Source organism: Talpa occidentalis, unplaced genomic scaffold, assembly GCF_014898055.3.
Source record: "Talpa occidentalis isolate TD23 unplaced genomic scaffold, MPIMG_talOcc4v2.1 talOcc4.8, whole genome shotgun sequence".
In the NCBI taxonomy this organism is placed as follows: domain Eukaryota; kingdom Metazoa; phylum Chordata; class Mammalia; order Eulipotyphla; family Talpidae; genus Talpa; species Talpa occidentalis.
In genome coordinates this window covers 111,132,522-111,276,700 of record NW_023605194.1, presented here as the reverse complement: position 1 = coordinate 111,276,700, position 144,179 = coordinate 111,132,522, and the positions used below count along the sequence as shown (strand labels likewise).

General features: G+C 44.5%; 1 protein-coding gene across 3 annotated transcripts; it reads left to right on the top strand.

Annotated features, from left to right (window-relative positions):
* Nucleotides 1–42,234: 42,234 nt before the first annotated feature.
* On the top strand, nt 42,235–142,300 carry GAB1 (GRB2 associated binding protein 1). Of its 3 annotated transcripts, none has more exons than XM_037496672.1 (11): nt 42,235–42,447; nt 111,323–111,617; nt 119,732–119,957; nt 124,221–124,822; nt 126,038–126,123; nt 126,313–126,616; nt 132,360–132,449; nt 134,127–134,220; nt 135,043–135,166; nt 138,731–138,853; nt 141,202–142,300. In XM_037496672.1, the coding sequence occupies exons 1-11, from the start codon at nt 42,376–42,378 to the stop codon at nt 141,358–141,360; spliced, it is 2,175 nt and encodes a 724-aa protein (XP_037352569.1). In that variant the 5' UTR covers nt 42,235–42,375; the 3' UTR covers nt 141,361–142,300. The 3 variants fall into 3 exon arrangements, with proteins under 3 accessions (XP_037352569.1, XP_037352570.1, XP_054546487.1); XM_054690512.1 differs by lacking the exon at nt 42,235–42,447 and adding an exon at nt 46,113–49,551; XM_037496673.2 differs by lacking the exon at nt 132,360–132,449 and having other exon boundaries at nt 42,237–42,447.
* The last annotated feature ends 1,879 nt before the right edge of the window (nt 142,301–144,179 follow it).

Below are 144,179 nucleotides of genomic sequence, written 5' to 3'. Positions count from 1 at the left end.
AGGGAATGCTTTCCAGATTGGAGACTTCCACACCCAAGGGAACCGTGAGAATCGTTCAAGAGGTCACCACGGAGGCCTCCGGCCAACTGGACATAAACCACCATCAACGAAAGGCATTTTAGACTCAGAGTTCAGTACTGACTTGAAGGAAGCCACTCCATTTTTTAAATAAAAGAGCTCTTTGATCATCTGCCCTACAAATCTGGAGAAGATTTGCCCTACAAAATCTGGGGAAGATTCCTCAGTGGGTCAAAGCTGATGCATAAATAAGTTGCAAAAAGAAATGTGAGCGGTAACAGAATTAAGGGGACAGAGAGGCACAAAGAAGAGAAGGTGGAAAGAATGAACAAGCAGGGAAGAGGGAGAAACAATCTAAGACCAAGGCTGAGACCAGGTTTTAAGATTATTTTTTCTTTATTTTTACAATAGCTGGGGTACAGGCCAGAGGCACAGGACGGTGAGAGGATTCACCAGAGATAGAGCAGGGAGCAGAACAGACAGATGGACCAAAAGCACTGCTGAGGGGAGCAGCTGGCGAGACAGAGAGGTCTGCCACACATGTGGGTAGCTCCCTGGCTGGCCCAGGATCGAACCCGCACTGCACAGGCTGCACACAGCTTCACAGCGCTACACTCAACCCGCTGCGCCACCAGGGAGGCCAAGAACAGGTTTTAAATTAAAGTCATAATATCAGGCACAGCCCCCAAGGGAGAAACAGTTATGAGTCCAGATAAACTCTACTGGATCATTATCAGTGATGTTCCTTTTGTCTCCAGCTCCAAACGTGTCTTGTCTGGCAATGTTACTGAGCCTGTGTATTTAAAAACTCAAAATGTTGTTCACATTTTGGCTTTTTTAATATTGCTTTAAAGTATAATTTACCTTGATCACTGAGTTCTTGGCACTCTTAAATTTTATACCCAAGGCAAGTATCTTATTTGCAGTATCTTAGTCCCAACCCCATGGGTCACATTTTTCCTCAAAATTTGATTTGGCACTGTCAGAAAAAGGATGGAGGAACAGAACTATTTCTTTCAAATGGAAAAGCTAAGTGTCTAGGTTCAACTGAATATGGATTTGAGGCTGGCATCTCTTAAGGAGCTATTTTCACAAATTCTGGGGTTAGAGAATTGGGTGTACCTTGAAGGATTAGCTTCAGACTTACTGTAAAGAAAATTTTTCCCCCATTTCTCACCCCCTGATGCTCACTGACACCAACTTTGCCAACGTCAGACAAAAAATATTCTGCTGGTAAGTTCTTGCTCGTCCTAGACACAAAGCCCTAAAGCGAAACCAAAGCCTCTTGGCCTGCCAAGTCCGATGAGGACAATCCAGAAGCACAGTAATTCCTCCAGTTCTTCATTGCAATTTGAACCTGACGAGCTTCTCCCTGGAGCAATGTACAAGGGTTCAGGGAAAAAACATGTTTCCAATGTCAATTCATCTGTTCTTGTGGGAAAGGATAGGCAGATGGGAGTTGGACATATTAAGTCTGGACTTGCAGACTGGAGCAGGAGACCACAGAAAAAGAAGCTCCGTACGGAATGAAAATAAAGTGACCCACTTGAGAAAACCTGATCTTAAGTTACCTGTCAAAGAAATATGTCATGGTGTGTTCACAGTGCAAACTGGGATGACTCAGAGCTGGTACACAACTAACCACAGTTTTTATTATTTCGTTACAATTTGTTAAGGAAGAGCAGACAATATCAGGCATTTTATTCAAGCTGCCTTTTTTAATACTCAGAACAACCATGAATGGTAGACTTTACGATCCCCATTTTCATATGAGGAAACTGAAGCTTAGAAAAGTGATTTGCTCTCAGCTAAATCAAACAACTTGTTAGTCATGGGTGGGGCCATATTTTCCACCTAATTCCAGAATCCTATTTTCCTCTAAACCAGGAATCTGCGTGTGGGAAGCCTGCCTCCTCTGCCACCTCAAGGTCGAAACTAAGAATAGTTTTTACATCTTAAAATGGTTGAAAGAAATCAAATGAAGAATATGCTTTTGTGACATGTGAAAGTCACGTGAAATTCAAATTTCAGGATTCACAAAGTTTTATTGGAACTGTCCTGTCCATTCGTTTTCTTATTCATTAGTTTGCTTACTTGCCTAAGTTGCCATCATACTACAAGACAATGTGTATCTGCACAACAAAAGCAGAGCTAAGTAGTTACTATAGAGACCAGGACAGCCTGCAACCTGAAATATTTACCAGCTGGCCCTTTCAGAAAATGTTTACCGACCCCTGTTGCATATCACATTGCATCCTAGTTTGGTAGTAGAATTTCCTTATGATGTCATTTAAAAAATATAATAATAATCCCAACATTAACAGGCTCTCATTCCCCACTATAGATTTAACCAGTACTCCTGGAACACATTTCTCTCCTCTTGTTCTACAACAATTAAATCTCTCTGTGTGCACCTCCAGCCTACAGGGTAAATCTCATTCCTACCTAACCTTCTACCAAAGACATCAATTCACTTTCTTCTTTAATTTCATTCCAGTCTATAGGGATGAGAAAAATCTAAACAAGCACTACTTGTGACTGCTGGCTTCTTGATAAATCACAATTTTCTGCCAACCCCATGACTGGTTTCTGGAATCATGTGAAGCAAGAGAGTGCTCACACTTGAGTAGCAGCAAAAGATTATTTTCTAAACTATATAATTTTATGAAGAAAGGCTACCACCATACCACAATGCAAACAAAAGGAAGAAACTGATGCAAAATTCTCTGTTTAAATATATTGCTTTTACCCTTGACTTCCAATGGATTTCTACTGTCTGCATTTTTCTCTGACAGTCACTTTGCTGACTTGGCATTGTACAAAATATTCTGGGAATCCAGCAGGCAGTTCTCAGCATCCTAGCTAGGACTAGCCCCCAAGCATTATTCGTAATGCTAATGTCATCACCCTGAGCTGGTTGTATTCCCATAATCCTCTTCCAACAACGACAGGAAGAAAACTAGAGAAATGTCCATCCCAGGACCTCAAAGGCAAGCCTGAGAGCAATGCTGCCAATCATAATGTGGACCTCAAGCAAAAACCATCAGTTTTCCAACAACTGGCAGGGATTATTCAGAAACAGAACCACAGAAGAGAGGGCAGTTTGGAAAGTGTATTATGGAGATAACCACACACACCTCCCTGAACCCAAGGCTAACCCCTAAATAACATATGGAGGGCAACACCCCTCCGTTCAACTAGAGGGGGTACAGCATCTTTTCTTGACGGAGTTGCAAAAACTTTTGGGGTCCTGTAGTTGGATGATTTTGTGCCGGCACACTTTCTAGCCTCCCAACCTCATTTAAATAGGGTTCTAAAGATTCGTGTTTGCAACATTATTCCTTGGGGAGCTTATTTCTCAGCTCTTGTCTCTCCAGCTCATGATCCTCCTTGGCTCCTTGGCTCTTCCTTAGTGCCTTCCCATGAGCCTTCATGATCAGGAGACTTTTTATGGCTCTTACCATCCACTGAAGGACTTCATTGAACTAATAAGCAGGGTGGGCAGGATACTCTTCTGAGTGATGGGGTAGTAGTTTCTGTGCCAAAATAAATTTTCCTCGGTACAAACTCTATTCATCTGCCTGATCTTCAGTGCTTTAATTTCCCCCCTAATCTTTGCCATAGTTAAGTCATCTTTTCACAGGGAAAATATTTCAGCCACCTAAGTACACAACTGACTTTCCATGAAAATAAATGCATGTCTCCATTTCCCTGACCTCTCAGAATTTCTGACACATTTGATATTTTCTAGAGTCTGCCAAAGTGAAAGGAATCCCAAAAATATCTCATGCACCAATCTGGTTTTGAGAAGAACTTGATATGACGCAGTAGAATTTTGACAGGCTAGCACAACGGAAGTGACAGAAATCAGAAGCAGCCTGGGTTTAAAATTGTCTCCTCTGTGTGGTTGCTTTCTTTTTAACTAGATGGTTCCAAAAAAAAAAAAAAAAAAAAACAAATATGATTCTTGTGTGTCTACTGTGGAAATTGTTTCTTTCCTTTGTCATTCTCTGTGTGAATCCCAAGGGGCTGCTGAAGAGACTATTCTAGAAGCAAAAAGAAAAGAGTCCGTGAAAGACTCTGTGTACTCTGAATAGCTTAACTCTTTCTCATGTTGGGTGAGCTGCTGAATCAGCCAGCAGTGGGATCTGGGTAGAAGGATCCCTGGCCCCTGACCTCAGCAAATAAGCTACTCTTTAGTCTAGAACTAAGAACAGTTTGGAAAGTTCTCCTTAAGAATCCTGATAACCAGCAGGAAATGGCCTAGATAACTAGGTGGTTCAGGACCAACCCTTTAAAATTTAAAATGCCTTAGGAAAGCAGGGGGAGGCAAACCCCAATGAGAACAGAGATAACCCTTTAAAACATGGGAAGGAGCTGAGTCAGACCCTGTCAGCACACTTCACTGAGGTCTGGGGACTTGTAGCAACATGACTTTTTTTTTTTAACGAACACAGCAACTTTTATCCAAGGATATCAAAGTATTCTACAAAAGTAAAATCATGTGACATTGCCCTGGAGGGCAGAGTTCAGGTAATTTCGTCTCATTAAATCACTGTTTCTCAGCATTAGCACCATGGACATTCTGAGCTGGAGGAGTGTTTGCCGAGGGGCAGCCCTACACACAGTAGAGTGTTGAGCAGCATCCCTGCACTGTGCCTGCTCGATGCCAACAGCCATATCTTCCCTCCTCACAGTGTGACGACCAAAATTGTCCCCAGACACTGCGATGTGTTCTTTGGACAAAAAGATTCCCCCTTGAGAAGCGCTGTTCTAAATGACCAGAGGCCAGAGTGGGCAACACCTTCATGCCATATACACACACTGATGCTCAGGATGAATGCTGGATACTAATATAATGTTATGAAGCGAGTTTACTTCCCACATTTAACAAGTGAAGTCAATAATAAACTTAGCATAGTGCCCACCAAAAAGCACGTTGCTAAACTAGAAGAAAACAAATTGCTGAGTCCCAAGCCTGAGGCCTCCGTCCCTATGGCTGCCTACAGCAGGAGAAAGTCAGGCTGGTTAATTCTAAAAACACTTTGTGGGCCTCAGACATAAGCAGCCAGTTATTTCAAGAACAAAATGGGTTTCTTCACCAGCAAACCACAGAAAGGGTCAGATTGGAAAGCGCGTGTTTTCTGGGCAGGACACTCACCTCACCCTGTCAGAGGCCTGCCATCCCCTCCGTAAGTCCACAGGGGACCTCCTTCTTCCTTCCACGGGGGCAGAGAAGCCACAGCACAGCCCCAGGGAGCTGCAAGTCATGTTGGGTCCTGCAGTTTGCCACTCACGCGTACGTGGGCTCTCTCTTCCAGCCTCCTGACCTCATTCAAGTGGGGTTGTCATCTATTATTTTTCACAGCATTCACTAGGACGTGGTTGTCAGGATAAATCTGCCCTCACTCTGCCCTGAATGCTGAGTTGAGTTATGTCGGCTTGGTGTGACTCTTTTGGGGCTTCCCGAAGTGAATTCTGAGAATAACTCCTCTCTCCAAGGCGGCAGGTCCACAGGGCACCCGAAGCAGCCTTGTGAGGGGACGTGAGGGATCATTTGTAGTTTAAAGCCTTTGCTGACAGCAGAGCTGCTCCCGGGCAGGGCAGGCGTGACCAGGAGCCCAGGGGATACTGACAAGGCGAGCAGATGAATGCTTTTAGATTCTGTTATCTGTAAATCCCTCAACTCCAAAACTTTTCTCAGAACACTGCTTGGAAATGATTGCAACATGTGCTTGGATTAATTAATTTATTTAAACAGAACATTTCATTTGCATATACACGTTTGATATGCCTGTGCTTGTCTCCATGCATCTGTAAATGCCGGCCCTCCCTCTTCTCAATCCACTTCGGCGTGTGAACTTGTTGATCTCCCCACATGAGTCAGCGGACTCAGGCACAGATTAATCTGAGTAATGAACCACCTCCAGCAGTTTGGGAATCGAGACAGGTGTAAAACACTATTTTTAAATCTTGAACTCTGAGACACAGAGAAGGAGAGGGGTGGCATGCTGGTGTAACCATGACACAAAGCTGGTCATAAACCCGCAGCGCCCAGCTCTCTATTCAGGGACCATAGCCGGTGTCCACTGGCTTCAAGGCCCAGTGCTGATTCTGTGGAGAGCCCGAAGAAGCCAAGGGTCAGGCTCTGCTCTGATGTCTTTCTTTCCTTTTCTTTTCTTTCTTTCTTTTTTTTTTTTTTTTTTTTTGTATAGCCTACCTGAAGAACTATTACATATGCATAAGTAATTATACTCAGAGGCAGAAGGTAATCAGTGCTTTAAAGAGGGACAGGGAAAATGTGTCCTTTTGGCATACACAATCTTTGGTCCCGTGATACCACAAAGAATTACGTCTTCATCACAAGAGTGTGGCTTACACGGAGTAAAAGATGCCCTAAATTTAGGGTCAAAAAATCTGGGCACATTCTTAGTTCTTTCATTTTCTAAATGCATACCTGTGAGAATGTTACTTAACCTCTCCTGGCACTGCATTCTCTTATCTACAGAAAGAGCGAGAAAACACCTCAAAGTGCAACTGTGAAGAGCATAACTTTTGCTAAACTTTCCAACAAATGTTACAATTACTAGTGCAGCATTAGGATTTAGCCGTAACTATGCTTCTTTTATTGCTGACCAGGTGCAAAGCCCTTTAATATGTTATCTTTAACCTACATGATCAATCTATGAAATTACAGGGGATAATCCCCTTTAGTAGATAAAGAAATTGGAGGCCAGAGAGGTTAAGTGATTTGTCTGAAGTCACACAGCGTCATTCAACAACTCTGTTCGGTCAACTGCACTCAGGCCTGCTGAACTGAGAAGCAGGCCTCGATCTACATCCCCATACTGTCATTTCACCACCATCTCTATTTTACATAGAAGACAAAAAAATTAAGAATAAATAAATATTGCACCTGTTGAAATACAGGCATTGATAAAATAACACCCAGGAAAATATTGATTTACTGTATTTCAAGAGGGGAAAAAAAAAAAAAAAAATACAAGCTATCCTCCCAAAGATTCTTAAGAAAATGAGATTCTTAAGAATTTGAGACAGGTCTGGGGATTTTCCAGCAGTCCTGGCCCTGCCCTTTCTTTGGATGGCTCTTGTTTCAACATTTGAGCAGATTGAGGGCCTGGAAGCCTCAGAAGCTTCTCTGAGCTCTTGTTTAAACTCAGAGCCTAGCAGCCCCTCTTGTACCTAGAAAGAAAGAAAGGCTCAGCCAATGATTGTACTGGGGAGGGGAGGGACCGTGAAGAAGGAGATAAAGATATTGTCTTTTGGTCATATTTGGCATATCCGGTGGCCATCATCTATTTTTGTGCTTTGCAGATTGAAAGTGTTGCTTTTTCTAGGAAAGAACTGGACATTAAATCAGGAAACCACTCAAGACCAGCGAGGATTCAGCAGGACTCTTAGAAGGTCGTCGATTACTGGCTGCTGGTGCACAGCTATCTCATTTAATCCTACGGGACAATAATGTAGACCACTATATTGCTGATGAGATAACTGAGGTGCAATGACCTTTGTATTTTTCCCAAGGTGTCTCTAGAATAGTGATCTGTGTTGCTCTAGGAGACCGGCTACCATCAACTGGGAGTCTCTACTGGTTCCACCCAGGTCGCCTTTTCCCAGAACACAGACTCACTCAAGTTGCCTGCTCACCCTCCCACTGACACACACAGGGAACAGCAGCTCTCTACATGAAGGTCTTTCCAGTAGCCTGCGACCTTTGAGCTGACAGACCTCTGACATGCAACTCTCAATTATCTGCAAAAGGCTTGTATGCCTTCTTGGCAAACGCCTGCCACATGGGTGGAGTCCCAAATACAAGGGAGTAAATCCACAATGTCAGGGAATTTTCACCTTGACCTAAGCAAAGAATTGGGAAGCTAAGTCTGCAGGGGAAAAAAGAATCATAGGTGCCTCCCAAGTGGAAAAGAACTTCATTCTCTTTGGATTATCTGTTGCTCTTCTCCATCAAGACAGATAATTGGGGTTACCGAGAATCTCTAACCTTACAACACTGCTAAAAATTAGTCTATTTTCATAGATGATGAAAATAAGTCTCAGAGGTTGAGCAACTTGCCCCAGGCCTTACAGCGGGTCGGTGCCAGGAGTGAGGCTTTTCACCCCCACTTACCTCTGGGAAGGCACTCCCCTCCCAATAAAACAAATAGCAGCGTGAAATGAAGAGGAAACACTCCTTCTTATTAAAGGCGTGACTACAAGTAAAACTTTTGGCTGCACTATCCAGCCTTACCCTTTGTCACTTACCTACCGTGCATGTTACATCTTATTCTGGTCCTTTCCTTCTAGCCAGAGTAGATCTCAAACCAACAGCCAGTTATTGCACCAGCGCATGGATTTATGCAGAAGCAATCATAGCCGTTAGGAACTGCAATCTCGTGGCGAAACTTCCCCAGAACAACAGAAAATACCCGAAAGTCCTTTCATATCTTTGGAAGGGGAATCTCTCATCGACTGATCTGTTGTTGGCACTTCCTCCCAGCCTCCTCCTCTTGGGGCAACAAAGCAGCACCCCTTCTTGTCCCAAGATGCTCGGTCCTCACTTCCCGCGGGGCCTGCAGTGGGAGCTGACTGCACATGCATGAGAACGCCTCTCTGCCCACCTCGTTTAAATGAACTTTCTGTATAGAAGTTTCACACAGGTAATTTTCAGACTTCAACGTATGTGCCACTTGACTCAAAAACAATCGTGTTAGCCCAAAAATATGCACCGCAAAAAATAAGAAGTGCGACACTGAGATAAGTGATAGTCTGAGTCAAATGGATGTCCAACTTGCAAACAAATACAAAACAGGGGTCTCCCTGGTGGCACCAGGGGTTAAGTCTCAGCGCTATCAAGCTATTAGCAGCCACTGCAGCACGAGTTCAATCCCCCAGCTAAGCTTCTTAGCTGACCCACCTGCCGAGCAGACCTCTCCTGTCTCGCCCACTGTTTCCCTCAGCAGTGTATTTCAGTCAGTCTGCCTGTTCTGCTCCCCACTCTGTCTCTGGTGAATCCTCTGGCCTATACCCCAGCTCTTGTATGCATAAATAAATAAAATAAATCTTAAAAAAATCTTGGGACTATCTGTTTATGAATACCAATAAAAAATGTTACGACTATGTTGTTTTTTTTAAATAAATTTTATTTTTATATTCCCCATACAATTGCAATCCCCTTATTTTGACCCCAATCCCTCCCCTCCATGCCCCCACCCCCCATAGAGTGACTGGTTCATAGTTGTTTGTTGATTTTGATTTTCACTTTCTTATAGTTATTCTTTTTCCTGGTCCCTTATTTAAGTTTTCTAGATTCCTGCTATGAGTGAGACCATCCGGTGTTTTTCTTTTTCTTTCTGGCTTATTTCGCTGAGCATGATCCCTTCCAGCTCCATCCATGTTGCTGCGAATTGCATGTGTTTATCTTTTTTGATTGCTGAGTAATATTCCATGGTATATATGTACCACATCTTCTTGATCCAGTCATCTATTTTTGGGCATTTGGGTTGTTTCCAAACTTAGCTATTGTAAACAGTGCTGCTATAAACACAGAGGTGCAGGTGCTCTTTGGAATGGATGTTTCTGTGTCATTTGGGTAAATACCTAGGAGTGGAATTGCTGGATCCTATGGAAGCTCTATGTTTAGTAGGTCCAGAAATCTCCACACAGCTCTCCATAGTGGTTAGACCAGTTTGCACTCCCACCAACAGTGCAGGAGAGTTCCTTTTTCTCCACACCCTCGCCAACATTTGTTGTTGCTAGTTTTTTTAATATGTGCCATTCTCACTGGTGTGAGATGGTATCTCATGGTAGTTTTGATTTGCATTTCCCTGATGACAAGTGATGTTGAACAAAAAATGTTACTACTATGCGCTGGTCATATTAGATCTAACTTGGAAAACTGAAATTATTATTCCCATGAGGCCCTCAGTCTGTTATAAACATTAGCTGGTGGGAAGTCACACTCTGCATGTGCACCTCTCAGCTTAGAAATGGCCCCACTGCAGCCAGCCCACCAGTAGAGTTAATTACTTGCAAGTGCAAGCCGGAATAGGTAGCACAATAACCTGTGACTTTGCGGGGGGCGGACTGAAAGACACTCAGTCAAAAGAGTTTTCAGTAACAGGACTGAGAAGCTACACACAGGAGAGACACCAAAAATGGCCTCAGCCTCTCACATCAACCAAACCAGGGGAGCAAGCCTCACCCTGCTGGAAGTGCCCCTCATGCGATGCGAGCAAGTGGCTCAGAGTGGACTTCTCAACAAGCAGTGCTTACACCAGAAATAGGGCTCAGAGGGCCCAACTGCTAGCACAGACAATAAGATGGGAAGTCAGCGCTAGTGTCTAAATTGTGTCTTCCAGAGGCAAATTGAGCCAAAATCCTGATTCCTCTTCAGCCAGATTCTTAACTGCTGATGCAAGGCCCCAAAGGGCACAGAATCACCCCGTGCCTGCACGATCTGTCACCAGCTGAGACTCTGACCCCAAAGCTCTCCTTCTCCATTGAACTGGGAGGCACAGGCCCTGTAGCTTAATGAAGGCCCAGCGCAGAAGTAAATTGAAGCTTCCTATTCCTCAGACTTTAGCCTGCGTCAGCCATCACCACCAGGGCTTGTCAGAACATGGAACGCTGGGCTCTACCCACAGAGTTTTTGATTCAATAGGTCTGGGGAGGGGGTGATGATATGGTTGGTCTGGGAACCAACTGGTCACAACTATCGTCCCACACTCAGGCCGGGACCTCCATGTCCAGAAGCAGGAGGAGTCAAGGCAAGTTCAAGAAACCTCTATGATAGGGAAAAGCTGGCAGTGCCTCTTTGCCCCAAAGCCTTACTTGGGGCCTTCTAGAACTTTCAAAGGTCCAACAGGCCTTTTTGGGGTGTTCTAAAGCCCTCCCCAATGTCTGGAAGAATCGCCCTACATACCTACCAAGCAAAGCTTGGGCACCAGCTAGCTGTTCTCAATTCAACAACATTCTAACACCATCTACCCAGAGATAGTGTCAGCTGCCCCACACATAGGATTCAGGCCCAGAAGACTGCCGGCCCCTTGCCGCTGCACTGTTCAGAGTCCAGCCCCAAGCCCAGGCTGTTACCTGAGCTTCTGCATGATTACAAATCAGAAGTTCCACGACCTGCTCCTTGGGATTGATTAATTTGCACAGCATCTCAGAGTAACACTCTGTTTAAGGGATTACCAGTTTAGTATAAAAGGATTATAGTAAAGGATACAGACGAACAGCCAGATGGAAGGGGTGCACAGTCGTGGGGCAGGGGGGTGGGTGCACTGGGCTCCATGCCTTCGTGCCCCCTCTAAGTGCACCATTCTCCCCAAATCTTCACGTGTGCTCCAGCTGGGCATCTCTCTGAGCTCTGTCTTTTTAGAGTTTTCTGGAGGTTTTGTTACAGGGCCGATGAAATCATTGGCCACTGGCAATTGATTCAACTCTCACACCCTCTCCCCTCCCCAGAGGTGGAAGGGAGAGTTCCTTCCCTCTGACCACGTGGTTGGTACTTCTAGTGACTGCCTCATCCTTAGGTGGGTCCAAAAACCACCTCATTAACATAACAAACACCACCTCGCACTTAGGAAATGCCAAGAGTTTTAGGAGTTATGAGCCAGGACCCTTGGATTAAGACCAAATACAAATAAGAAATATTTTTGGGTCATCTTAATGGCCAAATATGTATTGTCCCTATAAATCACAATATCACAGGGGCTACCAATTGACAGGCTGCCTCAGGCCCATCCCCTCAGCCACCTGGAGCAACAAAGAACAAAATGGAGGGTCTTGCCTGGTGGCGCAGCGGTTGAGTGCTGGGCTGCGAGGCTGCCCACAGCCTCTGCAGTGCCAGTTCATTCCCCGGCCACCGGGCGAGGGTCCCACAAAAAAAAAAAAAAAATGGAAAGCACAATCTGAAAAGAAAATAAAGGGCCCTCAGCTTCCACTGGGAAGTAGGGAAAAGATGCTCTCTTTTTTGCTGCACCCCCCCCCAAGAAACTCTACTCCTTACCCTCTCAACCCAATTTCTGATCCACTTCTGTGGGGGTAACCACATTAGGTTTAAGCCATCAACAAGGTTTGCAGCCTCCTATTGCATCAGATGAACTGTATTTTGCAAAGGCCTTTACCATCAAATAAAGGACTTGACACAGCTACTAAAAATATCCATCCAAAAATTTTCTTTGACCATTCTAGAGAAACAGGCACACAAATGAATCGACTCATCAACACAGGGGAACACCCCCGTCACTTTTTTCTCTTTAGATCTATGGTTTCTGAGAGTGCTTTTAACCATGTAAATGAGCAAGGCTGGCATTCGCTCTGTAAGGCCCCAGATGACTGCTGCAATAAGTATTGATTTTTTTTTCACCTCAAGCAACATTCAATTAGGGAACATGTACAAGTCATCATTGCTTCCAGTTGAAATGGTAATTTATAAAGCTTTAGGGGCTAGGAAATATATTTTTAGCTTGGGAGATATGTTCCAGGCTGGAATGTTTGTGGGAAATATCCTCTACATGCTCCAAAATGCCTTGATTAATTAACATAAACAGCTTTGAGAGGAAAGGGAACAGCATCTCCCGTGTGGCAGGACCCTGGCAGGGTTCTTTGGAAACTCCAAAGCCAGCCAAACACCCGGAGAAGCCAGGCCTCTTCCATTCATGGCTGGTCCACTTCCAAGGAAACGCCTTGGACTCGGACACTCTGGAAAGGCTCTGCTCTACTTGGCGGTGAGCCAAGGGCCGTTTCTTTTTCTGCTCCCAAGTCTCCTGAGAGAATGAGTCAGCTGATGGGCTGGAGGTGCAGACTGTGGCTGAAAAGACCTGGAGCACCCTGTCAAGATAACCCCAGTGCCCTGTCAGCTAATCATCCGGCGCCTGCCCATCCAGAATTCCCAAATGGAAGGGAGCTTTGTGGGTAAGAAATCCCATCTTTACCGAAAGTTAAAAGCCCAGCCAGCTTTTTAAACATACATTATTTTATTAAGTTCTCACAACAACCCTGCAAGGCAGAGATTGTTGCCTCTTATATGACACATGGGGAAGCAGGTGACCAGGGAGGTTGAGTCATATGCCCAGCATCACACAGCACATTAGTAACAGGACCAGCACAAGAACCAGAGATGTTGCATTCCAAAGTAACCATCTTCTCACTCGGTGCCTCTAATTAATTACAGGGAGGTGATGGAATTCTAAACAGCTCCACAATATTTATTTTAGGCCATACAGACATTGAATGGGGACCTTGTAGTCTGTAGGATTTTCTCAGTGTGAACGATTGATTCCCTCCACCAGGTCCTTGGACAAGAAATTGAAATAGGTGATGTGGGGTTCACAGTCTTCCCGACTCCCAATCTCCCTGTCCTACCAGTCAGGGCCTGCATGGTCCCCTTTATCAGAGCTTTCCTCCAGCTCCTGGAATTTTCCAGAACCGTGATGTGGTGTCCTAGTTGATGTCATAAACCCATGTAATTGTAATGGTGTCCTCTCCTCTGTACAAGAAGAAACACATCTAGTTACAGCAGGGAGGTGAACACCCCTTAAACATTAACCCTCCTACTCCCACGCCAAACTCTTGTCAAAACTTCCGGTGCTTCCATATACCTGGGCTCAGCTTGTGAAAACAGAGTAAATTGAATCTGGGTTAAAGCCACTTTCACCACTGGAATGACAAATGAATTCAACTCTTCAAAGAGATGTTTGTATTCTGGAGTGCTTAATGAATTTGTAATGCTATGTGGGGAATTTTACGAGCTAGGAGCATGTTCTAGATGTGTTTCTTCCCAACCCTATCACTTCCATTCATATTCCCCAAGCAGTTGGGGGAAGACAGAGACTTGGCATCTCGACCCCCTGAAAAGTTGTCAAAGTCTGATCTAATATTTCCAGGTTTTGACTCAGCTAGCTCTTTCTGCTGCTGTGGTTTCTTCCCGATGAAGAGATTTAATCTTTCCATAAACAGTCTTCTACCAACGGGTGGGATAATGCAAGAAACCCACCAGAATGTAGGCAGCCACGAGACTGACCCAAACGGTGTTGTTTCTGCCAAAATATTGTATTAATAGTGTATATCACAAGACATTTACATTATTTTATGTAAAGTAGTCAAAATATTGTTTCTTCAGACATGCTACTTGCTGATAACTCCTGGGCACATAAGCTATAGCCACAGCAATTTTGAACTGGAATGTTAGGCTTGATTCTTACCTTCAAAGCAAAAGTTACATAAAGTTGTCTTTCACTTATTATTAAGGAAAAAATGCCTATGTATTTAAATAAATGCATTGCTATATTTTCCAAAGCAGAGACATCCTCCCTGCCCCCATTTGTGTGGAAGGTTATACTGTCTTCCTACAATAGTTAGAAGGAGAGGTGTCCGAGAGGACATGGACAACCTTGACATTTGTTCTTTTTTTTTTTAAAGATTTATTTTTATTTATACAAGAACTGGGGTACAGGCCAGAGGCATGGGAGGGTGAGAGGATTCACCAGAGACAGAGTGGGGAGCAGAACAGGCAGACGACCGAAGACACTGCTGAGGGGAGCAGCAGGCGAGACAGGGAGGTCTGCAGCACCATGTGGGTATCTCCCTGGCTGGCTGGGAATCAAACCCGCGCTGCAGAGGCCGCGGACAGCTTCACAGCATGGTGCTCAACCTGCTGCACCACCAGGGATGCCCCATGACATTTGTTCTTCACCACCTATTCTATATTCTGCACAATCATTTGCTCTTAAGGCACCATGATGGGAGACAGGCTATGTCTGGAATGTCAGGTTATTGCAGACTTCACACACTATAGACTTCAGCCCCTCACACTCCCAGCTGGTCTCTTCTTAGTCCTCCTCCGGGTCTTTCTGTTCTTGGGCCTTTGCTTAATCTGTTTTCTCTTCAGTCTTCCTCTTGTAAATGCATGATGGAGGAGTGCCCAGGGACCCCAAACTGTTAAGGGGTGCATCCTATAAACAACAGTCTGTGAAGACAAAGGCAAAGAAAGACAAGGGCAGACTCTCAGTGCGAAATATTTTATTAGAATTTGTGTGCATAGAGGGAGAGACAAGGAAGAAAGGATTTAAAATAATAGATTTCTAATAAAACTCCAAAAAGTAACCATCCCCTTGTGGGCAAATGCCCAGGCAAACAGGCTCCACCTGCAGCAGGGTGGCTGAAGTCCAAAAACTTGCCACAAGTCTACAGCACTTTCTGGCAATGGGCCACAAGGAAGGGGTTAGGCAGGTCCGAGTGAGTTGGGACAGAAGGAAAGATCTCAAATTCTAAACACACCACGTAATCCGCCATGAGAGCAAGATAATGGCTGCCATTTTCTTGGCCAAAAATGCTAAAGTCTCAGAAGCAGCTTTTCCACGTGTCTCTCCTTCACAAGACCCTCCTAGGCAAATGAGGCCCCTCCCAAATGAATGATAATGTCAGTGGTAGAAGCCAGGCTCATTTTTTTTAAACCTCAGCACAATGTCAGTTTGGGTAACAATCAAGAAAGAGTCTCCATGTTAAGCTTTTTTAATGTGGCCGGATTACCCTTGGGGCATCCTATTTGACTAAATCACTTAGTTGTTCTGTTCACATTACAAGAGTGGACTTCCCAGCCACATGGCCTCACCCAGGTTCTGCGGCTGAGGCTGTTCTTTCCATGCCACCACTGCCCACCGGGGGCAGGCACCAGCTTTCTGTACACAGAGGGACAGTGTTCTCAAACGGCCTGACTGCTAACAACGTGGAGAAGCCCCTTCCGGGCAGTGTGTCGTATTCAGGAGACTGGCCACCCTCCTGGGGTGATGGGAGGTGAAGTTGGCCTTTGGCTCCAGGCATCTGTCCTGGCCATGCGGGGCAGTGTGTTCCAACTCAGCCTCTTCCTCTTCTTTCCCTTCCGTCCAGAGTGCCCCACCAACCACGCATCCAGCCAGGCCACTCTCTCTAGTCCGCCTGTATTAAGGCATAAACTCTGGACTAATCAATTTCCATTATCTAAGGTCTAGCTTGGAAATATAAAATGGAGTAGCACCTGCTGCTTCTGCAGGCTTTTCACTAACTCATCCAGATTTTCTTATTGCCCACACCTCGTGATTTGCCAGGGAAACAGGCTGTCTGGAGGCTCAGGGAGCAGAGTTAAGGGAACTCAATGATATGGTGGGCCCCTGCTGGAGGATCCAGCTTATAAGTGCAATCCCCACAGAAAGGGGAGGTTCCAGGTTCCCTGCCCCACCTGAGGGAGGGTAGAGCTGAGCGGTAAAGGGGGAGCTCAAAAGGACTTGGGAGAGAAGGCTGGGGAAAGAAGGCAGAGGGCAACCCGGAGGAGGCCCATGGAGCAGAGGCATACAAAGAAGAAGCTGCACTGGCTTCTCATGAACGTGGAAGGAGACACTTGAAAGAGACAGAGATGTGGATGCGGCTGACAATGGCAGCCTTTATCTTGACTTGTATTTTGACTTTGCTTTTACCCTTCCAGACTCACCTGGCCCCTTCTGCCTCTTCCCAGTGGTTCCCGGCCAGAAGGTACCTTAGATTGTATAAGCGTTTGGACCTCAGTGGTCCTGCTTTGGGCCAACCTTGCTTGGCAGGACACTTACCCACGAGGGGATGGGTAACTTTGGGCATTGCGGGGGGAAATTGTTTTAACTCTATTCTTTCTTCTCTTTTCTCTCTTCTGCCCACTAGTTGTATTAAAGTTCTTTCCTATTGAAGGTCTACACACTGAGAGTATTTTTGTCTTTATGTGGTGGATGGCAGGACCCATTAAGAGTGTACAGGTTTGGGGGTCCCTAGGTGCCCCTCTTTCTGCCTGCTAGCAGATTCGCCCTGAATGTCCTCAGCCATGTGTCTTCTGCTCTTCCCCCGTAATAAGAGCTGGTCACAGAGGTGCTGTCCCGGGCGCATCGCGCCCAGCACACACCAGTGGGAGCACGGAAGAGCCCAGAAGGAAAAATGCCAGCTCCCTAACACCCCCAGCCTCAGCTGGGCACGGCTCTGGGCTGGGAGGAAGGCTAAGAGAGCTCTTCCCCAACCATTTCCCTAATAGGACTGACTTTGACAAACTGGCAGGACAGAGAAGCTAAGTGAGAGGGTGAAGTACAGGATCCTGTAAGTCAGAAAATCCTGGTTCAGATGGTGATTTTGCACTTGGCAGGTTCCACCCCCTGGAGCTGGTGGCTTTAGCGTTCTAGTGGTGCTTTCTTCCAGCGCAAATATGGAAATAGCCTCTAGCCAGCTGGTGCTGTGGAGATGACACACCTCTTCAGCACAGGGAGGACTCAACAATAGCAGTTACTAGGATCCTGAAGGAGGTCTGAGCCTGCCAGTGAGGCGCAGGAATTGTGTCCACCCCCAGTAACCCCAGTCGCCCAGAGCAGTGCCTGCAGGGATGTGACACCCTGTGCTCTGCGGGGAGGAGTAAAAGGTGGGGGCAGGCAGGGGGTGGCATTCAACATTCCCCATAAAGCTGAAGTTGGACAGCCGGTGGCAATTCTCAGCAGCATTAATTATGCTTTCCATTTTGCACTTTCCATTTTGCCGAAGTGTAAATTTGTTTCAGGGAGATTCTAGAGTTAGGGAGAAGAAATTCTTTTTTAATTCTTTTTATTTTTTGTGTATCAAGGGAATATACTGCTACATTGCAGTACTTAAAGGAGAGACTTGCATTTCTTTTTTTTTTAAAGCTTTATTTTTTTTAAAGCTTTATTTATTTTGCATAAAGAGCTGGGGTACAGGCCAGAGATGCGGGGGGTGAGAGAATCCACCAGAGGCAAAGTGGGGAACAGAACAGGCAGACTGACGAAATACACTGAGGGGAGCAGCGGGCGAGTCAGGAGAGGTCTGCCTCGCCATGTGGGTTTCTCCCTGGCCAGCTGAGGATGGAACTCGTGCTGCAGAGGCTGCGGATTGCTTCATAGTGCGGTGCTTAACCCTTTGCGCCATCAGGGAGGCCCGAGACTTCCCTTTCTAATCAAGCCTTGGACTTCTTAAAACAACACTAAAAATAGAAAAGAGCTTTATTACTGTAAGTTCACATCAGGAAGCACTAACTAGAATTTCTGAGTATGTGATGGGTATTAGACCCAACAGGAGGCATGCTGTGCAATTGGACATAATTAAACACAGTGAATCAACAGCATCTAAACCGTCAAGGAGCATCTAGTATGAAGTGCAGGGATTTTTCACCTGAGGGTAATGGATGAACTTATGAACCTCCTGAGATTGAATACAAATCCTAGATGCATTGTGGGCAATTTCTCCTCAGGAGGTTTCCAGAGCTTTCTTCAGATTCTCAAAGGGATGTCATCTTCCTCCTAACACCCCACTAAAGCCCCACACAAAGAAGTTAAGAGCCTCAGATCAAGACTAAGGAATCAAAACACTGCTCAGCTATTCTTTTAAAAAAGATTAAATCTTGTCATTTGCAACAACATGCGCAGAGCTAGAAGGTATTATGCTTAGTGAAATAAGTCAGAGAAAGACAAACACAGTCTGATTTCACTCACATGTGATACACAGAGAAACCAGCCAGGCAAATGAGAGAACTAATCAAACAAAAGCAAACCTCTAGACTATAAAGTGAACGTCCTATTAAAAAAGACTAGGGAGTCATCTCAGTATAAGATTTCTAGGCAATTCCACAAAGAGAGACTCAGTCCCGGGCATCGAATTCTGCATTTAGATCAAGGACAAGCTCAATTCTTAGCCTGCTGAATTTACAGATAGTCTCAGTTTTTCATTCCTCTGCCAACCTGTGATTTTTCAGTACATTTGGATTTCTCAGAAATCATTCACAAAACCTGTGCCAAGATCTATGGTCCCCTTGGTATTTTGCTGGGGCTGCCCAAGCCTCCCAGTAATTTACGACCAGTCCAAGTGATGTGCCCTCCTCCCGCCGTGTGACTAACAGGAAGAGAAGTTTGGCAGCAACTCAGCCTTAATGAATGAAAAACGCAAACCTTGCAAGTCCCTGTGCTTTTCCAATCCCCAGAGCTCCGATGCAGACACATTTCTAAAAAGCCTGCATTTCCAAGATGCAATTTACCACCTTAAGTTTTGCTGTGGGCCACCCAAAGTTTAGAGGCCTTATTTAAAACAGATTTTATCAGATAAACAGAGCGATTTTTATTGTGAAATGGGGAAATCTGTTAAAGTGAGAGCTTTGTGAGAACGGTGAGTCACATGTCATTGTTGCCTGTTCCGATCTGACTCACACTCTGGGTCAGGAGAGAGTAGATTTTGACTCCATGCTGCTTCTCTGATTCTGCCACGGCATCTTGAAGAAAGGAGACTCCCTCCAGCTGGTTGGACCCTGTAGGGCTTTTTGTCATTGAAACAAACCTGTTCCACAGACAAGTTCCCACTGAGGTCTCCGGATAGGGAGCAGCTAGAAATTCCTTATTTATAGAGTGAACTCAGTGAGGTGAAGCCCTTGGGGAGATGCTAGTTACAGAAGGTGTTTTTTAAAAATTATTGATGTAACATTAGATGATAACCTTATACAGGTGTGCATCCTTGTAAGTCAGCTTCTGTGTATAGTACTTTACGTTCATCACTTAAAGTCCATTCTACCCTTCACCATACAGTTGACCCTTTTACCTGATTTACGCACTGGAAGTCTGCTTTCCTGGAATGTGTGGGTACTAGTCACTTTAGAAATGGGATTTCATTACCCAATGCAGGATGCAAATTATAGTTCAGGTCCAGGCTCCATTATTCAAAACCTCTTGAAACCAGCTGTATTTTAGAATTTGGAGTCTTTCAGATTTTTAAAGGGTTAATATGGGCATATATACTACACCTCAGAAGGGATGGGAGCACCCCACTATGGAGCAGACCCCATTTTTTCCCTTCTTCCAAGGTTCAAGTGTTGATCTCGTCCGTCCCCATGTTCCCATCAGGGTCATCAACCACAAGAATGTTGTTCTCATACCATGGCCATCACAAGCAGGAAGAGAGGGAGAGATTTTTTTTTTTAAGATTTATTTATTTATTTATACAAGCACTGGGTACAGTCAGAAGCGCGGGAGGGTGAGAGAATTCACCAGAGCCAGAGCAGAGAGTAGAACGGGTAGAGTAATGAAATACACTGCTGAGGGGAGCAGCGGGTGGCAGGAGAGGTCTGCGCACCATGTGGGACCCTCCCCCAGCGGCGGGGGATCGAACCGGCACTGCAGAGGCTGCAAAAAGCATTGCAACCCAGCGCTCAACCGCTGCGCCACTGGGGAGGCCCTGAAGAGATGTTTTTTCTCAGTCTCTCTTTCTGATCAAAGAGAAAAGTTCTTTCCCAGGAACCCGAGAAAACTTTCCCCAAAATCATTGCCCAGAATTGGGTCTGAGATGCAGTCTGTGAATCCCAGATGAATATTATTCCCTACATTTGGGAGAGGGGCAGTTTCAGGAATGAGTAGGTTTCCTCAAATGGAGAAGGTCATTTGGATCAGAAGGATGGAGCACACATATGTCCCTCAATTTCAGTTAACATACATTAAGGACAACTTACACACAGCATCCTCAGCACCAGAGCTGGCGAGCAGGAGGACTTCAAGTCCAGGTAGGGGTATCTGACCACCCCACCAGCGATCTTTTTAGATCCCGTTTTACACGTGATAATTCTTGTGTAAGGTGCTCGATTTTCTGGGGGACATATCACGCACACCTGTCCCACTGAGACCACTAGAGATATGTATGCACCACAGGCACAATTTAATACATGTGAAAGAAGCAGTGGAGAAATTGGTTATCTTACCGGAGCAGGACAGTTACCAGTCACGGGCCTACGATGGCGTGCATACAAGATGGAGTCACTTTTTTTTTTTTTGAGTCACTTTTTAACACAAAATGGAGTCACTTTGATTTTCCTACAGACCCCTGAGCCCAAGGCAGCCATAGTTGAACAGAAGAGTCAGGGCTCTTATTCAAGGACTAAGGAAGCAATAGTGTTGGATGAGGCAACTATTAGTGACTACCACCCGCATGGTATCAGAGTCAAAGTAGGGTCCTTGTTCTTAAGGAAGGTACAGCAAAAGCTGCCTAAGTGGCATCTGATTATAGTATTGCTGAAATCTATATGCCTCCTCTAAGAAGCCCCATGAACACTGAAACAGATTTGTTACTCAGGCACACAGGCTATACTAGTTTTCATTGGTATAGCTCATAGTAACTACTGACTTATCTGAGGATTTGACATTAAAACAAGGAGCTTTACTCTCAGCAATCTAAGTAGAGGATCAAGGTAGAGGAGATTAGAATAAGAGAGTAGAGAATGAGACCATACAGAGACAAGTTAAAGACTAGACTAAGGAGTCAGCAGCCTGTTGCTTATTTTTATAAATAAAGATTTATTGGTACACAATCAGACCCATTGGATTACACACTATCCATGGTTGCTTGTGTGCTACAACAGCAGTTGAATAATTTCAGCAGAAACCATATGACCTGCCAAGCCTGAATGCATGCTCAGTAGCTCTTTACAGGAAGTTCGCTGATCTGGGGGTTGGGCCAGCTCCCCAAAGCAAGGTGATAAGACAACAAATAGGACACTGTATTCTGAGATCCTGATAGGCGGAAAGGATGTCCTGAGCAAACTCCATACAGGCTTTGTGGACTCCACCCCCACGACACTGTGAACTACAAATCCCATGATCCCCAAAGGGAAGGTTGTGAGGACCTGGGGGCGGAGTTAAGCAACTAGGCTCTGGGTTTGGGTATTTAACTGGCCATGTGGCCAGGGGGTCGCAGGCTTGGCCACAAGGCGAGCTAGGTTTTTGCCAGCTCGGTGGGTCATTGGGATTCCAGGTCAGCAGAACAGGTAGGACACATTTACGAACTTATCTCCCTCTTTTTCCTCCCGAGTTATTCATTTCCCATTTTCCCTTCCCTTGTAAATAAACCTTTTATCAACCTTTTGTGTGTTTGTCTGCAGTTTAGCATTCATAAGTACCCTTTAAGTGCTCGCGTGAGGACCCACAGTCAGGCAGCCCCATGTTATATGGGGGTTTGTCCTGTAACAATCCCAGAGGAATTAACAGAAATCCCAACAGCTGGGTGACTTCAAGACCCTGGCCACTAGGAAGAAGAAAATAGCCAAAACAAAGTCAAAACCTAGAATTCACTGCAGGACTAGAGGATTAAACAGATGACTTGGATGGGGATTCAAAATAAAAGACAAGGTAGATACAGGCTTTCTGCCAAGTGGGCTTGTGAACCAGGGGAGTGGGGAAGGGTGTGTGTGTGTGTGTGTGTGTGTGTGTGCATGTAAATTTCAAAATTTAAAGGTGACAACCCCCTAATTAGGTTGAGAGTCCCGTAGATGAGCCAACTACAAAATGGGAGCCTGGTAGGTAGTTAGCACAGATTGTCTCTCAGAACCAGAGCATGGATATCAAACTTGGAATAAACCTGCAAGAGAGCTAACTAGTAATCCTTGCCTGGCTCGGGGGCCACCTGAGGTTATGGCAACAATTCCCGCTTTGAAGTAGAATTATTCTGGGAGGGACTAGAACTGCCTCTTGGGACAAGGCTCCAGCTCTTCTGGAAGTCCCCGGAACAAGTGAGGCAGCTGAAAATACACATCTTTTTCCACTGGGGCTAATTACCTGACTGCTGATCAAGAACCACCACCCTCTACCTTTGGTAGCACTTAAGCAAAACCCATTATTTTCCAACTTTTTTTCAAGGTTTTTTCTACTTGTGTAAGTACAATACATCAGCCACACCCCTGCTCCACTCCAAACTGATGTTGATGTAACACGATGCAAGATTATGTTTTAAGCTAATGTTTCCTGGTCTCAGCTGGAAGGCACCTTAACATCAATATTAAAAAAACTTGGAAATTGCATGATGAGATGGGCTTCCTGAACAGTGAATCTGCCCCAGAGTATGAGGATTTCACAGCTCCTTGAAGAGGGTGTTCCCTTCCGGGAGGAGATGTCTCTGCCTCTTCCTGTGCTTTTACAGCCCAGATACCACAGGGAAGCTTCCCAAGCCCTTGGAGATTTAGGTAAACTTGTTTTGAACTCCCAGAGCTATAGCTTGAGCAAGTTCAAGGCCTCCGAACATTTTCCCAGGAATCCCTGGCCTTTTTACCTCCTGGTTCCCTCTATCTTTGCTCCTACATCTGTTTCTGAAATCTGGGTTTCATTCAATTATGGGTTGAATTACATGCCCCAAGAAAGATTTGTTGATGTTCTAACTCCCAGTACCTCGGAATGTGACCTTATTCCGACATAATGTCTTCGCAGACATAGTCAAGATGAAGTTGTAAATGTGGGGCTTAATCTTGTAGCACTGGGTCCTTCTAGAACAGAGGAATTTGGACACAGAGACCGATGGACACAGAGGGAATATGACGTGAAGAGATGCAAGGAGAACACATCCACCTACAAGACAAGAAACACAAGGCCGCTGGGAACTAGGTGCTATCCTTCCCTAGCACCCCTAGAGGAGATCTGCCGGCATCTTCATTTTTAACTTCTGGATTGCAAAGTTGTGAGACACTACATTTGTGTTGTCCTGAGCTATATGGTTTGTGGAACTTTGTTAAAACAAAGACTCAAGTCCCACAGACCTGGGGCCAAAGCTCTGCCATGTCCTTGGAGCACCTAGAAAGCTGCCCCCGCCAGGCATCCCAGAGTGGGGACTGCACAGCATTCACACTGCAGCCTCTGCTCCATGGCCTCTCCCTCACACACCATCTTCAGCGACCCTCACACTGCAAGGAAGCCTGGGGTGTGAGAGCTGGACCATGCCCAGGCACACTGGCCATGGTGAAAGCTTCTAGAGTTCTAGAAAACTCCTCATCTCATTCTCTGTCATGTTTCATCGTGGGCTCTAGGGTGGCGGCTGCAGCTCCCACCTGTGGGTCTTTGTCCTCCCTCAACACAGAGGAGCACCATGAAGACCTCAGGCAACACTTGTGATGCAGACAGAAGAGAAAGGCAGGAACTTTCCTCGAATTCAGAATCTCTGGGACATATGCAGTGCTGTGACCACAACAGATCCAGGCAGGCCTGGTCCTCAGCTTTCTGAACAATAAACTCCCAGCATGTGTAGGTGGGCGCGATCTTGGTGTCAAATGTTAATCCAAGATCTTACTTAATTTGCAATAGGAAATAGAATTGCCAGACACACTGAAATACTCGGGTTATCCCCAAAGAAAAGTTATTTTTTTTTTCTTTCTCTCTATATAATTGCACTGAGACAGGCTGAGCCAAGATATGACCTGGATTCCAGATAAATACCAAATAAGCATAATAGTGGGCATGGAGCTCATGGAGCTCAAAAGCATGACCTCTAGGTACAGACAGATGGGCTGCATCAGAATTTGACCCCTTATTGACCATGTTCCTACCATCAGGCAAGTCCCAAAGTCTCTGCTTCTTTATATTAAAACAATTATATTACATTAAAATAATAATGTTTAAAAAATAAATAATAATGTTTCTCTCATAGAATTATTATAAAATCACCTAAGCTAATGCATGTCAAGAGCTTAACAGAAAAATGCCTAATTCTTCTACAGTTATCTAGAGTATCTATTAATCACTTTAAAAGACCATCTCTCTAATTCATGGGGTGGGGAGTTGCCAGCTGATGTCAGGACCTGTGTTTGTTTGCTGAGAAAAGGAACCAAAATAAAAGTTTAAACAAAATAGAAAATTTCTCTCTCAGAAGAAGGAAGAGGAGAAGGAGCAGAGCACTGGGCAGCCCAAGGCTACACCATCCGGGCATCTCTCCTCAGGTGAGGCCTCCTTGTCGTGCTGCCTCCTTCCCCAGGATCCCACCGTCATACAAGATGGCAGTCCGGCCATTACATTCATGTCCCAGAGAACTGTGTCTCCTTGAAGGAACCGGATCCTCAACTAAAAGCTCCTGCTCTTCATTTGCTGCATAGTCACCTGTCCCCGCCTCCCTGGGGGTGTGCAGGGAGAGAAGGTTATTTAGGTGCTCACTTAGCTTTTCCCAGTAAAATCAGAGTTCTCTTATGGAGGAGGAACAGGAGAATGGGTTTTTATGGGCAGTGCTGGTCTCTGGAAGAGGAGCCTTTTTCCTTCTCCAATTAAACTTTTAGGTTTGATGTTGCAAAGGACCTGGGATTCCGCGGTCTGGAGATAAAGAAGCATCACGCAGAGGCCCAAAGCGCTAAATCTAGGAGACCAGCCAGATTACTTTTGTGTGACCACACAAGGTTTCTAGAGAAGCATCCTCTCCTGTTTCCTACTGGGGTTGTTGTCTTGGTGATGAGGGGAACATGCAGATGCCGAAAAAGGAGGAGTCAAAGTGAACTGCTTCTGGAAAACACAAAATCCTGCCTAAATACTTTAGTTTCACTTAGTTCAATGCAACATGTTTTAAATACTCCATTTTATTAACTGTCATAGTCTTCCATCCAGTTACCCACATGGAAGACTCTCAGACATTCAACACTCCCTCCCCACACACCTTCTCACTGGCCACCACCCTAGCTTAAGTCCCTGGTGTCCCTCATGGGATTTGCAGCTACCTCATGGGATTTGCCTGCTTCCTGTCTTGCCCCATAAGGCCACTCTCCATATTGTTTTTTTTTTTTTTAAATAATAAATGTTTACCTTTTTTATTTTTAAGATTTATTTTTATTTATTTATACAAGCACTGGGTACAGTCAGAAGCGCGGGAGGGTGAGAGAATTCACCAGAGCCAGAGCGGGGAGCAGAGCAGGCAGAAGGACCGAAGTACACTGCTGAGGGGAGCAGCGGGCGGCAGGAGAGGTCCGCGCGCCATGTGGGACCCTCCTCTGGTGGCCGGGGAGCAGCCGGGGATCGAACCGGCGCTGCAGAGGCCGCGGGCAGCTTCGCAACCCAGCGCTCAACCGCTGCGCCACCGGGGAGGCCCACTCTCCATATTGTTGAAGGGCAATCTCAAAATATCTAAGTCATGTCACTAGGCAAACCCTTGAGACATGGCCCAACATCCTTCCCTTGGGCCTTTCTCAGCCTGACTTGCTATTGCTACAGTCCAGCCACAGGGAAGCTTTATCAGGTCTCCGAATGTTTCATCCAGCTCTCCTCCTGGCCTGTGTTGGTGGTGCTGCTCGCTGTTTGGCCTAGTCTTCACTGCTTCCTCTCTGGTCAAGTCTAACTTTCTTCAAGTCCCAGCTGAAAATTCCTTTCCATCAACCAGGGCGTTCCCGGTACTGGGTTCCTGGCTACTCCTCTTGTCTGAACTTCTCCTGGCAGAGAATTATCACTGGAAATACTTGGTTTAATACCTGCCTCCTCACTGCAACAGGACAGGTGCCCATTTACTGCATGGCCCCACCCCACCTAAAGCCCGGCGTAGCCTAGGCACTCACGCCACATTTGTAAGATTTCATCGATTGATTCCATTCATTTGACAACAGACATCCTTATTAATTAATTAATTTATTTGCATTAGCCTAGTCATTTTAGGAACTAGTGCTCCACGTGTTACAACTGAACCAAAACCCCTCTCAGATTTAACCTCTCCCGTGGAGCCTGCCTTGCCTGTATAACTTTTACACCAGCCTCTCCCTTCTCTGAATACTGCGTAGAGCACTAAGTCTGTACTAGCAATTTCAAACCTTCATGTTCTTGGTCTTCTTGTTTGCCAGCGGCATTTTTCAAATATCAACCACCATTCTCCCTGGCTGGTCCCACCTCTTCCTTCTCCTTGCCTGCTGTGGGCACACAGAGAGACCTGCGGGCTGGCCACACGGAAGGAAGCAGGAAAAAGCAGTCTCTGGGGTTTGTTCCCATAAGACTACATTTCCAGTGTGACGTTAAAAATTAGATCAAAGCGCCAAACAGACGAACAAAGCGCTCCCCCAGGGCTCCCTTCGGCAGCACATGGACTAAAATTGGAACAATATGGAGGTTAGCACGGCCCGCCCCAGAATGACACGCTCCTTCGGGGAGTGCTCCTCACTTTGCCTTGGTAACATCCACGGTGGGGACCCCGAGATTCCGATAAAGGAGGTCCAGTAAAGGACCTTCCCTGATTCAAACCTCATCCCCAATTCCTCCTCCCACACCTCCACCCACCAGACTGGGGACAGAGGGATTCGAGAAAGGAGACAGGATACTAAGCCAAGAAACCTGAGTGGGCTCCAGGGCTGAAGCCTAGGTGGGTAGCAAGGCCTCTGAGAGGCGTGGGCACTGGAGCTACGGCAGCTGTGAGATGCTCGCTGAGAAGGCTCCAGGGAGACACCGAGACCCCAGAGAAGTCTGCAAGATGCATCCCAGCAAATAAAGACATGAAATACGAATACTTATGTATTCATTTGGCAAGAAGGAAGCAGAATAATTCTGGGCCTTTCGGACGCTGCATGGGAGTATGCCCAAGATGGACAGCGCCTACGGGGCAGTAGAGACACCCTTTAGGAATGGAGGACATCTGAGGTGCCGTCTCTACGCCTAGCAACTAAAGCCAGGCCTGCCTCCCAGACACACCATTTGAAAACAGATGCCTCCTTGCCCCACACCTTGGTGCTGTGTCTGCCCACTAGAACTCAGACAACTCGGAGACTAACTCCATGAGACTGCATGCTCCCTGGTGACCGAGATTTCTTAAAATTTCCATTCAGCATCTCCCCACACAGTGGTCTTTTCTAAGAAAGATAAATGAGTAACTGAATAAAGCACGTTCTTTAGAAGGGAATTCCTGTTCTCAAACGGGGATTCTAAGAGAAATATATTCCTCTCAGCCAACCCAGTAATATTCTGACTCTAGGTTATGTGCACCGAGTGTGGGAACTCAGGCGGGAAACTGGTTCACCCCACTGTGCGGGGGAAAGGCTGTGTCAGCACTGAGTGGGCCCCCAAGTGCTCCATGGAACGGGGGATGATGAAGGAATCTGGCGCCTTAAGTCACCTCATCACAACAGAATCTTCATCATGGGCAGTCAGCTGCGGGCCCTGCGCCCTGGCAGCCACATTACGGAGGCCTCAGGGTTGCTACGCTTGCCCCAGGCCCCTGAGGAAGTGGATGGTGCGTCTTTACTGGCTGTTCTTCAGTTTTCTATATGTTGGTAATGGATGAGTTTCTATCAACTTCCTGGATTTTTGTTACTGCGGCATCTAAGTGTAGGGATAAAAGAGAAGAGGGAAAAAGATGATCTTTATTGAGATACATTAGTGCTTGAGTTTACATGATTTTAGGGAAAAAAATTATAAAGAAATCCTGAGACAACATGAACAGGTTCTAATAGTTTTATATTCCACTGCAAAATCACAGCTAGTTATGTAATAATTGCATGGAAACTCTTAAACTAAGAATTGCATGATAAAACCTTGACTTCAAAGCAACGCCAGTTTTGGACTTTGCAGGTAGTATACACACTTTAAATATGTTAACTTTCCTTTTATTAACCCAAAAGAGATCACAATTGTAATAAATAAAAATGATAGATTTGTTTTACTCTTTGTGTATCATCAGCTTCACCTTTTTGTCAGGCAACATGGTTCCTCTTAAGGAGGAACTCAAAGATGCAAGCAACTGTTTCTGCATATGCACATCAAAGTCTTCCAACAAAGAAATCTCTGGACTTAACATTTCATGAAAAGAAAGAAGAAAAGAGAACATACAGAGAAACACCTGAGTAAACCATTAGCTATCATTTTCGCAAAATAACTGACATCAAATACCAGTGGAAGTGAGCTCAGGAAACCAGACTTTTAAACCCAGGGCTTGGAAGTCTGGGTGCAGGAGCCATAGAGCACATGCACCCCCACAGCTACAAAACTGTCAGGGTCTCCTGTGGGCACTTCTCAAACTATTTTGATTTGGCATCTCGGTCTTTTCTGTCAGTCTTCCTGATCTCAGCTTTTTGCAAATTTCTAGGGCTCACAATCTTTTTTTTTTTTTTTTAAGATTTATTTATTTATTTATACAAGCACTGGGTACAGTCAGAAGCGCGGGAGGGTGAGAGAATCCACCAGAGCCAGAGCGGGGAGCAGAACAGGCAGACTAATGAAGTACACTGCTGAGGGGAGCAGCGGGCGGCAGGAGAGGTCTGCATGCCATGCGGGACCCTCCTCTGGTGGCCGAGGAGCAGCAGGGATTGAACCGGCGCCGCAGAGGCTACGGGCAGCTTTGCAACCCAGTGCCCAACTGCTGCGCCACCGGGGAGGCCCGGCTCGCAATCGTCAGGTCTTTATTGGCTTTGATTCTGATGCTGTCCTGATCAGCATTTTCATCAAACAACTTGGAAGAAGGCCAAGGAGAGAGAGTGGCTACTCTGAGTGACCAGCCAGAGAGGCCAAAGAGGCAGCAAAATGTCATTTGCTCACATGGACAACAGCAGCTTGGAGTCGAGCCCAGAACTCTGACTCCATACTTTATCAGGTAGAACCAGGTTCCCCATCCTACCTTTCTGGGTTGTTCGAGACCTGGATGTGACTACGCTACCACATCTACAACCCCCCTGACATTTCTATCTGCAGTTGCTTCCAATGCCAGTAATTCAATTTGCTTTGCAACTCAGCCTGGCTCCTGGGTAGGCTGATTTTGACATCTCCTAAAACCCATCTCAGCAACACTCACAAGAATGCCTATTGCCAACTCAGCTATCAGACCACAGCCCATCCTTCTAGATATTGGGCAACATCTGACACCCAATTGAGACACCAGTCTCTGACTGAGTAGGCCCCCATACCGAATTTCAGACAAGTCTAATCATGCTAGGGTAGAATAAAATTTCCAAATCTGTGAATAACACAAAACCTGTAGAGATGGCTAATGTGATGGAGACTTCTAGAAGCACTTGAAAGGTTGGCAGCCTGGTTGAAGAGCAACAGGACTAGATTTAACTGCCCTGAGTTTGGGTTCCAAATACTACTCCATAAATACAGATGTTGGGAAAAGTGACTTATTTTATAGCAAAGGCCTGGTTGTTTTTGTTGATCTTAAGTTCAGTGTGATGTGACTTAGCTGCTCTTCAAGCTAATCCTCTTGTGGGCTGTGTTAATAGGATTGTGTCCAAATCATGCAAGGCAATAATCTCTGTAGACTCACCTTTAACTGGTCAGGCAACAGCTGACTGCTGGGTTATGACCTCTACTCCACAAGGGGGTTGTGAATGACCACAGACGAGTCGGGGAAGCCATCTGGGTGAAAAGGTCTGGGCTCTCCAGCGCACTGGGAATTATCAGGACAACTGTTCAGCAAGAGCAGTGGCTATATCTCAGTTATAACTCTTGTTTCAACAGAAAACTCAGCTTGTTTAGGGATGAGGGTGTCGTGAGTTCTGATGCTATGGACAGGGCAGCCATTCAGATAAGGCACCTAGATATGGCCGAAAGATCTATGTTTATCTCTGGCATCTGCTCTGAGTCATTGGTTCCCATAGAGTACCAACTTTAAATATTTTGAATATCCCTGGAAACAAGAGTGCCTCATAGATTCCAAGGGTAGGAATACAGCTGAGCCTTAGGAAGGGCTAGAGCCAGGAAATGGGAAATGTCACTGGGAAGTATTGACTCTGCTTCTTCCCTCTGTTTCATTCTTCTTTGGGAAAGACAGCTTTCTCCAACCCCTCGTCCACTTGCCAGAAACTAGCTCTGTCGCCATCCCAGCTCCAAGTTCCTGATAGGAGGGATTATGCTTGGCACAGCGTGGGTCAAATGTCTACCCCATCTTTATCAATTGTGGCCAAATGGATGGAGTATATTAGATAAACATGCCTGGCTAGAAAGCCACTGTATGAATTAAAATGGGGATGATTAACAAGATCGTTCTGTGACTAAAAAAGCCCAAAACATTTCAGATCAGGTTCTTCACCTTCTTTGATGTCAAAGGTTCCTCTGAAAACTTGGAGAAATTTATCGTTTCCTCTACAAGAAACATACAGATAAATTTTGTTTATGCTTTAAAGAGGTTCCTAAAAACTTGGTATGTATTCACTGATGCCAAAATAAGAATCCCTAGCCTGGGGAGAAAATAGGAATATCTGTCTTTGATGGCTAAAAAGGGGATTAAATTATGCAAATGTATGCATAGTAAACAGACTAAATGCTATATAAAAATGGATAAGTGGTTCTCTCTGGATAGTATAATGGATAATCCTTACTTTAGTGTGTTTTCCAATTATATATCTGGTTAGTTTTATGATCTGATAAAGCTTCAGATAGAGTTCAGAATAGTGCATGAAACTGATAAGGACACAGATTTTTGGCTCAAAGGTACTAATTGCCTTAGGACTAATCACAGTGTGCCTGAATTTATCCCTGCATTCTGTAATCTGTAAACAGAGGCCGGTTGTGCTAAAACACAGTCAGGGTGTGTCTCTCTGCCCAAAACCTACAATGGCTCCCCGTCTCTTTCAGAGAAGAGCTACTAGTCCTGCATTTGTCTACAAGGTTCCATATAACCTGGCTTCTGTTATGCCTCCACTTCACCTCCTACAACTCTCTAATTCCTCTGTCCTCAGATTCCATCATCTCCCTAAGGCTCCGCAAATGGCCTGTTTTCAGTGGGGCCTACCCTGTTTTAAATTGATTCCTCCTACCCCTTCACCACTGTATCTCCATGTTGTTTAATCCTACTCATTTTCTTTTAATCATAGGACGTAGCACCATCTAACATAATGTATAAATTTCTTACTTATGTTCATGTTTGTCATCTAGTTCTCCTTGAATGTAATTTTCACGAAGGCAGAGGATTTTGTCTTACTAATTTTTTGACTAGTTTGCTTAATTCCAAGCACCTGGAACAGGGCCTGGTTTGTAGTAGACACTCAATAGATATTTATTGTTAGGAGGGAGGGAGCTTAGGCAGGAGGAAGGGGGAAATTAAAGTGGCCAAATAGGTGAGTGGCTCTTTCATGGAAGAAATTCCTGAAATGGGGGAGACATTTGACTTGGACAATTTGAAGTGTTACTGCAATTTCATATTCTCTTTCTTTCTGCCACCATGACCCAGATTTTTACTTACTTAGATTATGTAAAGAGTATCTTAGGAAGCACGTGGTTGCAAGGAAGAGAAACTATCCAAGATACATTAAACAGAAAGGTAAGTCCTGATATAAGGCATCATGGCTACATTCTCAAGGTAGCCCCTGGAGAGGCTGAACCCAGATCATCTCTTTCTTTCTGCTACTTCATGAGCACTGTCTCCCGGCCCCTTAGCAGACATCTCTTTCCTCCTAACTCACCTTGCAGCTTCAAGACATCCCAGTTCTAGGACCCAAGCTAACTAATTAGGGTTTTTGTCTCAAATCTGAAGTCTTTCAGATTAAACCTCTGAAAGCACGGCCTATCAGTTGCTTTTCCATTTGTCTAGGGATACCATCAGCTATTCCTGGAGCCCATAGCACTTGAGAGTATAGCCATGAGCGAAGAACCCATGCTGGAGGGCCTGGGAAGAGAGGCAGTTCTCAGAGAAAAAGCCTTGAGCTAAAAGGGCAGATTGGCCTGCACTCCCAGGCACCACCCCCTGGAATTTAACTGCATTAACATTCTGAACAATCTAATTTCATTTCCCCAGCAATTTCCTGTCTGGAAGAGGTGGCTGATTTCTTTGAAGCTAAAATAGGCACATCCCTCACTTATAAAAATAATAAACAGCTTTCTGAGAAACTTCTGAGGAAATTTTTCTACCACCTGGAAAAGCAAAGTAAGAGGATGCATCTCTCAGAATCACAGCAACACAGACATTACCCTGAAACAGAGCTGCAACATGATGAAAAATTCTGCACAATAGTCACAGGTGTTTATAGAATTGTTTTTTTAATTATAAATAAGTTTTTTAATTGAAATATAATCTCAATATAGAAATGTGCACAAATCATAAATGTCCAGCTGTATGAATTTCCAAAAGTAAACACACCCATGTGATCAGCCTCCAGATGAAGAAATCAACATTCCATCCTACAAGAAGCAATTCCTTCCCCCAACATCCAACAAAGGTAAACATTCTCCTGATTTCCATACTTTAGCTTTGCCTAATTTCTAAATTAGCTCTTTTTTTCTCTTGGGTTGGCTATCTTGTTGTTGCTTTTTTAAAGCAACTTTAGTCAAGTGTAATTGACATGTAATAAAGAGATCATATATAAAGTGTATAAGTTGGAACTTCTGTCTTGGGGAATACATGGAGGGGCTGATCCTCAGAACCAGCATGGAAGTTCCATGTCCCTCCCCCATACCTTGCCCTACTCCTCTCTCCATCTGGATATCATCTGTATCTTTCAATGTTTTTGTAATAAGTCAGTAATCCAAGTTTGAACCTCCACTGCCTCAACAAGATTCTGCATGTCAAAAAGCAGTGTCTAGTAAGTTTGAGGACAGTGGGAACTTTGGGTAACTCTGTTTCTCTACATGAGGCCTCTTACAAAGATTGGCAGAGAAGACACTGGATTCCTTAACAGAATTTTTCAGATAAACCTTACTCAATGTCTCCTTTGAGAGTAGTGTTTAAACAATTAAAATTGATAGAGATCAAGGAACCTACATGATCAACAAGCAGACCCCCAACAAGCAAATCTGGTCCTCTGCCCATCCAGTGGACTCAAGCATTATGACCTACTAGGAGAAAATGCTTGCATTCCCACAATGGAATGTCCCTCCATTTAGCTTCTGGTTACAGAGCTAACGAAAATCATAAAAACCACACTGGACTGATCTTACTTGGCCTATTCTGGAAAAGGCACTTGGCACCCAGCCCAACTGTAAAAATAAAACACTAGATAGCCAAGAACCTAGCTTTTTCTCTTGCAGCTGAGTGTCTACTTTTTTCCATTCCTGCTTTTGAGGACAGTTGCAGTGTGTGTAGTAGATCTGTGAGAAGACCATGTCACCTCCCACCCTGCACCCACATTCAGATTTTAACTCCCACAGGATTTTAATTTTGGATTTATTGTGTGATTCCTGCCTTACACGATAGCCCTCATCTTTTAAAATGCCATATATTCATGCCTTTACATGTAAACTTACAAGAAAGAAAAATAGTAAGGAAAAATTCTGAGAGGGGAAAGGATTTGGTTTCACTATTCATTCTTTGAAGGATTTACCACAAAACTCCATGAAGAGAGCTGGGTGACCTGACTATTCTGTCTCAAAATGAGACTCACTAAAGGCTAGCCTGTCAATGTTCCTCTTGAAAATGTAAATACTTCTCAGCCTTTAAGTACTTTTTTTTTTTTTTTTTGTGGGACCCTCGCCGGTGGCCGGGGAACGGACCGGTGCTGCAGAGGCTGCGGGCAGCTTGGCAGCCCAGCGCTCAACCTCTGTGCCACCAGGGGAGGCCCATCAGCCTTTAAGTACTAAAGTATCAACTATAACTTGGGAATTCTCAAAAATGAAAAAATTAAAAGATTCTAGTATACAATTTGATACATTTTGGCAAATGTATAGAACATAAAACCATCACCAGAATCCATACAGGGAACATTTACCTCCCTCCCAACCAACCACTTATTGATCTTCTGTCATTATAGTTTTATTTTATCTCTCTAGAATTTTATCCAGTGTATCTTTATTTTTATCTGGCTTCTTTCATTCAGCATCAGTATTTTAAGATTCATACAGGTCATCACATATATCCCTAATTCATTCCTTGTATGGGTATATGACACTCTTTATCCATTAACGTATGGATGCACATTTGAGGTGCTTCCATTTAGGCGCTATTTAAAATAAAGCAGCTAAGAACATTTGGGCACAAGTTACTGAATGGATTTATGCTTTCATTTCTCTTGGGTAGATATTGAAGAGTGGAATATCAGGGTCCTATGTTATTGAAAGGTCCATGCAGGAAGCCAGAATGCAGGAGCCAACCAGGAAGCCCACCTGGGGGGCAGGAATGCGGATACCTGCCTGGAGGACTCAGACAATGAGCCTCCCCCGTCCCCCTACGAGTCTCATCTCAGACAAAGAACCTCTACCTGCCCTACAAACTTTTCCCGACGTAGGAGCCCAACTACCCACCTGACCTCTCCTCACCCTATAAAACCCTGCTTCCCCCTAACAACGTGCACGGCTTCACTGACCCCCACCTTGGGTGCGTGAGGTCCGCCCGGGGCGCAATAAACTTTCCCTCCCTTTGAGAAATGTAGCCTGGCTCTCCTTTTCTTTACCGCGCCGAACCTTTCAGTTATGTGTATGTTTAACTTTATAAGAAGCTGCCAAAATGCCCTCCATTTCATATTCTCACAATGTGTAAAGTTTCAGTTGCTCACTAACATTTGCTATGATCCATCTTTTTAATTTCACACATCTAAGTGTGTCTAGTGGAATCTTACTGTGATTTTAATTTGTATTACTCTCATGGTTAATGACCCGGAGCATATCTTTAGTTGTGCTTGTGATCTTTATTTCTTATTTTTGGTTAAGTTTCTGTACAGTGTTTACCCATGTTTTAATTGGGCTGTTACTTTCTTATTATTGAGTTTAGATGGTTCTTCATATATTCTGGGTACAAGTCCTTTATCAAATTTTATGTGATTTTAAAATACTTTCTCCAAATTTTTGACTTGTGTATTCATTCCCTACATTATCTTTCAAAGAATAGAAATTATCAATTTTGATAAAGTCCAACTTAACATTTTTTTCTCAGAGATCTTTGTATAACTCAGTCACAGATTTTCTTTTGCTTTCTTCCAGAAGTTTTGTTTCTATCAAGTTTTACATTTAATTTTTAGATATGCTGCAAGTACATTTGTGCTTGTATTGCAAGGTATGAATCAAAGTTGTTTTGATTTTGTGGGTTTTTTTCCATCTTCATATCCAGTTAGCATCAATTATTGAAAGACTCTTTTCTTCTTTGAATGACCTTTGCATCTTTATCAAATATCAATTGATTATGTTATAGGACAGGGAGAGGGGTAGCCCAAACCCCGCAAACCTGCCTATTCTAAATGGGTTCTGCCATCCGCCGCATCAACACAAAACATAGGAGACTTTAATGGGAAGGAACTTTAATAAAACTAGGAAACAATACAGGTAAGGCAAAGAGTCTAGTTTCTAAATGAAGTACCCAAAGTTACCCGTCCCCTCGTGGGTAAAAGTCCATCCATATGGGAATGGCGCAGAGCAAGGCCCCAAAGCCTGCCACAAGTCTAAAGCATCTTCCAGTGGGGACCCACAGAAAAGGGTCACAAACAACCGGACAAGCCCGGAAGGAAAAGAGCAAAATCAACATCAAGATAAAAGCTGCCATTGTTACCTCCCCACAGGTCTCACCCACGTCTGTGTCACCCAGTCCACAACCCAAAGACAAGCGCAGTTTCTTCACGTGTCTCTAGGCTCCATGCGCCTCCTCCAGGTCTCCTGGCTCCATCCTGCTTCCTTCCTCAGTCTCTTCTGCAGCTTCTTCTCTTCCTGCTCAGCTCCACCCTCCCTTGGGTGGGGCAGGGAACCTCCCCCTTTCCTGGGGACCACCCTGTTACAATTATATCTGTGTAAGTTTATTTCTGGATTATCAATTCTACTCCATTAGTCAATGTCTGTCTTAATGCTAATACTACACTGTCTTGCACTATCTTTATTATTGCTGCTCTGTATAAATCTTGAAGTCAAATAGTGTAAGTTCTCTGACTATTCTTTTTTAAAGTTGTATGAACTATTCAAGGGTTTTGTATTTTCATATGAATTTTAGAATCAACAATTTTGCAAAAAGGAAAAAAGCTTGCTTGCTGGGGTATTATTTGGGATTATGTTGATTTTACAGAGACTTTGGTGGAAAACTGAGAACACAATATTGTCTTTTTAATTTTTCTCAGCATTGTTGGCTTAACTCTAGGGTTTTATAGTTGCAACAAATTTGTATAAGTTTTGGTTGTTATTGCTTTTAATCTTTCTCTGTGTGACCCACCTTAGAGAACTGGGCTATGGGTATATTGGGGCATTAGAAGTTGCCAAGTTTTGATGCTTTATTGATACCTTCTTAATTTTTTTCAATTTTGTTTCTCTGTTGTTTCAGTTTCTTATTGTTCTGTGTTCAGATTCCTCATCTTTTCTTAATGTCTAATCTGCTGTTATTTGCATGCAGTAATTTTTTCATGTCAGTCATTGCAATTTCCATCTCCAGAAGTATGATTTAGGTCTTTGTGTGTGTGTGTGTGTGTGTGTGTGTGTGTGTGTGTGTGTGTGTGTGTGTAGAAGAACTGGAGTGTAGGCCAGGAGTGTGGAGGGTAGAGGATTTACCAGAGGCAGAATGGGGAGCAGAACAGGTGGATCTACTGAAATACATTACTGAGGGGAGCAGCGGGGAGACAGGATCGGTCTGCTGTGCCATATGTGGGTTAGCTCCCTGGCTGGGGATTGAACTCAGGCTGTATGGGTGATAGCGCTGAGACTTAACCCCGAGGCCAACAGGGAGGCCCCATGATTTAGGTATTAATAATCTCCCCCAAGTCTTTCCTTAATATGTTAAGTCATTCTTCTACCTCCATGAACATATGGGATAGAGTTACAACAACTGTTCTTCTTGTTAGCTAAATTTACCAATTGTGTCATTTGTGGGTTGGTGTCGATTTATTTTTCTCTTCCATTGGGTCCTCTATTTACAAATTCGGTAATTCTTTTGTTACCGGAATATGGTTGTTTGATGTTTCTATCAATTAGTCTCCGGTAACTTTGTTTCACTTAAAGTCACAATTTCCAAGAACTCATCCATGACCTTAAATGAGACTATACTGTATTCTTTTCCCTTAAAAGGACTCTTTAAACTGTATAAGGTTTGGGTCCTATAAACCAAGATCTACCCTGGCACTGAGGTCACTCACTGAACATGAATTTACAGTGACACCACTCATTCTGTTGTATGACTTGTTCTAACAGCAGAAGAAATAGTGGGGTTCCTTCAGATTTGGGGGTTTGTGATTTGGGAGTATGTTATTAAAAGTATGGAGCACACATTTAAACCAGGAGTGAAGAAAACAAGGTCTGATGACTCATGGAAGTAGACTTGTCACTGGGCTAGAAGAGCTGTCGAGATTACATCGGAAGAACTTGAAAGAAAGGTAGTTAAAGACCCGAAGAGACAGGGTTGAAGTGCGATCCTAGAGATGAAAGACCAAGTCTGGAGCAGTGAGGGATTGAGGTGAATTAAAGGTCAGAGGAGATGAAATGATCTCTTGCTCGAGGGAAAAGACTAAACTGGAAGATGATCTTCAAGCATCTGTCCCCTGTCGCTCTTACTCACCCAGCCCCGTGTGTCCCTCTTACTCACCCCACTGCTGTCTTCATTCAGGTCCCCAGAAACCCATTCCAGCCTGAGGACTTGGGCACCAGTTGTTTCTCTTTTGTCTGGAATATTCTTCTGCACCAGGTCACTAGGCCACTTCTACTCACCTTTGACTTAAGTCTTTTCCTCATATAATCTTTCCTCATCTACCTGCTCTCCTCCCCGGAGTAGATTCTATTTTTCTTTCCAGTATGTATCGACTGCATTGCAGAAGTGGTGGGTTAGTTACCTGTAAATTGTGTTTCTACAACATGGGTGGGGGAGAGGTCAAGCTTTCTTCCTATCATATCCTGGGTCCTCAGGACTTGCACATTCTGGATTCCATAAATATTTGTTGTATGAATAAAATTTAAGATATTTATGTGTATCCGGGTATCCTGCATACCTTTTTGTGTATAAAGGTACAGATTTAATAGATAATCTAAAAATGGTATATAATGTAAAAACAATGCAAATTTCCTTTCTAAAATGCAATGAATCTATCTTCAAACCCTCTTCAACCCTTATCTGATCTCTAGAAATACATATTTAGAACAATACAGATGATAAGGGGAAATATTCAAAGATTTCTTATATAGAAATGAGATCAGTGAGTATCTTATTTGAAATAAAAAAAAAATTATTGCAACTTCCAAAAGCTGAATAGTACAAGTTACATTATAATTTTCCATTAGTAAAGACTTTATAGGGCCTCCCTGGTGGCGCAGCGGTTGAGCGCTGGGTTGCGAAGCTGCCTGCAGCCTCTGCGGCGCCGGTTCTATCCCCGGCTGCTCCCCGGCCACCGGAGGGTCCCACATGGCGCGCAGACCTCTCCTGCCGCCCGCTGCTCCCCTCAGCAGTGTACTTCAGTCCTTCTGCCTGCTCTGCTCCCCGCTCTGGCTCTGGTGAATTCTCTCACCCTCCCGCGCTTCTGACTGTACCCAGTGCATGTATAAACAAAACAAACAAACAAACAAACAAATAAATAAAACATGCCTCTATAAAAAATAAATAAATAAAAAATATTTTAAAAAAAAAGTTAAAAAAAAAAAAAGACTATAACAGGATGGAAGGAATGGTAAATCTGCTAAAACCAAAAGTCACACGAAGGTGGGTTAGTCTCACCAATGTTAATTATGAATACTTTTGATAGAATACAGACACACTGCTTTATTGAAGTAATGGAAAACACTCAATTATTTATTAAAATGTTATTGAAGCCACTTTGGTTGATTACGTACAGGTTTCAGATACTCATTATACTTTGACGTCCTGACATACAGCTTTAAGTGCACCCCCCAAAATCTAGTTTCCATCCCCCAGCACATGATCCACCCCCTTTACCTGATTTACTGATTTACTCCCACCTTCTTCTCCCTTCTGTTCTGGTAACCACTATTTGATTTTGTTTTTGTTTGTTCATTTATTTCCTGATCTTCCACATGAGTGAAACCATGCCCACTGTTACATGAAACATACATACATCTCATCTTTTTCACTTAACATAACACCCTCAAGGTTCATCCATCCAAGTTGTTGCAAATGGCAGGATTTCAGTTTATCTTTTTTTTATAACTCAGTAATATTCCATTGTATAGTCATCACATCTTCATCTGCTCATCCACGGATGGCACTTAGGTTGTTTCCAACATGGGCTATTGACAACAGCTGAAATGAATATAAGGTTGTGTATCTTTTTGAATCAGTGTGTTCATAGTCTTTCTCAGAAGAATAGCTGGATCGTATGGTATTTATTTCTATTCTTGATTTTTGAGAAATCGCCACACTGTTTTCCACAGTGGGCTGTGACCGCTTGCATTCCCACCAGCAGTGTAAGAAGATTCCCTTTTGTCCACTCCCTGGACACCACTGGTGGTGTCTGGACTCTTCATACAGGCCATTCTCACAGGAGTGAGGGGGTATCTCACTGTAGCTGTGATACGCATTTCCCCGATAAGAAATGACCACCAACATCTTTTCATGGGCTTATGGGCTCTTTGTGTCTCTTCTAGAGAAGTGTCTATTCAGGTCTCTGCCTAAATTTTAACTGGGTTGTTTGCTTTTCTGTTGTTAATGGTTTGTTTTCACTTGGAGGACTTGTGGCAAAATCTTTGCTCACATACTAAAGAAGAATTGCTTTGCTTTATTAGCTGCCATAAAATTTACACCCACATGTTCTCAAAAGTCTTAACATTGAAGAAAAACAACAACAAACAGCCTCACCTGGTCTTTTTCTCTACCCCCCTGATAGGACCTTTGTCTTTCCACAAAACAAGTCTGAGAGTCCTTTCCAGACATTCTTTGAGACCCCTGGTAAATGCCTCCTCCAGGAAGCCCTCCCTCTCATCGGATCGACCTAGTCTCACCACAGTTGTTCAGTCACTTACTGTTTTGCTTTGCCCCAGGAATGACCAGTCACAATCCGTTTTGCGGGGACCCTCCGCTTCCTACCCTAAGCCTCTGCTGGAATGTCACCTCCACCAGCGCAAGACCTTTGTCGCCACCGCAACCCCCACTGAAATTGCACAACGAGCTCAAGCCCAGGGACTTCTGAATGTGAAGGTTGGGTTCATCAGCAAAGGTGGAGGTTATTTATCTCCTAGTATTTCCAGTGCTTTTATCTGCTTTATTGCCGACTAAAATACTTATTTGGGCGGCTTGCTTTTTCATTGAGGAATTAGAAAAGATTTCTCTTACAGGATCAGGTTAAACGCAGGCCCAGGTATCACAACTGCAAACACACCCAAGTTGGCAAATGCAACTAGGCCACCCAGTTAGTTTCCCTTTTCTAGTCCAGCATCCCAAGGGGAGAGGTTGAGGCACAAACACAGTCGAGGGGGAAGAAACTGGCAACTCATGGAGGCAGCGCGAGCCTTTACGGTCTCCAGAGAGCGGCTGCCCCCCAGCCCCGGCCGCGCCGGGCGCGCCCTCCACTCGGGCCGGGGCGCTGCGGGGACCCGCCCCGGGGGTCGCCCTGGTTCTCCGCGCGGGCGGGTCGCCATGGCGCGCTCCCCCGGCGCGCTCCGGCTGGTCCCGCGGCGTGTCCTCCACCGGGCCCGCGGGGTCACCGCCTCCCCAGGCGCCGCGATCCCCCCGGGCTTTGCAAGCTGTCAAGGAAAGCGCCCCCCGACTCCGGCCTCCGGCCCCCGACCGGACCCCCGGGCGCGCCGAGATGGCAAACCCGGGCGCCACGGCCCAGCCGCCGCGCGCCCCCCGCGCCCCCCGCGCGCGCCCGGCCCGAGCCGAGCCGAGGCCGCCTCCCCGGCCAGCACCGCTGGGGGCTCCCGCCGCCGCCTGGGCACCCCGCTCGGGCCCCGGACTACAGATCCCAGGGTGCCCCGGCCTCGCGCCCGGCCCTCCCCCCGGCCCTTGTTGTTTTGGCTGGAGCGCGCGGCGGAGTTTCTGAGAAAGTCTGGGCAGAAACCCGAGCCGGCCCGAACGTGGGAAGGGGCGGGGGATCGGGAGGAAGCGGCGCGGGAGGCGGCGAGGGCGGGACCGGGCCGGGGGCCGGGCCGCCCAGAACCGCCGCGCGCCCCGGGTGGGGGAGGCGGCGCGGGAGGAGCGAGACGGGGCGCGGGACGGTCCCGGAGTCCAGTCCCCGGAGTCCGGCCGCCGCCTCTGCGCTCGCCGCTCCCGCCCTCGCCGCCGCCCAGCGCCGCCCGGAGCCGCCCGCGGGACCCTCGCGCGCCCCCGGCCCCGGCCCGTGGAGGGGCCCCGCGCCCCGCGGCGGCGGCGGGCGAGGACCGCGCGGGGCGCAGGAGCCGGCGCGGGCGCGGGGCATTGTGTGGCCGAGGGCGCCGGCCGCGGATCGGCTCGCGGGCGCCCGGGAGGTCCCGTCCCCCGGGGGCGGAGCGCGGGGACCTCGGCTCCCGCCGGCCGGGCGCAGCCCCGCGGACCCGAGCGCGGCCGAGGCGGGCGCCCGAAGCCAGGCCGGGGCGGCCCCCGACCCGAGGAGCCGGCCTGGGCCGCGCCGCCCGCGCCCGTCCCGTGCGCGGACCCGCCGCGCCGCGGAGCCCGCCCGCCGCGCCCGCCGCGCCCGCCGCGCCCGCCCGGTCCGCCCGGTCCGCCCCGTCCGCGCGGCGGGAGAGCCGGGTCGGGACCGTCGCCCGCGGGCAGCCCGGCGCCGGCCGGGTCGGGAGCGCGCCCGCCGCCCTCCGCCGCCCTCCGCCGCCCGGCGCGGAGCCCCAGACGCGCGCCATGAGCGGCGGCGAGGTGGTCTGCTCGGGATGGCTCCGCAAGTCGCCCCCGGAGAAGAAGTTGAAGCGTTATGTAAGTGCCGCCGCCCGGCCCGGCCCTCCCCGCCGCCCCTTCCCTCCGGCCCCGGCGCGCGGACCCCGCGCCCCCTCCCCGCGCCCCGCGCGCGCGGCCCCGGGCCCTCGGCCCGTCGCGGGGTCGGGGCCCGCGGGGCGCCCCGGGCTGTGCGCGCCGCGCCGGGCCCGGGTGGGGAGAAGCCGCGCGCTCGGCGCCTCTCGGCGTCGCCTCTGGTGCTCCGCGGCCGCGGGGTGGCCAGTTCCTGGCCCCAGGAGAACGGCCGCGGGGTGAGGGGTCTCCAGCTCCCCGTGGATCCGCGCCCCCGGTCGCCCTTCCCGGGAGGCGGGGTGCGCAGGCCCGCCCGGGACCCGGGGAAGCCGCGCGGGAGGCCGGCGCCCCCCAGCCCCCCCAGCCCCCCCGCGCCAAGGGGAAAGAATCAAAAGTGGTCGTGCGTCCTGCGGCCACTCCGCCGGGTTCGCCTTTTCGCGGGGTGCAATCGAGGGACCGTGGGGTTCGGCCCCGAGCCCGGGCAGCTCGCTGCGGGAGGAGGCGCGGGGGAGCCTGCTGGCCGCGCTCGGGGTGCCCGGGGCGCGCGGTCGAGCCCCGCAGGAGGGCACCGCGGAGACCAGCAGGGACTTCTCTGTGTGCCAGCAGGGTCGCTGCCGCGGTGTTGGTGTAACTGGTGCAGGATGCGGATTGTGTGAGATTTTGGAACTGTTGGGAAGAAAAGATTCCTTGAAAGGATCCGCCTCACTGGTCTCTCGCCTCTTCAGGGGCCTGGGGTCCTATCCCTTCTCTACCCCCGGTGCCCCCTGCAAAGGAAAGCAGTGACACCTTTGCCCTGTAGTGGAGCAGGTGTTTTTTCTAGGAAAATGTGATTTGAAAGTAAAATGCATGCCCCCTTACATGTCAGTGCCTGCCAGGGACCAGCACCTCTCACGGAACCTGTCCCTGTTCAAAGGGTTGTACACCCAGTGGCGGAGCTGAGCGTAAGCGGTTAGTCACTGTCTGCTGGTCTCCAGCCCGGGAGGTGCAGTGTTCAGCTTCACCTGGGGAGTCACCAGTGAGTTTCTGCTTCACTCTGCCAGAATTTCTTATAGACAAGGAATTCTCATTTAAATACGTGTAGCCACCAACCCTAAGAAAGTTCTCCAGGGTTTTCGAATTCTTCCAAAGCCTGTCTCCACCTGTCGCAGGTGACCTGAAGATTCTGGTGAAGATGCTAAGCTGACTTTATTCCAAACATTGGGCAGAGGCAGTCGTTGTTTTGTCTGCTCTTAGTTCTAAGAGGTTGAGGTCTGGGGCGTGAGAACAGGGAGAAGGAATAGCATGGATGGGTTTGGAGAAGGCACCGTGTTGATGAAAGGTCCAGGTAAGTGGTTGAGTTTTTAAGGGTGCTGTAGGGTCCTGTCGCCGCCAAAGTAGCGATGGAGGTTTGATGGGTTCTTTCACATGATGATGGGTCTCAAAAGATGTAACCAACCACTGAACCAGGCACCATAGGATTAGAAAATACAATAAGGAAGGGGGTCGGGGGGGAAACTCTGCCTCTTGGACTTGGAATTGAATGGCCAAAAGGATTGTCTTAACAAGGACCAGTGAAGGGGTAAACCTGGATTTAAAAAATACTTCTGTTGATTATTACAACAGTTTTATGAGGTGAGCATTATCTCCGTTTTACAGATGAGAAAACAGTCTGTAACTAGAGTGTGCCAGAGGTAGCATCTGAACTCAGGTCTGCGGACCTGCTGGGCCATAAAATCAGGTTGATGACTCTTATCTGTCCCCTCCCCACCCCAAATGGAGCGCTGATTTGCACATTTTGAAGGTCTTTTCAGAGTCCCTGTGACTGTGTGTTTGTTGAGGGTGCTGGGAAGAGATGTGGACCCACCTGATCTTTGCCTTCAAGTAGCCCGAGTCTTCAGGAAGATGAGGCACGTGTACGTGAAGAAGCAAAAGGCTCTATGATTGTTGTCCAAGATGAATGGTAGGGTTAGGTTTTTTTTTTTTTTTTATAGGTGATTTGATGAATCAGTTCAGCGTAGACTGAACGTGCCGTAGAGAGAAAGCAGCTCCCTAAGTTGGAGGAATATGCCTAGCAGTAAGGGAGGGGGGCGCTTTCTTGCCTGGCTGAGCCCTGTTTCTTTGCACACCTGTTCAGTTACGGGGGCTTGGCCCTGGAAGACATTGGGCCGGGTGGCTCTCACAGTGGGCTCTCGCCGCCCAGAGGGCACCTGGAGAGTTCTGTGTTAAAGGGAGGCTTGTCTTGTAGTTCACCTGTCACATTGACTGGCCAGAAGACTTTGACACTCTGCTTATTGGTCTCCTGGCTTTGGTATCCAATTTAGGTTGTTTTTGCTAAAGCAGCTTTGACCTTCCAAGACAGAGGCACAGAGGCATTCATTTCCAATGCTTGTTTTCTTTTCATGTAAAATCTTTATTTTCTGCATGAAAGGAAACATTGTTGGCCTCCCAATAAGCAAAGTGTTGCTTGATAACGGTTTTCAATGAATGGATTCGCTGTGAAAAGCCATGTTGGAGCCCTGGTACTGTAATTGTTCACTGAGACTTCAGGGAGTTTGAGTGTTGATTCTGTTGGGAAATCTTTGGCCCCCTGAGACTTTGACAGTTGGCTGTTTACATTATTCACAGGGTACTCCAAACAGTGATGAAGATGATCCTTATGAGCTTTCAAGTGACAAAAAATTCTAGCTTTTAAAGATGTGTCCAGGGAGTCCCCCTGTGTATTTCATCCGCCACTCTATTGTAACTTTTCCTGTTCCTTTGCTTTTGCAAAACAAGTGTTCATCTGATACGTGAAAGGTTTCCTCAAATTTCCAAAAGAGAGTGAAAGTGACATAAAAGAAAGTGAGAGCAAGACGGGGCGGGGGAGCAGCTGCCCTAGCCTTTTTGTTTAATTTTTTGATATTGACTACAGAAGGCAAAGAGCCTCTTCTACCACATGTTTCTTCCGCTGACTCTTCAGTCTCTTAAAATGGAGGTGAACGTTGTCATGCTTGCTTTCCTTTTGTTACCACTGTGTTGCTGCTCTGTCCTGTTATGTGTTAAACAGCAGCTGCTTTTTCACTTTGTTAAGGACCTGAGTGGACTCCTGGAGGTCAGAGTTCTGAGGGCTGCAGAAAGCAAGTGGACCCCTGGCGGTCAGCAGTCAGGGGCAGTCCTCAGGTTTGTAAAGCATTAAAGGCAAATCAGCCATTTGAAATAATGGTGGACTTTCCCTTAGGACTTGCAGTTTTAGCCAAGATAAAATGTAAATCTGAAAACAAAGGATTGCTTCAAGCCAGCTGGCTCGCCCCATAACTCTGCAGGAGAAGTGTCCCTGCTGCTGCCTCAAACCTGGACACCGAGTTTAGGCTCCTCCAAGGCCCAGCTGTCAGCACCGGGCAGGGGCGCAATCTCAGCAGGGACCTGCCTCCCAGACCAGGGCAGGGTGGCCTGTGAGCTGCCAGCGCCCCAGGAGCAAGACCTCAGCTGGTTCTTGGGTGTATAATCTGCACCCGGCGTGTGCTCTCCTCTTCAGCTGTCAGTTAAATAGGCTGGTTGTCTGGACTTCGAGAACACACCCTCGTTCTGGAAATGGAATTAGAAATAACCTCCTCCACCAGTGGGCATCTTGTATTGGGCGGGGGCGGGGGGGGGGACCAGCAGGCAGATATCAGTATCTCCCTGGTTCAAGGACACCTGGGGTCTGCCCTGCAATGACACTAAGTCCTGGCTCAGTGGTGTCACCCCAGAAAGAGGGCTGTGGTGGTGTGGAGCCTGCAGGCTTGTCTGCCCTTTTTGGGCAGTTTCCAATAGCAATTCACTTTGCTTCGAGTGACTGAAGGAGTGTAATGATTCCGTTGAAGGCAATTTCTTCTTGCAATCCTCATGCTTGTAAACATTCTGTTCCAATTCCTGCTGTTTTTCCCATTTACCTTTTTCTGTGTGGCAGGAGCAGTTTCTATTAACAAGATCATTGACTAGCAATTACATTAAGCCTTTAGGATAGTTATAGATAGTTCATTCTTTCCTTGTGCTTGGGCTTAGTGGTAAGCAAAAAACTCTCCATGTGAAGCTGGCTGACTCCCTACACCTGACTGTTGTCTTTGGGGATTGAAAATCACTATTAGTTTGAAAGGTAGTTTTAGAAATTTTGCTGTTTCAAAAAAATTTTTTTTTTAACTTTTTATAAGATCGTCTTTGAACAAAATACAAGCAGGAGTTAGACTTCTGTAATCTGTTGACAGCTGAATTGGGTATTTCAGTGTGCGAGGCTGTAAGAAGACTTAAAAAAAAAAAGGAAAGAAATCAAATGATAAAACACCTTCTAAAAGACCAAGTAAAATTCCATACTTTGGAGTCGACATAAAAAAATAGGTAGATAAGATCGTGAGTATTTGTGGATTGAGGAATTTCAAGAGGTGATAGAATCTGCACATCCAGTGCCCGCTCTCTTGATTTTCCTGCAGTTGCACACAGGATGGCGGCTTGGTCACAGGTGGGCCCATAGCTTATTTGAAGGGTTTTGGGTAAGTTTGTGCTACATTGGCAGGAACCCTGGACTGAGGGTCAGGACCCTGGGTTCTCCTTGAGTGTCCCTCCACCTCTTACAGGGCAGCGAGCAGGGCAACCCAGAGCTCTCAAACCTGCCCGCTCTAAATAGCTTCTTGCCATCCACTGCATCAAGACAAAACACCTACGACCTTTAATGGAAAGGAGCTTTAATACAATTAGTGTGCAACAAAGAAAAGACAAAGAGCATGGTTTCCAAATCCAGTACTCAAAGTTACCCATCCCCTCGTGGGTGAATGCTCAGCCACACAGGGCTGGCCCAAAGCAGGGCCACTGAGGCCGGAAAGCCTGCCACGAGTCTAAAGCAACTTCTGGAGGGGGGAGGGGGGCTGTTGGGAAGGGCAGAAGGGATCAGACAAGTCTGGAAGGAAAACAGCAACATTAAAATCAATATAAAAGCTGCCATTGTTAACCTCCCCAAGGGCCTATCACCCACATCTGTTTCAAACAGTCCAGGACCAAAAAACAAGTGCAGCTTCTTCACTTGTCTCTGCTCCAGGTGCCTCCTCCAGGTCTCCTGGCTCTGCATCCTTCCTCGTCCAGTTTCCTCTCCAGCTTCTTCTGCTCCCTGCTCAGCTCCACCCTCCCTTGGGTGGGGCAGGGAACCTGGAACCTCCCCCTTTCGTGGGGACCACCCTGTCACATGCCCTCTTGATCTTTTGACCTTTTGATCTCGGGTTTTCTCATCTGTAAAACGGAGAAGGGGTGGGTAATACATCCAAATAGACCTACGCATTCTGGCTTAACCCTCCTGGGGCGTTTTCCTGGGAGGGTGAGCAAATGGGGAACCTCTCAGTTGGCCTCCTTTTTGGGAAAAAAATCTTGGTTTATTGTTCATCTTAAGTAGTTTCGTGAACCTATTAGGAAGGGCTTAAGCAGAATTTGTGAGAAATTCTAGTCACCAGCACCCTGAGCAGTGCCCGGCTTGGGATTGACACGCCGAAGAATTTGTTGACTGAAAAAAGAAACAAGTCTTTCTGGAGCTTTTGCAATACGCCCTGCATGGAATACAATGGAGGGAACGGCCCACTCCCCGCCCTGAAGGAGTTTCTAGTCGATTTGTGAAGACAAGCTGGGAATGCAGGGCCCTCCTTTTCCAAGAGAGATGGTGGTGGGTCCTCCGTGATTAAATGCGGAATTAGTGGCACAGGTAATGATGGCTCCAGAGTGCAGGCTGAGAGGGCCTACCAGGGAAGACCAGGGGTTTCAGGCGCTGTTCTTGGCAGTGCTGAGATAGTGCTGGCAGAAAAATCAGGGTTTAAAGGAAGGACAGAGACGGGACTGCATTCAGATGTCAAGTGAAATGAAGCACTGGAAGCACCTCTGTTCCCCGCCCTGAGTGTGGATGTCAGCTCCTGCTTCTTGTTGGATGGGTTTCCAGTTCTGCCTTGATCCGCTGCTTCTGAGGGGCTGCTGACCACGAGCCTGGTTCTGTACCAGCCGAGAGAGAATCAGACACACAGAGCAGTGGGCTTGGTCACCTGAACTGATTAAGATTCCCAGGGCTGTGTGTTTCTTTACAATTTCTTGATGTCTGTTTTGAGCTAAATAATTCATTCTGGCAAGCGCTTCGTTTACAACAGAGAGGGGGCATGTTCAGGGGGAGGAAGAAGAAAAGAGCCTTTGATTCCTTTGAGTTCCAGCAGGAGGGCCAGGCTGCCTTGGGCTAGCTTCTTATTTTGGACTTTGGAAACCATCTTAGCCCAGCTGTGGGAGTGCCAGCCAGCGCTGGAAGGAAGAGAATATGGCCCTGGATCGCCTTCACCCCCCTTGGCCTGCGGATGGCCAGCTTCCCCTCCTTGCCCATCCTGTCCCTTGTCCCTTGCGTGAACGGGGTCGCTGACTTCCCCCAAGCCGGGGGCCCCACCCATTGGAACTCCACTGAAGTCATTCTTATCTTGGTGGCTCCTTTTATCGCAGCCTGAACTTTTCAAGTCACAGGTCTCTTTATTCCAGCCCCTGCCTTGGGCTACCAGCATGAATCAAATTCAGTTTTTTTTTTCTTGTTTAGATTTCTGGTGTGGGCTTGTGGGAAAATGGCTCACTATACCAAGGATTTCCACTTTTATTTAAAAAAGAGGAGCCTCTTCAGTGCCAGCTTGGCCAGGAAAGCCTGCAGAATTGTAGCTGGCCACTTAGGGCTGCAGATTTACTGGGAAAAGTCATTTTAAGAACTGAAAGTTTTGCACGATGCCAGGTTGGTAGGTGTGAGCTCTTTAAATCTGCCTTAACGGAGAAAAAGAATCATCAGTGTTTTAAGCCATTCTTTTGTTGTTTTGCCTCTCACTGAAGGGGAGCGTTTCCAGGCTGAATGCATGTGAAGTCAAACCCTGACCACCTCCCCCCTTCCACAGCCGGCTTTGTAGAAAGTGGTTAGTTAGGACTGTCCCGAAATGCCTGCTGCTCTCCTCTGTTACTCTTCGCGCTTGAAGCCTTCTGATTACAGCAGTGGCTGCCAAGCCCAGGCCCTCAGTTTTATCTGGAACAAAAATTTTCCATGTGATCGTTTTTTAGCAGCGTTCCGACATGCAAACCGCACACGGAGAGGTGAGTGGCCAGGGACAGGGCTGCGAGAAGGGGAAATGTGATTTTTTATTTTTTCTACCACCTCATTGTTCTTTTCTTCTTGTGTGTTTCAGAAATTTTTATCATAGTTCTAAACTGGGTTCACTTATTTTTACATACTGGAAAGAATGCCAGATTTGCCCCGAGTTTCTCTAAGGGGGACTGTTTTTTTGCTTCCTAGCTTTTCACTTTGAATTCAGACTTGGCCTAGGTAATTCCCTGTGTGTTCAAAAAAAACAGTGTCCTAAAAGGAAAAAAACAAATGGCTACATTGTTCCATGAATTAAAAACAATATACCTAGAGTCCAAACATTTTTCAATGTAAAAAATCTAGGTCTTTTTTTTTAAAAAAAAAAAAAAAAAGGGAAGAAAAATACTAAACTTTGCTCTAGCTAGCCTGCTCATTGTTTTCCCTTTCCTTTTAAAATTTATTTTCCTCTGTTTTGAGTCATGTAGTTGAATTTTGTTTTGAAAACAGTTTTATGTTTTGTTTTGTTTTTTTTTTAAGATTTATTTATGTATACAAGAACTGGGGTGTAGACCAGAAGTGAGGGTTGAGAGGATTCACCAGAGGCAGAGTGGGGAGCAGAACAGGTGGAGCTACTGAAATACACTGCTGAGGGGAGCAGTGGGGAGACAGGAGAGGTCTGCTGTGCCGTGTGGGTAGCTCCCAGGCCAGGGATCGAACTGGTGCTGCAGTGGCAGCTGATAGCTTGATAGCGCTGTATCGTGTTGCTGTATCGTTAACACCTGCGCCACCAGGGAGAGCCTCCATTATGTGTTTTTTTTTTTTAAAGAACATCACCCATTGGGGGTTGGTGGCGACAACACCAAAATTCCATTTTACATTTCAGGAGAAAGTGAGAGAACATCCCCTGGTCTGGACAGGGGAAAGCATGTCAACAACAGACCTTTGCAACTTCCTTTCTTGTTGCTTGTGTGAACTGGATAGTGTGTGAATTGATCATCATTTTTCTGGAGATGTTTAGCTTTTATTACACATGGAGTAAGCAAGTGAATATCCTTTTAGTCAGGAGGCGTCTATGACATGAAGATGCAGGAGAGGGTTGTCAGAGTTGCTTATTCCGTGTTTCTTGTTTTTATTGTCACCTTTAATGCATAGCTTAGCCAGCTGCCCTAAACTTGTTTGCTAACTTTTTCAAGTGGGAGTTCACAGCTCCCTTTGGCCAGGGGATGTGTTCCCTTCTCTCTGTTTTTGCTCTTCTCCATTTCTCCTGGGTCCTCTGTGTCACAAGCCTGGCCAGCGACTTCACAAAGTGTCATGTCCAGTTCTTCACATGGGCATTTTGCCCCCTCTTCTCTAGAAGGGGGAAGTTATTTATGCCCCTATGGGGTAATCAAGAGAAGGACTAATAAGGTTCCACCCTGCTCAGAGGTTGTTTTTCCCTGGTGAAATGCAGTTTTCAGTCCCCGCTGGATTGGGCAATGTGGTTAGGCCACTTTCTGCCGAGCAGAACTCCTCCCTGAGATGACTGCCTGATTAAAGAATTAAATACCTGGTGTGCTTTCCCAACCCCTGCCCATCACGCATTCCCATCAGTGCCCTGGCCAGAGGTCTTGGCAGCCCCGATGGAAGTTTCTAGGTGGAGGGATGAGCACTTGATCTGCGGAGAGAAGGGCTTTCATCTCCCACTCTGGGAAGAGAAAGAAATACCTGGTCAAATGTTGCCTTGCGTGTTTTGAATTCCGACAGTGTTACGGAGCGATTGGTCAGGAATGATCGCCCCATTCTGTCAGGGAGATATTATCTGAACCCCCTGCTCTCTGGCCAAATTATAATTGACCCTAAAGTTATGTAGAAGGACTGGATTTTGCAAGTGCTTCCTGACCATGTCAAGTTTAAATATTTGAAGTTCTGAGAAAAGGTAAAAGGAAATATTGAACTAGTAAGATTTGGGGGCTTCCCTGATGGCACAAGAGTTAAGTCTCAGCGTTATCAAGCTCTCGCCAGCCACTGTGGCTTGAGTTCCATCCCGGTGCTGGCATGAGTTCGATCCCCTGCCAGGGAGCTGACCCACATGGCGAGGCAGACCTCTCCTTCTCCCCACTGCTCCCCTCAGCAGTGCATTTCAGTAGATCCACCTGTTCTGCTCCCCACTCTGTCTCTGGTGACTCTTCTCACTCCCCCCAACCCTCACACTTCTGGCCTACACCCCAGTTCTTGTATGCATAAATGAATAAAAATAAATCTTTTAAAAAAAAGAATATAAGACATTTGGGAGCATAATTTTTTCATGCTGATGCTGCCACGTAAAGCCAGCACCTTCTGAGTAAAATTCACTGGTCCTAGAGGTAGGTTGTCTCCAAAGAAAAGGGCATGAAATTCAACCCAGTATATTCTTTTTTCCTTTCTCTTCATTTGAACATCCAAATAGCCAAAACAGGAAAAGCAGCCATAATGTGTTTTTATTTTTAATATATTTTTCTAGGTGATTTTTATCATGAAGTGCAGTATACACAGTCGAAGGTGTACACAGATGCTCTGTTTATAGAGAAAATCATGGCCTCATTTATCATTCTTTGGTGTTTGTAATAGGATATTAATTTCCCAGGACAAAGATGGCATTTGTTCTCTGTGTCTGAAATGTACCATGTGGCACCTTACTCAATCCCTTAATCAGCCTGACCAAATACTGGTAAAATTTTAAGCTTAAAATTATAAATCATCTCTTACAATGTTTCTCAACCTTTCTAACCCATTTCTGTCTCACGTTGTTTGAATGTTCTTTGGCTTTCCAGCCCATTTTTCTTTCTGTGGTTTGCATCACAAAAATAATAGCTAAATTGAATCTCTTCCAGTTAACACAGATCTCCTTCCCTAGGCAAGAGTCAGCCTCTTCATTTTACAGGGAATGAAAATTAGCCTCTGGAAAACTAAGTGATTTGTCCAGGTCATACAGTTAACCCCTCACCTCTCAGGTCAGTTCCCCCACTCACCCAGGCTGTGAACCCCCCACTTTGTGAACAAGGGCCCCAGGAGAATTCAGAGGAAGCCCCCCAAGAGGGCCCTGTCTTCAGCCTTCATGAGACATGTGCGACTAGGGACATAGGCACATAGGCAGTCAGCCCTGCAGACTCACTGTGATCCGGGGTGTGGAGCCAGCAGAGTTCAGCAGAGAGAAGTGAGTCAGGGACCCCACGTATTCTCACTGACGGTGCCAAGAGAGATTGCACCAGGGCCTGAAATGATGGTGCCAGTTTTCAAAGATGAAGCCGGAATCAAGGTCTTTCTCTTCCTCCCTTCCCCGCCCTCTCGAGAGGGTGGTGTACACTCAGCTGTTCCCCACTTCCTTGTCTGACACCCCCAATTCATAGTGGGACTCCACCTGGGCTTTTCCATCGCCCTTGTCTCCTCGACGCCCACTGAGGTTCTCAAGGGCTCCTAGTTCCCAAGTCCTGCAGAACAAGATTGGAGCCTTTTGCGTCTTTCTTTCCGTGAAACTCTAGACTGCGCTGGTGGACATGACCAAGCCCTCTTCTCAAGACGGGCTCTCTCCTGTGCCTGCCCATCGGCCTCGTCTCCCGTCGCAGACTGTTGGTGGTGCTTCCTCTTTCCTGATTCCTGACCTCTCTGCAAATTTCCTAAAAGCCCTGGGATCTCCGTGTCCGCGGAATTCTTACAAACCACGCACGCGTTATTACAACTTTACATCCTTTGTAGCCTCCAAGGCCGTGCAAGGATCTTCAGACCCCGCTGAGTGCCCCTGAGTTCTATGCTGATATTTCGAAGACCCTGTCGCGACCCCTTTCTGACTCTGCGCCTGTGGATGTAACTACTTGGACCCCTGACCATAGCCGCCCAGCCAGCCTCTGGCCCTGAACCCTTGTCTCCCTGAATCTGGTCCAACAATAACGTGCCGCTCCCTCTCAGCTCATTCCACCGCCACCCCTCGTCCTGTGGCCTAAGCCAGAGGTTGTGTGTGGCGTCCCACCCTCGTTGGCTGCACCCAGCAAGCAGAGCCTGTTGGTTTTCCCTCCCCAGGTCCCCTCGTCCTTCGTGATCCCTCTGGTGCCTCAGCTGCCCTTGCTTCCTTCTGGCTGCTGCCGGGCCCTTGGTCTCCCCACTTTCATGCCTGCACTCTCCAGACTGCCTCCAGGCAGCCAGCACTTGGCCTTTCTGAAGCACATACAGGGTCACAGCATCCCCAGGGTGCCGCCTCCCCCAAGCTTCCTTTGCTCTGTGAATGCCCACACCCCTGCTCTCTGGCCTGAGCGCGGGTGAGGGAGGCTGCAGGGGCCTGGTGTTTGCGGACCCTTCTCCCTCCTCTCCACGAAGCTCTGCTGAACTCTGCAGAACCAAACCAACCCCAGGATCTCTCCCTTCGGCCTGGGCCCCTGCTCTTCTCTCCCCCAGGAGTTCCTGGTACTTGCTTCCCTGCCTCAGCCTCTGGCAGGTTCTCTGCATCCCTGGAGCCTCCCAGAACTCCCTCCACCACTTCACTCACACACGGAGCCCTCTGACCCTGCAGAGGTGCTCAGGCCCCTGCACTGCGGTCACCAGCTCCTCCTTGCTTGTTCCCTGCTCTCGTGCCCTGAGTTGGGGTGGAGAGTTGGGGTGGAGCGGCGGCACCCTGCCACTTGCACCCTCTTGGGCTGCCTTCTTTACAAGGAAAGTAATAACTCTTTTGCAACTGCAGAAGGATGAATATGTATCAAGCTAGATTTATTATTATATATTCATTACCATAATATCATTTTTTAATTCGGGCTTTTAAAAATTAATTCCAAAGCACTTTCTGTGGGCTCCTAAAAGCCTTTGGCCGCGCCTGGCACTTGGCCTCCCATGCCCGAGTGGCCTTGACCGTGGCAGGGATCTGAGCTCTTTGGAGCTGACTGCGGACCTCACTGGGCTCACTGACCAGCCGGGGGTGCAGGGTGGTGGGTGCGTTGGGCTGTTTTGTTTGGCAGCGGCTTGCTGGTCCACTAAAACCCTATTTTGTGTGTTAGTCCCTGGGAATGGAAAAAGGTAGAGAAAATAGGGTAATGGACTTCACAGGTGTGGATTACAGATAAGTGAGTAATTTGTGTGTGGATACGTAAGAGCACAAAAGCCCGAGATATCGTGTGTCAAAAATGGGATCCTTAGCTGTTGGGATGTGACTATTTCTTCATGATTTTTTGAGAAGAGCAGTGGTTTTTAGTGGGGTGGGGAGGTGATGTCGCCTCCTCAGGGGACCCTCTGGGGACATCCTGGGTTGTCCCAGTTGGGGGTGCGCCTGGTGGCTGGGGTGCTGCTCTAAGCCACCTGCAGTGCTCCTGGCAGTCCCCACACAAATGATCCGGCCCCAAATAGCAACGGTGCTGACCCTGGGGACCCTGGCGTGGGCTCCTGACGCCCGGACCCTACATCTGCATTATTTACTCTGTGTCTACGCCCTGGTTTCCACTCTAAGTCAGCACCCAGGCGCGGTTGTGTGATAGCACTGGAACCAGACTTTCATTTTTCTGAGGTTTTGAGCGCAGAAGTGGGTGCTGAGTAACCTCTCCCCTTTGTTGATGTGATAAACCAAATCTCTTTCAAACGTCGATTGTTATTTAAATCATTACCCAAATAAGCGTTTTTCTCTCTAATCCTAGGGAGAGTACAACCAATTGTTGTCTGGGTGGGAAGGGGGGGGGCTGCTGAGTCATTTATTCATGCTTTTTATTACCTCTTGGCTTGAATCTCACCATTCATTGTTCGCAAGCCACCCAGCTTGTTTACTTTTTATAAATTACATGTAATCGGGCCTCTTGCAGGTCTGGCTACTGTCATTGGCAGTAGCCACGGAGCAGGGCTGACGAGTCTGGGTTTTTGCTGATGTCTCACATTCACTTTGGTTCAGTCTCCAGCCGGCCTGCCTCTGCCATCTGTGTTTTAAAAGGCAGGTGAGGGAGAACTGCCTCCATGCTCTCCTCAGATGCTTTGAGGTACTTATTCACCGCTCGCTTAGTAAGAGCCCCTGTGTGTTTTGGTTGGGGAAGAATTGAGGGTTGGGGCAGCGGTTCCCAAACTCCAGGGCCTCACCTGGTAACTTCTAAAATGAAGAGTGCTGGGTTCCACCCCCTCCTGAGATTGGTGGATGGAAGTCCAGAAAACTTCTTTTTTTCAATTGATTCTACTATAGGTGGGTTGTCCTTATGTTGTGTTTGGAGAACTGCTGAGTTGAGTGTGGAGGTGGAACAGAAACCTGGTGTAAGTACCTGGGTATAAAGAGTGGGAGGGAGGCAGGAGCCCAAACTTAGGAGTGTAGCCTCCTTCCTGTGAGATAGGGAGAGATGTGGTGATGCTTCTAGTGTTTTCTAACTGTGTTTTCAGCCAACGTGTCCCCTAGAGAGGGTTTATTAAAGGATGATAAAGGTGAACAGGAAAGGTTCAGAAAGGTTAGACTATGAGAAAGGAAGAAACTCAAAAGACTTATTGCAACAAAAGGAAGGTATTATGCAGGTATCGGTTTGAAAAAGAATGTGTGTTCATGCATGGAGTTTGCGAATGGCTTAAGGATGAAGATGAAAGAGGATTAGATCTTCCAGCAAAGTTCTGGTTATTCTGGTTATTGGAGCAGAGAGCATATTATTAAAGTCCATTCCAGATTTCCTGGAGTAGTTCTGATTTCCTATATTCTTTTCATATATTGTCTTTTTATTTTTATTTACTTACTTATTTATTTATTTATTTTTCATATATTGTCTTTCTAAATGCACTTCTGCTTTGCCCTCACTTTTACTTGAGATGTGATTGGCGTGTAAAGAGTACCCAAGTGTACTTCTGTTTGACTAATGAAGTTCTCTTGTTTTAAAAATCTCTCTTCCCACCTTTCATATTGTATTCTGATCTCTTTTAACCCAAAATTTTACTTGAGTGCATTTCAGAGAAAGAGAGCAAGAGAGAAACAGACATCTATATTATTTTAGAAAACTGAAAATCCCAGCAGAAAACTAAAGCATTCTTATTTCCATTGACCGACTGAACTTAACTCTGCTTCTAGAAAGCTATCTTTTTTCTTGACATTATTTCTTTAAACTACTTGGTAGAGAGATCTTGCTACCCTCCCTCCTGTTTCCGCCCAAATAAAATAATTTAGGGAATCACTTATAAAACGACAGATGGCATCAGCCTCTGCTAAGTCATTCTTTACCTGCCCTCACCACCTCCACGTGCTAGGAACCCGGGCTACTTTCAATTTTCCGACATCGTGGCATCTGCATGCTCCCTCCTTGCTTTCTGCCACCCTTTCTAGTCTCTCCCTTCCCCATGTGTTGGCTCCGAATAATTCAACCTTTTAGATACTATGCCCATCTGTCCACAGAATCTTCCAGAATCTTCATATCTGCTTTGTAAGTGTTGAGTATCATCGTTATTATGGGAACTGTCTACCACACCCTCCTCTCGCACCGGCCGTCCAGGTCAGTTAGACTGGTAGATCTCTGTGCTGCCGAAGCAGCTGGAAGGGCTGCTGTGGGTGCATGGGACCCAGACTAGCTCCTGCCTTTTACTCTGGGAACAAGGCCCCTGTGCCTTGTCCCCTGCCTGAGAATGGAAGGATGAGCTCCAAGCACTGAAGATTCCTGTCTTCATTACAGGTGACCTCCTTTCTTTGCTCTCCGGGATACTTTAAGCCATACGCTTGGTAGGTCTCTTCTTAGGAGTCTTAATATTTCTAATTCTTTTTTCACATTTTTTTATTTGGCAATTTATTCTAATTCGTATGCTATCTAACATAGTGATAGATCTTTCCAATATTTATATTTTCTGAAAACAAGTGCAAATGCCCTTTGGGAGAACCATCTCACTGAGTGGTGATCCATGCATTAAAAAGATCTCTGCCTTATACATTTTCAGGAAAATACTTAAATTTTTCTGGTTTGGGCTTAACGTATAGAAAAATAGTTATAAAATACACTAGAGAAGCAGATTAATTGCCCTTTGCATACGTTACTAGAAGAAAATGTAGAACACATTTATATGATTTATCATTAAACTGACTATAAGTATTATACTTTATAATATTTTTATGTTTATAGTTGATTAAAATGCATACAGATTGACTTAGAATTTATAGTAAATTGGTACTTCATTTCTGTGTTTCAGATTATAATTTTTATTTTTATTTTTTTTAATTTTTATTTATTTATTTATTTTAAATAGAGGCATGATTTATTTATTTATTTGTTTGTTTGTTTGTTTTCGTTTTTATACATGCACTGGGTACAGTCAGAAGCGCGGGAGGGCGAGAGAATTCACCAGAGCCAGAGCGGGGAGCAGAGCAGGCAGAAGGACCGAAGTACACTGCTGAGGGGAGCAGCGGGCGGCAGGAGAGGTCTGCGCGCCATGTGGGACCCTCCTCCGGTGGCCGGGGAGCAGCTGGGGATCGAACTGGCGCTGCAGAGGCTGTGGGCAGCCTCGCAACCCAGCGCTCAACCGCTGCGCCACCGGGGAGGCCCCAGATTATAATTTTTAATACAGATATAATTTAAATATTTAATATTGTCCTGCTTATTATAAGAATTATACAAATTCTTAAACAACTAAAAGATAATCTTTTAAGGAAGGTTTTATGCATACTGAATTTTTTAGCAATGTGTTCCCCTGCCCTCAAGTTGGAGAAATAGTTGTAGGTTGATAAGTCCTTGCTCTTACTAATCGAGGGAAATTGGAATGTGGGTGTTGAAATATTTTTAGTCTTTCTTTTTTTATTTTTAAGATTTGTTTATTTATGCATACAAGAGCTGGGGTACAGGCCAGAGGCACAGGGGGTGAGAGGATTCACCAGAGACAGAGTGGGGAGCAGAACAGGCAGATTGACTGAAATACACTGCTGAGGGGAGCAGCGAGTGAGAACCTGAGAGGTCTGCTGCGCCATGTGGGCTGCTCCCTGGCTGGGGATGGAACTTGTGCTGCAGTGGCTGCGGATGGCTTCATAGTGCTGCGTCTTAACCCCTTACGCCACCAGGGAGGCCCCTTTAGTCTTTGAAATAAGGATGTAGCCTTGAAAACACTCATGTCTCTTGTCCAAAAAAACCTGTTGTGTTTGTAAGGCATGTGCTTCCAGAGCAGAATAGATTTTCACAACTTTTGAGATTTTGGTTGAAACACTGGAGAAGAAAATGGCTTGATAAGATAATAAAAAAGTTTTTCTTAAAGTCATAAAAGGAGAAGGACCTTTAGGATTCTTCCTATTAATGAGAAAAACAAGGCTCCAGAATATGGGCCACAGAAGTGCCTGGGTCCATGGCCAGTGGTATTGTAACAGGGTGGTCCCCAGGAAAGGGGGAGGTTCCCTGCCCCACCCAAGGGAGGGTGGAGCTGAGCAGGAAGAGGAGAAGCTGCAGAAGAGACTAAGGAAGGAAGCAGGATGGAGCCAGGAGACCTGGAGGAGGCGCATGGAGCCTAGAGACACGTGAAGAAACTGCGCTTGTCTTTTGGTCGTGGACGGGGTGACACAGATGTGGGTGAGACCCGTGGGGAGGTGACCATGGCGGCTTTTATCTTGATGTTGATTTTGCTCTTTTCCTTCCGGGCTTGTCCGGTTGTTTCTGGCCCTTTTCTGTGGGTCCCCACTGGAAGATGCTTTAGACTTGTGGCAGGCTTTGGGGCCTTGCTCTGGGCCAATCCCGTTTGGATGGACTTTTACCCACGAGGGGACGGGGAACTTTGGGTGCTTCATTTAGAAACTAGACTCTTTGCCTCTCCCGTCTTGTTTCCTAGTTTTATTAAAGTTCCTTCCCATTAAAGTCTCCTATGTTTTGTGTTGATGCGGCGGATGGCAGAACCCATTTAGAATAGGCAGGTTTGCGGGGTTTGGGCTGCCCCTCTCCCTGCCCTGTAACAGTTTCAACTGGGCCCAGGCTTCTTCCCTCCCAGCTCGGAGCGTTCCCATCTGCCCCCACAGCCTCCCTTCTCACTGGGTTGGGGTAACCTCTAAAATTTTCAAACCCTTTCACAATCTGAGAGCATTTTAGCTGCCCCTCCAAACAGGGACAACAGCATAAGTTCACCTCAACTTCTCTTCTTCAATTTTTTATATTTCATTGTAACAACATGCGTAACATGGAAGTGACCGGCTCCCCCATTTGCAGCACAGTTCAGTACTGGGCAGTGGTCACTGCGCTCAGCTGCAGCTCTGGGACTTCCACTCTCTTCCCGTGCCCGGAGCATTGGGGATACTTGAAGGGGCATCAGACCAGCACCTTTTGGAAGGGCCTGTGCCTCACCTGTGTTTGCTGCAGTAGGAAGTCAATTATGTGGGATTTGCTCACCTGATCCACACCGAAGATCCTCCTTCATTGCACATTTGGAAATTCCACACCCCTTTCTGCCCCAGGGAAAATTCTTTGCTGGTCCCAGATTCTGGGCTCAGTTTAATCTCCTGCGTAGGAGAGTGACTCATGGGGGTGGGGGGAGGGGACAGTAGGGTTGTGTGTGTGTGTGTGTGTGTAATCCCATTTATACCTCCTTCCAACCTCCCTCTCATTTTTAAATTTAAGGTGCTGGATCTTGCTTTCCTGCACTAGATCTGGTGATCTGGAGATTAATTGAAGGGTGGGGAGACTGAGTTTTGGGGGAACCAACATTTTCTGTTCCACTGAAAAGGAAGCCCAATGGCCTGGGTTTTAAAATTCAGACTATGTGTGGAATGTCTGTGAGAGTGAGGAAACACTTTACTGTTGGGCGGGCGGGATGGCGGGGCAGGAAAGGAAGAAAGAGCTGTGCAAATGTAAGGAGAGGGGTTTTGTGACGTCAATCTGGAAGTTTTCAGAAACTGTACAACCTCCAAGCTGAATAACAAGTGACTTTGTGATGGATTTGTGTGTACACCAAAGAAATAGTTGATTTGAGGCCAAAGAGCTATTGCCCAGCAGGTGTACGGAGATTTAACAACTGAGTTCAGCCTTTGATTCCAGTTACCATTGTGGATACAAGGTGTGACCATTCCTTCCATTTATTCATCTGTAGAATGAAAAAGATTTCACCGGGAAATTATTTTTAAAAGACGACTGTACCTTTAAGCATCTTCAAGTGACTTTGAATATGGTATTTAGAGAATGTGCACCATTAATGCCATGTTTTCACACCAACAGAGGAATATGGGCTCGGGCGTGACTTGAACATCGATGGAGCTGTTTTAAACACAGCATCCTTTTCAGCAAAACCGCTCTCCCTAAATTCGTATTTTCAATCAGCAGGGGTTCTGACAACACTGGGTAATCTCCCCTCGCTGCGTTTGGCACGCCTGTCTTAACCTGCACAGGTTCGGTTCACACAAACAAAGGGAAGGTGGGGCTCCATGGAGGGAGCACCACATTAGCCTCATTAACATATTTTGAATAACTGTATTTGAATATTTGCCAGCTCAGTCAGGTCTTGGAGGCCTGCCAGATGAGCAATGGGAATTTCTGAGAGGCGTGTCCAGATTTGAGCCTGTAAACTTGCTACTTTTTCTTGGAGGAAAAAGGCCCTGGGAGGTGCTCTGTTGGGTATGGTCCTCACCCTCTGAACAGAACCACCTTTTTCGTTTTTTTAATTTCATTCTGCAGAAATTTTGAATCTTCTCTTCCACCAGCCTCTTTTTCTTTTTCTTTTTTTAAATAGCAATGCCTTTGACATAGGACATTATTTTCGTTCCAGATGTACATCACCACCTGTTTGCTTTTTTTAGAATATGTGTCTTAGGACTGGTCTCAGAAACACCTTCTGGTAATCTCTCCTGGGTGAGTTTTCGTTGTTATTCAGCCTGTTTGGGGTCTTTGCAGAATTAGCCCTGAAGCTCCTCCTGTGAACCAGCTGAGCACCTCTTCTGCAAGCTTATCGAGCGAGCGAGCATAGTGTCTAGAACCGGACAGACAGGATTAACTAGGTGGCTGTAGAGTCGACTCCTACCTATTGGATGCTCAGGTCGCGAAGATGCAGTCTGGCTCAGCTGTGTCGTAAAGAAATGATCTTTCTGAGGCTCTAGTTTTGTGGCCGGTGCCTTTGTCTGCCCAGAAGTACTTTTTTGACTTTGCATTGACACTTGTATGGCTGAAAGTACTTTGGGTTTTAAAACCAGGCAAGGGAGTTGCTGTTTAAACCAGGGGTTTTTGGATATTTTGATGTCCTGGGTTTTCAGGGGGAGGGGATGAGAAAGCAAATCTACGGAGTGTCATTTGGGGGAACAGGTCAGGGACAGGGTCATATCAGATCACTGGGGAGCTTTTAAAAATCCATGTACCTGGATTTATTTTTCTGATTAGGTATCTCAGTGAAGGGTGGGAGGTGGTGCTCGAATCTGGAGGGGCTGAGCTCTGGGTGTTGTCACAAGTGGCACTCCCTCCTGTAAGGTCATTTTGCAACCCTGCCTTCTGCTTACCCTGTGGGATGGAAAGACACAGCTTGGTGACACCGGTTCCCTGGACTACTAGCGAAATTTTGAATTACCTTGAATGTACAATTGGTAAGATTACCAAAAGAGGGCTTTTTTCCCCCTTCTTGAAGTTTTGTGGGTTTTTTTCCTTTAACTTTTCAAATATAATTCTGAAGATTTGCTTTAAATGCACAAATATTGATTCTCCATAGCTTCCCCCCGCCCCAGTTGATTCGTAACAGCCTGTTTAAAAGAAAGTAACTATAGATGATTGTAATCATGTAATTCATGAAGCAGTGTAGGGTTATATCTTTGGTTATCATTTCAGCATTTTTGCTCTTACTGTAAAATGTTGGATATTGTATTTGTAGAGATATTCTACTGTGTTGGGTTGTTGTGTTGTAGGAATACTTATGGGGTGTTGCCAGTTTCACTGTTAAGTACATCTTCAACATCTTTGAGGGTGGTAGATATAAAATCTATTTCTCAAACAAGTACATGCATGAAACCAAAACAATTTTTTTAATTCATGCAACGCTAGCACTGCTTGCATCCCTGTGCTAGTTCCACATGTAGGCAGATAGCTTATGCATGTGGGAAGAAGATAAGAATTACTGGTGATCTTTTTAGGGTGAGTTAGTATTTTTAGGTCCAAATGCGAGTCATTCAGGAGGGTTACCTGATTTTAAAAAATGAAATGAAGTGTAAATAAGGACTTTTGTGTCCCTTTTGGTTAATTTTAGTGACTTAAGCGTTGGTCTTTGTAGGGGTACATAGGACTGCTTTTTTATTGGCTTCTGTGTTCTCTATATTTTAGTTACAAAGTGCTAGGACCGAACAGTGAACAACAGGCTGCCTTCAGGTGTTGTGAGGTTTAGCTCATTTCGCCATTGCTCCAGCCTTACACAGCTGCCAGCCCGCTCCTGGCTTATTTACATGTTATAAAATCCAGACTGGCTTGTCCTGTTTGGTAGGTTTGTTATAAACTGCAGAGTGAAGTAAATGTGTGATAACATTTTAAATGGCATCAGAAGCTCAGGAGTTCTTGAGGAGGGATGTAGCAGAGCCCCGCAGCTGACAGGTGCCCCCAGGTTGGCCTCCTCGGTAGCCATTTCTGGTTTCACTGAGTAACAGGAAATAAATGTGAAACTATAGTAACAGCTGGCCAGGGGACCACTCCTTTATCCAGATGACATCCAGCTTGCCATGTTTGATGTCAGCAGTGTTTGATACTGAAAGTAGATGTTAACTGTGCCCTTTAGTGAGTTTTGTTCACGGGCCAAAACCAACACACCCAACCGGTGGAACAGTTTTCATCTCACTATGCCCAGGACCGACACAGCACAGGGGGACGGTAACTAGCTCAGTCTGTTCCTCTCCTTCCTCCTCGTGCTTTGTGGTGACCTTTCTCCTGTCTGCACGCTGCGGGGGCAGCTGACATCGTGCACCTAACTCACCACTACCTATAGGGTCACCTGATTTCTAAAGCATCCCCTGTCCTTATCTGTTTGACCTGTGAAAGATGGGCCTTGTTCATGAGCAAGCCTTAGCGCTCAGGCCTCTGGGGCCCCTGGTCCTGTTCACAGTTGAGTAAGTCCTCATATTCACTACCTATCATGCCCCCAGCTAGAAATCGGGGTCCCATGTGGGTGTGGCTGTATTTCCAGAACTAACTTCCCCTATTCTCTTGCCCCCCCAGAGCTTCTCAGACTGGCAGGGGTTCCAGTCCCAAAGGGTGTTTGTTAAACCGAGTCTTAGTCTTGAGTCAAGTCTCCATGACATCCCCTGCCAACCCTGTCACACCTGCTGTCTCTCATCTCACCTGTTCCAATCTCCACGGAGACTGGGAACCTGACTTAGAAGTTCTCAGGTTAACAGCAACCTACTTTTTCCCCATGAGTCACTCTTGGTTCAAATATTCCCAAAGTGGTTCTCACTTCTCCAGGTCAGGCAGGTGGCAGCCTGCGTGGTTTTTGTGTACCTCTGGTTACTAATGATTTTAGGGAGAAGAGGAAATGGCTCTTTATGAAGGCTGGTCTAGACTATGTGGCTTTGTGCAAATGATCCAACTTCAAATGAATCCTGGATCGCAGAAACTTCTTTGTCTAAGTGGATCTGCCACTCTGTGTCCAGGCTGACATCGTGAGATTTCACATACATTTTCCCAGAATTCAGAACTGGAAAAATTTCCAATAGTTTGTTCTTATTCTGGTTTCTTTTTTCTATTTGCTGTTTTAAATTTGCTTTTAGTGTTTGAGATTTAAAATAGCTTTTCTAAACTGACGGTTAAAAAAACCTATCTTTGTGGGCTTGCCATTTCTTCAGTGGTTAACTCCTGAAGTTTATATTCAGAAGATGATAAGTTGGAAAATTCAGGAGAAGGAATTCTACTTGGAAAATGCAAAAATAGCAACAAGAAAATAAAAGGAAAGGAATAACTGGCAATGTAAACATTTTTCCTGTAAGTTCCCTTTTCCCAAAACCCTTGCCATCATGCTAAAAAAAAGTTATTTGTGAGTTGCTTTTTCTCAGAATCCTGTTGCCTACTTTTTGTAAGAAGTTTTTTTTTGCATTCCAAGGTTTTATTTATCATGTGATTTCTCCAGCAATTTGGGTCTAACAGCAAGTATGTTTTTAAAAGCACAGTGGCAAAAAATAATAATAATAAGCCAAAAGGAAAATAAATAAATGATAAACTTCTGTACCATTTGGTTAGAGTGACAAGGGGAAACTAAATTATCCAAAGAGGAGATTATTGTAGGAGAAATACCAATTCTAATTAAAGATCACATACGGGTACTTACTTCCAGTTTCAGAGAGCCCCTTTTTCAATTCCTCCCTCATCTTTTCCCCAGGGATGCATATTTTTAAGATTTTATTTTTACCAGGCTAAGACAAGGCGATACTAGGCCACCTCTTAGAGATGAGGTCCTCTATTCCCTTAGGAATAATATAGTAGAGAGATAAAAATTCAAGATTATGGGAGGGAGCTGTTGACTTCTGGAGCAGCCTGCTACTGTAGGGAAAGCATTGGGCAGTAACTGTGGTTGCTGTGTCAGGGATCACCAGTGTCCTGCACCTCCCAGCCTGCTAGGAGAAGCTCAATTGCATTTTAGCAGTGAGAATAGCCTGGTGAAGAGTGCATCTTACTTTTTTTTTTTTTAAGATTTATTTTATGTATGCATACAAGAGCCGGGGCGTAGGCCAAAGGTGTGTGTGTGGTGGTGGGGGCGGGGTGACAGGATATCCCAGAGACAGAGTGGGGAGCAGAACAGGCAGATCTACTGAAATACACTGCTGAGGGGTGCAGTGGCGAGAACGGAGAGGTCTGCTGTGCCTTATGGGTCAGCTCCTTGGCCAGGGATCGAACTCATGCTGCAGTGGCTGCTGATGGCTTCATAGTACTGAGACTTACCCCCTTGTGCCACCAGGGAGGCCCTCTTATCATTCCTTTTAAGAAATTATTTCAGAAATGCTCAGTAACATCTTGTTTGCTGCTCACTCCGATTCCCTGACTCATCTGGAGGATCTCACTGTATTTGTTTGCTCTGTAAATCCTGCAGTGAGTGGCCTTTGACCAAAACTAATAAAATGTTACCTGACTTGGTAGCATGATCAGGATTTGTTCATTGTAAGCAGCAGAAACCTTGGGCTCATAAGGAGTTTATGGAGGATGCTAGTTAGCTCCAGGCTCTGCAGAAGCTGAGAACTTAGTCAGCTAGGAGCCCAGGCTCTGAACCCGCCAGGGGACTCACCCCGGCTGGCTCCTGGGAGGGACCAGAACCCTCCATCAGGCACCAGGGACACTGGGCTGGAATGCGGCCACTGCCTTCCCTGGAGCCGCCTTCCCTCCTCATAACCTGGACCCGGGTTTCTGTGGTTTCTTGTAACTGCTTGAGATTCAAAACGGATGAATTTCTTTGGTGGCACCGGTGTACCTGGTCACGTGCCTGCCCTCTGTTCCACAGGCGGCTAAGAAAACAATGATCTGGAATTTTCTGCTTTTGTCACGTTAGGGTTAATGATTGCCCCAACATCAGAAAGGGAGTTCCCATGTAGAACAGCCCAGAGGAATCCTGTGAGTCTCTGCTCCATGGGCTCTGAGGTGGTGGTGAAGGCATGAAAAGCCCCACCACGGCTGCCCTTCTGCAGTACTGAGAAGCTCTGCTATTAATAGCTATTGGGGGCAGGGAAATGTCCCCCAGGACCCATGATTTCTCAGTATTTTCACTGCAGCAGCCTCCATGACATCCTCAGAGCAGGTGCCGTTTGTTGAACAGCTGTTCCACGCCGGGTGGAGGGCTTTTGTTGCTTTTTTAAAATTTCTGATGCACACAGCAATCTTGAAAAGTCGACACTGTGCCCTCATTTTCACAGGTAAAGACCTGTGTGGTCAGGGCCCTTCCCCCAGGGCATAGCAGTTGTGCCCACCACACTTTGCTGCGAAAGACCCCCCCACCTCCCCCCATCTAAAGAGGACACGGCCTGGTGCTCTGCACTGTTCCTCGGAATAATCCATACAATCCATTATGAGTCGGAGACCCATGGTTCAGCTACAGATTCGGGGCTCCTGACAATGCAAGTCCTGGACACCTTGGGTATCCCTGAGGTCATCTGGGGAAACGTTGCGGTTAGAGGAACAGGGCACACGGGGCACTGGTCTTGGGTATGGACCAGGAGAGCAACCAGCCAAAGACATGGGTGACTGTTCCTGAATATGAGGCCACCCAGATGGGGTGATCCAAATGGGGTGATCCAGGTGGGGTGGTCGCGAGCCAGGGGAGCTGAGGATCATAGTGGTAGTGGGAGGGTGTGGTTGGGAGCCAGGTGCTCTGGAATCAAAATAGGATGAGGTAGCAGACAGGCTGTGGGGTGGACCGGCCAGCAGGAGGTCACCCAGGCCAGTTGTGATTTGTGGCAAAATTCTTGGAATCTCCCTCTTCTCTGTAAATGTGGGTGAAGTCCAGCCGCGGCTGCATAGAGCCCTGGGATGCACTCGGGGCCACCTGCTCAGTGGACACAGGCAGGTGGGTTGTTTTTATTTTTTTAACTTTTGCTCTCTCACCTTTTCCCTTCTCCCCCCACATGACCATCCCTTACGCCCCTTTGGCTTTGCCTCCCTCTTCCTACCTCTCAACACAGGAGCCGCACTTCCTTCACGCGTGCCTGCTGCCTTATATAAGTATTTTGCTTTGTCTCATTGTTCGCTATGTAAACAGCCAGTGTTGGTCATTCTGACTTGCTTTACTAGCATTTTGTCATTTTTTGTAGCTGAATGGTATTCCCTGGTGTGTTTAGCTCACCTCTTCTTGATCCTGTCAGTGGGCATTTATGTTGCACTCTTAGGATTTTGTGTTCACTTCCTTTTTTAATGATGCTTTGGTGTGGATGGCCTTTGGGGCCACACCCATGTGTGGCCAGGCTAGATGGTGGCAGCGTTTCTTATATCCCCTGTAGAGTCACATTTTTGATTGTACACTTTTGTACATTTTTGAATGATTTGATCATTGCTCAAGAATGACCTGATCCTTTCCCCCTGTTGTTTGACACCTGCCCACGTGGAAGCTGACCTGCCATTTCCTTCCCACTCGAGGGGCCCTAGAACTCCTCCAACCACTTGTGCTCTTGTCTTTTTGCAAATCAAAGGAGCTTCCCCTCACCTTGAAACTGTCATTGTAATTAAACTTCAGAAAGGATGAGTGATTAAAATCGAGCTATTTATAGAGTATTTAATTTCTCCCCCTTTAGAGATTCTTTAGACCACACAAACATAGGAGTAGAAATAAAAGTATTCCTCCGTGGGGAAACAGGAGAGTTGTTGGACTAGCTTTTAGTGTCTACAAGGTTGGCTAGAGTCTGCCTCGGGTGGGGCCTGAGCAGGATGCCCTTTCCTGCGTTGGCTGCAGCCCTGCTGTGCATCCCTGAAGACATCACTCTTTCCCCTTTGCTCCGGGGCCATGGGACTTCCCCCTCATTTCTGCTACGCCCCAACGTTTTCTAGTCTACTCCAACCGCCCCACATCCACCCTGTCATCCCTGCCCTGCATCACTGGGTCTGTAAATAGAGGTGCAAATAAGGGGAGTTGAGAATGAAAGTTCCCCCTGCATTTTGTTTTAGTTATTTGTCTCTGTTCCTCATCTCCTGTCCCCCCAGTGATGAAATGAATGCACACGGAGGACAGAGGAGGCAATTTCTAATATTCTCTTTTTTGCTCATCATCATCTTTTTCTTCCACCTCACACACCCTGCCCCATCCTCCTTCCTAACCCTTGCCATCTGTTAGACTGTAAGCTCAGGGGGATACAGACCACGTTGGTGTTGGTCTCTAGAAGATGCTCAGATGTGCTTGTTGAAGGAGTGGGGATGGGAGTCAAGTGGGCATGGAGGCGGTGATGTCTGTCTATATCGTGCCTGACAAATTGACCTGGTCCTAGGTCCTATTTCTCCCACCCCGATCTCTAATCTTGAAGGAACCTGGGCAGCCCTCAGAAGATGGTTCCCACATCGGGATGCTGGACACACTTGCCCATGGCACATTCTCTGCTTGGTGGTCTGGATCCTTAAGGAAACTTCTGAGTCTGGACAGAGAAGGAAACTCTATGTGCAAACTTTGTTTCTGTGGGAAAAGAAATGCATGCTGAGTTCCGATGAGTCCACTTACATGCAAACCTTTGGAGTACAACCTTTCCGTCAGTTGGGGAGTGTCGAGGCGCGTTCTCTCCTCCAGGCTTCGATTCATTGCTAATCTATAAATGAACAATAAGCCTTTTCTTCATAGAAGGAGCGGAGCCAGAAGTCTTTCCTTCTGAGATTATAAACTATTACATTATAAAATGAATTTCATTCATCCAGCAAATGTGGTCGTTTATGGCAAATGTATTTATAGACTGCCTGGCACATGTTGGGATTAATACAAAGTCACACGTGAATAAATTAGGGACGCTGGCTCAGCGAGGTCATTTCAGTGGGATCTGGACTCCTATAGCCTGCAAGGACATTTTCGGCTCTGAAACTCAGTCATTCTGTTGTTTTTGAATTGCTCTATTCATCTGCTCCCTGTCATATGTGATTCATTTATAAAATGTATTTTGAGATAGTGATGGAGGAGGCATATTGACATTCACGAGCAACAGTTCATAGCAAGCAACCCCACCTCTGTAGCTTTTAAGTAATTCTATATTTGTCTCTATTATAAACCATGAAAAACCCAGGAACGAACAATTTGTTTTCATTTTAGCTTTTTATCATAAAATGAATGAAGCCAGATACATCATGAAATTGTCATCAAAATAGAAGGATAGTGACTTTACTTGAAAGTACAAATATTCCACAAAGATAATATATGTGGGTGTTGGGGTTACAAATATTTTCGTTAATTCTGCTTTTCTGTCATTTTCAAACCTTTTACAGTGAAGGTGTGACTCCCCCCTCCCACCATCACATATATACACACACATGCACATGTGTACAAAACAGAAGTTCTTCAGATAAGTAAAAATAATTTGGCAAGATATGCTTAATTCCCCCACATCATATTCTATGTGTCTTAATAAATATTCGATGCACAAAGCCTAGTTTCTAGATGCTGGAATTTGGGAAATCTGCATGTTTATATGAAAAAAATTTCTACAGGCATTTATAAAGTATACTTAGGACTCCCTGGAATGAAAAAATAAGCCTTTGTTGAGCTTGCTGCGTCGTGACTTGGGAAATAGTGGGAATAATCTCATTCTGCTTTGTAACTTGGAAAAGTTACCTGGTAGTTATTTTCAAATCTATTTTGAAACACATACTTCTTTATTGGTGGATCGCTTTTATTTTCAAAATGAAGTCAGTAATTCAAGCAATATATTAACTATTCCTGCCAAGAGAATTAATTACTGTTTCCTCCCATGACTTAGGAAGAAGCAAGTACTGAATCTAACTTGTAGAATTCCAGTTAGTGATCACTGTAACAGAATAATCCCTGAATTAGTACTTAAACTTGAATTTGCCAGTACAATTTAGAATACTATTTTTCTTCTCTACTATAATTAAAAATAAACTAAATATTTAAACGCCTTGTAGATTTCTTATTCATCATCTTAGCAGTGTCTTTAAATGTGAAAGTCAGTCTTTAGCTAGAATCTGGTCCCCATAATTATGGAAAATTAAAAACCCACATTTGGTAGTTCAGCTGTAGTGAAAGAACAGTTAATAAGCTATTCAATAACTTGCCTCTGTGGTCCTTTATTCTTTTCTGTCCTATTTAGTACAGATCAATATGTACCAGTGTTTATGTCAGTATATACCAGTTTTTTTGGTGACAAAAATAGATCACTATGTAGAGTTGGGCAGAGTCCTGAATTATTAAAACAGAGTGGATGCACATGAACTTGGTTTAATCAGTACTTGTGATTATATTATCATTATAGAAATTAAAAGTATAGAGGCACCTCCTCAAGATTATTAGAGGATTGTTTTTAAAATTTCCATTTTAGGAGAAAATTGCATTATTGCTAAGTAATGGATCAAAATTAAGAATGCTTTGCTTAAAAATTGGCACACAGTAGGTGCACAACAATAGTTTCATTGATGATAAAGAAGGTAAACATTCAGGTATAGTGTTAAGGTTGTACAGTGGGGGGAGGGGCACTTTCTACTTTTGCCTTAAGTGATGCATCTTGTACAGAATTATTGTTTTATATGATTTGATGTGCAGTTGTATCTTTTTTCACTTGCATTTGAGTTTCCTCTTAAACATTTAATTAAGCTAGATTTTTGTCTGTGAGAGTCATTTGGATTAGATTTGAGTTTTTCCCAAGTTCCTTATGTATAACAAATTTATGGTATATACAACTCAGAGGAAATTATTAATTTTTTTTAAGTTTTAGTTTTTCTCAAAGACAGAATAAATGAAATACTGATTTCAGGTTCACTTTGTATAGTTACAAACAAATAAATGAACCATCCACAAGATGAAAACCAGCATTTGGAAGTGCAGAATTGGTCTCTTATATATGGTCTTAGAAAGCATACTATATAGTGGAATGCAGCCAGAGTTTAAAAAAATCAAGGCCATTTGAAAATTATACCAGACGTCATGTGAAGGACCCTAATCCCTTGTACTCAGCTCTTTGCTTGTGTTCAAATATTGAACTTCAGGTAACTTGTGTATATCATTTAACTCTTTTCTAAAATTTATTTATTTATTTAAATTTTATACATTTTTTACATCATTTTTCATTTTTGCACAATGTATGCATTTTCATCTTGGTTATAGTCCCCATACAATTCCCACCCCCCTTGTATACCTGATGTGAACCTGGTGGGGAGTTAAGGAGAGAGCAGATTCATTTCTTCTTGGGAAGTTCTAAGGGAATGAGTCTTAAACTCTTGGACACTTAACAGGATTGAGGTCTTGTGTTCTGCACAGATGGGGCATTCTCTGTACATAGTCCCTACATATTTCTAAGTGGGGAATATAGGCTTCTAGTCTAGCTATTCAAATTCTATATAAACAAATATTAAAATGAGCTAATTTCATTTTTATAGATTTCATATACTGTAAAATTCACCATCTTATGTGTACATTTCAGTGGATTTTAGCTTGTTTTATTCTAGGTGTTTCATAGGATGCGCTTATATAATATGTAGCCTTTTGTATCTGGCTTCTTTCACTGGGGATAAAATTTTTATTTATTTATTTTTTGTTTTGGGGATAAAATTTTTAAATGTCCTCTATGTTGTGGCATATATTAGAACTTCTTTTGTTGTTATTGTTGAATGATATTACATTGTATGAGCGTATTGCAATTTATACAGTAAGACATTTGTTGTTGAATTGGGCATTTCTCAGTTCTCAGGGCTCTGGAATTCCCAGGCTCTGTCTCTGTCCATCCCGCGGCTTTCAGGCTGAGTCTTCTCTGTACCAGCTTCTCAAGGGCTGTTTCCTTTCCCAGTTTCCTCACTTGGCCCCTGGAATAATATGTAACCTCTCTTCTCTCCAATTGTCATGGTTCTTTATGCCACAGTTTTCAACTTTTGCTTTTTGCTTGTTTATGTACTTGTCTCTCACTTCATATTTTAACCAGAGTCGGGATCATGTCCATTGCTATCATCAATGGCCTTGCAAAGAACCGAAAGTCAATAGTTTTTAAATGAATGAATGAGGTTTGGTCTTTGCAGATGACTTGCATGTCCTAAAACTAAGACTGTTATTGATGGTTAGCATTTCTAGTTGGGATGCCAAAAAACCATCCCAGGAATTGAGGAAAATCTACCTTTTGGGAAAGGCCTGTCTTCATTCTTAGCACGATGGCCTAGTGTCTGGCACATAATTGAAACTCAGTAAATATTTGTTGAGTTAAACTGAGTGTCTGGTAGCGGGACTGAAGACATTTTCAGTGTCTTTAGAAAGGAAATTCCAGATTTATTTATAAATATACTTAGAAGCCCTGAGGTTATGAGAGAGAGAAAGTGAGAGCATATGTTGGTCAGATGAGAAAAATGTTTGGAGGGAAACTCTTTGCAGGAGAGCCCCGAGCAGCAGCTTTTCTCTTTTATATTCGACATGTCACATTTGGGATTTGACATTAGTCCATGTTTGCTTTTTTTTCTTTACCTCTCAGAGGCATAAGTACCGTTACCATTAAAGCCTTAATAAAAAATTCTCCTTCAAGTTCAAGGGAAACATCTGGCACGGATGTTATAAGAGATTCCTGTATCGAATGGGACGCCCTGTCATCCCCACCGATGCTATGGAACTCATTTTGGGGAAGATTCGAGTTTCAAAAATACTTGGTTACCCAGTTCAGGAATCCAGAAAATGCAAACTTATTTACCCAATATCTGGCTTAACATTTCCAGTTAGGGAAAACAAAATCCTACTTCAGGAAGCAGTTTGTTCAGTTGTCGAACAGTTCGAATTATTAGGAAGGATTTTCGTGCACTGAAAACCTGCCTTCCTGCACGTAACTCGTAGTGCTTGCTAGTGCTGTTCTGGAGCCACACAGAACAAGGCTATTCTCTTGCCCTTTGTCTCTTGCTCCCACTGCAACCTTTTCTGTGGTTGCTGGGTCTTTCATTCATTCATTCAACATGTGGTTGTTGAGGGTTTGCTATGGGCCAGGTGCTGGGTCTTGTTCCTGGTGCTGGCTCTTCGGCTGTGAGTGAGACAGAATTCCTGCAGCCGTGGAGCTTATGTCCTCGCGGATTGAGATGAACACAGAGCAAACAAGTTTATAATCTGACGTCTAGTGATTATAACAGCTGAGACTGTCAACTGCTCACCATCGTTCACAAAAGAAATTTCTTCATTTTCAGCTTGATGTCTTGCAGACATGAAGATACATTCTGTTCATGGCATTTCTTTCTTTTTTTTCTTTTTTTAAACTGTTACTTTTTTTTTTTTAAATAATAAATTTTATTTTTATATTCCCCCATACAATTGCAAACGCCCCATTCTGACTCCAATCCCTCCCCTGTTACTTTTTTTTTTTTTTAAGATTTATTTTTATTTATTTATTTATACATGCACTGGGTACAGTCAGAAGCGCGGGAGGGTGAGAGAATTCACCAGAGCCAGAGCGGGAAACAGAATAGGCAGACTGACGAAATACACTGCTGAGGGGAGCAGCGGGCGGCAGGTGAGGTCTGCACGCCATGTGGGACCCTCGCCGGCCGTCGGGGATTGAACTGGCACTGCGGAGGCCGCGGGCAGCTTCGCAACCCAGCGCTCAACCGCTGCGCCACCGGGGAGGCCCCTCTGTTCATGGCATTTCTTTCTGATACCAGGCTTATCAATAAGCGTATTAGGATAATTTGACCTGACGGTGGGAATGCAAAAAGCTGTTGCCACCCTTCATCTTTGTAGCCTGTCTACTTGGAAGCCCCGGGTAGGACGTGGGTTGAACTGCGCCTGCTCTCCTGCCTCTGCCTTACCCTTTCTGGATTTACCCTTTCCTTCTTTGCTGGGCCTCTCCTTACGTGGGTCGGGAGCTTGTGGGTAGTGAGTCGCTTGGTTCCTGAGGATGAGATGAGGCTCAGATTTCATGGTGGTCTTTGTTCTCTCTCATGGTGCGTGGGTCACTGTTTCCAGCTTTGTCTCTTCTGTGACCAAGTCAGAACGCTGAGTTAAAACCGAACCATTCTGCCTTCTCGCTTTCATAGAGGTTGCGTCATCTTCCCTGGGATTTTGATCTTGCTTCTGACAAAGTGGGCGAATGGAGGTGTTGGCTCTTTGTGGGCCCCTTCTGGGCCAGCGATGTGTTCCTGAGCTCTCTCTGGACCATTGCTGGCCTTCCTGAAGCACCCGCAGTGCGTGCGGACTCGTGTCCAGCCTGATACGTGCCCAGAGCGCTAGTCCATGATTTGGTCAGTGTCCTACTTGCTCGCTCCCAACCACAGCACTGTTTTCTTTAGAAGCTTCCTTAATCGTAGGCTAGGGAAAAGTACTGATTTGATTCTCTTCAAAGATTTTTTTTGTTTTCCTGACAGTTTGCTATCCTGTTTTCTAGAATTTCCTAGACTAAATGGACCCCACTCACATGCCCTTGCTGCCAGGGTGACTTCAAGAGGGGCAGTTGCTATAAGCTGTCTCTTGCCTGTGGTCCCACATGGGCTTAAACACAGCCAACATGGACGGGCTGGTGACTTACCTGAGAGTCCCCTTGGACCCTGATTGGAGGGTCAGCTTATTTGCTAAGTTGGAAGCCGAGAAGCTATTGAGCGGTTTGTCTTGCGTTTCACGAGCCACAGAGAAAGGCTGAGTCCCATCTGGCATGTGCTATTGTGGGAATCTTCTACTTTAGATTCATAAACACAGTCTGCCCGGGCTTTCCAGATTTGGCACTTGTTGGAGTGTGTTCTGTGTTGACTTTATACTGTGTCGAGTTTCTTTCCCTTTGACGATAACTGATTTTAGTTGCCTGGAAAAGTAGAAGTCACACTTAGATTTGGTCCCCATGAAAAGTAGAAGTGACACTTAGGTTTGGTCCCCATGGCTACTGAGATGTTTGTGTGGACCTCATCGCCTTTCCGGGGGGCTTCGGACGTGCCATCAAGCCCTCCTGCCTTCCGTCGACACCTGTCCTGGCTTCTACCTATGTCCTGGTGGAACTCGCTCCTCAAAGTAGGTTGATTTAGAAGAAAAATTTTATGGTTCCCTGGAATACATACCGCTGTGTCTTCCCTGCGCATCTTCCTCACCAACAAGAATCCAGAGGACTTGTAGGACCAGAAAACGCAGTCTTCCATGGAGCTCTGTTAGACACCCTGAGAGAGGGTGTTGTTGACACTGTGGCTTAGAGGGACAGAGATCCCACATGCATCGTTTTGGTAGATCGAAAATACAGTTTCTTAATGTAACTGAACTTCTCTAGTTGGATTGATTTATTTCAAAACTTGCCAATGAAGGCTCCTGAGTGATGGCTGCTATTAAATGAACATCTGGTACCTCCTGGATCTCTGAAAGAACTGGCTTCATCCCAGGTCTGACCACGGTCTGGTTTTCTGTCTCCCCTGTTCCATGTAGTGCCTGCAAAGGAGGGGCCTTTGCTTCTATTGCTTCTTGCCTCTCAGTGTTGGTCATTCAGTAGGTAGGGGTAAGAGAAAGGGTGGGTAGGGGAAGAGAGGGAGCTGTGACGCGGCCCTATTTCTGCTTCCCTTTTAGGGGTTGACATGCCCGAGCCACTGTCTGGGACTCAGAAAGGCGATACATGTTTTAGGAGAGAGTCTCCTTAGTTTTCTGAATGTGATAACTCACTTCATTGCCCCACTTTGCTGCTGGGCAAAGCTTTCGTCTTTGCTGTGGGGGCGGCCTATGTGTTGTGGGGTGTTAGCAGTAGCCATGGTCTGCACCCACGTAGTGCCAGCAGTGTACCCGGCCCCTGCCGTGATAAGGAAAACTCACCAGATGTTGCCAGAGGTTTGGGTTGGCGGGCAAAGTGGAAACCCTCCCACACCACTGCTGTGCAGGAGAAATGCAAACCCGAGGAACCAGCACAGAGTGGAAGTTCCTCGTTATAAGGGGACTTCAGAGTCACCCCAGCCCCCTCACCTCTCCCTGCTCCAACCCACTCCGCCATTTTACACCTGGAGACTCTGAGAGCCAGGGGATGAGTGGATCCCAAAAAGTGAAAATTCCAAGCATTTGAGGAATATTGATTTTGGACTTTAGGCAAATTCATTTTGAGTTTGTTAAAAGATTATGAGCGTCTGTTTCCTTTCAAGTGACTCAAGAACACACAAGCCTATAGAAAGAGGAGAAGGAGGGTCAGAACTCATTAATGAGAAGGCTAGCAGCGCTAAAAAATGACAGTGAGAAGTACTTTGAACATTTTTCAGGTTAAAAAGAATAGAACAAACTCACTAACTGGTGCAGGCCTCGTGTTAGACTATTTCAAGAGTATGTATCTAAAAAGAAACAGAAGGAGTATTATTTAACAATAATTTGCCTTTTTATAAAAACTTCTTGGTTTTATTTTTCGATCATCGAGATAATGGCCTATCTGAGATTTTTGTACTGTAGTTGTAAAGTTGTTTTATAAGGGCGTGACTAAGAATTTTCAGGTGAAACTAAGAATACCAAATTAAATATTAGTGGCTGGTGGTTATTTTAAGACTCATCTCAATAACCAAGGCATTTGGTTCTCACTCTTTGTACCTTTTGATTACAAACAGCTTTAAATGGGTTTATGTTGTTCTTCATCAAAAATTGCAGCGGATCGGCAGACTGAGACGTTTTGGGGCTGAAATCAGGTAATTGAGACTTTCTCATGCGTGGAAGCTGCCTTTGGTTTCAAGCCCAGCCCTTCTTAGTCTGTCTCGTCTGTGATGCTGCAGGGACGTCTGTCCTGAGCCTGGAAACTGAGCCCCTGGGGCCACCACTACCTGCTGCTTGAGGTAGGGTCAAATCCTGATTTTTTGGCACCAACATCATATTTAGATTCAACTGATGGTCCTTTCTTGTTTTTATCTGGTTTAGCTTAAGCATAATACTGTCATGTCTGAACTGAAGCAACAGGAATATTTCTGAAAAGCCATGGATACATCCATTTTTAATAGATCAAGTGGTAGAAAAAAGCTTCAGTACATTCTCATAGGCATCTCCTGACAACAGTACTTAATGATAGCTCTGGTGGAAATTTCTAAACCGTAAAATACACATCCAGAAGCAAAGAAAAGAGCCTCAGGTAGGCTTGTTAACTGAATTTATCCTAATGTTCTGGTCACGTGTTTGCTTTCATAGATTCATCATCAATCACGACCTTGCTTTGTCGCTTGAAGCCCATGCTTTAAAATTTCTGTTTCTTAAACTTGCCACTTGGATTCTCAGTGAATAACTTTCAAACATGTATGCCAGCGATTTGTTGAAGATTCTTAACTAAAAACCTTGCCACTCTGCTTTGGTATTCGAAATCCTTTGGCAGGGAGACATTTTTCTCAGAAGAAAATCTTTTGGAGGACCTGGAGAAGTTAATCATTCTGGCACGAAATCCTTTCTGAACTTTTTGGATCGTTACAGTATTATGCTGATTTATCTAAAGAGTAGATTCTGACTTGAATGCTCTGGAGTCCTGGCAGACGCCAGCATGTCAGATGTCTTGGCAGCGTTTGAGGGTGGAAGGGGACTTTCCCACTTCTTTATGTAATCCACAATCATACTATGTGGGAGTTTTATGAAATTTCTTCTGTTACAATGAAATGCTTAGCTTTTCATACCGTCCTTGTTGCTCGGTGAAAACAGGCTCTGTGTGTCTGTAGATTTAAATGAAATGAGAAAGTGAAATCCAAGAAATTCCTTAAGTTTGCAGTGGTGATTATTTCGAGGCCATGTTTATTATGTGTTCTCAAAATCTCTTCTAAAAGTGAATTGACTGAAACTTGGTGCTGAGCTTCCCATGGAAACGGCATAGTATATGGTGTGGCAAAGCCTCGAAGCTTGTTAGCCCATCTTAGACTAACATGCTGTATAGGAAAGGGGTGATGATGTGTTGGGCATCCCAGCACTGTTTACTGATGTTCAACCTGCAGCTTGCTTCCGTGCTAGAAAGGAAGTAAAATTGAAAATAAATTAATTGAATAAGGAATAAGGTTTTGTTGTTTTTTTTTTTTAAATCTTTTAAATAGTGACTTGGAGGAAAACTAATTTCAAGAGACTTGGTAGTTTGTTGGAGGAGCCCTAGGGAGACCTGAAGGTAGGATGGGCATCCTGGATAAGCAAACCAGTCTCCCGTGCCTCAGTTTCTTCAAATGTCATGAAGGAGTTGTGAGATTCGGAGCAGAAAGTGCACACGAAGGGAATTTGTGAAGTTCTATCCTATGTATAGTTTAAGTTCTGGTTCTTTCCTCAATTATGAAAGCCTGGTCTTGTTGACATACATGTATTAGTGGCAAAACTCCTTATGCTGAATAATACTTAAGATTCCCTTGAATGGACCTTGTAGGGGAATCATGCTGAGTGAAATAAGTCAGGAGGAGGAAGATAATACAGTGTGACTTCGCTCATTCGTGTAATATAAATTAAAGCAAGAAAGCAAAAGAATAAACAAAACTAAAGCAAAAACAAACTCTCGACTCTGATAGCAGAATGGTGCTGAAGTTGGGAAAAGATGGCGGGCATTGATGGGTGGGGGTGGTGCCTGGGTGTGGGTGGTGGGCACGCTGCTGAGGTGAGAAACTGCCCCGAAACCTGTGCCATGTGGTAAACTCGTGTTACCTCAAGAAAAAGAAGAGAGATGGAGTCTCCTTAAATTCACAGACACAGTGATGCATGCTGTTTTGACCCACTTGGAAGGCCATAACATTGCTTTTGGGGGGGGCTTGAGGGGACAGTGGGTTGGAACTTCCAAACTTATCTCTCGCCTGCACTCTCCTTTTTTCTAGTTTCTGCCAGTGCTTCCTTGTCTAAGAATCCCCATCCTTAATCACCTTCTCAGGTTACGCCAGGGCTCGCTCTCCTGGCTGGCCTGCCCTGGCCTCTCTCTGACCTGTGCCTCTGGCCTCAGACCAGCTCGCAGGCTGGAGACTCTGCCTGCAGTGGAAGCTCTGGCCAGGCGCCCCTCCCTCCCGCCTCCCTGGGCATTCTGTCTGGGGGAACCACCCCCAGCAACAGTATTTTTGATATGGCAGGCCTAGCCTTGGGCCCTGAAGCCAGGAGGGAAACTGGGTGTCTAGAGGAGCCCTAACCCTGGAGCTTTTCTGGTGGCAGTAGGGGCAGGAAAGGAAACAGTCTCCCTGGCCATCAGCAAACTTGCCTGCCCTGCCCTGTGCGTCGGGGCAGGTGTGGGTGGAGACTTCTTGTCTGGGTGTAAAATTCCCCTAAACGAGACAAATCAGTCAAGGAGACAAGAGGACCTTACTGAAGTCTTGGGTTTTGTGTGTCAGTGTTGTATTTTAAAGAGTAAACAGAACAGTAATACTTAACACTGCAAGAGACCTTAGACACCAGGCCGCCTTGCTCACTCATGGGAGGGGAAGACACCTAAGCTGGACAGGTGAGCTGATCTGCAGGTGGCTGGTGTCTTCCCATCCCGGGTGCTCTCACAGGACGGTCTGCAGGCACCACCTCTGTGCCCCGGCGATGGTTGTCCTTTTGCACAGCCGTGCCCCAAGACCTAGGAACTGCGTAACAGTCGACAAGACCAGAAATGCGGTGGGGGGTAGGGGGAAGGTTGTGCCCCCTCCACCCAGCCCTCCTCCCACAGCAGGATTAGTGACATCTAGGAAGCAAGAACTGTACAAACAAACAAACAAACAAACAAATTGGCCACAATTCCTGCGCGTCTAGATCTTATAATCGTATATGCTCTCACAGCATTAGGGGGATGCGTTCTGGACCAGCGTCTACTGAATTGGAGGCTGGCACCTTGGCTTCTGAGTTTTCTTTCTTCCGCTGATGCTAGTTAAGACTTAGAGAAGGTATTTTAATTGGTGGATGTTAGTTTTCTTGTCCATAAAACGAGGAGATGGAATTGTGTACAGATACACAGGCTTTAGGCCTGTACCTGTTGTGTGCTGAAGTGCTGTGCTTGCTTCCTCCATTTAAGCTTCCTCTTACCTCATTGGGAATTTTCGATGAGTTGAGAGGTTTTCTTCTGTTGTGTTGGAATTTTCCTAACCGTTCTTCCCTCTCTCTGCCCCATCACTGGATCTGCATTCCTGGGTGAAACAATCAGCTCAACTGTGGACAGTCCCCTCTGACTGTTGGATGAGTCGCCCCTTTAGACTCCAGGGTGTGACAGAGGAGGTGGGAGGCTTTCTGCGTTGGCAGAAACACGGACCACGGGCAAACCCATTGAGATTCAAATGTGAGCGCTACCTGTACACGTGTTACAGGAAATAGTTCCCATCTGTAAAGTGCAGTAATGGTAACCGTGCTGATATCACATGATAGGTGAGAACACTTACCTTTCTGAAGGGGTTGAGACTGACAGCTCCCCGCACTTCCCTCCAATCCAGGCAGGTGATATAGTTACGCCCCGGAGCCTGTGTCCAGGCCGCAGTCAGTTGCAGAGTGGGGCAATCTGGTGTGGCCATTAATCTCATGGCCTCCAGACCCAGAGAGTGTGGGGTTGGCTGCCCTAGCCCCGCCATCTTGGAAAAGTCACCTATCTGCTCAGTGCCTCAGTTTCCTGATCTGTAAACTACGGCTGACCGCCCTCCTTCCATCGGGCTGCCGGAGACTACGTGTGTGATGTGCTCAGGACGGTTGCTGCACATTTTCCACTGGTGTTCACTGCAGCCCAGTGCGGTGTTTCCTGCTGGAGCTTACTGCAGGCTTTGAGAACATCGCAGACAAGAAGATGGACTTTATAAAGAACGGATCCCTCCCTTGGAGAAGGCTGTTGATTCTGAGCAGTGCTTGCCAGCTTTCTCTAGCAGGAGGCAGATTTGCTTTTCGAGCTCCGCACCAGTCTTCATCCTCCTCTGTCCCTGACGGTCCACCCTGGACTGCTTTTGTTATGAATGTGGAGCAGTTGAAGTCACTGATTTGGGCGCCGGCCAGCCCAGCGTTTCACTGGGTGTCTGTCACTTTCCTGGACGCTGGCGGCCAGCAGGATGGTGGATCAGAGGCCCGGGGAGGCTGCCCTTGCAGGCGACCGGCGTGAAAGGTGTGTTTGCCACCTTCATCTTGGGGACGCTGACAGATCAGGGTCTTATGGAGAGTCTTAGTGATGCTCTTTTCTCTTACCCACAACCTTGACCTCTTCGTGTGGTCATTTTGCTTGTTCTAGTGCTTGGACAGACTGATGCTGTTTTGTTATGTCTTTCTCCATTGTTGTGCCATTGTTGAAAATCTTCTCTTTGGTTAAGTAAATATTTATTGAAGGCAAATGAAATAGCTCCATGAAGCTTGATGTTTCTGCAGGTGGGGTGTGTGTGTGTGAGTGTGTGTGTGTGCGTGCACGCACGTAAAAACATTGGGGGTTATACAGCCTATATTTTTTTCCTCTGTAAATAAAATAACCTTGTGAAGAAAATACTCGTTGAAATAGCAAGTACAAGTATTCTTCCCTCAGGAATAGTGTCATCCAAGATCGCTTACTTTCTGCTCTGCTTTTGTATTTGGGGCTTGGGAAACTGTTTTTGTTGTATTGGAAAAGCAGTGGAATTTTATCAGGCATTTTCCTGAATCCGCCTATCTTACCCTTTTCCTGGAATCTTTCTTTCAAAGTCCTGGTTTCCTCTATGAAGAGGCTCCATCACTGAAAAAGTGAAGCATCTGGTTAGTGTGGGCCTTTGGGGTGCTCTCTTGGCCTTGTAAAAGAGGCCCCCCAGTCTGGGACAGCTCTTGGAAACCCTGTGACCGTTTGTGTGAGGTTGGGCCAGGGATGTGTTAGCTTGAGGCATTGAAGTGGTTCTTTTTCCCCCCTCCAAAACCTTCAAATAAACGCACAACCTCAGACCCTCTTGTGCTTGTTTGCCCCTGGGGGTGGGCGATCACCCCCAGTTTCAGGCTTCTTTCCTATGTCTCTTCCCCACAGCTTTGCTCTGATTTTAGTAACTCCCATTATGCAAGAGGAGCCGATGTCTAGTTGATTTTTAGCCACTGTTGAATTGTGACATGCACATATTTCTTTTTAATTTAGAGGTTGTTTTCTCAATCCGAAAGCAGTAATTGTGAATTAGAATTCCTGGAAATACTCTCCATCCATAATGATATGGCACAGATGTTTCAGCGCTACGCCCACTCCCGCTCCATTTTTAATGTCAATTTAGTGGAGCTGAAACGTGGATAATAGCTGAGTGTGGTGATCAGCCTGTTTGCTCCCCAGTGGCTCTGTGCCGGGCCCTCCCGCCTGCCTGCGGTGCCCACGGTCAGAACAGTGAGACTTAGGCACCAGTTTACATGTGAGCCTGTCTGTGATTTACACACAGACCAGCTTGGAGGATCCCCCAGACTGTGTCCTCTTACTGAGCGCAGTGACAGGAGAAAGTGCGTCTGTAGTGTCGAGATGTTCTTCAGACTCCAGTTCGCTTAGAAATGTATGCTTTTATGATATGTTGTGAAAGATTTGGAGAAAGCTGAGAAGAAAATAAAAATCACTTATAATTTTACCATGCAGAGAAAAATCTGCTGTTAAAATGGTGATGTATTTACTTTCAGACTAATTTTCAATGCATATTTTATATAGATGTGTAGTTTTTATGAAACTGTAAACCTTTTTAGAAGCTTATGTTTTTTAAGCATAACTGTATATGTGAGTGTATGGGTATATACATATATACATATATGTGATCATTTTCCACTTCCCAAAATGTTCTTTGAGAATGCGGTGGCATCACTTGCCATCCCTTATAATTTGGCTCTGGAAATACCTAAATAATGTGCCAAATTAAAAAAAAAAAAAAGTCCATCTGGAGGGCAAGGGCTTTACTTCCTAATTTTAAAAATAATTAGTTTTAAGAAGTAATTGAGAACATGTGAATTTGTGCCTTAACTCGAGACAGACTTATTCTTTGTAACAAAATATTTTCTTTATATAATCCCCTATGTAGCAACAACTAATTATAATTCATTTTAATTAGTCACTCATAACTGATGAACAAGTGAAGTTTTCAAAAGTCAAGTTACTCCATGGAAAAAAAAATTCAAACTATTGTTGAAACCATTATTTCCTTTCAGTTTGAAGTAAGGTGTTTGCAGCTGATTTGGGGGTTCAGCTACCATGATCATTGGTACCATTGGCTGTGCCATAATTTTGGGGTGAACTGCACTTTGCTTGAGCTTCCAGGCTGGATGGAGCAGGAAGGGCTATGCAGTCAGGGAAACAGAGCCAGATGGTTTCCATGGCAGGTGCCAAGCCCCCAGCAGAGGATGCGACACCTGACAGACGAGGGTCTTGACCACAGCAGATGTCGGTGGCATTGCTCACTTTCACCTGGAAAGGAAAGAAGGCCTTCCTCTCTGCTGCATCTTTTGAAAATGCTGTGTAGACACTGCTCAAGCTGATAAACCAGGTGTCAAGACAGCCAGCTTCTAATGGCCCATCGAGGGGGATGTGGTGGTGGTAGCTGGAGCCTAGTGGGCAGTCCCTCAAGCTGTGTCTTGAAACCCACGTTCTGGCATATCCTTCTGAGGGTCTTTCCAAGGAATCTGCCTAAGTCATTTAACCTGTGTCATTTGGGTTTACTTGGCTCAAAGAGAGTTGTAGTTACACCAAATGGAGCCGTCCATCAGTGGATCTTGGTGTTGCTTTTCAGTTTGTAAGTTGAAACCTGGGGTCACAGAACCATCTCTAAACACCACCCTAGAATTGCTCGCTCTGGCTTGTCATTGACATGAGGGAGTTGATTTGGGGAGAAAGTATAAGGTTGAATGACAGATACCCCTATGTTTATACATCTGTGCAGCTACTTAGGAGCAGCACAATTTTGGGCATATTTCTTAACCTCTCTGACCCTCATCTGCAAAAAAAAATCTTATTAATAAATGCTTTCAGGATGAGCGAGAGTTTGCATTTTATATGAATATGGCACAAAATAAGTTTTCCCTTTGTATTAGTTCCTCTGATGAAAGATTCACGCAGAGTCATCTGAGTACCTTGTGGGTATGTGATTGACTGTGGGTCATCTCATGCCCTGGATGAAAGCCCCCTTTGTATGCAGCCTTAGCCCTGAGCTCCACTAGAAAATGCAACACTTTATAAAAAGATGGCCCCAAATACAGTGACCTCACAAACTAAAGGTTAGGGGCTTTCCCCTTCTTTTTCTGTCTCCAAACAGCCCAGAAGGTCCATCTGTTCAGGATGAGTGTAGTGCCTAAATAGACAACTTGCTTTTGTCTCATTTCCCTCCCATCCCAAGGATGTTGTTCCATCTTCACAGTTGAAGACAACCAGGGCCCATGATCACTTTTCAGCCCAAGAGATCATTTTCACTTGCAACCTATTAGCCAGAACATGTAAGCACAGCTAGCTGCAAGGGAGGCTGGAAACTGTCATCTTCAGCAAGCCAGACACCTGTGACAGCTTCTGTTACCATAGGACAGGGGTCTGCCAACATTGATCTGAGTGTCCAGCCAGCCTGCAATCTGTCATTGTCAGTAGTTTTATTGGAACCAGCCACAGCCATTTGTTTATGAATTGTCTGTGGCTGCTTTCACGTGACGGTGCAAGAATGGAGTGGTTATGACAGAGACCATATTGTCTGCAAAACCTAGTTTCTATTGACTCTTTATAGACATTTGCTGACCTCTATATAGAAAAGGGAAAATGAGTATACAGAGGGTAGCTGATCTCTGCAACAGAAAAGGGTCTGCTAAGCAGGGTGGAAATTCAGTTAGGACTTTGGTTTATTTGTTAATTTAAACTTTATATTATGGAACTTTTCAAACACAAAAGTACAGCAAATAATACAATGAGCCCTTCTATATACACTCTCCAGCTTCAGCAGTAAAAATTCCCCCTTTTTTATACTTTCCCCAAGCTATTTTTCTGGAGTATATTTTAATGCCTGTCCCACTCTATGCATTTATTGCCCCCATAAATACTTGAGTATTTGGTGCATATTTGGGTAGTGGAGTTTAGGGAGGGGCTGGAGCAGGTTTGTAGACAAGAGTGACCTGCTCGAGGGACACCACAGACCTGGCGGCTGTAAAAGGACAGAGATGGGACAGAACTGTACGTCTTGGGGGTCTGTGACCTGGGGCTTGGCCAAAGGTGAGCGGTCCTCTCTCATGGCTGGGAAAGGACTTTGCTCTTCTGAAGCCTAGTGACCCCTGGGGGCATGAGTTGGTAGGGTGAGTTGGTAGGCAGGCGTCTGTTGAAGAAACAGCCCTGGGGAATACATTTAAGGAGCCAGTGAGGACAGCTGCTGGAAGTGAAGGGGGAGGGAACTGCTTACTGAAGTGAGCTGCCATCTTCAAAATGAAGCACCGTAGGTCAGGTCCGTGCCCTCCTCTTGCAATACACGCCAAAGGGGAGCTGCTCCTACTCTAGGTCAGTCGTCTTTGCCAGGGTCTTTTCTCTGCCCCCTCCAAACCCTTCCAGCTGTCCTGTAAGTGTGGCTCTTTGCCCCTATAAACTGGGAGTGGGGGGTCCCGTTCCTTACTTACAAAGCGCCCCCTCCTGGGTTTGCCCCTGGTATTCCCACTCTGGCCCTCATCTGAATTTCCTCTCCCATTTTCTTTCCTTGACAAGCAGAAGCCCCTCGTGCCACGGCCCTCTGCCAGCTCTTGTGCCCACTTGCTTCTGTTGTTTCTTTAGCCTCACTCTGTTGAAAGGCTCCGGGGACCTAGGGCCACAGTGGCATGTTCATGGCCGGGGCGGATGTGGTGCTGATTTCCTTTGGGCACCTCCCACACTTGTGTTCCGTATCTAGTGGGGGCCCCATCGACCAGCCCGAGGATAGGCTCGTCCTCCTTGGACCTGTGCGGTGCCTGTGTGACCTCCGTGCCCCTCGCCCTGTGCTGCTGTCACTGTGGCCGGGCAGCTCCCGCCGTGCAGAGAGGAGGGTCTCCGACGCCATCCTGCTGGAACTGTTGGTCACTGTTAGCCGTGAGGCGGCAAACTAAGGCCTGTCACTGAAAATGGAGCTCACCGCCTGGAGGAATGAGGTACCAGTGAAAACAGAACTCAGATATGCTGTTGGCATGAGTGCCACTTCAGAGCTTACCAAAAAAAAAAAAAACAAACAAACACAATTTTTACCTCATTGTTAATAAACTTCAAAAACTAAGTCCCCTTTCAAGGTGTTCTCCCAAGACCCAAAGCAGCCTTTCACTGCACTCGTACTGGGGAGTTTCCAGGGTTCCCTGAAAAGCCAAGGCTGAGCCAGAAGCCAGTGGTGCTCTGGGAGACAGCTGACTGGCCGCTGCAGGGGGACTGTGTTCCCCCAACTATGTCCCCCTGTCACTGCCCCAACCGAGCCCCCGGCTGCCTACCCATCTCTCCACAGTCACTCTGCAGTGTTTTCGCAGCTTCATCTGTCCACACTTGGGTAATCAAATGTAAGAGGAGCTTTTAATTTTACAGAAACAGTTTACTCTATGGAATGCCAACTCTTTCTTCTCCCCTGTCGTTGTAGCTAAGCATAGAATGAGGAGACCAATCTAAATGACGAAATACTTGCTTGTGCTGGCAAAGAGGCCGAGCTGCTCACTCGTCTCCTGTTAATTAAAGCCTGGTGAGGCTGGCACGACATTGGAAGCAGATGGGTGGATGGATAGGCGTGAATTCGGAATATATAGGGCGGCCTTCTGTAAGGCTTCAGGAAGGACACTGCCCAGACAAGTGGTCGCTGTCCCCTGTGAGTTCAAGGGTTGGTGCTGGAGCTTCAAGACAGAGAGTGCTGCCAGCCTGCGAGGTGGGCACGCCTGACAGCTCGGGCAGAAAGGGGAAGGTTTCCTGTTGTTCTGGTGTGTGCATTTTGAGATTATGTATTTTTTAATTTGAGGATTTTAAGCTTTAAACATTTTATTAAGGTAGAATTATTTGTACGCCATAACGATTGATATTTAATACACTGTGGAATGACCCCAGTGTCTAGTTAACAGCCATCACTTCCCATAGCCATGATGACAGCCTTCACGAGCTGTTCCCCCAGCACTTTCAGTGTACAATATGGTGTTAGTAAAGATGTCATTTATGGCGTTTTGCAATAATTAAGGAAGGAGACAATTTGTTCTCAAATTTTTGCTCCTGTTTTAAGTGCACATAAAAACTATTACCATTATATGAAGTTACTGCTTTTCCCTGTCCCCTAATTCTCCATGTGTTTTTTTACAGTTGGCCTCCTTATCTGTGCTTTCACGTTGCACAATTTCAGTTACCCATGTGGTCAACCGTGGTCTAAAAATACCACATCCAATTAGATATCATGACAGAGAGAGATTGCACTTAAATGACATTTATAGCTGTATGTTGTTATCATTGTTCTGTTTTATTGTTTGTAAATTAAACTTTATCATAGATGTGTACAGGAAAATATAGTGCATACAAGGTTCGGTACTATCTGTGGCTTCAGGCATCCTCTGTGGGTCTTGGAATGGGGGGTACGTGAGGAACTCTCGCATTCTGTGTCCAGTGTCCATCGCTGTACTCAGCAAACAGTAAGTACTTGCTCCATGCGCTGTTGAATGAATAAAGAGGTGGATTCTGACAATTACTGAATGTGAGAGGTTTGTGGAGGAGCACATGACTTCTTAAGCAAATTGATTTTTTTAAGGGAAGAATTGTAAGGACAAAAGAAATGTGTTTTTCTAGTCTCCCTTCACCCTGAACCCCCCTCCCATCCTGCCTCCCTGGCAACTCTCCTGGTTTTGGCTTAAAACTTTTGGGTTGGGGTTGGGGAGGGGTGAAGGTGTGTGGCCTCCTATTACTAAAAGGAAAACCCCACTGCTGTGTGTTTCATGGGCCCTGTTATAATAAACATAACATTACACACAGCCAAAATGGGCTTCTTATGAATCAGCCTTGTGTCTCACAGCTGAGTGGAGGGAGGTGCAGACTTTGTGGGTCACATTTTGGAAAGGGAGTAAGAAGTTTCAACTAGAGTCTATTTCAGCCTGTTGTGTGACTCTTTGAAAGTTTGGGGATTTTATACAGAATTAGATCTTCAAAAAACGGATTAAGGGTATTTATGACCAAAACAAATACAATTTATATCCCCCTAATTGGAGCATATAATACATTTCCTCTAGGTATATAAGCGATAATAGAGGAGAAAAATCTCAATTAGAGTGAGATAATTTGTGAGGTGATTAGGTGTGTCATATCATTTGAACTTGGTATGGGGCAGCTCCCCGGTTGCACATTACTCTCTGTCCTTGCAAATATCACCCAACCCTCCAAGTCTGTGTTTCTTTGTCTGGAAAATGGGAATAGTAACAGTACTTTCCTTAGAGGCTCATTAATGAGATCATTCTTGTAAAGCACTCCAAACAGCGTGACAGTAGTATTTGTACCAGTGACTATAAATCTTGTGCGGCTGGAAAAGGGAGACCCTAAAATACCGTGAAATAGGAGAGAGGCAACTTTAATTATGGCTCACACAACAAGGTGAGGGTTCTGGGCTTGCCAGCCTGGTACAAAAGCTCAGGAACCCAGGTTCCTTCTACCTGTTGCTCCACCATCGTCAGAACAATTTGTGTCCCCTCCATGGGCGTATCTGTGTCCCGACTTGAGGCGAAGGCAGGAGGAGGCATCTTGCTTAGTGTTTTTAAGGCCAGACCCAGGAACGGTACCGCTCCTGCTATTTACTTGCTTTCTGTTGGGGAGAATTAAGACACCCGCTGGTGCCTGTCCGCCAGAGGCTGGGACATGTGATTTCTAGCTGGACCCCATGTCCCCAGTTTCAGCCCATTCACTGTGGGAGAAAGGAAGAGCCGATTTGGGAGCACTACTGAGGTCCTGTACTGAGGGCTTAATAAATGCATCCATTGTTTGCTTATTTATTTTTAAAAATGATCTTTCTAGTAAGGCTTTAAATATCCACCTTCAGGGACGGAGGAATTCCAGGGCTGCTGCAGGACAGGATTTGCTCTCCCCTTAGATGCTCCTTGTTTGTGGGGAGCAGGGCCTTTTAAGCACTGAATTGCAAACCCAGGTAAGCCTGGAGTCGCAGAGTGGAGAGGGGGTGGAAGCAGAGGGGTGGGGATGTGATAAAAGGATCCTGGGCTGATTAGATGTGCTGTCCTTTTCCCACCGCCTGCTGCTGCCCAGAAAGGCCTGCTCTGTAAATGAAACTTAAACCCTTATCTGGCTTGGCCAGGACAAAGTACACGAGCTGCTGAAGAACCTGTTTCTTGGAACCAGGTTGTTATTGCAAAGTGCAGAAAAGAAGGCCAGAAGAGGGGCATTGTACGGGAAAGCATTCCCTTCGATTGCTCTCGAAGAGATTTACTTAGTGCTGTGTGCAGAAGACCAGTGTCTCCTTTCATTGAGAGTATCTCCTACTTGTCGCTGCTGCCAGAGGAAAAACAAAGGTCGAATCCATGAGTTTCTGCCTTTAGAAGAAAGCACTCAGGTAAAAATTAACTATTAAGTAAGCAACAGCAGAAGAAACACACTCATTCTTAAGGACATCCAAGTTGTAAGTAAAGATCTAGTGTTACAGCATTTTGTTCACCGAAGTGGCATTGCATTATAAACGATAGAGGTCTCAGGCGTGCATCGGTGTGGATCGACTACCTTAAGTCACCACTGAAAAGCCCAGTTCCATCCCAACCCCCTTGTGCCAGATTTACCCACCTACTCTTCCCTTCCAGTAACCACTAATTGGTCTTTCAGTCTAAAAGTTTATTTTTGTTTTATTTGGTTCATCTGTTTTATTTTTAAATGGCTTATAAAAACAACCTCCTCGCTTCTCTTATTCTTGGGTTTTATCAATCGCTAAGTAACAGTTAGAAGGACTGAACTGCTATCCCGAGATGCCCCACAGATCTTTTTTAAAACCTATGATTTAGACTTACGAGTCACATTCCCCGACTCCTGTGCGCACGAGTAATGCTCATATGTTTGATAACGGGTGATCGTAAAGAGCAGGCATCTGGTTTTGCCTTTATAAGTAACCCATTGCCTAACTGCTGAAAATAGCTGCAGTTATTTTAAACAGATGGTCCAAAGTTGATAGGAAAGAAGTGTCTGTTTCTCAGCTTTCATTCTCACCCCACCTCCCATGGCACAAATAATGAACAGAATAAACTCTAAACCAAATTTTATCTATAGTTTACCTCTAGGGAGTAAGTCTCCTAAGAGGTGGGATTTGTATATTGACCTGCCTGACTTGGTAAAATTGAAAATACTTTAAAGCATGTGCATTCCTACTTACTGATTGGGTTCATCAAAATGATCATTGTATTACTGAAATAGTGCTTTTGATTCTTTAAAATTAAGTGGTTGTTAAATATATGGAGCCTTGAATTTATTTCAAAAATTCTGAAATCCTCAAAAGTGGTGGTGACATGTTAATATTTTATGAGTAGGCCTCTGTCAGAGGATCAGGAAGGACACAGATGGCCGAAGTTCATATTCTTACAATTTCCACGTTCCTCAGGGGTCTTGAGTTAGTAGTTAATTAGCTTCTCTTTAGTTTCTGACATTGAAGATTATGATAGTGCAACAATGAATTCTTACTGATGAGGGACTTTGAAAAAGAAGGCATTCTGACTGCTGTCGTTAGGCTTCAGTGAACAGATTGTAAAAGTAGTTATTTTGTCCCACAGATACAAGGAGGGTGAGCATCAGGAGTTTTCTATTTGGGAAGTGCTAGGTTGGTGAAGCTCCTTATTAACTCCCAACAGTGCCCGTTTGCTCCTGGCTCATCTCTTCAAGCTCTGTGTCCTTATGTCTGTCCATAAATCCTCACACACCCTGGATTTTATTGTTTTTTACATTAACTGTTTCAGGGGATTGGTTCTTGGGCAGTCACAGGCTCTGGCTGGAAGCCTACCTGCCTGGGGTCCTTCTCTTTCCATCTGTCAGACTGTCTAAAGGGAAAGTGTCAGACTGGCTCTCGAGAAGTTAGCGGTGCACACCGGGGTCTGATCGTGACTCAGAAGTTTCTTCCCATTTTCCAGCATGTAAGAAGAAGAGGAGGGATATGAGACAAAGACCATGGGTAGCCTGCGAGATCTAAAATATTTACTCTCACCCTTTGCAGAAATTCTTGCCCTTCCCTGTCGTGGAGAAACAGGTTGAGTGGTTAAGGGATGGGCTTTAGGGCCACAGCCAAGTGGCTTCACCACTTACAGTGTGATCTTGGGCAAGTTACTCAGTCTCTCTGTTTTTTTCATGTGTAAATGCAGGATCACAGCGCCCACCCCATGGCGTTGTGGTGAGGACCACACTAATGTGTAAGGTGCTAGGAACAATGCGTGCTACTTTGTGAGGATGCAATAAATGCTAATGTTTGCTGTGATTGTGGTAGGAAAAAGCTTTAGAGATCTTGTCAACTAGTTCTTGTTTTCAACTGGTGAATGTCCAAGTTTTCAGAGTATTTTCTGCATTAAGAATAAAGGCCTTTTCCTTTTAAGCAGTGCCTGCTTTACTAAAGAAAAAAAAAAGTCAAGAATGAGCTGTCCTCAAATGTCTTTTAAAAGATTGCTTGGAAACAAAAGGAAATATAAAGATAACTGCTTTTTTAAGTTAAGAAAAGTTAAACAGGACCCTTGCAAAAAAGCAAACACAAAAATTGTTTGATACACGTATGGCAAACGGAAGAAGAAATGAAATGGAAGAGAGATGCAGAAGAGAGGGTAACAGCTAGACAGAGAAAGGCGAGGAAACAAGACGGAGAAAGGTAGTCAGCAGAGGAGAGAAAGCTTGAGATCAAAGGCAAGGCTGGAGCTCACTTCAGTGTTAACCTCCCTCCTCCCTTGGGAACCCACCTCAATAATTCTTTGTGTCTGATTTAATTGCTCCCCTTTGAAGGAGGCCTCTCTCCTTTTGTTTGATCCTTTTTCCCTTGCAGAAGTAAATGCATCATCTTGTTTCCCCGAACACACTGTTCCCTTGGAAAACCTGTCACAGATATATCTTGTGTATTGGGGTGGGGGGCATGTGATGTTGTTACCTTTCACCACCTGCCTTCATCGTCGGCATCACCCCCACACATTGTGAGACCCTTACACACCTCTTGTTTGCTCCTCTTCTCGAATACCTTTTATTCACTAGGGAGAAAGCAAACTTGGTTCATGACAAAATGTAGAAAATATTAGAGACAAAAAAATTAATGAATGAAATGTCATTCATCCTGTCCTTTTCTTCCTTTACTTGAGTGTCCTGTTCTGTTTGTGGATATTGGCTGGGAGAGACACGCCCCTCCATTGGTACTGGTTGATGTCAAGGGACTGAAGTAATGGCTTAGCCTGGAGATAAGACGGGGCAGCCGCACATTGATTATTACCTCATCGTATTAGCTGATGGAGGCCTTTGTGAGGACAAGTGCTTTCAAGATGCCTCTCCCAGGACCTGATCCTAAGAGCTCGGTCGTTGTGTCTGCCCAGAGGGACTGTGTTAAGAACTGTGGTGTCTTCGCGCACTGAGGCACATTTTGTGAGAGTGTCACAGCAGTTGCCCCAGACTTGCAGGTCAACACGCGTGGGCCTTCGTAACGTTGGGAGAACTCTAAAATCAGCCTTGCTTGTTGACTTGTTTTTGACTTCCCCCACTGGAATTTAGGTTCACTGCGGTGGGTGAATTTGTATTTCTCCAGTAGCAGTGCTACGTGGAGGTGCGTAGTGAATATTTTGGGCGAGTGAGTAAATAGATTCAATACAGTTACTCATTATTTCTGCCAAAAGATCCTCCCTGGTGCATATGGAATGCCCCTGGATGTCCTTTTAACTTTTAAACGAATCCTGTTTAGCAAATATGGTTGATGCATAGAAGGGAAATTGAGCATGAAATCCATGTTTTCATGAATTATATTATTGCACCTTAAATACTGAGCAGTACGGTTGTTCAATGCTCATGACTCAGCTCAGGCCCTTGAGACCTCTCATTACAACTCTTGACCCCCCAGAATGTTTGTGTCGTTCCTTTCTTCTAAGAGAATAACATAGTAAGTACAAATTTTTAAAACTGTTTTTCCAAGGAAAAGTGAGTTGTAAATTATTAACCACCGTGCTGTGCCGCCTCCTCTGACACATGCCTCCCAGATTTTAAACTCTTAGACGCAACCTTTAGAGCAAAAAAATAATCATAGAAAATTGAGACTGACCTTATAGAATGTAAATTCTCAACCTCAGCAGTGGAGAGCAGATGAGTTAGGCAGTGGAAAGGCACTGGGAGTGGAAGGTGGAGGGAGAGGATGGAAACTCTTTGTTCTAAGGTTCCCCCAATGCTAAGGAACCAAGACAGCAGCTGAAATCTGTGGCTTGAAGTCCTCTCTCTAGTCAGAGGACTGGGGCAGGTGGGGTCACTGTGTTGGGAGGGGAGAGGCAGCAAGGGGGTGTGAGCTGAGCTAACCTGACCACCAAGGCCAGGTGTGCACAGGTAATGTGCAAGTGTGATAAATGGGACACAAGCATAGTAATTGCACATGTGGGGTGTCTCTGAAGTCTCCCAGAAGGAAACTAGATTTGGTCCATATGGTTTAAATGTAGACTTTAAAAGAGGCCTAAATAAATACAAGGACTTTAAGAGGACTACTTTGGACTGGTTTTAGATGAGGGTGCTTATCCCTGTAGGTCTAGAGGAACAGAGGAAGAAATGATGAATGATTTAAAAACTGCATACCCAAGACCAGGGGGTCTAAAACCAGGGAGGATGGAGCACCCAAGGGCGCTGAGGTCAAGAATTAGGCAGCTGATGCTGGAAAATGGAGTTAGAGACAGCAGACTAAAGACATTCACTGCTTCTTAATGCAGAGACTGTTGGGGGTAGGGAGATCGTTCTATCAAGAATCACCAGCAGATAACCCCCCAGAAAAGACCAAATCTAGAACATGCTCACTGGGGGAGGATTGGTGTGTTGTCTGATTAGCTCTATTGTACAATATGATGTTTCAGTATAATAGGTATGAATTTAATAACACTTTTTAATATAGTTTTCTCCAGCACCTGTAATATCAATCTAACGTGCTAGGAGCTTTTGAAGGACCTGATTGCTTCAGAGTCTCTGCCTGCAAGTTGCGTGGGATCTGCGCAGAGAGAGACAATGCTAAGGACAACCCACAAAGGAAGCAAATTGTGATCAGTACTACACATTTAATGTCTTAGCACACAAGAGTGAGTCCTGTGTGTATCAACACTTTAATCATGATATAGCTCTGGCTTTTAAAATACATTGGGGCGTGGGAACCATTCTTTGTGGAGCTGCCTATTTTGCTCTATTTAAGTATAAACATGCTGAAAGTCAGATATACAAGTAGAACAGCTGCCTCTTCGTTGTTTTGTTTGTTACTCATTTTAATGAATTATTTGAACAGACTCCAAAACATTAAATTAGATGTATAAGCATGCTTTGAGCATTGTATCATAATGTCACTTTATTTAAAACTTAGGAATGATATCATCACCTAAATATAGTAAATTTTAAGAAAGTCAATTATTTGAGCTGCCTTAAGTCCCCATCCCCCTGACCCCCATAAATAATTTGGCAGTGGGACAGACCAGAGATTAATGTTCATCGAAGGACCAGCAAGTATGGAGAGCAGGAAAACACTCCCCATGACATAGGGACCTGGATGATTAGAAGAAACCTTCTGGAGCCCTTGTTTGAAATTTACCTTTCCTTGCTGTGAACAATAGAGAAATTGGAGAATGCATTTCATTTTATTCTGCCTTCTCGAGACTTCCTGTGGCTGAGGACTTTGTCCAGAGTGGAAGGATGAGATGAACGGAGGAAGATGGATGTCAGCTGCCTGCTGCTCCCTCCTGCTTCCCTTAGCAGTCCCAGCGGTCTGAGAACAGAAAATTTTAAGTCTCATCTTCCCATATCCTGAGGCTTTGCTTATTGCAGTAAACCTTTGACTACTTAATCCCCCCATATGCGCTGCTGTTTCCGCCATGGAAGAGCCAGGGAGGGTGTTTAAGCTGATAGACCTCATACATGTAAGATGTGGCCATAAATCACTTGACGCTAACTGCTTTTAGGACCTGTCAGAATTACCATAGTAATGCACTTGTACAGAGGGAGTTAAAAATGACAAATTATGTGTGTGTGTTTTTAGTGCCTTTATTCATCTACGATTTTTTTTTCTTTTTTTGTTCTGAATTTTCTCACTTGATTTTTATGAAGTTCTGGGAAACAGTTCTCACTAAGACAGGGATTTTATATGTTCAAGACTTAATCTGGAAGAACATCAGACACTACTCTATACATCATGTTGTTTACAATGATCATAAGTCATTGTGCATTCCATCCCATGGCTCTGGAAGTTAAGGAATGGAACCCACGAGTCACTGAAGCCCAGAAACTATGTGATACTTGTGTCTCCTCTCCAGGGACCAGCCCTGGTATCTTGTTCAGTGAGTGTCATTGGTGCAGCCCTGGCTCTCTTGTGTGTCACCGGTCACGAGGGGAGGGGATCACGTGATTGCTTGTTTACGTAAGTCAGCAGTATCTGTCATCTTCATATTTAAAGATCTGCGTGTGTTAGTATGAAACTCTATGTAAAATGGGCAGCCGCTCTGGAGGAGAGACAGCTCTTGCTGGTGAAGAGAGCGTAGACAAACCCACCTCCCTTTCTTTTTTTTTTTTTTAATAGAGGCATGCTTTTATTTATTTATTTGTTTGTTTGTTTTGTTTATACATGCACTGGGTACAGTCAGAAGCACGGGAGGGTGGGAAAATTCACCAGAGCCAGAGCGGGGAGCAGAGCAGGCAGAAGGACCGAAGTACACTGCTGAGGGGAGCAGCGGGCGGCAGGAGAGGTCTGCGCGCCATGTGGGACCCTCCTCCGGCGGCCGGGGAGCAGCCAGGGATCGAACCAGCGCTGCAGAGGCCGCGGGCAGCTTCACAACCCAGCGCTCAACCGCTGCGCCACCGGGGAGGCCCACCCCCCCACCTCCCTTTCTAATAGACCGAAAGCACTCACGGCAGTAAGTGAGCTTCCAAGAGGAGCCATCCCTGTGCCTGGGTCTCCCCGGCTTGCCTTCCCGTGGATGTGAATGCAGAGACCTCAGAACCTCCTTTGTGGAAATGCTTTTGCCTTAGCTCTTTATGCCCAAGGCAACTGAAAACCACGTAGAAGTGGCCACATGTCAACTTAAAACTTAGCAGTCAATAAAACTTTTGTCCTTTTAAATATCAAGGAAGCTGTGTCCTATCGAGACGCAATCTAAGGAGCTGACTTTTCCATAAAAAACAATGAATCAAAAAAAAAAAAAAGCAATGGTCAAAGGTCCTCAAGGAAATGGTGAATCTACCTCAGTTGAGCAAAAGCGTTGTCTTTGGGACAGAAGTATCTCATTGGAATTCAGAAGTTAACTTCCGCACAGTGGTGGACTTCTAGAAGTCCAAAGTATGCTCTCTGTTTTGTTCTGTTTTTGTTTGCTTTTCCTGATTTTTTGTGGTGCCCGCCTTTTTCATGTTGCCTCTGCTCCACTAGGGGGCAGCCGGGAGGATGGAGAAGAGCGGAAACTCCCATTGCCTTGAGGATGCCCCAGGCCGTGCCTTTGCTGCTCCTTCTGCAGACATGCGGGAACGTTTTCCCACTTAGTTGTCCTTTGCATCCCAGCATCTACATGATTCTTCCCACTTAGTTGTCCTTTGCATCCCAGCATCTACATGATTCTTAGTAGACTTATTCTCCCCTTTTAGAGCGGAACATATCTATATAAATTTATTGGTGATTTTTCAGTACATTCATTGTCAGAGTATTTCTTTTCCTTTCCTGGCATGCGCCATCAGACCCCCTGGCAGTGAATAGCTCATAACTGGTGTGGAAGACAACGGTGATGAACTTGTTAGGTTCACCTTACACTTCACATCGAGACTCATTGGTTCGTGCGTTTGCTCAGACACCACTCATAAAGTCCCTCCCTGTGGCTGCACGTGTCAGGCTTGTGTGTCTTAGACTTTGAGACTAGAGCAACAGAAAGGAAAAGAACTTCAAAGTCTGAGTATAAAAGGTGATCCGTCACAGTTGCCTCCAGGCAACTGCTGAAGGTCGAGGCTGAGCCCAGCCACATGGGTCTGCATGGCTACAGGGCTGGGTGGTTTTTTCTATTTGTTTTCCCAACTGCTCATAAGGGTGGAGTGGGGGCCGTCAGCCTCTCTTAGGTTGTGCCATTTTCTAGGAAGCTTTGCTCTCCCTTTGTTCTTGCCGCCACCAAGAGTTGATTTTGTTACTAAGAGTTTACTTCATTTACCTCTGCCAACCTAGGGTTCCATAATCCTAATCTTTCAGTGAAAATCTCATTGTTTTTGCCTTTTCATGGTCATTATTCAACAAAAATACAGAGTGGTGGTTAGATTTTTATTGCTTTTTTTAACTCACAGTTGAATTTTCACTAGGGGTATTTTTGTTTCTCCTCTGCTTCCCCTCTGTTTCTGCAACACACTAGCCTTTGTTCATTGTAGATAACTATAGGTAGGTAGGCTGCCCCATCTTGTAATATTTAAGGTATAAACATTTCAGTGTCCAAGAAGTAAAGGTATTTATTCTGAGAATGTCTTCAGGTTACAGCGCCTAATGTACGTCGACGATTCGAAGACCTTTTATTCTGGAGTAAATTCTTCATCTGGTAGACTTGATCAATCATCCTGTACAGTGTAAGACTGCAGTTATCGGGGAAACAAGGTGATAACCTTTCTGTTCAGAGGATCATGTACATTTCTCTTAGTCATTATTCAGTAAGGGCTTCATCTTTCCTTCCATAATTCTAGCAATTCTGACAAAAGTCACAAGAAGTGAAATATTAATATATTGAAGTCTAAACCTGAGGATTTGAACCATCAGAAAATTAGAAGTGTGGCTCTTGAAGCCAAAAATAAATTCATCTTTATTTAGCAAGGTAACTACAATTCTTAAAAGTATGCATGTATTATGAATACAGTTTAGATGAAGATACAGAAGCAATATTTTTTATGGTGATGTAATTCTATATGATTTCTCAGTTGAATTTGTTGTTGCTGCTAGTATATTAAAACTAAGTTAAAGAAAATTATTTTAGTCTAGACGGCATTGTGCATGGATACTGGGTAACCACAGAAGTACAGATTCTAGGGGCCTCCCGGTGGCGCTGTGGTTGAGCGCTGGGTTGCGAAGCTGCCCCCAGCCTCTGCAGCGCCGGTTTGATCCCCGGCTGCTCCCCCGGCCACCAGAGGAGGGTGACACATGTTGCGCAGACCTCTCCTGCCGCCCTCTGCTCCCCTCAGCAGTGTATTTCATCGGTCTGCCTGCTCTGCTCCCCGCTCTGGCTCTGGTGAATTCTCTCACCCTCCCATGCTTCTGACTGTACCCAGTGCTTGTATAAATAAATAAAAACAAATCTTTAAAAAAAAAAGTACAGATTCTACATAGAACTTAACACAAAGAGGCGCATGACATAGAAGTACAAGACTAAGTCTGTGGCTACAGATTTTTCTTCTTTTACTTAACAATGGTTAAATTAAAAAAAAAAAAATGCCTTAGCATTGAAGCAGAGGATAAAGTATTAGCCAGTTCTGTCCAAAAATTAACATCAAAAAATGATTTCACATAGTTTATAGAACCCAAAAAACATAGTCCTCTACACTAAGGAGCTGCTCCTTTGAATAGTAGTAGCCAGAGGCTCCAAGCAGTGCCAGCTGGTGTGAGCAGTATGGTTTTTAGTTGGAAAATTTTCCTGGTTTTGGTTTAGAATTCTCTTTTCAGGAACTGGCATTGTCCTCAGCATGCCTACACTTGTGTGCCGGTGGGGACATGGGGCCGTGCCCCTGTGGGCACATGTTCCCCTGGACTCTGCCCGTGTTTGCATGTGCAGCGGCTGCAGGCTGGGAATGAGGAGGGCACGGGCCTCCTGGGAGGGATGTGTCGGTGGAAAAACACCGGCAGGATATCCCCTTTTGGAATTTCAGGAAGGTCAGGTCCCACCTCAAAGAGTTGGGGGTTTGTGGCATCCTGAAGCCCACTTATTAAATGGGGTTAGAGGCACCTCCCGCTGGCCTTCCCCGTTCCAGGGCACCCCTCAGTCCCTCTCATCAGACACCGCCAATTGCACGTTTAACGCGAAATACTGGACAGAGTGTGGTGAAGTGTGGGATGTCCCCGTGACGTCTCTGCAAACCCGGAGCCCAGCCCTGAGCCCTGAACTCGAGGCTTATATTTAGAAGACAGTGTGGATCCTGTATTTTTAAAATGCTGTAAACATGTTTGTGTGGTTATTTTTAGCTTTCACAGACTTTAGTGAACTTCCAAGTTGGCAAGTCCCGGACCCAAGTCCGTTGTGTTGTCGTTACCTCAGATGCCAGCAATCCGTGAAAGGCTGGTTGTCTCCCAGGGCACTCACGCTTCCCAGCAGCCAAGTGGCTAAGGCACCTGGCAGCCTGGCCCGGGGTGTATCTCTAGTTGTGTTATCACACCTCCTGGGCACACACACAGGTGACTTGCTGGTCCCGCCAAGTGCTCCTCGGGCAGAAACAACGAGTCCTTTTCTCTCCTTGGAGCAGCTCTCCTGCTCCTCAGCATGAAATCCCGCATCCACACATCCTCGCAGCCCGTGTTATTTCCAGTCCATTGTATCTGCTTCCTGTTGGTCAAAGGTTAGGAGGCACGGGGGGGGGGGGTGGGGTGCAGAGGGAGATAGAAGCTGGCAGGAAAAGGAAAGCAGGGCCCGTTTTAGGGCCGAGACACCCTAGAATGGGCAGGACAGCAGTGGGTTTGTTGAAAACAAAAGGAGGCCGGTGGTCAACAGCTTTCCTCGTGGGATGAGATCATTGTCTGCATGTTACATGCATGAAGAAGTGTTTGCCTCCAGAGATTCAGGTTTTCGGAAAGGGTGGATGCCCCTGTCCTGGGGTAGAGGGGAGGCCGGGCTGAGTCCTTTATGCTTGTAGCAAGGATCATCAGCTCCTCTCTGCATCAGGTTATTCCTCCTTGATCTCAGACTCCATGAGTTTTGGGATCAGTGACTCCAGAATGCAGAATTTACCTCTTTGGAAGTACGTCTGTCTGAGGAAACCTTTCACTGCCCCATAGCTTTTGTTCTGGAAGCTTGAGACTGAGCTTTATGTTTAGAAGAAATTATACTTGGACATATTTTGACTTATCGCCCATAAATGTAATTATGGAAATCTGAATTTGTTTTTGTAACACTTCAGTACTTTTCAGCTACTGTTAATGTGAAAGTGATGTTTAGTTGAAAGTGTTTTCAGCTCAGTCTTACTGCCCCAGTGTTATATTTTAAATTGTGACTGTTCAGTATGAAATGTAGAGGAGAAAATGAGAATTTTTTTTAATGTTCTGCTGGAAACACAAAACACCAGCTCTACGCCAGAATTAATTTTTTCAGATTGCATCACTGAATAAGGAGTTTAGAAATTTGTTGGTCTTATGGAAGATAAATTTTTATTTGAAAAATTCCAGGTTGTTATTGGTGTTATGCTTTTTAAAAATATCTGTTGAAGCAAGCATATTCTTTTCAAAAGAATTAAAAAAAAAATAATCACCACCACAAAAATAATCACGTCCCACATAGGGGACGTACGTACATTTGTGGGACAAAGTAAGAGTGTGGATCACAAAATATTCAACAGGTTCGTATAACTGCTAGCATCTCGGTACCAACAGCTTCCAGGAGCACCACACAGTTTATACATTTGCTGTGGGTTTTATTATTTAGAACTAGCTAGTGGTTTGGCTTCTCCCTCACACTGAAGAAATGGCCTTTCAGCTGGCACTGCACCTAACTACAGGCCACATGTGGAGAAATTAAATGAATTAGAAAATCACTTCTTCGGTTGCTCCAGCCGCTTCACGAGTTCTCTGTGGCCACCCTCTCCGTGGCCCAGGGAGGGTCCGTGTGATTATGTCCGTTGTTCCAGAATATTCCCTTGGATAGCGGTGCCCTAAAACACAGTGAGAATTATTATTTACATCTGTGTTGGAAAACTTTAGTGACTCTATTACCATATATCAATAATTCTGTTCAACTAGATAAGGATCCCTCAGTAAAACTTGTAGACATTCCCGTAACCCTGCAGGTGCGTCTAAAGTGGTAGGAGGTTCCTCTTATTAGCTTGTGGTTTCGTATTGACTTGTTCCTTCACTGAAGATGGTTTCACTTTTTGTTGACTGCCTTGTGGAGCTGGCGAACTGATAGGATTCGGGCCGAGCTCGCCCAGCGATGAGAAGCCGCTCTTGCTTCGTTGTATTGCCCTTTCCCGTGAAGCCCGAGCTAGTGAGCTACCGCAGCTCGCTCAGGGTCTCCATTCATTTGTTCATTTACTCTGGTAACAGCTATCACATGTGTCTTGAGGCCGCCAAGTCTTTGCATATGAAGCAGATTACAGAGCAATGACGGGCCTCGGGACAGGCATGCAGCGCCACAAAGGACTGATGCCCGCAGGAGAGGTTTGCACGCGGTGCCCTGGATGCCAGGAGCTGTCATCTCTACCTGCACGGGGGCCAGGGGCTGGAAAGTAGAAAGGAAGGTGTTACCTGTTCCTTCCTACCAGATTCCACCTGCGCCAAGTGGAAATGATTTCATTCGTCGGCACGATCTCTCGGAATTTTGCAAATTTTGTGAAGCAGGATCTGTGTTACACGCCTTTGTGGAGATTTATTATAATTCATTTACTCGACTTTCTGCTGTCCCCAGACATCCTGGTTGGCGCAGGGCAGAGGGGTTTCCCAGGATGTGGAACTTCCAGGGTCCTGGAACTGGGGGCCATTGGTCACCCTGCCTTTTGAATATTTAGATCGTCTCAAACATTTACCGATATCAACACACCTGGGTGCATGTTTGATGCTGACATACCGGCTGCAGTTTGAGCTCTTTCTTTAGGTGAGATTCTTAAAAGTGGAATGAGTGACTTAATCCGCAGGCACATTTGCTCCCTGCGCTTTAGCTCTGCTTTTGCTGATTCAGCTGGATGGGTAGGGCCCGGCCCGGCTGGGCATCTGCCTCCGCCTCCTTGGTGCTCAGGAGACCTCAGGACAGACGCAGGCGCGTACCTGCCCTGTCACTAGCTGTGGCTCCCCGCTTCTGAATCTCTAGCCAGATTGCATTGAGGTTGATTTCAAATGATGGAGGAGAGCTCCCACAACCCCGTGGCCCTATGGCCATGCACTGATGTGAGCTCACCATCTGTTACTGCACAAGTGGTAAGAAAAAGGTGAAATTGTATGAAACCCACAGCTAGTGGTCTTTTCTCCCCACTGCGGGTGTAACTACACAGCCAATAGCCTCCTTTCCTAGACATGCAGGATGGGGCTGGTTTCTCTTGGGCCCTTGGTTCACCAGGCTTTTGCCTCTCTTCTGCCTCCTCCTGCTCAGAGTAAGGAAGGCTGAAAGCCCAGAGTTGAGGACATGTCCTTGTAGCGCCGGCCGCGGGAATGTGATGAAAGTTGAGCTAGTATTTGCAAGTAATGATGGGCCCTACCTGGTGCCCCATGATGCCATGTGGAGAGCTCATGGCACCAGGTGACCTGCTTTCCTGAGGGACCTTCGTAACCGAGTTTCCCTGGCAGGGGTCCAGGTATCAAAGCAAGTTGTTCCCAGCAGCAGGAGGGATAAGGGCAGCCCTATTTCAAGTGTTCTTGCCGTGTCCCACTGGAGTCCAGTGAACCCCTGAAACCATGTACACTTTTATGTTATGTGCCTGTTTCTAAGTGAAGCTTCCTTTGCTTGTATCCCATCCTCAAAGCAGCCCATGACCCAGAAAAGGTGTTAGGGCTGCTTGGTGTGTGTTCATCATGGAGTTTTTGTCCTCGATGCTTGTTTGTTTGCTGTGGGACTTATCCCAGGCTTGGAGCAGGGGTTTAGTAATGAGCTCAACAAGTGAACTGCAGACACTCTTCAATCATTTAAAATTCCCTGCCTCTCCCTCCTCTCTTCCCCCAGGTTTGGTAGAATTTATTTCTGATTTAATTTGATTGTGTGTTTGTTTTGCTGTTATGAAATTGTTTAAGGTCCCGCTCATTTGTTTCCCAGCAAGGTCTGTAAACTCAGAGGACTGTGGAAGGCTGGTGAGCCCACCCCGAGGCATTTGCAGCATTATTTTTGGTGTATTCTGTTGTTTATATTCCTAAGCTAAAGTTAGCACAGATAGCACAAGGCTAGAAAATGGTGACAATAGTTGGAAAACAGGAAATTTTAGGCTTGTGTGTGTTTGGAACAGATGATCATAATGATAGAGCCAGTGGAGTGGAAACTTCCACCGGGCCTGTTTTTTCCTTATTTTTGCTCTTTGAGAAAAGATGGTGCTTCCTGGAAAACAGCTGAAGTATTTTCAAGTAAATGGCTTTCTTTTGTCCCAGCTGCATGGTTAGTTTGTTTTTCTTTATCTTATTTATCCTGGTAGTAAGTAGTATTATGGAAATTTAATATTTTCAAAATAGGTAAAGACATTCCCAAAGGGCTTGTTTTGGATATTTAAATAGCTTAATTATATCAGCGTGCACTGACATGGGTCTTAAAGAAAATTAAAATAACATGAATATTAATAACATGACTATAACCACTGGACTTTGTGGGAAGAAGAAGAGAAATTTGTCCTATTTTAAGGGTTCCCCGTCCTCTTTTTTTTAACCCCCCAATTTCCAGTCTTTAAAACAAAGTTAGCTGCACTGTATTTGTCCAAGCTGTTTCCTGACCTACACCCCTTCCAGGTGTATCCTGGAATTCTATATTTAAAAGGTTAAGTTCATTCACTAATTGCAGAGTTAAGACCATGCATTTCCATACCTGCATAAATCTTTTTTGTTCTGTGTATATCCTGCCTAGATTTCAAAAACTTAATTGATTTCTGTTTGGAGTATTTTTAGGCATACATTTTTAAAATAATTTTTTTAACTATGAAAGTAATTAATGGAAGAAAAAGTTAGGCTATACGATGAAAATACGAAACACGTCTGATCCTCCCATCCTTGTTTCTGGAAATATCACAGTCAGTTAACACTTTTGAGTCTCCTTTCAGACTGTTCTCTGAACATAGTTTCTGGGTGTTGTCTGTGTATTATACACAACCACCTCATACAAATAGAATCCTGCCATATGCAAAATTCTGCAACTTGTGTCTTTTCCTTTAACAATTATCCGTGGGCATTTTTTCACATAGTCAGCTCTCTCTCACTTTTTAAATATTATGCATAGATTTATGATTGTATAAATGGCCCTTGATTTATTTAACCATTAACCTGCTGATGACATTTAGATTAACAGCTATCTTACTAGAAATAGCAGTTTTATCTTGCGAAACATCTATCTTCAACCCTAACATTTCACAGATTACTGGGACTCTACCTCCATTTTGAATCCTGCCAAAGAATAATTAGCAGTAACGATCTTTCATTAAATATCAGTCATGAAATACTTCTTAAGAGATAGCCAAGGAAGCAAGTCCCACTGAACCCCTCCCCCATGTCCTAGGATATTGTGGGGCTAGTAAAATTACAGTGGCGATGCTTCATGATGGAAGGGCACTTGGCTCAAGATTGTAGGAAGAGCTGTTCTTCTTCAACATCTGGGGTTAAGGTCAACTTGACTAGGGTTTTGCAACCATGGAGAGACCCAAAGGCACCATCAGGGCTCTGCTGCAGGACTACGGGCCAGTGGGCTGGCTCACCAGCTGCTTGGGCTGTGCTGGACACTCAGTGGAGAGGGAGGAGGAGCCGGTGGGCACCTGAACTTGGGGATGCTGAGGAAAGCTTCAAGGGAGTGACCTTGAGCTAGGTCTTGAGACAGTAGGAACTCATTGGTTGGAGACAGGATGTTTTAGACCAAACACAAAGCAAAGCAAAAGATCAAGTCTCTGGGAGCCACCGAAGCCTGCAGGGAGGTAGAGCTGGAGGCCGTGAGCATGGCTTGATAACTGCTAACTCTGAAAGGAGTTTGGACTTGGTCCTAAGAGCCACTTTGGACTTCTTTTTTCCTTTGCCCTGAGATCATTTCAAAGTGCACTGGCTCTTGGAGATATCCTGATGAACAGAAAAACCTTCAAGGTCCTCCCTCGTGGCGCAAAGGGTTAAGTCTCAGCACTCTGAAGCTGTTGGCAGCCTCTGCAGCATGAGTTCAATCCTTGGCCGGGCCAGGGAGCTGACCCACTGGCGCAGGAGGCCTCTCCTGTCTCCCCGCTGCTCCCTCAATGTATTTCAGTAGATCCGCCTGTTCTGCTCCCCACTCTGTCTCTGGTGATTCCTCTCACACACACCCCCTCCACACACACACACACCTCTGGCCTACACCCCAGCTCTTGTATGCATAAATAAATAAAATAAATCTTAAAAAAAGAAAATCTTCAAAGCATCCCCTCAAAGCTTTGAAGGCATCACAGCGTGTGACCCGCTGCCGCAGATACCAAACAATTTCAGAAATGGTCTCGGCTTTCAAGGAACTTACTATCTAGTTGGGAAAAGAATTCACAAGCATTTGGAACATTTGGAAACGTACATAGTAAAATAACAGATGGTACCAAAGTGTCCTGTGGCAGCTCAAGACTGCAGAGCAATCAGCGATGGGCTGAGCAGAGTCCAGAGGGGAGTTGTGGCTGGGACAGGGACAGCCTGGGAGAATGAATTCGCTTTCCAGTAGTAGGACGAAGGGAAACAAAAGAAGCAGCGTAGTCAGGTAAAGATGGTGAACAAAAACAAGGAGGGCGGGGAAAACCACACTGGCCAGAGAAAAGTTATGAGAAGCTATGCAGGGAGACATAAGCTTGAAAAGGACCTCTCTCTGGTTTTCTTCTACTCTAATTCTTTCTTAAGGAACACCCTAATTTTGTCAGTTGGGCCAATGGGTGTCAGTCTTGGTGGTACAGAATCACCTGCAAAGCATTTAACGCTGCCTGTGTGGGGGCCTCTCAGGATATGATCTAGTTGTCTGAGGAAGGACCCCAGACCGCGCTTCCTTTAAATGAAGCTTTCCAGGCATTCCTCCTGGGCTGCAGGACTGAACTCCCTGAACTGAAATCTCTCTCTTCTCCTTTTCTCACCCATATCTTGGCTTAGTTCCTCAATAATGTGCTTTTCCGGCAAAAGCACATATGGGGAAGAAGTTAGAGCCTTGGCAAGCATTGTACCAGGTTTGTACTCCATGGGAAACTCAAGAAACAAGCTTTGAGTAACTACCGTGATTTTCTTAAAAATCAAGCTCGTTGCTTATTGATAAATCAGATCAGTGTTGTGGATTTGTTCATATGATTGCAGGTTGTATTATTGCCCCAGATAATGGGGCTCCATCTGTCCTTCCTAGCCCATCTATCCACACCTCACCCTCTGGAGGGTGCGTGAGGCACCCAGACAGGTGTTCTAAGACAAAAACCTTGTTCCATTGTGGCAAGTCTGATCATTTTACCATGTGCCATTTGTTTAGATACAGAACATATTTAAACAGAGCAGTTCTTTTCAAATGAAATTTAAAAATACCCCAGTCAGATTTTTATTTTTATTTTTTAAAAGATTTATTTATTTATTTGTTTGTTTATTTATACAAGCACTGGGTACAGTCAGAGGCGCAGGAGGGTGAGAGAATTCACCAGAGCCAGAGCGGGGAGCAGAGCAGGCAGAAGGACCGAAGTACACTGCTGAGGGGAGCAGCGGGCGGCAGGAGAGGTCTGCTCGCCATGTGGGACCCTCCTCCCGTGGCCGGGGAGCAGCCGGGGATCGAACTGGCGCTGCAGAGGCGGGGAGCAGTTCGCAACCCAGCGCTCAACCGCTGCGCCACCGGGGAGGCCCCCCAGTCAGATTTTTAAATTAATGTATGATAGTCACATCTCTTTCTTGCCTGGCAGTTCTTGTCAGCCGGATCGCAGATGGGTTGGGTGGATTAGGGTGGTGTCAGGACTCCCATAAGGCCAGGCTATGTGTGAGGACCTCAATCTTTTATCCTTGCCCCTGTGCTTGGCATAAGCAGCAGACAGTGACCGAGTGCCCCTGAGGCCAGGCGAGGGGGACAGAGGATGACAGGTGAAAAACATGGGTCCCAGCCCTCGAGAAACTCACTCAGACATGGCACTGGGAATGAGGTGGAAATGGAGAGCTTGCAGGGTGCCTGCGATGGATGGTGCCCCGAGAGGTGGGTGCTGAATCCAGGGGTGGCTGTTGCGCCCAGGGCCAGCGTGTGGCAGGACCAGAAGTGGGACGGAGCAGTGACGCATTTCCGATGTCGGAAGACTGTGCGAGGCAAAAAGGGAGGCGGGATTTGTCGGGAGGGGCTTGGAGCCTCAGCGGGCTTGGGTTTCATCCTGCAGGCAGAGACAGTCCCTGGAGCTAAGGAATCTGGTAAATGGGTTGCAAAGTCTCCCCACGTGGTGGATGTTGAGTTGGCAGTGCGATCCAGGCACACTTGCACTGGGTGGTTACAGTAGTAACCAGCACGAATCTGGAACCCGGGAGGAGAATGCTGCAGTCCAAGTGTGGGGCTCTTAAGCTTCTTCACCAGGCAACTGTTGATGGAGTCTTACGACTGCATTGCTTGGTCAACTCGACATCGAAGGTGACTATTACATGTCAACAAATGGCAGCCACATAAATGTTTGCACAGTTCCTCTCCAGCAGATCTACTGGTGATGGGAGTCCACTAGCTAAAATGATTTTTCACATGAATTTTGTTCCCAACTACACTGACTGTTGGCTTTTAAAGGTTTCTGGAAAACATGTTCCTTGTTGTCTGTGGCTGCTTCACAGGACTAGGAAGGCCGTGGACAGCTTTCTTTAGGGCTACCAAGGCAGCAGGGATAAAAATAGGACAAACTTTAAGAATCCCAGATATTTTCAGATAACAAAGACTGATTTATGTGGGCCCGTTTTGTGTTCTGACAAAACATAGAGAAGCTTTTGTGCTGTGATTAGCGAGGGAGCTGATGTCAGTTCTCTTGTCAAACATCAAGCTTTATCTGTGGCTAAATTGTGCTTTGTGCCATAATCCAGAGAACCTTTGTATCTGCCTTATTAAAGTGTGTAGTTTATGTAATTGCTTTTGTTTTCCAGTTTGATCTGTGCCAGATTCAATGAGAGTGACTCATTTTGTGACTGAGACAAACATGCACATTTGGACCATGTGAAAAATAAATAAATAAGTGGCAGGTGCTACTTGGCTAAATTCGGTGTTTTCATGCTGTAACTTCCTGCTGGAAGATTCATTCTTGTATCGTGTCTGCTCAGCCCCTGTAATCGCTGGCCCCGTCTATCTAGTGCACCTAAGCTCATGGCGACTCATTTTGTGACTATTTTCACTTCCAAAGTGAAGTGAAATTTTAAATTTTCACAATGTCCTTCCAACAGGACGCACAGAAGCGGATGGGGGCGCTACAGTTGACCACGAGACAGAGTGGCACATAAGATGTAGCAAAAAGTTTTTCCATTTTCCCAGAGACATGTGTCTTAGGAAAGCTTGGTTATGTTGCTTTATTACATAGACGTTTAGGATGGGAGCGCTTTTCCTGAAGTGGAGGATGTTTTGTAAAAGTGCACCTTTCTATTCCACATGGTTCCTGTATTTAATGTTCTCAAAAATGTTTCAACTTTATAGCCATTAGTGGAATTCTATTGTTTGTATAAATATTCTATGTCCCAGCCACTGCACTACATACATTAGTATGGGATGTCAAGTAAAAGAGACACAGTCATTATCTTTTTTGACTTTACTATCTGCTAGGAGAGTTACATAGTAAATAAATAAATGCAAAGAAAAATTGAATTGTAAGATCACCATGTAGATAAATAATGAGGCACCTAAAACCATTCTCTGCTTTATATTGGGGGTGGTCGTGTTGAGAGTGGTCAGTGCAGAGAAGACCTCAGGGTCAGAGTCAGCCAGGGGTGTCAGGGAAAGGATACAGTGGCCTTAAGAAAAGGCACGTGCAAAGTCCCTGTGGCAGGATGTAACTGGGCGTCCTGTGAAACCACATTATTAGAAGGGAGGAGCGACAGTTGCTAAAACTTGAGAAAAAAGACAACTGTTTCAAAGATTTCTGGTGAACGAAATAAGCAGGGTGGGATAGCTGTTTGGGGTGAGAACTGATGATGCTCCCCACAACCCTACCGGTGCAGGGGCCTCCTTGGAGCAAAGCAGAGAAATTGATGTCTGCAGTACTTGGTCCGTGTCGTTGGGGAATGGATGAATTATGTTTAATGAATTATGTAGTAAGGCATTTTAGAAATATTTCCATGCAAGACATTAAAATTTTAAAAAGCCATTTCTGTATTTAAAGATGGAACTTTCATGATCTGGAGAAATCACTTACTAAAAGATTTGATTCCTTGATGGCCTTGGATAAATGACATAATAGGGTTTTTCTTTTCTCGTTACTTATTTTTCAAGCCCACAGCTTGATAGGGAGATTATCTGTAAAGGCATAATTTTATTAAGAGATGGTATTTGCTTTGAAGTAAACAGTTACCTGTTAATGAGATGGATTTTTGTATTCGAAAAACCAGTACTAAATTCATGGGAACGTAGCACTTTATAACTTCACACCTTCTCAGTATTGTCTATGAAGACTCTGTGAAAGTCTACACTGCCTTCTTCTGGACACGAATTGCTTACTTTTTGTTTGAGCTGAATCCACTGAGAGGTTAATTTAAAATTTTGATGATATTAAAAGACTATAATGTTTTGAGGCCTTTGTGATTTTTCTAGTAATCTTGTTAAAGGATTGCTCAAATTTTCCACGGAGGAGTGCCTCTTCATTTAGCAGTAGTTCTGCAGATATGTGCCAAGGTTGCTGTGGTCTCAAGTATTTTTGTGTATGTAAATATTTTTGTCATCATGAGTAAATTCCTTGAGGGCTGGAATCATGAATTACATATTTACATTTCTTCCCACAAAGTACCTAGCACAATATTAGCAGTATAATCAGTAACGTGGTGACTGGCCAACACATTGAGTTACTTCTTAAATTTTTACAAATTTTCTTGAATGTATACAATTTAAAGAATTTATTCGAATGTTAAATCTGATGTTATCACCCAAATTAACTCAGTTATCGGTAGAGTTGTCCAAATTAAAGATCAGATATGCTGGTTTATGGACCGCGCAGACCCCTTAGTTTTCATTTTCTCTCTCTCTGCCTCAGACCATTGTCCTCACTCCCCAGACCTTTCATCAGAAAACGCCAAGTCAAAATTAATTCATGTCAGAATTTATGATAAAATTTGTTGAAGATAGAGGCTAAGATGGAGTATCTGTTGGAAAACTGTATGTGGGTTTTAGTTAATACTCTTTTCTCTCTGCTCACATGTATTTTGTGGGATAAAATGAAGCGATTTCTAGTTGACATTACAGTGCATTTGTGTTATACGTGCCAAATTTTGTAAAACATAAAAAATGAGACGCTATCATGTCATCCTAGTTTTGATTTTGGTGATTATGAATTTATTAGATTTTTCTTTTTTCTTAATAAATTTACTGATATATAAGTGAAGACACAGAAATCATGTTTTAGGGAAAATCAGTCTGTGTTAGAGGACCAACATCATGAGCATCCTTGGTTTAATTAGACTGGTGTGGACAGCACCACATTCCTCCTCTACTATGAATAACATTTCTGCAAATACCCTAAACATAATGCCGTCATCGCCCCAAGTTATCATCATGGGAAAAGTCCCAGGCTTTGTGTCTTTAACGATGGTGATGTTGGATATCTTTTGGTGTGTTTATTGATGACCGTTTCTCTGTTTTGTAATTGGGTTGTTTCAGTGGTTACTGAGCTAGGATGGATTTATACATATTCTAGGCATTAATCAATTATCACATATGTGATTTGTAAATATTTTCTCCCAGTCTGTGAGTTGCCTTTTCATGCTGTTGAGTGTGCTTCGGTGTGAAAGATTGTTGCTTTTAATGGAGGCCAGTTCACTTACAGTTTCCTTTGTTTCCTGTACTGGTTGGTGACATAGCCAAGAAATAGATCATTGCCAAGTTCATTGTCAGGAAACTTTTCCCTATGTTTTTTCCCTAAGAGTTTTATAGCTTTGGCTCTTACATTTACATCTTTGGTTCATTTTAATTTTATATAATTTTGTATGGTAGGAGTTTGACTTCATTCTTTTGTTTGCAGGCAGACATCCAGTTTTCCCAGCATCCTTTATTGAAACTACTGCTTTTTAAAAAAAAAAATATTTAGTAAAAACTGAACCTTCTCTGGTTTGTTGGCTTGCTATCACACATCAATGCCTTCTGATACCAATCAGTATCTTCTAATAGAAGATCTAATAGAAAACATACGCAGGATGAAGTTAACTTTGCTTTTCAATAGTGACAGCATTCTGTAGAAACAAAGAAAACATAGACTTAGCCTAGACAATGCATTGTAAAATTGGCGTGATAAGTGTGCATCTCCTTGTAAGATTTCTCTCCACTTAATACTAAATGGAGACTGTTGTTTCGTTCTAGGCGTGGAAAAGGAGATGGTTTGTGCTACGCAGCGGCCGTCTAACTGGAGACCCGGATGTCTTGGAATATTACAAAAATGATCACGCCAAGAAGCCCATCCGTATCATTGATTTAAACTTATGCCAACAAGTCGATGCTGGATTGACATTTAACAAAAAAGAATTTGAAAACAGCTACATTTTCGATATCAACACCATTGACCGAATTTTCTACTTGGTGGCGGACAGCGAAGAGGAGATGAATAAGTGGGTCCGTTGTATTTGTGACATCTGTGGGTTTAATCCTACAGAAGAAGGTAAGGTCAAGATTGAATTGTTCAACCTGATGGCTCCTTTATGGCTGCATTTCTAGAGCTGTCATGACATACTTTTATTATTTTAGTTACATAATATATAATGCAATTTTATTTTCCTATAATATCAGCAACATTTGTAAAAAGGCCTGCACCCTTTCATCAGTTTAAGGAGAGATTTTTTTAAATGTGTTATGGGAAGAGATGCTTTGAGCACTGTCCAGAAAAGAGGACCAGAAGATGTACTTAGTTAAGAGCATTTGTCGAGTCCCTCTATAAATACTAAGTTGAACCATATAATACTGCTGTTTGACCATTTTTGATCGATTAAAAACAGTATTTTCATGAGACTCTATATAATCCTTTAGGTTTTACTTTTAGAACTATACTGGATTTTGAAGTTAGGAAATAACCCAGGAGACTGTCAATAGCTGCAAAAAACAAAGGCTCCTAGGCCACAAAATGTGATGATTAAGTACCAGAGAGACAAAGGATAGCACAGAGCATAGCCAAGAAATAGAGGGGGCTCAGGTGTGGATAAGAGGTAGTACAGAAATCGTCTTCCACGAAGACAAATGGTAAATTGCTCTCTTCCCAGAAGCAGTATTTCTATGTAAGTAGGAGGAGGGGTGCAGACCCTTTCAGGCTTAGGGGCTGAAGAAGGGAGAGAAAGGTCTGAGAGGTGGAAAAGAATTCTACTTGCCTGGAATAGAAGGGTATGAATGATAAAGGCAAGGGGAGCTTGACTTGCAGATCTGAGATGTAGGGTGTCCATGCTGGGGAGAGCTGCCTGAGTAGAGGTCTCAACCTGGGCTGTGCCAGCAGAGTCCCTCTTTGGGTGCTTTGACGTAGCTGTCCTGACCCCTTACTTCCTGTCCACTGCTGTTTTTTGTTTTTTTTTTAAATATTTACTTTTTATTTATACAATAGCTGGGGTACAGGCCAGAGGCACAGGAGGATGAAGGATTCACCAGAGACAGAGAGGGGAGCAGAACAGGCAGGCACCAAAAGCACTGCTGAGGGGAGCAGCGGGTGCGACAGGAAAGATCTGCCTGTACCATGTGGGACTCTCCCTGGCGGGGAATCGAACCCATGCTGCAGAGGCTGCAGACAGCTTCACAGCACTGTGCTCAACCCACGCCAGTACAAATGAGCTTTGCAGAGCCAAGAATCAGAAGGAAGGGTGTCCCGGTGTCTTTGAGCTTGTGGTGGTCATGACTAGGCTCAGGTTTACTGTTGTGCGTTTCTGTACACCTGCATTTGGGAGAGCTGGAGGTGCAGTGAGCGCTGGAAAAATTGTGTCAGCTGTCAAGATCAAGTTTTGGATTGAAGTGAAACGACAGTCAGCTCTAATTAGCTCGGGTCAGCCTGTGGCTTCCTCTCTGGCCCTGCTGCAGCCCAGGAGAAGGAGCCTCTCAGGGCTGGGATTGAAAAGTGGGGGCTTAGGGGAACCCCCTGGTGAGGGGCTGCAGAATCGCCAAGGCAGCCGCTCTGAGAAGGGAAAGGAGGGACCGAGCTCAGCCAGAAGGCAGCTGGCCCACCAGGGCGCTTCCGTGGCTGGTGTGAAACCCAGAAAGGATTTCACATAAGGAGCTGAGGCTTCCATTGTGTTTGTGCAGTTACTAAATAAATATGTCCACATTTTAATTGGGCTTGGGCTGCTAATTCTGACTCCATCTAAATGCTTCTCCTTTCTTATTTGTATGTATATTTTTTAGTGCAATAGAAGATTTTAAAGTTAAATCAGAAATGAGATCACTTTCTTTCTAATGGGTAGCTAACAACCAGGCAGTGATAGTAACTACTGCATTTAGATAACTCGCTAGTTTTGTTATGTGATGGATTTCCAGTTAAAATCATTGAAGTCATTTTATAATCTTTCTGTTGTTCTTTCACTGACTGCCTTTTCAATTTAGAATTTGGGGGACATAAGGGCAGACCTTCCTCACTGATAACCCCTAGAGTCAGAAGCCCTGCAAGGTGAAGGAGTAGGTGTTCTCTGTTTCTCTGTTCTCTTTGTAGTTCTCCTAAGTACATTTAACAAAGAAAATGAGATCCTTTTTAGAAGAGGTACATTCTTCAATTAGGAAACGTATCTAATTTGGGGAGGCCCATTCAAGAGTGGGTCAAGTTGAGAGCTCCCAATACAAGAATTTCTTATCCTCAAGTGAGTGTCCTTGATAAACTACATTTTAAGGCACACATATAGACATAGAACTGAATATCTAGTGGGAGAGGATTCATTCCCAAAATAATTTATTACGGTTGCTGATCAATGCAGGTTATATATATAAAACATGCATATATACATACACACAGATATATATATATATATATGCACAGATATGTATACGCACATATATATGTACACAGGTATGTGTATAGACACACACATACAGATATATACACAGAGGGCTTTACACACACACACACACACACACACACACAGAGGGCCATATACATATATATATATGGCCTTCACAGAGCTCCCAGTCTAGTAGGAGAGACAGGCAAATAATCTAGGAATTATAATACTGTTCAATATGTATTCTGCTAAAGAAAAAATAAAGAATCCTAAGATGGCAGTAGACATAGTCTTCAGAAGGTCCAGGAAAGCTTAGGTAGTTGTAAGTAACTCTGAGATTATAACTGATAGTGTACTGAGAACCTTATTTTTGTACATAATGGAACATTTTCATTAATATTAGTAGCCCAAGTTCCTCACAATATATTTTCACTTTATGTACCTCCTACCAGTATAGGGTGGAGCGAAGTTTCAAAACTTCAAAGCTACAGTGACATTTTTGGTTACAGAAATCCTGAATTCTTATAAAACATTGGAAATATATTTGACTTGAGTAAAACATCCAATTTATGAACTTTTTGTCTTCACAATAACCATAAAAGGAGCGGTTGTAAGGAAATGAATAATGACTAATCAAATCTGATATCTATACTATGTGAGCTGGTTACCAAGAACAGCTATGCTAATCACAAATCATTTTTATCTGTTCTTTAAAAATAACCCCTAAGGACTTTCTTTTGCCAACATGTCCTAAATTTAGTTCCTGAGCTATATCTAAATGCTACTTCATTTATTTTTTAAATTCTGCAACTTAGATTTTTTACAAGTTTATCCTGACCATCTCCCAAATAGCCAAGTTAAAAATATCTCCCAGTATGATGTCAAAAATTTGAGTTTTTGGAATAAATCAGCAAAAGATGAGCAGTGCTTCATTGTATAGTATCAAGGAGCCATGAAAACATTTTATCTTGCTCTGTAATTTTGTTTTTATGGTGCGTAGTAGCAAAACCACATGGATTACAAGTCAACCACCAAATTTCCTTATTCATTTGTAGTTGCTGACTTTGCTTAGATGCCTTTAAAAACTCCACATGTTAAAGATTTGTATCAAATTCTAAACCACAAAGAACTGCTATTATCTTTTGTAATCACGTTCGTTGAGTTTAATACGACAAAGTCCATATCAAAATGCCTTTGTCTTCCATTAACCACTACCTGTTTATAGTCTCCTTTCTAAATAGAGCTCGGCACCATCACCAAATAATGGGTGTTTTTGTTTTTACGTCCATCTGTCCCCGAGCCCCGTACTTTTCCCATTTCCTAGTATTGACTTTGCTCCACTCTTGACTTCAAACTAATAACACAAAAAGGGCTTTTCACTAGACTGATTTCAGGCCAGACGTGGAAAAGCACAGACTCTGTTTGGATAGCACAGTAGGAGAAAATAACTCTCCCCAGTCCCTAGGAGAATAACTAGTTTTCTCCCGAAAACAAAAGGAAAGGGGAAAATTCTGACCTGTGTTTTGATTCCAGGAACCTCTTAAAATACCGCTGCCGTGTCATTTCCGCTGCCCCAGGTGACGGCGGGTGGCCGAGTGGGCAGCTCCGCAGCCCGACTTCACCTTCTAGTTGTCGGACCGCGTGTGGCTCCTGTGCATGCTTTGATTTAGTGGGTTTGAGAATACAAGTTAATTTCTTTTGCTTTTCTTGGAAATGTGCAGATTTATTTTCATTTCTCCACGCAGGTGGAAACTGTTAAATCTGCTAAACAAAAACAAATGCTGAGAAATGCAGCCTCAGGCTGGTCTGCAGCTCAGTAGCCGAGGGTGACACCCCAACCTAACTCTAGTATTATGAATGTTGACAGGCATTAACTGGGCACCCCAGCTTCTGTGAGGGACGCTAATACCGGCCACTGAGACTCCAAATAGGGTAAAACTATGCTTTAAGCTAGAGCTCTGGTAGCAATATATTATTTGTAGTGCTCACATAATCTCTTCACCGAAAGCTCCTTAAGGCTTTCCTTAGCAGTACTTATTAGCTTTCTAAGTAAAATTCAATTAAGAGTTTGCTCCAACAGCTTATTAGGCCTTTAATGGATGCTAATTATACTCTTCATGCCTTCTGAATTAAGAGACAGGAAATAATTTTACACACATAAGCAAACCCTACACTGGGGTTGGCTCTCAGAAACTTGAGACCAGCCTTACTTAGAAAGAGCAAGGGAGCAAGGCAGCTACTTCGAGGATAGAATAGGGGCAGATCACCTGTCTTTTTAAGGTGGGACCAAGGTTTCATAGTGTGAATGGTTGGTTAACTTTGGCCAGAAATGTTATGTTTGAGAATATTTACACAGTGTCATGCTTGGTTGAAGTATACAGAGCCGAGTGAGTGTGTGCATATATAGTCAAGTCAGCACAGGTTACGTAATCCCCAAAAGTCCAGCTTGTAAAGACATGAACCTCGGTGATAGGGCGGCCTCCTTACCTTTTAAAGCCTTTGATGCAGTGCAGTTTGGAATGGTTTGGTTTGCTTTTCTCTGCTGTTTGAAGATCTTTTCGTTCATAAACCTGCTAGTGAATACAATGGAAGTTTTTCCTCTAGTTCTTACCTCCTAGAAGATATATGAATCTTTCCATATTGGGAATAAGATATTAAAAGTCAGGGCCTCCCTGGTGGCTCAGGGGTTAAGCACTGCGCAGTGAAGTAATCCACAGCCTCTGTAGCATGAGTTCGATCCCCGGCCATCCAGGGAGCAACCCACATGGCGCAGCAGACCTTTCCTATCTCGCCCGCTGCTCCCCTTGGCAGCGTTTCAGTCAGTCTGCCTGTTCTGTTCCCCACTCTATCTCTGGTGGATCCTCTCACCTTCTCCCCCACACCGTTTCTGACCTGTACCCCAGCTCTTGTATGCATAAATAAATCTTAAAAAAAAAAAAGATTAAAAGGCAGTTGTGGGGAGAGGAACCTTTGAATCCCTGGCCTCTTTTCAGAAAAATCAAAGGATCTGGCAGCTGTAAACTTTGTCGAGGGTCAAGGACTTATGTCATTCACAGGTGGGAGAACAGGAAGGTTAAAAATGCGATGGTCCCATTGTGTTAATAAAACAAGGTCAGACAAATGTGATTGTGGAACTGGGTGATTCCCCAACGCGCGCCATTCCCCCTGGCCCCCCATCCACCTCCAAGATGAATCACTCAGTATATTTAGTGTATAGACATCAAGTTTAGGAAGACATTAAAGGAAAAGTGTATCTATAAAAGCAACCACCTGGAAAAGTGACTTTAGGAATCAAGTGGAAAATGTAAATCCACACGATATATTCCATAGTGGTGTATTATTTCCTCCTGATGTTTAGTTTCATTTTGTTTTAGTTAGAACTAAATTGAACTGGATTACACCACTGTTATCAAGCTCGAGGCTAGGGGAAAGGAGAAAAATATAAAGTACAGGTCCTAGGACTTAGGAACTGCTTCCTAATCCCTCAGCTTTTTTGGTTCTCGATGTTGTATAGATTTTTCTTAAGCTCGTCCATGGAAGGTAAATATTTTTCCGCAGTTTCTTTCATTTAACAATGGCAGAGATTTACTCTGATTCACAGTTTCATCTGTGGCATTTTTTTAATCCCCTTAAATAAATCTCCCATTTATTTTGCAACTGAATCAAAACAGGAAAACGTTTCGTAGCGTATGTTATATACACTCTTTAGAGTCGACACCCAGCAGACCAGACGGGTGGTTTATGTGTTCTCACTGAAATTATGGGGTTATGTTGAATAAATGTCCCAAGATTTCATTTTTGTATTCTCACCATGCTCTCTTCTTGCCTTTCGCATAAATAATAAAGAAAGAATGAGCTTCTGGCTTAAAGTGTGAGCTATTGTTAGTTGAGCTTGTGTGAAGACTTGACATTAGATGGAGCATAACAAAGATAAAAATTAGTTCAACTTCCATTTCTATCCTCCAACAGGAGGACGGTTTCCAGTGTAATTAGTATCACATATTTCTTGGGGAGCAAATTTGGAATTGCAAGTGCAGGTGAATGAATGGGTCTTGTAGGTTTGGGGGTGCCCCTTGCATTCTTCTCTTCCAAACTGATGCAGAGAAAGTGCCTAGTATGTTCCTGCTGGTGATTGAAATATTGTTTGAGCATCTACTATGTAAATTCTGATCCTTCTTGTTTGTTCTGGGGAACCAAAGTTAGAGATAAAACTGTTATTTTTAGCCATAGTGTTATCTTAGTCAAGCTTTACAATTAGGATGTGAGTATCTCTGACAAGGGGGATGAAGTTATAAAATCAGCCAAGTTAACTTTACTGTGGTGCTTATATGCATATTAAAATTGAATACATCAAGGCATCAAAAACAGGTGGTGTTATTTTGTAGTACCTGGTGAAGGGACAGGACAGGTGACCTGCATTTGAGTCTTTTGATAGAACATATTAATAATTTCCTCACCATTTTTCAGCATTTTTGGGTTATGTTTTATTATGCAAAATCTCAGTTTCACCCCAGTCTTTTCTATTTCAATATAAACAGACAACAAATTTGTTTATTCATATGTGAACACTTACCTTTTGCTGGATTATGGATAGCCTGTCTTCCTAAACAGATTAACAGAACTTTTCGACTGGGCCCTTGAAATTAAACTTAGTTGATTAAGTGGTTATTATGGGATTTTATTTCTTGTTTTCAAATGACGTTGTTCAGTTTGTTTTCAAATGAACTCATTCTATTTGCTCACTCCTTTTCCATGAAAATATTGTAACAATCCACACCGTGGCAAATGAGGCTATCAATTGAGGGGAGAGATGTTGCCATAAGATTTCTTTCCCTAAACATGAATAGAATTTATTTCCACTAGTTCAGGAGTTAAGAATATTTTCCCCTAGTCTGCTGAGTAGAAAGAAAAGGATGACCAAGTGTAGTGCCAGCAAGGCACAGAGCAGGTTCTCTATGATCTAGGCAGATGGATAAAGGAGAGTCCTGGAGTCCTTGGTGGCTTTTTCAGGACTTTTATTGAGCTTTTTACATGTAGTTCAGCAACCAGGTACACGGCAGGCAGGGGGCCAGGAGGCAGGCAGGCCCCATGTGAATCTTCATTCTTTCTGGGCTCCCTGGCGTTGTTTTGTGGTCTTATGCTCTGCTCTCTCTCTCTCTCCTGTCTCTGCTGCTTTTTCTCTGCCACCTCTGGCATCCCGGTGATGGCACCCTTATATACCCAGCCTCTCAGCCCAGACGTGCCCACTTACACATGCCCACACCCTACTCCAGGTGTCTGCCTTCAGGCACACGTGCAAGACCACAGGTGACGATCCTTGATGCCAGTGGCGGGAGGGTGGAAAAACATGATCACTTCCATTTACCTACATCCAGAAAATACACAGAAGGTCAAGAGCTGACTGTGGTACTTACGGCTCCATGGACTTTAGATACAACTTAATAACTTGGTCTCCTTGGAAAGTGGTCTTGACTCCAAAAAGTACTTCATTATTATCCTGGGAGGGAAAAAAACCTGTCCTCCTAAGATTGAAATACATCTTTATTGCCAGTACACTCAAAACTAAAGACTCTTCAAGGCATCTGTAGAGCCTTAGGAAGAGAAAGGGGCTTATTCTTTGACAGGAATCAATCATTTCCTGTCAACATGTGGCCATGAAGGTGACATTTGTTTGAATGACATGTGTCCTCAAGACGCATGATTCTGTTCTCATGTGTTTCAACGATTTATCTCCATACATTCACGTAGCTTTGTTACAGAAAAGAATTCCTAAAATGGGAGAGTCAGTGATCATTCTTCTTGGGTGTTTCAGATCCTGTGAAGCCACCTGGCAGCTCCTTACAAGCACCAGCTGATTTACCTTTACCTGTAAGTACAGCACCACTGTCCACCCAAGTGGAGTCATCGTCTGGTGTGCCACCTCCCCCGTATCAGCTCATCAGCTCTCCGCCACACCTAGAAACTCTTGGCCTCCAGGAGGATCCTCAAGACTACCTCTTGCTAATCAACTGTCAAAGCAAGATGCCTGAACCTGCCAGGTAAGAGAGTGTGTGGGGTGTGTGTGTGTATGTGTGTGTGTGTGTGTGCATGAGTGCGTGCGTATGCGCACATGGGTTCAAGACTCTTATCTATAAAATTTATAGCCCTGAACTGAAGGCTTACAAGAAACCATCTGCATAGACTGACTCTTGGGTTTATATTCCTCCACTCTTGAGTTCTGAGGGTTTTTTTTTTTTTTGAGAAACGCGATTTCCACCATCTTGGTCACAGAACACGGCTCCCTGCTAGGCTCTTTGGGAAATATGCCTTCCTGTTTCATGCTCTTTGTTACAGACTCACAGTATTACTTGCTTAACAGATTTCACTGATTTATAAATGGTGATCTTGCTCCATTTCTTATGTGATTGTAAACCAGCCAAGGGTCATCTTTTGTTTCTGAAGAAGGAGAGGAATACCTGCTACTGGAAGATTTTGAAAGCAAAACGATTCCATTGCAGTGAGTGTGTTGTGGTTGCTTTGGATCTGTGTGAGAAATTAATTGTACAGGTAAAATCCCAATACAGCAGATGCTATGGATATACAAATTGGTTTTAGTGACATTTGATGCAATCAAATATGTCGTGAAATCCACGCTCTGAAATCTTTGAACTTAGCAGTGAAGCAGAGTTTACCCCAAGCCTTGACTTTAGAAAGCTTTAAGTAGAAAGAAGTAAACGAATGTCAGTGTTTGCCAGAGGCCTTTCCCGTATCCTTGGTTGCCCCATCACAGCCTCTTCTGCCTCCACCTGCCTCTTATCTCATAATCTGTTGAATACTTTAATGTAGTCCTTGCCATTTGAGGCCGAGCAGTTGGAAGGTCCGAGGTAACAGTGAGAACTGAAAGGCAGTTGCTTTGCTATTTGAAAAAGAAACAAAAAAATTACAATGGGGCTGCCTCTGCCATGAACAGCTATATGCCAACTGGCACTGGTCTTGGCGGCAATTTACTACCTGTTGGTACAGACTGGAAGTGGGATGAGCTGTGTGTAGATTGAAAGATGTTATCACACTTATCAGATACTAAGTTTTATAACAAAAAACTATTTTCCTATGGAAAGTGAATGCTACTGGGTTTGGAGCACAGGAAACACTTGTTCAGAGATTTTATGTAGAGTTTGTTAAGACACACAGGATCCTTTCTGTGACTCTGTCCCTGCCTGAGCTGATGGAAGCGCCTCACAGACACGCCAAAGATGGATTTCAGTATATTTGTTGTAATGGGATTTTACCTGTAAGAGCAAAAAAAATTTTTTATAAATCCACAGTAGTGAATAATATCAAATTCTAACTTGATTTTGCTTGTTTGCTGTGAGTAATTAAAATTACACACTGGCAACTTGGTTACCTATACTACTAACGACAGTTTTGTTTTACGGAGATTTACAATTTTTTCGGTATCAACTAGTTAAAAGCCAGCGACTAAACGACAATTTTCAGGACATTGTATTTTGTACCGAGTATGTTTCATCGATTTGATGGTATCGCAGCTTTCTTGTTATTGTAAAAATTAAGCCTAGAATCATCCCCTGATATATTTTGTATTTGTATCTTGCAAAAGTGAGTTAAATTACAATTATTTATGAAGTACCCACTATTTTTTTTTTTTTTTAATTTATTCTTTTATTTTTTTTAAGATTTATTTATTTATTTATACAAGCACTGGGTATAGTCAGAAACGCGGGAGGGTGAGAGAATCCACCAGAGCCAGAGCAGGGAGCAGAGCAGGCAGAAGGACCAAAGTACACTGCTGAGGGGAGCAACGGGAGGCAGGAGAGGTCTGCGCACCATGTGGGACCCTCCTCCGGTGGCCTGGGAGCAGCCGGGGATTGAACCGGCGCTGCAGAGGCTGCGGGCAGCTTCGCAATCCAGCGCTCAACCGCTGCGCCACCGGGGAGGCCCTGAAGTACCCACTATTCTGGGAGATGCTATGAAGGTACGAACTAATTACATGAGGTGCAGTGCCCTCCTGACAGTCACCTTCACAGTTTGCAGGTAAAGTAAAGCTCATGAAGAAATTAAAACATAAGACATTGAGAGTTTCTAGACAGCAGCAAGAGCTGAGAATTTATGGCCGTGCACACTCTTGTCCATCCCACCAGACTCAGCTCAGACGTGTGTTCCTCCTGGAAACATCCCTCAGACTTCCAGGTTGGATTAAATGCCACTCTGAATTTGCACAGCATCCTGGTCATGCCTTCTTATCTGTTTGATGACAGAATTGGAAAAGGCTTGAGAATTTCATTTATTATCCATGAAAAGCATAAGCTAATAAGAGCAGGAACTTCGCTTATAACTCATCATACCTCTAGCTTCTTTTAACTTTTTTTTAACTCATGAATTTGAATGAAATGATGTGCAGACTTTCAAATTTGTGTAGTTGGCACCAGCAATTTCTAGAAGGGACAGTGCAGGTGTTCTTTAGATGGAGGGTGAGAATTATATTTGGACTATATCTGGTATATGGTAGGAAAACATCATTTGTGATTTGAGCTTGAGATCGATTGACTGATTTAAATTAAATTAAGCTTGAGGGAAAGGAGAGGTAGAATGAGCCTGGTGGGAGGCAGGTAATGAGAAGAGCCTGCTTTAGTAAAGGTTGGGTTGGGGGGCTGGTAAGACACACGATCAGACGTGGTACAGTCAGCTTAGCAGTAGCCTCGATGGCAGTGGAGTAGTTCCCACAGCCTGCAGGGACCCTGATAAGGTTTTCTCTGTGCAGGTGAGTGATCTGAAAACCACATTTGAAATCACTGGTCTTAAAGCAGCACTGCAGTGTGGTCCCTGGGATAGGTCAGAAGACAGAGAAACCAATGGAAATGAGGGCACTTATGAGGGTTCTGGGGTGTAGACCCCAGCAGAGACTTGGACATGAAGTTGGGATGAGAACAGGACCAGAGACTAGAAGCTTGGGTGGGAAGCTTGTCCCCTAATGATGGTGGAGACCAGAAAGAACAAATCCAAGTTCATTTTACTTTGAACTTAGAGTATCTGGATAAAGACATTTCTTTTAAAGGCAGGGTGGGGGGGACCATCCATTGAAGGAGCTCTAGAAGCCAGGTAAGACTGGGGTAACCAAGCAGAAGTGAAGGTGATGGGTTTGAAAGATGAGGTTCAGCGTTTGATGATAAGATGGATTGTCAATATTCATTGCAAAGTGAAGTTACAAGAATTTCAATGATGTTTGTGGTAAAGGATTAGAGAGCTGGATTCTGTTGTCCATTTGAGGGGGGAGACAGGAAGAAGGTGACAGTCAGTGAAATAGGAGCTTAGTCCATGAGGGAGAAGGAAAATCAGGATCTACATGTCAGCATGGAGTCTCTGATACTGGGGTGGGTGAGGTGGGGGCTTCAGTGAATAAACACAACACAGATGTCACTGAGAACTCAAGGGCGTGAGCCTGTTGAGAAAACTATCTCGAGTTGTTATTTTAATATTAAGTTCCTCCCAGACTTCGGGCAACATGCAGAGGTGATTAGATATGTAGTTTAGCATTAAGGGGTGTGAGTATGCTGCATTCTTAGCTTCCTCTTGGCTTATAGCCCAGATTTTGTGATACCATAAGATGCAGGGACTGATAATGTACCCCAAACCTAAAATATACGCTAAAGAGATGCGCCAAGGTTAATTACTGTTTGGAGTTGGTTGCCTCTGTAGCTTGTGTTTTCATCCTCTTTAGGGTACTGGCTAAATGTTCATTAAAGAAAGTGAATAGAAAGGAAGCTAGGGAGAGCCTATCAAGTGATAGGCTCCATACTGAATAAATCAATACCAGGTAATCATTAGACTTTTAGTTTTACAGATAAACAGTTTGCCACAGGTGGGCCTAAGCGCAGCGGGCAGGTGCAGCAGTGGCGCAGCCATTAAGCTTCTGCGAGCTCTTCAGAACAAATGCATTTCCTCGTGTCAATGCATTTCCTCGTGTCAAACCCCCGACCTTTCTCAGAGTTGTGTCTCTAACGCCAGTGCTTCAGGGATTGTGGTTTTATGTGTGGATTCATTTAACAGGTGGAGTGGGGGGTGTGGGCAGGGACAGGACAGAACTAAGGAGAATGCTTTTTTGGTGGTTTTGTGGTGGTGGTTTCGTTAGCTGCTGCGCAATCATAAAAACGAAAGAACATTCATGCTTTGAAGCTTATGGATCACACACCAAAAAATCGAATGAAAGAAACGATGCATTTTGATCTCTAAGCTATAAATGCATGTGTGCAAAGGTTGTCTTGTGTCTTCAACATGTTTTCTTGTCATTAACCATCTTTCTTTAGAACACACATGGATTCTGCAAAATCCACGTCTTCTGAGACAGACTGCAACGATAACGTCCCTTCTCATAAAAACCCCACTTCCTCCCAGAGCAAACATGGGGTGAATGGCTTCTTCCAGCAGCAGGTGACATACGACTCACCAGCATCCCGCTCGGCCTCGGTGTCTGTGGACTCCAGCCTGTACAACCTCCCCAGGAGTTATTCCCATGACGTCTTACCAAAGGTGTCTCCATCAAGTACCGAAGCAGATGGAGAGCTCTACGTCTTCAATACCCCGTCTGGGACGTCCAGTGTGGAGGCCCAGATGAGGCATGTATCTATCAGTTACGACATTCCTCCAACACCTGGCAATACCTACCAGATTCCACGGACTTTTCCAGAAGGGACCTTTGGACAGACATCAAAGCTTGACACTATTCCCGATATCCCTCCCCCTCGGCCACCGAAACCGCATCCAGCCCACGACCGGTCCCCTGTGGAAACCTGTAGCATCACACGCACGGCCTCAGACACTGACAGTAGTTACTGCATCCCTAAGGCGGGGATGCCGCCGTCACGTAGTAACACCATCTCCACCGTGGATTTGAACAAACTGCGAAAAGGTCAGCTCCACTTGGCTTCTGCTGTGTTGTCAAGATTAAGGATAGAAAATCGGGTTTTCTGGATATTTGTTCCCTTAGGCATAAGGTGTCGTAAAATGGGAGGGTGTTGCTGAATTTCCTTCGGCTCTGCAGCAGGTGTGGGCGCAGCGGGTCCAGGAGGGGGCCTGTGCACGCAGCCCGCGTCTAGGTGCTTGTTCCCAGACCGGGGAGGAAGGGCTGGACGTGTCCCTTTCTGAAGTGTGGCTTCGCAGGCTTCACTGCAGCAGGGAGAGCACAGCTCGTTCCCGCTCTAAATATCCTGGGTGGGCAGAGCCGTCTTGGGGCAGAGGCACAGCAAGTGAGTCAGCCCCCCAGGACCCTCTGCTCTTACCCCTTCCTGTATTTGTACACCCTCCAGCCGTTCCAGTGTCCCCTTTGTTGGGATCCGTTTCCTTCCCTCCCAGATGAGCCATTCTTATGTTGTGTGTAACAGGTGCTACTCAGTCCCCATCACACCTTTCTGCTTTCTGGGTGTTTGTGTTATTTCTCTTTAAGGCTCTGAATCTTCTCCCACAGCTTCTCCCAGCTGCTTCTCTTCTTTCTATGCCATCTCCTGAGCCTGTCAGAAGTCAGAGACAGACCTTGAGGAGAAAAAATGTGGGTTACCCACAGAGTTTCACACAGTCCCAGAGACAGACCACAATGCTTAAACTGCACGTCCACTAACGGCCTTATGCTGACGTTTCTGTAGTCTGTGGTCAAGTTATGTAGCAGTCTTCAAGAAGATAAAGATTAATGCATTGCGGATAGTCCTTCCTTACTGAGTTCAGTACTTATTCAGCCATGCCATTCCCATTTCTGACTCCCTTCTTGAAGTAACCATCTGCCTACTTACGAATGAGGTATAAGTTAGGCCCAGGGTTATGCAAAAGATAAGAAAATAGAAGTTATTCTTCTCTCCATCTTGAAATAATAATATTTCATCCCAGGTTTGGGCATTCACTCACTGTCATCATCAGTAATGGTATTGATTAGCCAGCGAGTGAGACTCTGCATTTTCTAGTGGTTAATGTGTGAATTCTGAAGACTGTTCTGTGAGCATCCTTTTAAAAATCTTGTATGTGTGCATGTGAACCTGTGTATATCTGTGTAAAGAGAGAGAATAGTTGATTCTGAATTATTCTAAAAGCTTGGCAAAGATGGGAAAAAATGTTGATAGTTTGTTCTCTGTTTTAGATGCTAGTTCTCAAGACTGCTATGATATTCCACGAACATTTCCAAGTGATAGATCTAGTTCACTTGAAGGCTTCCATAACCACTTCGTAAGTATCATTGACCTTGGTACCATCGAGCCTGTTTTATTGTCAAAACCTTCACACTTACTGCCCTGAGACTAAATGAGATCTTGACCTAAGAGTCCCTCTAGGCTACATGAATAGAAGTGACTTACAATTGTATTTTCCTGCTTGACAGTAGTCATGTTTATTAAAAGAAACATATGTGTGTTTTAGAAAATCAAAAATGTGTTGACAGTGGGAAGTGTATCAAGTGAAGAACTGGATGAAAATTATGTCCCAATGAACCCCAACTCGCCCCCACGACAGCATTCCAGCAGTTTCACCGAACCCATGCAGGAAGCCAACTATGTGCCGATGACTCCGGGGACATTCGATTTTTCCTCATTTGGAATGCAAGTTCCTCCTCCTGCTCATATGGGCTTCCGATCCAGCCCAAAGACCCCTCCCAGAAGGCCAGTTCCTGTAGTAGACTGTGAACCACCCCCTGTGGATCGGAACCTCAAGCCAGACAGAAAAGGTAAGGAGAGCTCAGCCAGGTCAAAGGCTCTTAAGCTGCCGGGCTGGAGCTGCGTTTGGCTGTCATTAAATCTCAAGCAGGATTAGGACCAGAAATTTTGGGAGTATATCGTGTTACCTTTGTTATCAGCTTGCTAAGTAACGAGGTCTTGCTGCTTATAGATGCTTAATTATTATATCATACATGGATGTCCAGCTATGATTTTTTTTTTTCAAGTCTCCTGTCTCTCGGGCAGAGTTTACTCACAAGGGTTGGCAAGCAACAGGAGAGAATGAGCAGACACTAGAATGCCCTGCGCCATTGAAATGCAGTGGTTAGCTGCCCCTTCACAGCCATCCTTTGGTGACTTGGAAAAATAATATAGGCAAATCTGTTACATCAAAAGAACCCAGAAATTGCAAGTTTTATCTCTATATTATCTTGTCATTTTTAAGTTGTATTAGCCCATTTAATTGTTTTTTAAAAAGGAAATTAGAACATTACAGATCAAACCAAATACTTCTGCAACTAAATAGGGTCTTTGGCAGCTTTTTTGTGCCCACCTGTGAGTAGATGCCTTCAAATCAGACTCAGACGATGGTGCCCTTGGCATTCTTGTAGGACAGTGAGGGTGCCTGGCTCATCGTCCCTGTTCCATTCGTGTAACAAGTTCTTAAAAGTGATTCTGCCTTCGCGCGGGTATAAATAAGGCCTAGTTTATTCTTTCATGCTGGCCCTCCAAAGTAACACTAAATTCGAAGGCAGCATAGCTTGTTAAGATCTCAGTGTGAAGAAGGAACTTCTCAGCCAAATGAGTGATGTGGACCCAAGTTTTTAAAATGTGAGTTTGAGTAGTTAAGACTCAAACAGCCAGCTGTGTCGGAGCAGGCTGTGAGCGTGGTTTAATCCTGACGACCATGCACGTTCATGTATGTGGGCTGTGTGATGAGAGGCACTATTGCTGGGGATTTTATAGCACACTTGCATTAGCTTTTTAAAAAGGTGTCACATTTGTGTACATTTTTCATGCACCTGGGCTTAGATCGTTAATATTCTAGTTGAGTTCCAGCTGTGGGCAAGAGACTGAGACTTACCTTAACAAAGTGAGTTTTGCATCATTTTGCTTTAAGCTCTGTCTTCCATGTGCTGAAGGGGGCCGTGACCGGGCCTGGGGCAGCCTGGGGACAGCCTCCCAGCAGCTCCCGCTGCAGCTCTGTCCCCGGGAAGGGGTTGCTTCTGCTGTGTCTCCCTCACATCTGTCCTCCTCTGCTGTGTTCTGCTCCGCGGCTTTTGCTCAGCTTCTGCTTTCTGAGAGCTCTGGACTCCCTGCCCCTCAGGGGTCTCAGTTCTGCTCGTGGCTTCTTTTTTCTGGGTCCTCGCAGCCCCCACATCTGTCGCTAAATGCCTCCTACACCACCGATTGGTCTTTGTCTTTGCACACCAGGCACAGGACAGAGCATAGATGGCCCGCGGCACCCACCTTCTGGAAACCTGCGTAGCATCAGCCCGTGGCCCCAGCAACCAATAGCAGGGCCTTTGGGAGGGAGGGAGGTGGCATCTTAGGAGGAGCATGAGCATCTCAGCCTCTTTATTTGATGACTTTTTTGTTTCCCTTTGTCCCCACTTGTCTTTAAATCTATTTTCGACATCCTTAGTCACTTTCTTCTTTGTGGCAGAATAAGCACAGTTATGTCTGGACATGTATAGATTTATCAGTGAGTTCACAGAGTGCTAGGGATTAAGATACAAGTGTCATGAACTCTTTGAGAGTCTGAAATGTTTATTTTAATGCTAAACTGGTTCTTGGCTTATTTTCCTCTGATCAGCGCATGTTAGATCTCTACATTTTAACCTCAAATATAACAGGTTCACATCTTCAGATCCCAACATAAATTTGGAGGTGGTGTCCTTTGGTTAGGGTACAAAGCTCAAAGGCCTCCCTGCTTGTGCCTTCCTGCCCTTGGGGTCTGCAGGACATAGTTTAAAAATTCTCCTTCAAGTTCATATTAATGGTTCCACATAGGAAACGATGCAGTATCAGGAAATCTTTCCATTGACATTTAGACAGGTTTTAAGATCGCAGTGCTGTGCTTTTAGCATCGTAGAATTCATGTACCCTGTATTATATATTATGTTGCATATATATTATAATAATATGGTACATGTGTTACACACAGGTGTAGCTAGGCCTCCCTGTGTGTGCAGTGGAAGTGCTATATGCTCCACTTAACCAGGGATAAATTGCTGCTTCTCTCCATCAACCTAAAGTGACTGTACACTAGAACAGAACAACAAATGTTCTTGGTCACTTCTGGAGATGGTGCTTAGACTTATAAAAATTAACTGAACCGTTGAAAGACGATCCTGAGCACATTGGCCTGGCTTGCTCATTATTCATTTGGTATCTTTGCTTAGATATAAAATGAACTGAGAATGAAATACCAGACAGAATGAGATAGCCACCCAGTTTTTGGCAAAATCAAAGAGAATAGGTTTAGCAAAGCAGTAAAGAAACTACTAAAACCATAAAATTTTAAAAAGGTTTTTGCTTTGCTTTGGTACTGTTCCACTTTTCAAATAAATATGATACAAGAAGGCTTTTAACATTGCAGGGAAAACTTTGTCAGCTCACTTTGGAAGATAAATACATTTTAAAACCCCACTTTACATCTCAAAGCAAAGATCATCTTGAACAACTTGAACTGTAGAATAATCGTCCTCTTTGCTCATGAATTTCTTCTAATGGATAGTATCAGATGAGACTGTTTATTTCAAATTGTGTGATGTCAGAGAGAGCACTCAATCTGTTGTTATTCTGGCGAACTCCTAATAAGTAAGGCTAATTCTATCAAATATGACTTAATTAGTGTCAAAGCCCAGTATAGCTAGTTCAATACCCAATTTCTGTGATTGTCTTCTTTGGATGGGTCTGCAGCAAATGAGTGACATTCTAGCCTTGTTTACACCCCCAATTATAGATGTCAGCTGCTATAGTTTGTAGGACAGATGAGTTTTTCAAATACTTCTAAGTAATCGAGGCTGCAAAAATACATAGATTTCCTGATCACTTAGGTTTAATATATTTCTGGAGCCCTTTACCCATCCCTCCCCTACTGTCTCTGTCACTCTAGTATTTGTTGTGAACCGAGGTTTATTTAAATTAATGGAGGAGAAACACTATCTGGACAGATTAAATATTAGGAAAGCAGATAAGTCCTTGGAAATGCACACCAAATTATGTTTGGATTGCTTCAATCAAAAAGTTCATATTTTAATAGAAAGTAGTTTTGTCGAGTTTGGGACATCTTTAGAATGATTGCAGCTTCTCATTTCATAAATCTACCTTATTTCATCAATGCACTTATCTTGTCCTCTCCCCACCCCAAACTGTCTCCTTCTGATATAACGGAGCAGCTGTTTGAGACTCTCGTGCTGTTTTTAGGTTTGGTTTGATTTGGTTTGGTCTGTTCCTGGCTTTGTGCAATAGTTCTGGCCACTGTTGTTTTAGTCAACAACACATGGTGACTTGGTGCTTGGTATGTGCATTGGTTTGGCTAAAGTGTCTTCCACCTGGCTCATCACTTTGGTGTAAGGAGCATCTGGAACATCTATCCTTGGAGCTTCCGTAAGTGGATCCTTCAGACATATTTTCTCTGAACGTTTTTAAGAGATCATCTACAGAAGTTTTTGAATGTGATGAAAAAGTACCATGTTTTTCAAGAGGTACTTTTATCCTGTAATAAATGTTTGGAAGAGAGCTGAAAGATGCCAAGTCTAACCGGCTTAATAAACAGGTATTAAAGTTTGAAGCTGAAAACAGATTTCTGGTTGGGTGTTGCAGCGTCAGGGAATCAGGGTAAGAGGGTAAGGGGTGCACGTTCATTGCATAGTCTTCACGCGTGCTTGTGTCCTCCGAAATAGCCTCAGCCTTCTGGCGAATTGGCGTTACTATGTTTTTCTTTATACAGTGAGACCTTAAATTGAATATAGAAGATTTTCAGGATGCCGCCTTGATGACATTTTTGAATTAACAGAGAATAATAATGTTGTGAATTATTTTTCTTCTTTCCTGATTTTTGTGACGCCTACTGGAAATAGTAAACCTTTGAAAGAGTAAATCATGTAGGCTGAGTTAGTCTTGTCATATGGGAAGTAAATGTTTCACATTAAGCTGAATTTTTACAGGCAGGGCCTATTCAAACAATGCTGAGTGGTATACAGACTTTCCAGAAAGGGCTGCCTAGGTGAAGCCTGACCTCACAGGGTGGTCTTGGCCATATTTGGAATCACCAGCAACACTCAGTCGCCCTTTACTCCCTTTTAAAGTAGAAACAAGTTATGATACTGATCAGATTCAACACGACCATGTTTAAGAGAGAGGGTGGCCGATGTACCCAGACTTGATGCCTTCCCTGATGGGTCGGCCATACCTCTGCGTGGCCTTGGGTCTCCAGACACAAGGGAGAGGATGTCACCTCCGAAAGAAGCTCACCTCCGCAGCTCGGAGGTGGGAAAGTAAACACATTATCATAGTTGGCGTGGCAGGGCTGTGGCTGAGGTAAGCTCTTGGCACTCTCGGTGAAGCTCCCCGGAGGAAAGTCTGAGAGGTTGAGTGCGATTAAATGATGGCAGAGGAGGGGAACACCAAGGGCTGGGCAGTCAGCGGGCAGGCAGCCGAGTGGGCCTCTTTGAACAGAATGGAGAGGGACTGACTCAGTCATGCAGAGGCGCAGGGAGGGAGAAGTGTATAGAGGGAGGGTGCCAGACGCCTTGCAGGTGCCTGCTGGCCTGGGTCAGGATCCATGCTAATGAGCTTGCACTCTGCCCTGAGCATACCATTAAAAGGTTTCTGCAGGCAGAGAATACACTCTAATCCCCTAGAAAGCTCATTCTGAGATTTAAGGAAACCATAGAAAAAAAAATTTAATTCTTTAAGGTAAAATATTATAAAATCATACTTCTTACAGCAGCTTCCACAGAGAGTACTTGGCCCACTTTTCCAAATCTGGACTTTTCACTGGACTTTTCAGTGCCACTGGGACATGGCAGTGGTTGAATGAGAAGTCAGTGACGGCAACTGCACTTCTGCTTTCAAACACTGAAGTTAAGGCCAGACAACATGCAGGCCCAGGACCTCGAGCCTGATGCTTGCCAAAATGATGTCATCGAGTAGCCAGGGGAAACTGTGGGTCTTAGTTTTGATCCTGGGTTAATAAACCTTGTCGGTTCCACCTGCTTCTCTAGAAGGACTTTGGTCAGGAGGTACTGGAATAGTGACACGAAGGTTTTTAAAATTCCTGCCTCAAATGAAGAAGGTAATTATAGGGAAGTAGACCTTAGGTCTTCATAAGATGCCAAACCTCCAAGAAAATATGTACTTGGAATCTGAGGGGGGTTCTGATTTTTTTTCATTTGATCCAGTTCTATAGACATGTTAGAAAAATAACTAACATGGCACAATGTGTTTCCTCCCTTCCCACAAATCAAGCTAACAACTAACCAAGCTGGTGACCCCAATATCACCCGACGCCCTTTCTTAACACCTAGCTTATACGTTGTCGCATGTGGCTTCCTTCTTCCCCATGTACTGAGCATGAATACACCGCAAAATGGGAATATTCTCTACAAACTTGTTAATGCTTTTGAGATGTAACATGTTAACATTCCTGCTTCGAGCTCTGTTGCTTTTTTTTTCTTTTTTAAAAAATCCATTTTTTTCCAATTAAAAAACAACTATTAAGTGAGTCTTCTTTTTACCAATTAGGTCAGAGTCCTAAAATTTTAAGACCCAAACCCCAAGGTTTAGAGCGAACTGATTCACAAACCGTAGGGGACTTTCCGACAAGAAGAAAGGGTATGTACGTTAGTAATGCATGCTGGATGGGGCTTTGGGAGTTTATTTTGTGATTTTTTTTTTTTTTTCTTAAAAAGTAAAGGACAACAGCCTTAAATGCTACTGCTGTTGTAAATAAAGCATCCCAGCATGTTATTTCTAAAACAAGTGCTCCCCATAATATACACCGAGATCTAGCTGTTATGCCATGAACAGCAGCATGCTAAATATTTGATAATATATGTTTAGTCTTGCCCTTCTGTGTTATTCTTTGAACCTTTCAAACATCAATCCATTGTTTGCTTTAAGCTTGTGGACTGCTTATGAGTTCCGATTGTCGCTTGTATTTGTGTGTGATGTGTGTATCCTATCCTGACACAGAAAACAGAATCTTTCCCATAGATGAGTTATTTTATGCTGTGACTTAGAGTTTGACAGTTAAACTGCTGTTCGTCTTGGGATTTCAGAAAAGTTGAACACACCAGTTAAGTACTTTCAGTCAACTTATTACTCAGTACATGTCCATTTAAGGGCTTCGATGAGCAAAGTTATTTCAACTTGAATTTAAATACGTACATCTGGTCTTCAGAAAATTACTTTGAGTTTTTTGTATTTGCCTTGACAAAAATAGTGATAAGCTTCAGTGAATGTTTCTGGTCCTTGGAAGTGACCACCTATTTTATAGTTTGATGGTAATTATAGCAATTGGTTAAAATTACACATCTGTGAACAAAGACCAAAAGGAAATTTGAAAAAGTGAACATTTTTCTTTAGAACGGCTGAATGGAATGCAGCTAAGATATTTATCCGCTGTGTTTTTAATCGTCTCCTTTAAAATACAGTGAATATTAACAAGCAATGTTGTTTCAATTCTCATTCATAAATTTCTGAAAAATGCGTCAGTCTTTACAGAAAGGGCTGAGAATATAGTTTATACTAGTTAATAATTATCTACCATAAATATGCAAAGATCCCTTATAAACAATACTAATAAAGATACTGGCATTTGTTCTTACTTAATTTGGTAAAGGATGCTGTTGATTAAATTAAACTAAAAACTTGAGATGATTAATTATGGCCTTTTCTCTGAGCTGAGTTTGAAGATGAAATTATTGTTTTAATTTGTTTGCTTCTAGGTTAACAGAAATTAACTTAAGGGATTTCATCATTAATTTTTTTTCAGCTTTTATTTTTGATAAACTTGTATTTAATACTTTTTATGCATAATTTTTATATATAGTAGTACAATTGATGCTTTGATATTGAAGAAAAGGAGTGTTTTTACTTAAATCTCCATATGTGAGGATAAAATGAGTGAAAAAATAAAGTAAGGAAATAATAAATACTGTATGTCAAGTACTCTTTAAGGAATGGGATCACATTACTCTTAGGTAGTTTATATTATAAAACATTTACTTATATAAGAAAGCTGCATGTTGTAATAGAGCTTTGGGATTTGATTAAGCAATCATGAACATCTGATTTAGCTTTTGCTGCGAATTATTCTATTATTTATTATTATTTTAACTTTGTGATCGTGGTCCAGCCCCACAACCCTTTTGGCTCTTATTTTGTGTGTGACACTCTGGCCTTCACTGTCTTCTGGCTCTAACCCATATGTAGAGATAAACCAGAGGGGATCTTGTTCATTCTCCAGATTTCTTTACACTAAAATATCTTTCTCTCTCTTTATTTCAGTCAAGCCAGCACCTTTAGAAATTAAACCCTTTCCCGAATGGGAAGAATTACAAGCCCCGATTAGATCTCCCATCACCAGGAGTTTTGCTCGAGAGTAAGTCTTTGTTTAAAGTACGTAGCTTTATTATTCACACCGATGGAAAAGGCCTAAAACAGTGGTTCTCAATGGATGGTCTGGGGAGCCGCCACTTGGGTTCTTAGAAGTCAGAACTACTTTCATTAAGATAATCTCCTTAGCCTTTTTCACTCTCTTCTCATGAGGTTACACTGGAGTTTCCCAGAGACCACATAGTAGTTGATGATGTTGTGACAACTAGTAGAATGGATGTATCTGTATACTCTTGTGTTTTAAATGCTTGCTATTCATTTGTAACATGATAAATAATCATAGATATAACTCACAGAAACAAGAGTTCCTGTAATTTTTAAGAGCGTTCATAAGACCAAAAGTTTCTGAGAACTACTGATCTGGAAAATTGGAGAAGTTTCTTGATTAAAGATCATGTAATCAACATTTATCTAGACTTGGATATAGGAGTGAGAAGACTCAGTGAAGTTACAAACCTGTAATGAAGATGTGTTCATATTTTGTGTGTACATACGCCAGTTGATTTTTATAGGAATCCTTAAATCTTTCTATATCCATGACTGTCCACTTACCCCCAGCTCACTAGCAGTCATCTTTCTTGTGTTTTACACAAGATGATTAGATGCCCCAGGTACCATTGTTTACAAATAATAGGTGTGCATTTGAATGTGCTTGATCAGTTGTGTTATGATATGTGTACAATAAATGATCGTAAACCTCAATGAGCATGTATGAGTGCATATCAAAGCTCTCTCATGTTGTTTTGCAAATGACCTTAGAAGTTTTGTCAGCGTTATATTTGTGTTGTAATGGTGGTTTCTGTATCAGCTCCTCCAGGTTCCCCCTGTCCCCCCGGCCTGACTCTGTGCACAGCACGACTTCCAGCAGCGACTCTCACGACAGCGAGGAGAACTATGTCCCCATGAATCCAAACCTGTCCAGTGAAGACTCGGTACGTAAAGTCTTCTTAACTGTCTTCCTGAGCAGCCCTTCCTGGCACTCACGCTGGAGGCTTTTTTCCATTCTATAAATCTGATCTTTCCAGCTTTCATTATATACTTAAGGAAAAGGTAGAAGGCCACTTTTTATTTTTTATTGAGGTGACTTGGTTCACAACACTGTATACAATTTAGGGCAATTGGTTCAATCTTCAGATGTAGGTCACCATACCCAAAACCAAAGCCCCCCTAATCCTCCACCACAGTCTGCAAATGCCCTCCCACCTCTGCTCCCCACCCCACACTCTCCTTCTGGTAGCAACTCTACACTCAGATTTCTAGGATTTGTCTTGGTTTAGTTTTGTCTGTTGTTCTATTTCTCCCTACTTTTTTTTAAAAAAACACTTCTTTTTTTTTTTTTTTAAAGATTTATTTATTTATGCATGCAAGAGTTGGGGTGCAGGCCAGAGATGCGGGCGTGGAGGGGTGAGAGGATCCACCAGAGACAGAATGGGGAACAGAACAGGCAGACTGACCGAAATACACTGCTGAGGGGAGCAGCAGGCGAGACAGGAGAGGTCTGCTGCACCATGTGGGTTGCTCCCTCTCCGGCCAGGGATCGAACTCATGCTGCAGAGGCTGTGGATTGCTTCATAGTGCGTTGCTTAACCCCTGTACCACCAGGGAGGCCCTGTTTCTCTCTATTTTTTAAAGCGCTATTCCAAAATAGTATGGTAAAGTCCAACATGGGTAAATAAGCTGGGTGTAAATATCCATACGCCACTTCACATAGAAAGTCAATGTGTCTTTCTATCTCCTGCTGCTGCTACATCAGGTTCATCCCAGCTGACTCTTCCTTAGAAAAGAAGGTCATAGGGCCTCCCTGGTGGTGCAAGGGGTTAAGATACAGCACTATGAAGCTATCTGCAGCCACTGCAGCATGAGTTCGATCCCCGGCCAGGGAGGTGACCCACATGGCACAGCAGATCTCTCCTGACTCACCCGCTGCTCCTCTCAGCAGTGTATTTTGGTCATTCTGCCTGTTCTGTTCCCAACTCTGTCTCTGGTGAATCCTCCACCCCACACCTCTGGCCTGCACCCCAGCTCTTGTATACATAAATAAATCTTTTTAAAAAAAAATAAGAAAGAAAACCAGGTCAGAGTGATCATGTGATGTCCCAAAGCCTTTGGAGCTTGGTGTCAGGATGAGGGGGCATGGGCATTTTACAGAACCTGGTGTGTGCTGGGGCTGATGGTGTCGGTGAAGAAATAGACTCAGAAGTGGAGACAGGATCCGATCCAACGCGGCCCCAAAGCACAGGCAGGATGGTTCTGGGCACAGAACTGTCTGCGCACAGGATGTGGGGGAGCAGGGGGTCTGCCGAATCAGCAACTGGGTTGCTACTCCAGTTTATATAGAGAGCTGCAGTCCGGCATTTGTGACCTGAAGCGTTGAAGTGACCCCTGAAATCGAGTGATGGTGAGGCTGTCCTCCAGTAACATCAACAATAGGTTTGATGATATGCCTCTTTTTAAAAGAATTTTAGGAAAACAAAACTTTTTTTTTTTTTTAATTCAAAGAACACTTAGAGGAACTCCTGGAAACTTAGGGTTCTAAACTATTTTGGGAACATGCCAAATTTAAGGCTAGAACAGAGGCAGGCTGTTCCTTGTTGAGATTGTATCAAGAATAAAGTCTTCCTTGGAGGGCCACAAATTTTAACATTTTATTGATGAAAAAATGTCCAGTTCTACTAATAATTAGAAAGCAGTTCCGAGAAACTCCTCCGGAATGGCTTCCTGAGGTGCGGCATGCACGTGCTACCTGCAAGGCGCCCTTTGTGTCCCGGGAGGACTGTGAGCCCTCCTGGGCCGTGCTCATGAGAGAAATTCCAGGCGTGGGTCCTTTTGTCTATCTATCACTTTGGAACACAGAACGCACACACACACACACTCTGCTGCTTGATTTTTTTATGTGAGAATGAAGCATGGAATCATTTGGAGACAAAAATTTCAGTTTTTAACTGAACTAGAGAGCAGGGGCTGTGCCACATGAGCATCCACGCCTATTTCCACATTTCATGCCCTGCATGAATTTATCCTCCTTCTTTCTGTAAATGCTTTAGTAGCATTGTTGATAAATGCGATCTAAAAATCTGTTCCGCAGGGCCTCCCTGGTGGTGCAAGGGTAAAAGTCTCAGCGCTATCAAGCTATTGCCTAGCCTCTGCAGCATGAGTTTGATCCCTGGCTAGGGAGGTGACCCACATGGCGCAGCAGACCTCTCCTGTCTTGCCGATGCTCCCCTCAGCAGTGTATTTTAGTAGATGCACCTGTTCTGCTCCCCACTCTGCCCCTGGTGCATCCTCTCACCCCCAGCACCACTGGCCTGTACCCCAATTCTTGTATGCATAAATAAATAAAATAAATCTTTAAAAATCTGTTCCCCAAAATTGAAAATCAAAAACCATATTAATAGAAATCTGTCTCTCTACCTGGACTGTCACGTTCGGTCACGCAGGTTACTCACTGGGAGGAGACTGAAAGTCCAGAGTGTGCAGCGAGCATGGCAGTGGCTGTGTGCTGGGGAGTGTGCACCAGGCAGCAGCAAATATAACAGACTCAGTGGAACTAGATTTAAGCAGTTTGCAAATGGGTTTGTCCTTCATGACAAGTACAAATGTTTCACTTTTTACATCATTTTTATTTTCTTCCAAAGTAGGAGATAAGATGTGGGTGAAAATCTCCATATCAAGCAGTTTGCCTGTGGGAAGCCAGAGACACTTATCAATGGGGTTGAGAGCGCCAAGGCTTGGAAACAAGTCATTTGTTGGGACACACCTAGAAGACTCGTAGTTCTGGGAGAGGGTCTGTGTTCCTGTCGTCCATTCCTTTTTATTCATTGTCAAATTCCTACTTGCCTGTTTCTTTTTCATTTTTCTATTCTGAGCTTTTCCCTTTTGTTTATAAAACAGCTCTCTTTTCTCTTGTTTTTTTTTTTTTTTTTTTTTTTTCCCAGTCTTTTTTTAGAGAGTCGTCCCTCTGTTACACAATTCCTGCTAGGACAGAAGGGTTCAGGCTAAGAAGACCAAGGAAATTAAGTGATAAAAATTCCAGATGGTTGAAACAAAATAGACTTTGCCAATAGAATAACTATTCACAGCCTTCAGCTAGTGTGCTGATTCTAAACTAATTTTAGTGTAAAGGCCTTTAACAAAATATGGAATTTAAACATTTATGTGAAAGCAAGGCATGTAACGATTCTGTAGTTACTACAGTTGAGTAAAGATAGCACTGAGATAATGTTCAGATTATGCTGTCAAGTGAACGGTGGTGTGATGTCTTAGTTTCCACCAGGTTTAACTTTTGAAACAACTTTGAGCTTGCTCTAAGCTAAGTTTTATTCAGTTTTTAAAATATTAGTTCTTTTCCCCATCCTAAAAGATTATTTAATTTTCTAAGCAGACATTTTTTCAAGCTACATCCTATTGAAATAAATATTTAGTCTTCAGTCGCCAACAAGATAAGTATTATGTATCACGACTGTCTGAGAGTTGGTTTTGTTTTCCAATACTTCCAGAATCTTTTTGGCAGTAACAGCCTCGACGGAGGAAGCAGCCCTATGATCAAGCCCAAAGGAGACAAGCAAGTGGAATACCTAGATCTTGATTTAGATTCTGGGAAATCCACACCACCACGTAAGGTAAGTGAACAGCGTTCAATGACGTTGTAACTCTGAAGAATCTTATCTCCTTTGGGGGAGTTTTTTTAGTGCGGTTAATTTATATTTAGTAAAGGCTACAATTTAAGCTATTTCATAACTACAAGTTAGAAAGTTATGGAGCACCTCCCTGGTGGACTAGGGGTTAAGTCTCAGTGCCATCACTTTGCTAAGGCATGAGTTTGATCCGCAGCCAAGGAGCTGACCCACAGGCTCAGCAGACCTCTCCGCCCGCCCCTCAGCAGTGTATTTCAGTAGATCCGCCTGTTCTGCTCCCCACTCTGTCTCTGGTGAATCCTCTCACCTGCCCGCACCTCTGGCCTATACCCTAGCTCTATGCAAAAATAAATGAATAAAATCTTTTTCTAAAAAAAAGAAAGTTATGGAGACTAGTACATTTTTTCTTCTCTAGCAGAACGTGGAAGTGCTCTGTCTTCCCTGCTCTCCTAGTGGTCGCCATTGCAAAGCTTCCTTCACAAATTCTAAAGTCAGTCAGTGTCTTTACTCTTTTTCCCGTGTTAGTTCAAATTATTCCCCTCTGATTTATGTGCTATTTTTATCCAAAATTTTAGTTTTTTCTTTTTGTTAAACCCACAGAGATAGTAGTAGTAGTAGCAATATTCTGTTTTAACTCTATAGATGATGTTGTTTTACATTTTCCTACATGTTCAAAACTTCTCTTTTTACTCATTCCTTCTTGTATCTTAAACCTGCCTTTTGTAATCATTTTCTTTCCTTCTAAAATACCTCCTTTGCACGTCCTTTTTGTGGAGGTCCATTCCTGGTAAATGCAGTTTTTGTTGAACTGAAATGTCTTTATTTTGCCCTTGGTTTTGAAAAAGAATTTTGTTGAGTTGACAGTTCTTGTTGGACAATCATATTCTCTCAACACATAGAAAATACTGTTCTGTTATTGTCTGGCGTCTGTTGTTCTGGCCGAATGGCATGGGTCAGTCTAAGCCTTTGTCTTTTCTAAGATCTTTTCTGGATCCTTGGTTTTCTGCAGGTCACAATGGTGTGTCTACACATCTAGACTTGGATTCTATTTATTTTCTCTGCTTTATTTTTGGATTCATACTTTTTATCAATTCTGGAAAAGTCATAATCATTATCTCTCTAAATTTGGCTCCTCTATCGATCTTATGATTGTCTCTTGAGGCTTCTAGCTAGATATTGGTTTGCTGTTCTCTGCTTTCCACACCGCTTCTCACTCTTCCATGTTTCTGTTTGATTTTCTTTGTTCTTAATTGCTTTAGTTCCTTCACCAATCTCAGCCCTCTCAATCCTTCTGTTTAATTAATATTTCAATTAGGGGGCCTCCCTGGTGGCGCAAGGGGTTAAGGCACAATCTGTGAAGCTGTCCACAGCCTCTGCAGCCTGAGTTCGATTCCGTGCCGGCCAGCGACCAACCCACATGGCGCAGCAGACCTCTCCTGACTCACCCGCTGCTCCCCTCAGCAGTGTATTTCAGTCAGTCTGCCTGTTCTGTTCCCCACTCTGTCTCTGGTGAATCCCTTCACCTCCCCCCACGCTTCTGGCCTGTACCCCAGCTCTTGTACGCATAAATAAATCTTTTAAAAAATTAATATTTCAATTATTTTATTTTTCATTTCTAAAATGAAGTTTTGTTTCTCTTTTTTCAAATATGTCTGGCTGGCTTTAATAGCTTCTTCTTCCTTATTATTTTATTCCTTTTATTTAGTTTTTTTCTAATTCCTTAAACATTATCTATATATAAACAGTACTGTGTATGCACTAATTTCGGTAGCTAAAGTCTGTGAAAGTGTGACTCTGTGTGATTGTTTCTGTTAACCCAGATTCTTGAGTGCTTGTTTCCTTGTGTTTTGTTTTTTTTTAAGATTTATTTATTTATGCATAGAAGAGCTGGGGTGTAGGCCAGAGGTCCGGGGGCAGGGGTAAGAGGACTTACCAGAGACAGGGGGGAGCAGAATGGGCAGATGGACTGAAATACACTGCTGAGAGGAGCAGCGGGCGAGACAGGAGAGGTCTGCTGCACCATGTGGGTCAGCTCCTCTGCTGGGGATCGAACTCATGTGCAGTGGCTGCCAATAGCTTCATAGTGCCAAGACTTAACCCCCTGCACCACCAGGGAGGCCCACATGCAATAATTTTAAGTGCAAAAAAAAAAGCCCTTTACAATTAGGAGGGAGTCAGCAATGTAAAATTGAAGTAACGGTATGTTTTTGTGACCCAGTAGATTTCCCAGAGTATGCACAGCACATGTGTGTGTGTGTGTTTTAAGACTGAATTTCGCTCAGAAGTACATCTTTTTATATGGGACTTTAAGGTTCGTTTCCTTAACTTTTTAGCAAAAGAGCAGTGGTTCGGGCAGCAGCGTGGCCGATGAGCGGGTGGATTACGTTGTGGTAGACCAACAGAAGACCCTGGCCCTAAAGAGCACCCGGGAAGCCTGGACAGACGGGAGGCAGTCCACGGAGTCCGAAACACCCACCAAGAGCGTCAAGTGAAAACACCGCTTTGTTGGCTTGAACAAAAGAGAACTCACTTGTAAAAGATGAATCCCGTTTGACCGAAGATGGCTCGAGACATCTACTCCAGGCAGATCCTCGACCAAGAGGCGTGGACTGTCCAAGAAGTCTCCAGGCATAATCAAATAATCCGACTGTCAATGGTGCTTTGTGGTATCTGAACAATTCATCATATGTAAATAATGTGGGAAAATAGTATTGTGTGGCTCCCAGAGGAAGCATTTGTTCCATAGTTAACACACTTGTAGTATTACTGTATTGATGCACTTTTTCATTTAAAACATTGGTTTTCTCAAATGTACCTTAACATAGTTCCTTTGGGAGTTCTTGTTTTTCCTCACACTACTCCATATAATAAGTTAACTAAGCTACTTTTAGTTTGGGAAGTTGCTCTTTAACTACAGCCTAACACCATTAAGAGGAGAAGTAGAGACTCAGTTGACATGTCCACCTGAAACCTCAGGTGGTGACCGTTAGCTTGTCAGCTAGAGTGCGGTCCACTTCCTTCATTGCCTTCCAAAATGCCGACGATAATATATGTACTGGTGTCAGGAGCTACTCCTCTGCTTCATGTACATTTAATTTTCAATGGTAGAACTTTGTTCCATGTTGTCAATTACAGTGTTTTTGGTTCATTGAGTGAAGATTCTGCCGGCTTACACCTCAGAAGACAGAATTATGCTATGGAGTAAGCCTGCACGTCACTGGGGGCATGCAGTGGTGACATGCTCTCATACTTGTTAAACTGTATTAAGCTTTACATTTTTGGCAAAATGTAGATTATATAACTAATCAGGTACGTACCAGGCACTGATGTGCTAATAATACACTGATCAGGTTTAGGCAATGAGCTTTAGTTTGTTCTTGTTAGTCCTAATGTTGGTTTCCAGTTTGGAATTAATGATACAGTTGACACTCACTGTTAGTTATAGCAACATACTGTGATTTTTTAATTAGACAGTAATTCAGATTTATTACTCTTAAGAATGAAATTCTATCTTTTGACACCATAGTGCCCTTTCTATGATTTTTTTTTAACTTTACTTAATATTCTTCTTGGCCTTATATTTAAATCCCTATGCAATTAATATTTTATATCTGCATTAAAAAAATAGATGTCATATAAGTGATTCTCGTATGTAGCACCTGTTGCTTTTCCAGTAAAAGAACTAAGAGTTTTGTACTGTGATTTGTAGTCACTGCCCCATTCAAGAACTATTGGCACTTACTATAATGTGAAATCTTAGTGTCTTGGACTTCTTCCAACCAGATTTCCAAAACCACGAGAGGGATTATAGGATTCTGTCCCACCTGTAACATGGTCCCGTGACATGGACATCAGGACCACAAATTAGATATAGTGAGGCTACAGCTATATTTATCTTGGCTTCACAATGTGATTTCAAAAGCAGGTATGACTGGTTGTTTTTTTGACAAAGTTACGATCTCTTATGTTGATTTGAGACTTACTAACAGATTTTGGAGGGGGCATGGACGTAGGATACCCACAGGTGAGGTGGGACCCGTCCGTGCAGACCCTAACTGTTGCCTAACCACACACAGGTGCCCTGATTTCTGGCCCTGGGCCTTAATGCTGTGCCTAATCCATGTAATGGGTTGATCACCCCAAACCACAAACTAAAAATGTTCCTCATGAGATAAATTGTAGACTAGTAACATTTGATGCTTTTAAATGTTTGCTTCTTTTTAAACAAAAACTGAAACCCAGAAGTGAATTTTGAGGTGGATTTTTAAATAAAAAAAATTGTTTGAGTTTGGTGTGTGCAAGCTGTTTTATAATCAAACCAAAAAATAAAATCTAAAATCACTGAAATGTGCCTCACCTATCAAAACACACAGCACAGTTGACCTGTGAAGATACTAAATTGTCTTACCTGGAGGATGAACATGTTTTGAAATTTGGAACACAGCAATAAATATGTTACTAATTGAAAATGGAAATCTTATTTTAAAATTGCCTGCCAGAAGGCAATTATGAATTTTTCAGTATAATTTCTCCTTAAGCTTTTTTAAGTTACTGCTTTTGAAGGCCCACAGAACTCTAATTTGTAGACATTTCCCCATTATGTGGGTTGATTTAACAATTGAAATGTTTCAGAAAACTAAATCACATTCAACATTGTATCAACAAATTAAAAGACAGTTTCTTATAGGGCTGTATTTTCCAAATGCTTTTGCACCGAAATCTTTTTTAAATACAATTTTTATAACCCCAATATATAAAGCCTGAAAGTCTATTTTTTATCAGAATAAATATCTTTAAGTTTCTATTCATGTTTACTGAGCTTAGTCCATTGCTAAGACTAAGATTTCTGAATATCACAAATGTGAAATTGGGGTTCTAGGTAACTGGCCAAACCTCTACAGCCAATTTATTTCTATACCTTGTAAGAAAATTTTGACTCACGGCAGTACAAGTACAAAGAATAGGTTTTAAAAATGATACACATCTTTTAGATACACAACTCAGGAGATTCTTTAATTAGAGATAGCTGAAGTTGCATCTCCAAAGTTTATACAAAAATAAGTTATCCTGGTAGCAGAAGCAAGTATTCTATTAGTTAGTATACATACTCTCTCTGGTATGGTACAATAGAGTATGTAACACATTTGAATGTGCATCTTTAAAAGTTTTTATAATACATACTTATGGAAACAAAAATTTAAATCTAATGGTTTGAATACCCCTCATTATCTCCAAGGAGCTCAGTTTTGGCCAAGATGGATTGAAGACCATGTCACAGTTCAGTTACAAATCAGAAGTCTAATTCTCCCAT

Coding starts and splice junctions, on each gene's coding strand:
- GAB1 (XM_037496672.1), top strand. CDS start 42,376: ATGAGCGGCGGCGAGGTGGTCTGCTCGGGATGGCTCCGCAAGTCGCCC. Junction 119,958..124,220: donor AAGATGCCTGAACCTGCCAG/GTAAGAGAGTGT, acceptor ATCTTTCTTTAG/AACACACATGGATTCTGCAA. Junction 132,450..134,126: donor CTTTCCGACAAGAAGAAAGG/GTATGTACGTTA, acceptor TCTTTATTTCAG/TCAAGCCAGCACCTTTAGAA.